The sequence below is a fragment of the Adiantum capillus-veneris genome, chromosome 12 (assembly GCF_014529385.1).
Source record: "Adiantum capillus-veneris isolate H3 chromosome 12, ASM1452938v2, whole genome shotgun sequence".
Taxonomy (NCBI): Eukaryota; Viridiplantae; Streptophyta; class Polypodiopsida; order Polypodiales; family Pteridaceae; genus Adiantum; species Adiantum capillus-veneris.
This window is the reverse complement of record NC_140942.1, coordinates 46934137-47046222: the sequence shown is the minus strand read 5'-3', so window position 1 is coordinate 47046222 and position 112086 is coordinate 46934137. Positions and strand designations below refer to the sequence as shown.

The 112086-nt window shown below is 44.9% G+C and overlaps 3 protein-coding genes and 1 pseudogene across 7 annotated transcripts; all 4 read right to left on the bottom strand.

Moving 5' to 3' along the window:
- Positions 1 to 10143: 10143 nt before the first annotated feature.
- Positions 10144 to 111375, bottom strand: SS2 (starch synthase 2). 5 transcript variants are annotated; one of them, XM_086525141.1, is made up of 11 exons: positions 110878 to 111373; positions 110661 to 110767; positions 80803 to 81439; positions 80574 to 80638; positions 80141 to 80218; positions 79948 to 80058; positions 68631 to 68675; positions 68381 to 68554; positions 65023 to 66027; positions 36733 to 36889; positions 10144 to 10691 (listed from the first exon to the last, which is right to left on the bottom strand). In XM_086525141.1, exons 1-9 carry the CDS (start codon positions 110903 to 110905, stop codon positions 65071 to 65073), a joined length of 2202 nt encoding a protein of 733 aa, XP_086381267.1. In that variant the 5' UTR covers positions 110906 to 111373; the 3' UTR covers positions 10144 to 10691; positions 36733 to 36889; positions 65023 to 65070. The 5 variants fall into 5 exon arrangements, with proteins under 5 accessions (XP_086381267.1, XP_086381264.1, XP_086381263.1 ...); XM_086525138.1 differs by having other exon boundaries at positions 10144 to 10715; positions 110661 to 111374; XM_086525137.1 differs by having other exon boundaries at positions 110661 to 111374.
- LOC147445700 (uncharacterized) lies at positions 15520 to 20796 on the bottom strand. The gene is made up of 2 exons (XM_086525142.1): positions 17792 to 20796; positions 15520 to 17703 (listed from the first exon to the last, which is right to left on the bottom strand). The coding sequence occupies exons 1-2, from the start codon at positions 17981 to 17983 to the stop codon at positions 17452 to 17454; spliced, it is 444 nt and encodes a 147-aa protein (XP_086381268.1). The 5' UTR covers positions 17984 to 20796; the 3' UTR covers positions 15520 to 17451.
- On the bottom strand, positions 49482 to 50524 carry LOC147445699 (uncharacterized). Its single transcript, XM_086526090.1, has 2 exons — positions 50176 to 50524; positions 49482 to 50087 (listed from the first exon to the last, which is right to left on the bottom strand). Exons 1-2 carry the CDS (start codon positions 50365 to 50367, stop codon positions 49653 to 49655), a joined length of 627 nt encoding a protein of 208 aa, XP_086382216.1. The 5' UTR covers positions 50368 to 50524; the 3' UTR covers positions 49482 to 49652.
- LOC147445698 (uncharacterized) lies at positions 56509 to 61842 on the bottom strand (annotated as a pseudogene).
- Positions 111376 to 112086: the final 711 nt, after the last annotated feature.

Below are 112086 nucleotides of genomic sequence, written 5' to 3'. Positions count from 1 at the left end.
GTCTATCTCACTAGCATGCCGTGCATGCAGAGGTGTAAGCCCTTGGCGACAATGATGGCCCCTACAGATTGAGCCGATATCTTATGTGCCATGCACAATATGTACTGATATGTATTGCCAATTCCCCAAACTTGTGTGTGCGACCCCTGATCCCGTATCAATGGGTAGCAATCTTAAAGGTCAAAACATAGAAAAACTTGAAATTGTCTAATCTAAAAACTCGCTCAAAGCTGGCTCATAGCCATATCTACTGCGTGAGAGAGAGTTTTTGTATGCATCATATACACCGTCTTGGCACGTAATGAAATAACATGCCAACACATTGCCAAGTTCCCCCCAAGTTTGTATGCTCATAGCATATTCCAAACGTAGGAAATCTCAATGCAAGATGCCTAAATTGAGGCCTTGCTTCACATAATGTGCTTATCGCCAATGGATGATGCTACCGACATACAGATACCATGGCAAAAGGGAATTGACCATGTCAAACCCTTTCAGCTGAAATTGGCTAATAGTGCCCCGTGGTAAGTATTCTCTACCAGCTTCTAGAAGCGGTGACAAGTAGGCAGCCATGCCAAACAACTTTGCACCCTTCATCAAGTCTAGTAACAAGCTATGCCGATCTCCTTGAGATGCTTATAATATTGCCTTTGCAAACTAATCATATGGTCCTTTGCCAATGATGTATGCAACAAAATTTTAATGCTTACGATAGCTATCACAAGTCATGCTTGTGCTTGGAGTGCTTAAAGTGCACTCACCTCTGTTGCTCGACAGGGCTATGCAACATGTTTTGAAAATTTTGCCAACCAAACCAAAAATTTATGCATACCTTATTAATCACTCAACTTGATTTACCGTATCGATCATTTGTAATCTTGTCTTTGTCTTTGCAAGCCCCAAGGCTTGCATATAAAAACTTTTCCAAACATGCCTCATGATTCCTTGCCATCACCAAGTCTTGTATGTATTCAACATGGATTATGTAATTGCCGTTGATCGTAAGTCCAAATTTTTGATGCTTCAAGTTCCACCCTCCTTGAGAGCTTGTCCACACATGGCGGTGCTTTTTGAACATGTCTACAAGCCATTTTCATTGCAAGTGGAGCCAAGACCAAGGCCGTGCCTTTACATGATCTTGGAGTTCTGTACATGTCAAAGTTTTCAAAAATTATAGAGATTTCGTACTACAAAGACGCATGTTTGCCTCCATTGCCTCGCCCGTGGATACATGCTTTCCATGCGCTTGGAGGACCGTCACCCCTCCCTTGCATTAGCCGACTTCCTTGCATTAGCCAAATCTCCCAACCCTTTGCCAAATTTTGCTATGATACTGACCCACTCTTGTGCCAAATCAACCCCCTTTCCGACTCTAACCGTCGGAAACTTCCCTTAGTTGGGTAGGGTGCCCAACTTAGGGCACCCACTTGTTGCTACAAAAATTAAAAATTTCATTGCCTCTAGCGATGGCAACAACTACGGACTGCGTGAGCAGAGAACCCTCCCTCCATTGTCCGTTTACAAGCCTATGGTGCTACACAGTGATGACAAAACCTGCTATCTATCCCAATGAGATCCCATCAAGCCCATCCTCACCCAATTTTGTTTAGGCAAAAAAAGGAGCTCTCTTCGTGTAGGAGATGGTTACCGTGGCCCGCCTTGCCCAACCCAAGGCACCATGCCCATGGCCTTCATGTTGTATCTCCGGCTTCTTTGCAAGAACTTGCCCACGGCCTCATGACTCCAACTCACAGCTCCTTCAAAGTCCAAGCCCGCAGAGAGAGAGAGAGAGAGAGAGAGAGAGAGAGAGAGAGAGAGAGAGAGAGAGAGAGAGAGAGAGAGAGAGAGAGAGAACATGCAAAGCCATGCAATGATTTCCCCCCTCCTCCATAGCTCCCCCCTCCCTTGAGCTCTGATACCAATGTAAGATAGAGGGGATACAAACTTACGTAGTATAACCACCCAAGTGTCTAGCACTTTGCCAGGGATGTGCCCTCCTAGTCCTACCCTTGGCATGACATAACAGGAGAAACACGAGTGTACCACATCTACTATGCTAGTACAAGTAGGACCAACTATGGCAGCTCATGTTAATGCCATGGAGGACATGCTTAAGCGCATGAATGACATGATGAATAACATACAAAGGATGCCTATGAGAGGCTAGGATAGGGTCCACCTCAAGGACAACCTATGGGACAACACAAACTGTTGAAATGGTATGCCATCGAAGGGAAATGGACAAATCACAAAACGAAAGAGTCCTATTATAAGGTTAAATATGATGGAAATATTTTGTATGTGCCGATGAAACAACATGGACAACCCATGTATAGATATCCTCCAAACATGGCACCAGTTCAAAAACCACCTATGACTTTGGAAAGACCACAACCCATATTAGGCCAGCAACCACCACTACCAGGAAACAATGATGTACCAGTCAAGTACATGCTACGTGAAGAGCAAGTGGATGAGAAGGCTCTAGTACCAATCACGTCGTATAGTGAACCAAGTTCTGTAATAGTGGGAATAGAAGACGAGTGATACACTCAAATTGACACCCATGACAGTGAAACAAGCTTACCAGGTACCACCCGATGCAGCACCGGTTTACTTCATTGCAAACTAGGGATCTATACTACCCATGATAAAACAAATTCCTAAACCAAGAACCGAAAATTTCCATAACTGTGGGGTGAACGACCATTGAAAAAATGATTGTCCTGAGCTAAATAAAAACATAAAACCCATAGAGGCATATTGTGGAAGTGTGGTCGCAAGGACGGACATTTTCCAAAAGATTTTCCTAGAAATCCAACAAACAAAGGGAAGGCGGCCATAAACGTAGTTCAAGTCTTGCCAAGTAGCTCATTAGAAGGGGAACTCATAATTCCAATTCGTGTAATTACTAGAGCACAAGCTAGACCTAATCGAGAGAAAAATGCGAGTGGGTCAAAAACACTGACGGAAAACCATCAAAAGACTCACGACGCAAACGTTACAATCTTAAAAGACAAAAGCAACAAAAAGAGATTGAAGAGAAAGTGCAAAAGAAGGTAGAGGGAATGGTGCAGATATTGTTATTGGACTTTAAGGAATCGAAACCAAGATCGGTAGGATTCGTACTGTGGACAAAATGTATGAACCAATCAATGCATCCTTGGAAGCTTTCCAAGCAGGATTGAAAGCGGGTTAGACATTAGAAACCAAATGGAGCACCTGACATGGAAGCCACTAAACTTGAAGCTTACAAAAATTTAGTGAAAATTACGCAATCTATGCTGAGAAACAAAAACTTAAGTTGAAAATTATAGGAAAATCAGTAGAAATTGAAGCCACATCGAACAAAGACAAAGCGCAAAATGATGAGGAGTTGAAAAAAACTATAGCAGACATTGATGTGCCTGAAGTAATAGTTCCAAATAGTGAGGAGGGGCTAGATGGAATTCCTTTAGTTAACAAAGACTTGCCAAACCACCTATGGGAACGAGTTAGGGAAGCCAAGGACGAGAGCCTAACTTTGAAATCAGCTCATATCGAAGAAGTGTTGCTAGATCAACCACCTATGGAACTAGATGAAGTTTTTCTATATGGAGATTCGGGAACCGAGCAGTCAAGCTTCTCAAAATCTTGAACACTGCAGAAACTGCCTTCATACCTAGGTGAAGGTGAAGAAAAATCATTGGTATGTAAAACGACAAATTTGAATTGACCAAAAGAAACTTTGGACGTGGTAAATTTGCAGTCAATTATGTCAACTCCAATCTAATGCACAATCACATTGGGTGAGTTGCTCAAGATATGACCACATCTATGGAAAATCTGCAAGTTACCATGGGAAAGATGGGCTTAAAGGGGGTAACCCAAGAAAACTTGGAGGAATTGCAAACCGAGGAGATATGGGCTAAAATTGTCAATTCTGTGCCCATAAACAAAGTTAGGGATTACTATGAGGGGAACAAAGAAAACACAACCCTTTCGGTGCAATACAATGATGTAACGACCATGGCTGTTTTAGACAGTGGAGCAGGCATTGCCATAACAACGGAAGCTATCTACGAAGCCTGGGGAAAACAAGCAATTAGACAAACACAAATGAAACTGCAATTGGTAGAGAGACATATTGAGAAACCAATGGGACTATTGAAAAATGTGATAGTGATCTCTTGTGGAATTGACTTCCAATTCACTTTTGCCATTGTAGATTTTGGGAAAAAACTCAACTACAAAATCATACTGGGAAGACCTTTCATAAGACAAATACAATTGATCCAGGATTGGGAGAATGATTACCTTACTTGGGAAAAGTAGGATCAATTACTTAGGCAAATTTGAAGGATCATTCTTACAAGGATGTCTTGAGGACTATGTTTTGGTTGTGTCAAGTATGTGTGTCAAGGTTGAGCCTCTTCTTACGTTTGATGAATCACAAAATTCAGAGTAGACAACTGAAATGGAGTTAGATAAATACAAACCTAGAGCAATCAGTATTTCTTCGCACTACAAAAAATATACTTTGCAAGATCGATGAATCATTGTAGATCAACCATTACGACATCCAAAAGAACCAGGAAAATCCTATGAGGGACTTGAAAACGCTAAATGAATTGCCCTCAGAACCAGCATATATAGCTATACCTAGGCTGCACCAAAGATCCACAATGATCACACTTATTGCCCAATGCCTATCTAAGTCAGAAGGTGGGGAAGCCATTAGCAAATTCTCAAGGCAACTACCCAAGGCTTACTCCACCCAAAGGTCAGCCAAATGAAGATTATATGCTAAAGACGCTTAGTGAGGCTGTGGAAATCTTCAAGAGAATCCTACATTTGGCTCGCATAATGTCCATCAATATTTCCAAAATGATCCTCACATGTATCCAAAAATTTCATCATGCAGAACAAAGTGATGCACCATGGATGGCTTTCATGGCGGGCAACCAAGGCTTTTGCTATGACCTATCCAGCCAGCCCAGTGATGAGATTCTCTATGGACTCTTTTGCAAGAGTCATGTTTATGCCATCTTATTATATGCATACTTTTGAAGAATCATTCTACATTGGCTTCTTTACATTCCGCTCTCGTATTTTTGGTCCCATGGTGGAAAATCTACGAGCACGGTTTGTGACATACATAGCTATGTAGCTCATCCATCCTATCAACATGCAATTTTTGATAGAGTAGATAAGAAGCTTCAGAATATGCTCTACAAAGCCCTTGAAGCTATAAAGAAACAACAAAAAGCACGAAAGCCAGACCATTACCAAGTTCCTTGAAGTTGTGTCGCTAACGACGCAGATTTTTTTGGGGCAAAGGGGGGGGAGGGGGGTTGTTAGCACCTTAGGTAACAAAGAGGCTCTAAAGACCAACCCATGATGTAATATTTCATTTTTACTCAATCTGGACAATTATAGCCGCAAGCCCTTGTATTTTATTGATTTTCGAAGCACGTGCATACATAATTATGAGTTTGTTCCAATGCGGCTATAAGCTTCCAGATTGTAACAACTAATCTTTAGGCTGAGACTGAGTTGGCATATCTCTTTATTTTTGACCTAAAACTTTTTGACCTAAAACACGTGCGCACGCGCACACACTTCTTTCTTCTAAAGCTTATATCTCTCTCACGAATGGTTTGTTTGGAGTGCTGTTACTTCCATTGCATTTGCAGATGAAAGCTCTATGTAGCATTGTAAGTCTCTCATGATGAATCTATGATTTTGTTGTGTCTAACCTCCTTCCAAATCTGCTCATAACCCACATTTTACATATCAAAATTGCATTTTGTGCATAGGAGGGGTGTTGGGGCATCATTGCTAAGCTAGTAGGTGCATTCAGGATAGAAAATAGCTAGGTTCAATCTACCTTGCTGATATTAATTGCGCTTTTGGCTAGAGGTCAAAAGGGGGATTTGAGGACTTGGGCATGTGTTTTTAAATGTTGCCTATCCTATCTATAAGTTTGGTTGCATTTGGACTTTATTTGCTTGGTGAAATGATGAGATTTTCTTGCAGTGTCGTGACTAGTTTTTTTTGCCTGACATGCGGTTGAGTGTTGTTTTGAGTAAGTAGGGATTGAATGTGTTTTCCAAGAGACTAACAATCGCTTATAGCCTCCATGCACCTAGTCGGATCAGCTCCGTCCCATTGTATGACATTTATATCCGTGGTTCTCACTATCCCTACAATAAGTTAGTTTGGCTTGGCAAGCAAAGGGCCCAACACTTACGAGCCTATTTAGCCTTAAGTTTAGGATAGTGCTTGATGAGATGATCATCTTTCCTATAGTACCTTCTTCTTGCCTTCATGGTTAAGACTTCTCTAACCTATTACTATTTGAAGAAGTATCAAGTGCACAACTATCTACAAAAACTTTGGAGATGGCAACAATGGTATTTTTCTATTAATGTGCTTCCACACGCTATCCAAAAACATATTGCTTAGCCTTGTTTTTTCTAGACTTGGATTATTGTAACAATATAGAGACAAGATCATGAAACTTTAAGTAATCAAGTCTATTCTCTATCATAAGCTTAAATGTGGAGGCAAAAGTATGATAAGAATCTAACAAAGTATCAAGAACTGCTTGCACAAGAGTACTCTCAAGAATGACCTCACCAATGGCTATTAATTCCTCATTGAGGTCTTCAATCTGTGCAAGAAATACGTCCATACCATCCTTCTTGTGCATAACCTTAGACGCCAGGTCCTTATGTAGGCAACCAACTTTTGTTGAATTAGGGCTTGTATGTAAAGAAGCTTATCCATTGCATGTCTGATTTTTTGTTCGTGTTGAGCAATGTGTGGAGTAATGGAATGCTTAACAAAAAGTGCAATCAATTCATAAGCCTACACATCCTTACTATCCCAACATGACTGCTCAAAAGTAGGCAAAGCAATTGTAGTAGTATTGCTAAAACGTGCACCATCATCCATAGAACCTATATCCACAGAACCTGGTCTTATAGTATAACTATGCACAATGTTCCAAACGCCCTTAACAACAAGGATATGTTTCATCATGTATGTCCAAAGTGGGTAGTTAACCCCTTTCAATTTTTCCTTTGGAGACACCATGCGAAAAACCATTATTGTCAGCCATGGCCGGCGACAACATGTAATGAAAAAGTACTTCAATTAGACTTAGAATGAAGAGATGATGTAAAATCAAGTGTAGGCTCCAAATTTTCAAAAAGAGCGGTCCAAAGTCTAGAACTTTGAATCTCGATCAGAAATCATAACTTTAAAAGCTTTAAATTTTTGTCCAATAGACTAAAATTGGAATAATTTGGTAAAGTTATGGAGCAAACAAAGTTATGTTGTTTCAACATGACCATAAGCTGAACATAAATTTTTTAATATGCATTATATATTGTTTGATGAACTCAAGGAATCATGAAAGATGGTCAAGTATGAAGCCAATGGTATTGTCTACATGTAGGTGCAATGACATCCTCATGAGACCCCATTAGACAAAGTAAAGCTAGAGGCAAAGCTATAGTCGTTTGCAATGCTTGTAGTATTAGGATACAAATATATGAAGCTATTAGTACATGTACAAGTAGGTGCAATGACATCCTCCTTAGTGTTCATCATACAGAGTAAAGCTAGAGGCAAAGCAAAACCTATTTCCAATGCTTACTTCACATCAGGTACGAAGGCTTGTTTTGTGAACAGTGAGACTTTGAATGCCTGCAATTGGCATGATTATGGAAGGTGTATTTTACAATCAAAAGAGTCTGAAGTTGAAGACAACATCTTTTTTTTTTTTTTTTTGTCAAGTCCAAAATTGAATGATGTAAAGAAAGACCGGAAGGAGTCTGTTGAAAAAAATTTCATTTGCTACCCTATCATACAAACTTAACGAGATATTTCGATTCCTGAACCACTATTACTAGGGTGGATTCACTAAACTTGATGCTTATCATGACAACAAGATGGATGCATAGATTATCCAAGAGGGTATGGTTGCAACCATGAAGATTGATAAAGTTTCTCATAGAGTGCTAAAAATTCACACAATAGAGGATAAAATTTCCTTCAAAAAAGAAAAAAGGGAACAACTTAAAATAGAGCTATCTACAATATAATCACAACTAAAATGCATCTCAATAGAGTGGCTAATGCTAAAGGTTTACTGAGGAGGACCTTATATCCATGCAACTTTCTAGAGCTAATTTTGCATGATCTAATTACACATGGAAAATTTAAGAAGGCCAAGAGGAGCACCTTCTTGAATGGAGGACCCATGGTCACAAGGATAACATGCTATGCTATAGCTGATTGTTTTAAGTCCCTGAAGTCCATGTTCAAGACAATTTGCTACTAAGTGTGAAAAGGTACTACAAAGACAATGAAGGAAATAATTGAAGTAGTTTTCACAAGGTTGCTGTTTGACACGCACAAGACAATGCTCTCTCACAAAAAAAAAAACATTATTGAAGCCCATAGTATAACCATAATATTCAACAAACCACAAATCTTTTTTATGTACTTATTTGTTGGATGTGTTGTGGCGATACAATTACTTCCTATGGGATGTTTTGAGCTTATTTATGCCAATTGAGCAACAAAACCATATGTTTGAAGTGTGGTACTAACTAAATTCTCAGATTACTCTCTTGATCAATGCCAATTTTGTGACTTTGTTGAGATTATGCTGGCTTGTCTACCAACACATCGGTGATGAAACAATGAGATCGATGGAATGTTGTAGTGGAAGTAGGTAAGGAATTCTCCATAACCTCCTATTGTGGTCACAAAACTTTGTAGTTTTCAACTTTGTAGTCTGCACTGATTAGCCTAATACGAGCTAAGGATCAGGGAATACTCATTCTTCAGAAGATTTGTTACAAGTTGAAAGATCACAATTTTTAACATTTAGGCCATTAATTGAAAAAAAGAGATTGCTTGCACACTTTTGTTAATGGCGGGATACATCATTTGAGAACACATTGTGGAAATCACAAGTCCCATCCTCATACACTCTCACAGGTCGAGTGGCCCCCTCACCCCCAAAACACACACACACACACACACACACACACACGACTGGTGGAGATGGCACGACAATTGATTGATTCATCGTTGTAACATATTACATATTTATAACCCTCAAAGGTTATTATTAGGTTTGTTCATTCGCTTGTGTTTTCCGGGCTTGGGGAGTGGCCAATTATTGGTGGACAAGTAGTGTCCACAACATCCCTTGTTAACGCAATCATTGTGAAACAATTTTGCACATGCTAGGCTGTCAAACACTTAACGATGAGGATTACCTCCAATTCAGAGAGTAACAAGATGCTAATGTTGCAACTGGGGTGCCATCTTTTGCAATCTGCTCTGAGAGCGAGAGGTACGAGGTTGATGAGCAGGGGAGGGAAGAGAGATGGTGGGCCACTTGTAGGGAACCATCCAACCCCTTGATACCATGTGGATGTAGCAATTTTCTATATCACACACGCCCAGCAAGACCCCCCCCCCCCCCCCCCCCCCCAACACACACACACAAAGATGGTGCAACAATTGCTTGATTCTTTGTTATAACATGCACCCTCAAAGGTTATGATTAGAAGAGATGTGCTCATTCCCATGTGTCTGGTATGGGTGGCAACCAACTACTCACAAACAGTTTCCACGACACACACACATGGTGTAGGTCATCATCAGTGGGCTGAACACTCCAGATACACTTTGCCAATATGCCACTTTTTCATGTTATAGCTTGTTGATAAGGGAATCAATGTTATAGCTTGTTGATCATGCTCTAGACGTTTTCTACATATCCAACCTACAGCTCTCAAATCTCCACGCTTTCCATAACTTGTGTGCTTGACACTCGTGTGATGGTGGCAATGGTGATGAAGAACATCTAGTTATCATGCATGCTTTGCTCTGTCAAGAATTAGCATATCTAACGATCCCTTTTCAGTGATATAATTGCAACCTTCTTTAGTTATTAGATGTTCATAAACATCAAGAAAGGATCTACTAAAAATAAATTAGGTTTTAGCTATTCTCTGGAGTACTTTAGCACATTTGAGGCAATCGACAACATGGCTTCCCTGATCACACTTTCTTAAAGCTGTCACATTTACAGCCCGAGGCTTGATAAGGCTCTTAAGAATGCAAAAAAAAATGCACAGAAACAGAAAATCCATAAATCCATTCAAGTGCAAATAAACAAATAAAGAGATAGTATCCACATAAATGTCAGCAAACCTTAATTCCTTGCGATTTAGACTTTGTCCACAAAGCGACCTTGAATTTGTACGGGCCGCATGTTTTCCACCGAGAGCACTTTGTATATGTTGTAGTGTTCAGCTTCCATCACAAGTAGAAAATCCGAAGTCATGGATAGAGTTCCAATTGCTTACTACAGTATGTGTATATGGAAAATGCAGAACATAAAAATGTCTGTCTGAACAACCATGACTCCAAAATTACTAAACAGTCCATTGTTGCAACCATGGACCACCTCCATACTCCATTCAAAAAGTTGCAAAAGAGGATCTTTACATAAGTCAAAGTGGCTTAACTTGCTCTGCATACATGAAATACTACATGCTCCCGACATATCTTTAATCTAAGAGAGGCCCAAATGTTGATTGTTTGAGAGATTACCAAAGATATCTTTCAAGAAGAGTTATTTCCCCAGAATAGTCCTCAGAGAGTTTAAACTAGCATATCTACAAAACAACCATCATGAACATCTGAATGGTGTAAATACATAGCTATACAATAAACATGCAGACAAACGAGCAAAGAACAAAAACAAAACCAATCAGAAATCACGAATTTTGTTTGCACTACTCGAAGCTAGTTCTTCATTAATTTCAACAGAAAGATATAAACTTTTCGTGTTATATAATATAGCCTCATTACTCCTGGAACGCAGTCTTTTGAAGCCCTATGTACATTGTACATAACCTCAATCCAAGCTCTAGAGCTCAAGTTATGACCAAAAAAAAAAAAAGGGTGCCATCATGGGTAGCTACAGAAAGTGAGACGGGGTTGAGGACGGTCATTATTTTGTTTGATATATAATGTGATGCATGGTGAAAAGAGCTCGCCACCCGCCAGCTCGCTCGCTGCGCTGCCCATCCCCTTCCAACCCCCCCTGTGCTGCATCCCCCCTCAGCCTCAGAGGGCGGCCCCTTTCCATCACAGCAACAGACGCAAATGGAGGCTCATGCTCCACCCCAAACGGACTCTCAAGAAGCCCCCTCGTCCAACCCTACAGAGCCCACCATCCGACTTGCTCTTTCGCCGACAGAGCAAGCGAGCCTCACAGCAGAGGTGGAGCGCCTCTAGGCGACCTCCGTCATCTGCAAGATCATCGGCACCCGCCCTAGCAGAGGAGAGGTGCGTGATCTTCTCCACGCCCGCCTTTTAGCAGAGGTAGGCAAGATCCTCAACATTTAGCTTCTCGGCGTGGCTATTACTAGATAGAGTTTGAGACTCCCGAGATGGCGTCCAAGGTCATTGCAATGAGCCCCCTGGCCATCCGAGCAGTTCGAGCTCATTTTCGACAATGGCACCATGGTTTCGACCCAGTTACCACATTCTTGTCGAGGAGGCAAACCTTCTCATCTCAATCTGCTTCCCCGACCTGAGGAAGGAGTACCTTTTGCTACTATCCAGGATAGTGTCACAAATTGGTGACATTGCTGGCATCTGGACACACACACCCTGCTGGCTCAGTCCCGGAAAACGCGTCGGAAATCGCGCTGACAGGCTGACACATGGCAAACTGTACGACCCTCGCAGTTTCCGCTGATTGTTGACGTGGCAAGTTCTCCGCAAAACGCACTAAGCTGCTTACGTGGCAGTATGCACGAAATTCCGTAATTTGCGCTGGCTGCTTTTGGCTGGGAGTTTTTAAGTGAAAGCTTTTGGGACAGTTAGCTTTTGAGTTTGAGATTTTGGGGCTCTGCTTTTGGGCATCCCTTGTAACAATAAAAAGGTCCATGGGCCCTCATTACTCAGAGCATCTGGACGCAGAGTCTGAGTGTGAGTTCCCGCAGACTCCCTTGTACTTTGCACACAGATTAATATAAAAAGAAATACCGAAAGGGGCACCAGTCCTTGGGGCCAATACCTCTTGGCACCGAACTACACTTTGGATGTGTCGTCTTTTGTGAACTGTTTTAAAGTGAATCTCTGCTGTGTCGTAGTAGAATCTAGACTTGGGGTGTCCAAGTTTGTTACAATGGTATCACAGCGCGGCCGATTTCTCTTCTACCGGGAAATCCGATCCTTTTCTCACGACACTTATGGATTCCAACAAGAATTGGTTGACTTCTTCTGCATCTGCTAATGCGGGAGGAGATACGAAGAAGATTTTGATGACTTAACAGAGGAAGAGTACGGGCCACCTCGGCCTACTCAGTACGAACTTGAAGAGATGGAACGTCGACAGCACGTTGACGAGTGCACAAAGCAGATGATTAAATTTGCGAAGGATCCTCAGTTTGCAAAATTTTTGTCTCAGCAATCCATCGCAGAAGTGCACACCCAGTGGCAGAAAGCCATATAACCACCCATCAAACCAGCAATCAAGAAACCTCCTTCTCCGAGGATGTTTAAAGAGCAAGAATTATAGGAGGTGGTTTAGACACAGATCAATCGGCTTTTGGACGCGAACAATCAATCCAAAAAGAAAATGAAAAAGCGCAAGCGGGGACACACTACCCTGGTTATTTGGGCCGTCAATGTTCTTTTGCATCTGGAAGAAAGCAGAAGAACCGTGTACGATTTGAAGGACTACCCAGCTCTTCTTCTTCTCCTTCTGACAATTGTTCTAGCTCTCTTGACTCCCGCGAGGAGGACAGAAAAGCAAAAAGCGAAGCAAAAAGCAAAGCGTCAGAAAGGGCAAGAAAAAGGCAAAGAAACCCAGATTTTGCCCAGTTTTTGACAGTTCTACAAAGGAGTCATCCTCTGACAGTTCAAGCTCCGATGACCATATGTTTTATGCAAAGAAGAAGCATTTTTCCATAGGCAACCAATATTACTTTTTCGAAGACGAAAGCAAGAAAGTAAAAAAAATCAAAGAAGGTGGAAAATCGATTAAATTTGAATCCTTTCCTGGGTTCGAAGATGCTCCGAGGGCTTTGGCCTTCATTTAGCAGTTTGACACAACCTTCTCTGGAGGGCATTACTCAGAGCACTCCAAGATTAGGAGGGCTACGTCTTTCTTCAAAGGAAATGCTCGAACATGGTGGTCCACTCTTCTTCTGAGGAATGAAGCTCCAGTCAAGTGGTTGAAATTCAAAAGGCTCTTTATTTCTTCTTGGCTGACTCGGGAGTACGAACGAGATATACGAACCACTTGGAATTATCTTCGGATGAGCAAGGGAGATTCTTTGGAACTCTTTTCTACCAACCTCTTCATTTAAGAAGGTCTCTTTTAAGGAACAGATTCAATGGTTTTACTGCGAACTCCCTACAGAGATCCAAGACTATTGCCTGGAACAAAAGTCAAATTCTATTTAGGAATTGATGGTTCATGCGAAAAGGGGTTTTGCCCATACATTCGGGAAATTCGACTTACCCCACTGATGAGATCTTGACTCAGGGAACCCAACAGACCTCTAACAATGAAAGTAGAAAGAGAAAGAGTTCCCAAGAAAAGAAAGATAAGGATACACGACCCCGGCTCACTCTTCGAGAGAGGGCCAATTACATCAAAGAAGGGAAGTGTTTTGGTTGAGGGGAACATGGGCACATCTCCGCAAAGTGCCCCAAAAAGGCACAGCAAGAACAAAGTGAAGACAGGCCAGAGAATTTGAGAGTAGCAGAGGAATATGGCAGAAAAAGCAAGATGAAAGCAGGACTAGTACCAGATTGCATGGGTACTGACCCAAGCCTGATTGATGAAAGTACAAAACTTTGCCGAGCTTGGGGCAAAGTGAAAGATCAAGAAGCCCTAATTTTCTTTGATGGAGGAGCCAAGGCAAACTTCATTTCACCCAAATTGGCGACGCGGCTCGAGATTACACCCAATAGGATGAAACCACCAGCAGAGGCAGTTCTAGCGGCACCCAAACGGGACATAGCCATTACACCTGTCATTGGCAAACTTTTGTTGCATTGTCAGGGGTATTTGGGGCATGAGGACTTTTACTGTTTACATAATGCCCTTGGAAGGTTGTGACGTCCTCCTAGGAGTCCCTTGGTACCATAAGAACAACGCCGTGGTCGATTATCCGGCAAAGAAAGCAACATTGACGAATGAAAAGGCTCGAAAAATTGTACTTGATGTAAAACTGAAGGGTGAATCCGTCCCTATTGTCTCGGCTTCGGCAATTTCCAAATTAATGAAATCCACTCTATTTGTTTAGTCGATCTACTTGAAAGAGTTAAAATGATGAACACAGAACAAACATGTCTGAACTTGATAAAGAACGCCAAGATTTTCTCCACACTCATTCCGATTGCTTCTCTAAGGGCTTGCTAAGCGAGTTGCCCCCATCTCGTCCCGAGGATCACACCATTGGTCTAATACTTAGAAGCACACCATCGAACTGGCCACCTTACTGTAACAGAATTGGACACTCCAAGTTAAGAATCTACCGCGACATGATAGGAATTCACTTTAAAACAGTTCACAATTAGACTCGACACCGGCCCGACGGAGTTCTGTGCCAAGAGATATTAGCCCCAAAGACTGGCGCCCCTTTCGGTATTTCTTTTTGTATTAAATCTGTGCTCAAAGTACAAGGGAGTGGGAGGGTCTCACTCTCACATTCTGCGTCCAGATGCTCTGAACAATGGGAGCCCTGCTCACGCTTATAAAGGTTTACAAGGGATGCTAAAAGTAGAGCCCCAAAAGCTGCCATCTTTTTAAAAATAAAGATAAGCTGCCAAAAGCTTCTAAAAAAAATGAAGCTTCTTCTCCCAAGCCTTGCTTAGTAAATAAAGCAACTTCAAAAGCTCTCTCTCTCTCTCTCTCTCTCTCTCTCTCTCTCTCTCTCTCTCTCTCTCTCTCATGCTTTGCGTAGAGCTTGCGTGGCCAAAAAGCTGCCCGTCCGTACGCTTTTGCCACATCAGCAGTCCGTGTTTTCCGCCAGATTCTATGCCGCAAATTGCGGGGGTCCGTACGGCAGTAACATGTCACCTGCTACATCATTTTTACGGGTCTGCCAAGGTGTGTGAGTGTGTTGCTTGCTGCCACGTCACTAGTTTGTGACATACCCCCCTCTTGAAAGCATTGTAATCGCCCTCGATTACGCCTGCAAAACAGACGGAGGCCATAAACTGTCTTAGCAGACATTGACCGTTAGTACCGATGCACTAGGAACAACACATCTAGCACATGTACCAATTGACAGTCATATCGCAGGACATAACAAGACATCACTTGAGATCACAGGACATCACATGACAAATGACATTCAAAATTTATTCGGATCTCAGACCATGATTAATCGGCAACGTATTTAGCAATTGCATCTAGATCCACTCGGGACCTCATAGATGCCCGATTGACTAAAGCTTATTGCAACCATGTCTATCAAGATCTTTCAGACCAAAATGCTGCAGTCATTTCGTCTATCAATTCCTGCACTTAAAGAAGTCAAGAACAAATTAATATCATATTATCGGCAATTCCAATTCATAAAGTCATACAGCAGAATACTGTCAGCCCATAGTATCCCTGAAACGCAATAGAGACATCAATAACTTTAGTATAAAAAATCGGGGCAATCTGTTGACAAAGGAGTGGAGCGACTCCGTTGTTGTGCATACATGCTCCACCAAATTCCGCCCAAGCTGAGTTCGGGGTTCGATTCGGAATAGACTATGCTAAACCAAATGCTTCAAGGTAAAGGTTCACAATCTAAGGAGTATCTGCCAGGTCCTCCTCCTCCATCCACTTCGCATCCAATGCCGGATAGTTCTTGAATTTAACCAAGAACCGTCTTATCATTTTAGATTTACCTTTGTATCTTTATGTGCCGGAATCTGTTCTCGAGCCAGTATCTCCTCGTTTTCCTCCACGTCAGGTTGCTCATCAGGCTCCCCATCATCGGGCACATCGCCTTTAAACGCTTCAAAAGACCCACATGAAAAGCATTGTGAATCCTCCAAGTATGGGGCAGCTTCAGTCTAAAGGAGACATCATTTATCTTTTCGGAAATCTGGAAAGGTTCATAGTATCTCATGCTAAGCTTTGAAAAAAGCCGCTCCTTTCCCTTTTTCTTTCTCAGGCGTACCTGCTCAAAATGTAAGAGCACCGAATCGTTCTCCTGTAATTTCAAATCGCGACGATGTCGATTTGCTGCCTTTTTGTGTCTTTCTTGAGATTTTTGCAAAGCCTCCCGGACCTTGGCAAAAGTCGTGTCCAAGTCCCGTGTGTACTCGTCGGCTTCAAAAATCTTATCTTTCGTGCTTAGGAAGGGTGGAACCTTCGCAGCACCTTCAATAATCTCAAATGGTGCCTTCCCTGTCGAAGAGTATATCGTGTTATTATAAGCAAATTTCACCAAGGGCAGATTGCCTGGCAGTCTGCGGGTGGAATGATGACAAGAACTGCAACCCGTGCCAATGAACTCCCAAATGGCCTTCCCAAACAAACTCGTGAATCTCGGGTCTCTGGCGGAGACAATTGTCTCACGCATGCCATGTAATCTAGTCACAAATAGTCTCGCTAAACATGAAATCCATTGCAATACTTTACGAGGGGCGGGTGCCGGGTGGGTATGGGTAAAGGCTGTAACAATCCCTGTGCTTTATGCTTGTCAAACTTGACCTTCTGGCATACCAAGCAATTGCGTACAAAATCGTCCACGTCCTTCTTGAGTCTCGGCCAAAAGAAGTATCTCTCCACAGCTTTCAAGGTAGTAGCAATGCTGCGGTGACCCGTAACAAGTGCACACTGGCATTCGGTTCAAGGTTGTAAGGTACGTAGTATTCGGTACGTGTTCGGTATGTACTGTACGTTGTACCGTATGGATTGGGCCATAAGGTACGTAAAATTCGTAGTATATTTTTTAAAAGCTAAAAATACAAAGAATTTCAAATTTATATACAACCTATCTAGTTTAAAAACACTGCACAATACTTAAACATAGCCATAACTTTCAAAAAACACTTAAAATCACTCCACAAGTTAAGTAACTGCTAGAATCGAGTCCAGACCACATGGCATAGTGTAAGTCAAAACTCAAAAGTACATAACTGAATGTTGAATCCTGATACAAAAATAACAGTCACTCAATAAAGAGTCTGGGTGGCTCAAGCAACAAAATAAAAAGCATAAATGAGTCATGACAAATGTCCAAGTCCCATGACCCAAAGCACTGGGAAATCACTACTACTCAAAATCATCATCAGAGGCTGATGAAGACTCAGAGAGCATGTCTCCATCTGTCAAGACATTGCCCTCATCATCATAATCGGCCTCTCTCTCCTCTGGCATAGATGCTAGGGGTGCATCACCCTCATCTAGATCATCAACCTCTGAACTCTCGGTAACTTTCCTCTGCGAATGCTCTCTCTGTGTGCAACCTCTGGATCTGCAACAACAATGCGAATAGGAATACTGTAAGCTCGAGAGCGAGATCTAGTGACTCGACGATCCACGCTCTCTAGCTCCCTGTGCAACTCTCGAAGGATCTCCTCTTGCTCATCTCTAATCCGTGCATCGACCTCCTCTGCAATAGGATCTGCCACCATCTTCAACTCTGTGGGATCCACCTACAATGACAAGACAAAACATAGTCCATGATTCAACACTGTCTTTTAATCATTGACTTGTTTTCATAAATGTGCATGTAAATCTCACCTGCTTGGGTGTCCCCAAGGCATGAAAGCTACGCACAAGCCGCATGTTAGCACGGCAATAAACCAGTCTCTCTAACTGCTTGGTGCTAAGACGATTGCAAATCTTCGGTGTGAATATGAGAGTATGCACTCCAGTTGCGCTCGCATGCCCCAATTGAGCAATCCTACAACAATTCAAATAGCGAACACTCATGGGTCACAAGCGTCACGTGTGACAATATAGATTCATCATTCAATAATTATAAATTATAATTCAGACTTCAGTATTCACCTGAGAAAGGATGTGCAATGCAAGGTGGCACAACTTGGGAAGGCCCTGGCGTCCATAGTTCTGCCACCATGTTAAAGGAAGCTTGGTAGCTTCCTTTCTCAATGCTACGGACCGCACAAAGGTGGGTCCTAAACTGTTCATGTACCTACTCATCTCTGAATCCAGAATCAATTGCTCATCCTCATCATATATAATGTTCAGATATTCAGAGCGTAGTGTGAGCAATAAAGCCTCCTCAAACAATTCTTGGCTCTTGTAGAGAGGATGGAGAACTGCAGCCATCCCATGGATGGGACGACGCATGAACTGCCATCGAGTCTCTACAATAACCAAAATATCATAACGATTGCAAACAAAATAGTCACAGTAAGTATGTGTTTTGAAAAATTATAAATAGACATGTCACATGAGGACACTAGAGCACTATGTAGTTTGTACTTACTGATCCTGTGTCAATGAGGTACATCTAGAAATGTGTCTTCATCTGTATAAACAAATGATACACCAACCCAAGTGTAGAGCCCTCCATGTCTGTGACCCGTAGTAGTACATACAATGGCTGTAGAGCCACTACCAAGGACTGCACTTGTGTCCAGAAGGTCTCATCAAGAACCTTTCTTTGAATGCTTGGTCGCCTCTGACTGAGCGTGGTGCATCAATCTCCACTTTGGACTGTCTGCAACAGTGGATCTCTCAATCTGAACAGCCTCTGAAGCACCAAATACATGTATGCAAATCTCGTCTTCGAGGGACGCACCATGTCTACTGTGCTGTGGCTCTTGAAGATTGCCAAGGCCTGGTGTTTTTTGCGGAAAAAAGTGGTAAGCTTGGACGCATCAGACACTGTAGGCTGCACCCAGGGAAGTTTGCCTATGTGCTCCATGAGAAGGTCTAGGCAATGTGCAGCGCATGGTGTCCACACAATGTGCTTGAACTCAGCCTCCACCATATCCCCCATGGCCTTGCAATTGGAGGCATTATCAGTGACCACCTACAATGAGTCATGACAAGATATTAAATGAAGTGTGGACATTATTACGTTGGACAATGTATGAAAAATTCAAATGTGCATGCCACATGGTCAGGAATCAATATCTACCTGCACGACGTTCTTCTCCCCAACCTCCTTGATGGCCTGGCGAATATGTTTGAAGATGAACGCCGCAAAAATGCGTTCTTCTGCTTTCCCTACATCCACGGCTTGTTAGAAGTATGTGCCCAAGCAGGAGGAAACAAGGATATTGATAATGTGGCGCCTCCGCGTGTCACTCCACCCATCACAAAGAATAGTGCATCCAAATTGTTGCCACCCAACCTTCACTGGAGTCAATGCTCGGTCTATGATCTCTTTTTGGTCGTCAAGCATGGTAGTGCGCATCTTTTGGTAGTCAAGACCATTCCAGGAATCTGTAGCACCAACCTGTGAAATAGCTCTCACCATCCTCTTCCATTGATCAGTCCTGAACACATTGAATGCAATGTTGCACTCTATGAGAGTCCGCGCAATCTGCATCTCTACAACTTTCTGTCGCTGTTTTACCCATGAATCACTGTGTACACGTGATGGCAATGTGGTTTGCCTTGGGCCACGTACACCCTCAACCCCACCTGCACTAGCACCCTCATCGTGAGCCTGTGAAACACGAGCTCTCTTTCTACTAGTGCCTGCAAATGATGGCGCTGCAAACGTAGAGCCGCCAATATCTCCGAGTAATGCATCCTGCAAGGCATCCTCTGCTTCTGCTGCTGCTGCTGCTGCACGTGCTCCCCCTGACTGTGACGATGCAGTAGATCTTGGAGGAAAATGCTCCAAAATCAAGGCATCCCTCAATGCTTGCGGGATACCCCCACACAATGTCTAGTGGTGCCAATACGAGTGAGGTGCTTCAAAACCCTGGTAATTGTACTCGTCATCTGCACTCCGCAGTACTTGCACACCCAAGTGCGAGTCCCTGAACCTGCTTGGCCTCCTGTGCTGACAACTCTCAAGACATTGGTGTGCTCGGCCCAAAGAGGATTAGGTCGACGAGGCATGATAACTCTGCAACACAATTAACGCACACTTCAAAGTTGAATACAAAACTTACAATCTTTCGCGAGGTCAGGACTCTAGAGTGCCTCCTTGAGGCTTGCAGACTCCAAACACAAAGGGACAGAGGGAGGGAGGGAGGGAGGGAGAGAGAAAGAACCTTATCGGTGGCGTTCCACCCTTCCTTGGTCTGTGTGCAGACACTGTGCAGACTGTGTTCTGGTTCTCTGTTGTGGTAATAAGAGGTATAGCATAGGTGGGCTTATAAAAAGCCTCACCCAACCAGTCCAACCAGGCGGATAAGGAACCGACGGCCAATTTTTTTTTTTAAAAAAATCCTGCACATACGGAATCGTACGGTTTCCGTACGGATGTACCGTACGGTACGAAAGCATGCCGGACGTACGTACGGAAACAACCCTGATTCGGTTAGAACCTTTTCCCTCAACGACTGTGTCACGCACAACATGGTTTTCTTCATCAAGTAGCCATCCCGAATATACCCCGCTACTACCTCCCCATTCCGTATCCGAGTGAAAATATCTGCAAAATTTGTATCTGTGGCATACTGATCGACCATATCCTCGAAGCGTAAACTCTTGTGATTTGTGAAGATTGTAAAATCGGCTCCGAGTAGGCAATGTAGCCACTGAATAAGAGCATGGATAATCGCCAAAAGCTCTTTCTCATATATCTGTGCTGTCAATTCCGGCCTTAAAAACAATCGGCTCTTGTAGGCAATGACATGGCCTTCTTGCATCAAGACCGCACCCAGACTACGACCACAATCATCACAATATACTTCAATGACTTCTGCAAATCCGGCAAAGTCAAAATTGGTCCTCTGGTTAATTTCTCTTTCAATGTCTGAAAGGCAGTCACCTTTGTGGATCTCCACGAGAAAGGTACTCCTTTCTACGTCAACATATGCAAAGGGGAAACAACCTTTGCAAACTTTCTAAAATACCGCTTGTAGTAAGAACATAAGCCCAAGAAGCTTCTAACTTCATGGACATTCTTCAACTCGGGCCAATCACGAGTAGCCTCTATCTTGGCCGGGTTCATCTGTACTCCTGCTGCTGAGACAATGTGTCCCAATAAGTGTATCTTAGGTAGGAAAAAGTCACTTTTCTTTGCATTAATCATCACCAACTTGTGATCTCGTAATGCCTGAGAGACCTGCAGTAGATGTTCTCTATGTTCTGCCTCATCCTTGGAGAAAACAATGATGTCGTCAAAGAAAGTGCCAACAAATAGTCTGAACTCTCGAAAAATCCTATCTATCATTCGATTAAGTGTCACTGGAGCATTGGTTAGGCCAAAAGGCATGACCAAGAACTCAAATAAACCAAAAGTCGTCTTGAAAGTTGTCTTGTAGACATCTCCCGATGCGATTTGGATCTAATGATATCCGCTCTTCAAATCAATCCTGCCGAAACACGAGGATCCCTGTAGTTGGTCAAGAATATCATCGATCCTAGGAATCGGAAATCTATTCTTGATGGTGATTTGTTGAGAGCTCTATAATCAATGCACATTCTCCAAGATCCGTCTTTCTTCGAAACCAACAACACTGGAGAGTAGTACGGTGAAGTACTCGGCTCGACAAGACCCTTTTCCAAGGGTCTTTCACTTGGTTCATAATCTCTTCATTCTCGGCTCGGTTCACAATGTAAGGTGGCCAGTTCGGTGGTATGCTTCTAGGTATCAGATCAATGGTATGATCCTTAGGACGAGCTGGTGGCAACTCGCCTGGTAGCCCCTCAGAAAAGCAATCGGCATGAGTGTGGAGAAAATCTTGGTGTTCTTTTTCTAAATCTGACAAACATATTTGTCCTATGATCATCATTCAATTCTTTCAAAAAGATGGAGTAAACAAACAGGCTGGATTTCATTAATTTTGAAACGGCCGAAGCCGATACAATAGGGACAGACTCGCCCTTAAGTTTCACATCAAGTACAATGGTTTGGCCCTTTTCTTAAGTCAAAGTCGCTTTTCTCGCCTGATAGTTGACCACGGCGTTGTTCTTATGGTACCAGGGAATTCTCAGGAGGACATCACAACCTTCCAAGGGCATTATGTAGAAGTCCTCGTGCCCCAAATACCCTTGACAATACATCCGAAGTTTGCCAATGACAGGCGGAATGGCTATGTCCTTGCCAAGTGCCGCTAGAAATGCCTCTGCTTGTGCCCCATCCGATCGGGTGTAATCTCGAGCCGCGCCGCCAATTCAGGTGAAATGAAGTTGGCCTTGGCTCCTCCATCAAAGAAAATCAGGGCTTCTTGATCTTTCACTTTGCCCCAAGCTCGGCAAAGTTCTGTACTCTCATCGATCTTGCTTGGGTTAGTACCCATGCAATCAGGAACCAGTTCTGCTTTCATCTTGCCTTTTCGTCCACGTTCCTCAGCTGCTTTTGAACTCTCTGACCTTTCTTCATCTTGTTTTTTGGGTGCCTTTTTAGGGCACTTCGTGTAGATGTGCCTAGTTTCCCCGCATTCAAAACACTTTCCCTCTTTGATGTAGTTATCCTTCTTTCAAAGAGTGAGCTTGGGTCGTGCATCCTTTTCTTTCTATTCTGGGTTGCTCTTCTTCTTTCTACCTTCATTGTTTGAAGTCTGTCGAGTCCTCTGCGTCATGATTCTATCTGTGGGGTAGGTTAAATTGCTTGAATGAACCACAAATCCATGTTTTGCATGAGTCATCAGTTCTTGAATAGAATCTGACTTTTGTTCTAAGAAGTGATCCCGGATCTTTGTAGGAAGTCCCAAGGTAAACTGCTCAATCTGTTCTTTAAACGACATCTTCTTAAATGAAGAAGCTGGTAGAAAAGAGCTCCAGAATCTCTCGCAATATGCGTCCAAAGTATCTTTCTTGGTCATCTGAAGATGGTTCCAAGCAGTTCGTACGTCACGCTCTTATCCTGAGTCAGCATTGAAGAAATAAAAAGCCTTTTAAATTTCAACCATTTAAGTGGCGCTTTCTTGTTCAATAGAAGAGTGGACCACCAAGTTCGAGTATTTTCCTTGAAGTAAGAGGTAGCCCTCTGAATCTTAGAGTGCTCTGAGTAATGCCCTCCAGAGAAAGCTATGCCAAACTACTGTATGAGGGCCAAAGTCTTCGAAGCATCTCGAAATTCAAAAAACGTGTCAAATTTAATTGACTGTCCACCTTTAAATTCTCGGACTTTCTTGCTTTTATCTTCCAAAAAGTCGTACTGGTTGGCTTCGTAAAAATTCATCTTCCTTGCATGAAATCTGCTGTCATCGGAGTCCGAACTATCCAAAGACGAATCCTCTGCAGAACTGTCCAAAACTGGGCGAGATTTAGACTTCTTTGTCTTTTTCTTGCCCTTTCCGAAACGTTGCTGTTTGCTTCGCTTTTTCCCTTTCTTGTCTTCTTCGCTCGAGTATGAAGAGCTAGAAGAACTGTCAAAAGAAGAAAAAGAAGAAGAAGAAGAATTGGATACTCCTTCACATCGACATGCTTCTTCTGCTTTCTTGTCGATGCAAAAGTAGATTGATGACCCAAATAACCCGGGAAGTCAATTTCTTTCCTTCGATTTTTGTCGTGCTTTTTGGCTTTGTTTTGCACGTCAAAAAGCTGGCTAATCCGTGTATCAACCACCTCTTCCAATTCTTACTCTGTAAACATCCTCGGAGTAGGAGGTTGTTTGAGCGCCGGTTTGAGGGGTGGCTTCGTGGTTTGCCGTCACTGTGAGTGCACCTCATCGAAGGAGGTCTGGGTCAAAAATTTCGCAAGTTTCCGGTCCTTCGCAAAATTTATCATCAACTTTGTCGCATTATCGACCAATTTTCGATGTTCCATCTCTTCAAGCTCCGCCTAAGTAGGCCGAGGCGGGCCATACTCCTCGCGAGAATCTTCTTGGTGTCTTCTCGCATCTCTGGATGCCGAGGAAGACGATGTCCTTTGCTTGAATCCATTAGTGCCACGTAAAAAGGATCGGATTTTGCGGTAGAAGAGAAATCGGTCGCGCTCTGATACCACTGTAACAGACTTGGACACTCCAAGTCAAGAATCTACCGCAACATGACAGGGATTCACTTCAGAACAGTCCACAATTAGACTCGACACCGGCCCGGCGAAGTTCCGTGCCAAGAGATATTGGCCCCAAAGACTGGTGCCCCTTTCGATATTTCTTTTTGTATTAAATCTGTGCTCAAAGTACAAGGGAGTGGGAGGGTCTCACTCTCAGACTCTGCGTCCAAATGCTCTGAAGAGTGGGAGCCCTGCCCACGCTTATAAAGGTTTACAAGGGATGCTAAAAGCAAAGCCCCAAGAGCTACCATCTTTTTAAAAATAAAGCAAAGCTTCCAAAAGATTCTAAACAAAATGAAGCTTCTTCTTCTAAGCCTTGCTCAGTAAATAAAGCATTCTTGACTTGGAGTGTCCAAGTCTGTTACAGTGGTATCAAAGTGAGACCGATTTCTCTTCTACCGTGACACGACAAGAATTCACTTCAAAACAGTCCACAATTAGACTCGACACCGGCCCGGCAGAGTTCCGTGCCAAGAGATATTGGCCCCAGAGACTAGTGCCCCTTTCGGTATTTCTTTTTGTATTAAATTTGTGCTCAAAGTACAAGGGAGTGGAGGGTCTCACTCTTAGACTCTGCGTCCAAATGCTCTAAAGAGTGGGAGTCCTGCCCACGCTTCTAAAGGTTTACAAGAGATGCTAAAAGGAGAGCCCCAAAAGCTACCATCCTTTTAAATATAAAGCAAAGCTTCCAAAAGCTTCTAAAAAAAATGAAGCTTCTATTTCCAAGCCTTCCTTAGTAAATAAAGCAACTCCAAAAGCTCTCTCTCTCTCATGCTTTGCTTAGAGCTTGCATAGCCAAAATGCTGCTAGTCCGTGTTTTCCGCCGGATTCTGCGCTGCAAATTGCGGGGGTCCGTACGGCAATGCCACGTCATGTGTTGCTGCATTTTTACGGGTTTGCCAGGGTGTGTATGTGTGTGTGTACTGCTTGCTGCCACGTCACTGGTTTGTGACATTACCGTGTTAGCCGAGCCCAGAATGAAGAGATTATGAACCAAGTGAAAGACCTTTTGGGAAAGGGTCTTATCTAGCCGAGTACTTCACCCTACTGCTCTCCGGCGTTGTTGGTTTTAAAGAAAGATGGATTTTGGAGAATGTGCATTGATTACATAGCTCTCAATAAAATCGCCATCAAGAATAGATTTCCGATTCCAAGGATCGATGATATTCTTGACCGACTACAACGATCCTCTTGTTTCAACAGGATTGATTTGAAAAGCGGATATCATTAGATCCGAATCGCGCCGAGAGATGTCTACAAGACAGCCTTTCGGACGAGCTTTTGTATGAATTTTTGGTGATGCCTTTTGGCCTTACGAATGCTCGAGTGACTTTCAACCGAATGATGGATAGGACTTAGTATAGATCATTTGTCGGAACTTTCTTTGATGACATTATAGTTTTCTCCAAGGATGAAGCAGAAAATAGACACCATCTCCTACAGGTCTTTCAGGCATTGCAAGATCACAAGTTAGTTATCAATGCCAAAAAGAGTGAATTTTTCTTGCCAGAGATACACTTTTTGGGATACATTGTCTCAGCAGCAGGAGTACAAATGGACCCGGCCAAGATCGAGACTATACGTAATTGGCCCGATTTGAAGAATGTTCATGAAGTTAGAAGCTTCTTGGCTTGTGTTCTTACTATCGGCGATTCATCCGAAAGTTTCCAAAGGTAGCTTCCCCTTTGCACATTCTGACACAGAAAGGAGTCCCTTTCTCATGGGGACCACCGAAGGTGACTGCCTTTCAGACACTGAAAGATAAATTGACTATTGGACCAGTATTGACTTTGCCGGACTTGCAAAAGTCATTTGAAGTATATTGTGATGCTTGTGGTCGTAGTCTAGGAGCAGTCTTAGTGCAAGAAGGCCATGTGATTGCCTATGAAAGCCGATTGTTTTCAAGGCCATAATTGACAACACAGATCTATGAGAAAGAGCTTTTGGCAGTGATCCATGCTCTTACTCAGTGGCGACATTACTTACTCGGAGCCGATTTTACGGTCTTCACTGATCATCAGAGCTGACGCTACTTCTTGTCACAGAAGCAGCTTTCGGAAAAGCAAATGCGGTGGGCTAACATCTTGTCACAACACTTCCAGATTGTCCATGTTGAGGGACAGAAGAACTTAGTGGCAGATGCTTCGTCTCGAAAACCGCTAGTCTTGGCTATTTCCGCGATTCATCATACAAGCTTCGAACGCATGGTTGATCAATACGCCACAAATCCGGATTTTTCGAATGTATTCACCCGAATATAGAATGGGGAGGTAATAGCACGATATTCCATACGGGATGGCTACTTGATAAAGAAAACGATGTTGTGCGTTACATAGCCGTTGATGGAAAAGGTTTTGACTGAGTGTCATTGTCCACCTTTTACGGGTCACCGCGGCATCGACACCACCTTGAAAGGTGTGGAGCGTTACTTCTTTTGGCCGAGACTCAAGAAGGATGTAGACGACTTTGTACGCAGATGCTTGGTATGCCAAAAGGTCATGTTTGACATGCATAAAGCACAGGGATTGTTACAGCCTTTACCCATTCCCACCCGCCCCTGGGAAAGTATTGCTATGGATTTCATTTTTGATCTCTCGAAGACACAGAGTGGGCATGATGGCGTTTGGACTGTCATTGATAGATTTAGCAAGCAAGCTCACTTCATTCCAGTGAAGAAAATAGTCAAGCCAGATCATTTAGCAAGACTGTTCATTGCACTGATTTACAGACTACATGGCATGCCTAAGACAATAGTATCCCCGATTCACGAGTTTGTTTTGGAAGGCTATTTGGGAGAACATTGCACACGGTTGCAGTTCTCGCCATCATTCCACCTGTAGACAGATGAGCAATTTGAGATTGCAAATTTAGTCGTACTGGATTTATTGAAGTTTTACAAGAAAACTCAATGGGAAAGTTTTTTGCCCTTGGTGGAATTTACATACAATAACACGATCCACTCTTCGACGGGGAAGGTGCCATTGAGATCATTGAAGGTGCCCTGAAGGTTCCACCCAGGAACTTGGACATAGCTTTTGCCAAGGTCTAGGAGGCTTTAGCGAAATCTCAGGAACGACACAAGAAGGTAGCAAATCGACACCGTCGCAATTTGAAATTAAAGGAAGATGATTGGGTGCTCTTACGTCTTGAGAAGGCACGCCTAAGAAAGAAAAGGGAAAGGAGCGGCTTTTTCCAAAGCTTAGCATGAGATACTATGGCCCTTTCCAGATAAAAGAAAAGATAAATGATGTCTCCTTTAGAGTGAAGCTGCCCGATACTTAGAAGATTCACAATGCATTTCATGTGAGTCTATTGAAGCCTTTTAAAGGCGATGTGCCTGAAGATGAGGAGCTAGTTGAGCAACCCGAAGTGGAGGAAAGCGAGTAGATACTCGTTCCAGAACAGATATTGGCACACAAGGGCAAAAAGATAAAAGGTAAAGTGATTAGGGGGTTCTTGGTTAAGTTCAAGAACTATCCTGCATTGGATGCGAAGTGGATGGAGAAGGAGGACCTACTAGCAGATACTCCTCAGATTTTGGAACTTTACCTTGAAGCATTCGGTTTAGCATAGTCTACTCCAATAGAACCCTGATTTCAGCATGGGTGAATCTAGTGCAGCGGGTTTGCACAAGAGAGGAGTCACTCCGCTCCTTTGTCAACGGATTACCCTGATTTTGAATAGAGTCACTGATGTCCCTTTTGGGTTTCAGGGATACTAATGGGCTGAATAGTATTCTGCTGTATGACTTTATGACAGGGATTCTCGAAAATGAAAATGATTGATTTGTACTTGACTTGTTTGAGTGCAGGAACTGAAAGACGAAATGACTGCAGCATTTCAGTCTCATAAATCTCTATAGACATGATTGCAATAAGGAGTAGTTAATCGGACATCCATGAGGTCCGGAATAGATCTAGATGCGATTGCTAAATATGTTACCGATTAATCATGGTCTGATATTTGTAATGAATTTATATGTGATTTGTCATGTGATGTCCCGTGATGTCAAGTGATGTCCTATGATATCCGGTGATGTGACTGTCGTTTTGTACAAGTGCTAGATGTGTTGTGTCTCTTGCGTTGGTACTAACAATCAGTGTCTAGTAAGATAGTTTATGGCCTCTGTCTGTTTGCAGGCATAATCGAGGGCGATTACAATTCTTTCAACAGGGGGGAATGTCACACGCTGATAACGTGGTTGGCATCTGGACACACACCCTGTTGGCTCAATCCCGGAAAACACACCGGAAATCGCATTGATAGGCTGACACGTGGCAAACTGTACGGACGCCGCAATTTCCACTGACTGTTGACCTGGCAGGTTCTCCGCAAAACGGACTGGGCTGTTGATGTGGCAATATGTACGGACTTCTGTAATTTGGACTTAGCTGCTTTTGGCTGGCAGTTTTTAAGAGAAAGCTTTTGGGACTGAAACTGGCCCGTAGGGTGGTAGGCTTTGGCTTTCACCCGAAATTCTTCACTTTAGACACACACAGAGAGAAAGTGCAAAGGAAACCTGTGACGGGAATTAACACTTAAAGTACACACACGGCTCGGAAGCTAAAATGCTCCAAGCAGACACCGACAACCTGTAGGCCCCAAATTTGGCGCCCCTTTCCGTATTTCTTTATTCTTTAACACGGGGAATAAAACTTGTGATTTCCTACGAGCTGTCCTGCATAATCCGGGCTGAAATCCACATGTTCTGGCCCGATTTTGGTAGCATGACTGTACTAGGACGCTTCACAGTCAGTATCCCCACGCAATTGATGACTTTCTCCACGCATACGGAAACCTTGCAAAACCTGGCAAGAATCTGCAGCACGCTGAATTCTCTGTTTTCTGCCCCGAAAATGTGCTAGATCACCTCTACAGTGGTCCCCTCGCGTCCCCGAACCTCCTGGGGGTATTAGGGACCGTTTAGGGCCGAAACCCTAAACCTCCAAAAATACACAGCAGGCTGTAATTCCCTGTTTTGGGCTCCGTTTCGCGAGCCAGTCACATCTGTAGCAAGTCCTCGAGCTCCCGGACCTGTAGGGCTACTTGCCCTTTGAATCGGACGAGATTTCTCACGTGAAACCTCTCCGAATTCACCTGTACCTGCGAGAGGATTAGCCACTAGCTAATCCAGTACCTATGCAAGAGGCTCTTGCCTTGGCAATCATGCATGAACCCACACAACTGTACATCAGTCAAATGGAAAGCCCTCTTGTGGGGCATCACATAACTGCACATAAGGGAGAGAGAGGGCAGTGTGTAGCGTGCAGGGCATCACTCCTGGCACCACACTGTACATAGAAGGAAAGGAAGCACTCCATAGCTCTTAACCTATGACAGGAAACTAAAAAATGAGCCTCTCAGCTATAAATTCAGCGCTACCTCTTCTTTGCATTGGGAAAGTTCACTAAAATGCGCCACTTGGCACGATTACATGCATTTTCCCGTTTCGGGGTTGCGGCCTAAAAATCTCCCGACTGGTTGCTCAGTTGATTTCGCGGCAGAGTTGTAAAATGTTCCCCTAGTCATACCGGAGGTAATGGCCCAACTGTCGGATACTTTCTGTTGGTAGTCCCACCTCGACTTTGTGCGTTTATTGAGTTCACTTCCTAGTATTCACCAACTTGCTAAGTGCGACGGGGGGACCTACATGATCTTGCTCTAAGCCTAGACATCCTCTTACTATACGAATTCCAATGCCGACCACTTCCCGTCTACGGATGAAACTACCGTTCACATTGGCCATACGATGTCCGACCGTTTGCTACTTCAAAAAAAGGGTCTCAAAAAGAAAACAAAAATCATTGGAAAGAAACCAACAACTAAGGTTAGCAGTTGCCACGTCCTCGTGACGTAGTTAATAGTTGCTACGTCCTCGTGACAGGGACAGTTACCTTTTGAGTTTGAGATTTTGAGGCTATGCTCTTGGGCATCCCTTGTAACAATAAAAAGGTCCACGGGCCCTCATTACTCAGAGTATCTGGACGCAGAGTCTGGTGTGAGTTCCCGCAGACTCCCTTGTACTTTGCACAGATAAATATAAAAAGAAATACCGAAAGGGGCACTACTCTTTGGGGCTAGCACCTCTTGGCACGGAACTACGCCGGGCCGTGTCGTCTTTTGTGAACTCTTTTAAAGTGAATCTCTACTGTGTCACAGTAGAGTATAGACTTGGGGTGTCCAAGTATGTTACAGATAGGCTCAGAGATTGGGACAGTCTTGAAGACACCTCTCACGGCAGCCTCCGTAGTTGCCAAGGCAGCTAGCATTCCCACAGTACGTGTTCTGGTTCGAGACACCCATACCCTCCCGAAGGTCATTCAACTACCTCGGGTGAGTGGTGGTTGGCTCTGCCAAAGCGTGGAGTATTTGGGCCTCCCGAATCAGTGTTTCATTTGTCGTCATATGGCCCTTGACCTTCACCTCAGGCTCAGCCCCAGCCTCTTAGGGCTGGCCATCAGCAACAGACAAAGTCACAAGGTACTTAGGCAGACTCACCCTCCGAGCCTGGAGTTTAGGCAGAAGAGAGCTAGCAGCAGGTCGTGGTCGACGTCAATAGGGGCCACCACGTCAACCTGGCCCTCCGGGTGGTCGCCACGCTCTTGGCCAACAACAGTGGGTTCCCACAGGGAACAATTTCGACCCTCTTCAACAGGACGAGGTCCCAATTCCACCCTCCACCTCAGCCTCACCTTTGACAGTCCCTCCTCCCCCCGAGTTTTTCTCCGCCCCTCCCTCCCTCTCCCCACCTCGCCCCTCTCCTTTTGCCTCTCCCCGCCCCCCGACTCCTCCATCTCCCACTAGTCCCCTTGCTTCCACATCTCCCCCGGTTTCTACCCCGCAGCCGACCCATGGGACAGGACCTTCCTCGACTGCTAGGAGATCTCTTGACAACGCTTTTGCTGCGAGTCGCTTGATGAGAGAGGGACGACCCTTCTTGAGTACCCCTCTTTTGGTGTAGACATCTCCCTTTGCAGTAGTTCTTCGTGGAATGACGAGTTTCAACATTCGTTGCACGTGGAATTTCTTTGCCTAGGGCTTCACGTGATTTCTCGACGACCCTTCACCAGACTTAGAGGCAGCTTGTTTCAGAGTTCATATAGTGTTCCTTGCAGCTAGAGGGATAGAGGCCCTGGACTCAACGGCGGTTGGCTTCTCTTTTCCCTTATGTGGCAAGGATCGGTCTGAGTGGACTCTGGACTCAGTAATAGAGTAACTGCAAGCACAGGCCCTCGAGTTCTCTCACCACATGGGAGACCTAGCGGTTATAGACCTGATACAGACTTTGTGGCTGTTGGCCAAGTTCTTAGTGACACCTCCAGATTCGGTAGGATGTAGACACATTGTGGTACACTTCTTTGCTGACACGCAGAGCCCACCATGCTATGTATGCATACATGAGGACTCTTGGACAGAGGAGGTTGCACTGCGCACGGCACTCTCTTCTTGGGCCTAAGCTAAATAGTCTTTGCAGTCACGCCTATCTCGGGGACGCTCGGATGCGGATTACTTTCCATCCAAGCCAACCTCGAAGATAGCGCGGTTAGCTGTTGCTGCAGCATTAGTTCTCTCTCATTCCCCATGAGGATTGTCTCATGGAATGTGCAAGGATTAGGTGGCCCCCAGTTTCAACGCTAGAGGGGTCGATTGCGTCAGGAGCTTCGGCGATGCCTTGTGGGCAGAGAGATTGATATTCTTATGGTGCAGGAGCATCATCTTTATCAAAGCCGCATTAGACAATGTGGTCAGCTTTTGCGTGGGCAATTTGAGACATTTTGGTCAGTTGCATTTGGACCTAGTGTTATCTGGGGAGGGGTATGTATGACTATTGCGGACTCTTAGCAGCACGTCAGTGTGGGTAGAGGTATTATTGTGGTTGGCAGGGCTCAGTGGATTACTATGCAGGTTCAGGGCTGCCTCTTAGGCTTCCTGAACATCTATGCGCTCAATGTGGCAAATGCACGTGCAGAGTTTTGGTCTCACATTGTAGAGTCTTTGCCACATGTAGAGCAATGGTGCATTGGGGGTGACTTCAACCTGTTGGAGGACCCCTCTGACAGGATTGGAGGTAGCCATGCTACTCTGCACGGCACTAAGTTGGCAGCCTGGGAGAGGCTATGAACGACTTTAAGGGTTTCAGATGTTGGGCAGCACTCTGGCTTTGTGAGGCCCCTAGACAGCTTGGCCTTCTCTCGCTCGGACCGCAGAGTGTGAGGAGTGAATCTATCTCGGATAGATCGCTTCTATGCTAGTGACCACATCTGTGACTTGGGTGGGTCAATTTGTATCTTGGCTGGGACATCCTTTTCGGACCATGCACTAGTGATCCTCACAGTGACAGATAGATAGAGGAGAGGGAGCACAATGCTATGCATCCCTGAGAGGATCTTGTTGGACTCACAGCTCAGACAGCGAGTGGTGGCTCTTTGGAGAAGGGCTTGGACACACAGGACTCTCCTGTTGACAGAGTGGCCTCTGGACTTGCTCACCTTAGTCATTTCTTTCTCCAGGAGTCTATGGCCTACCTGGCTGCAACGAGGGAGAAGGAGCAGAGTCTCCATCCGAGCGTTGCTTCCTTGCAGAGTATGCAGAAGCAGCACCCAGACAGTCCTTGGTTGGAAGAGCAGTTGCAGCAGGCTTGCCAGCATAGAGGAGAGGCCTCATGAGTTTGTTGTCCATCGATCGGCATCTCAGTGCACCCACGTGGGTGACAGAGTGACTGGGTCGTTCTTTGAGATAATCGGACCCCATCATGCGCACACTAGTGTCAGCCAGTTGAGGAGACCTGACGGTCAGTTGTTTCAGAGCCAGAGGATATGCGTGCAGTTGCTACTGACTTCTATCGTGACCTGCTATCAACAGAGCCTCACTCAAAGTGTGAGGATGCATGCAGAGAGCAGGTTTCGGCACAAATGCCTTGTCTTGTGACTGAGGAGATGCGTCAGAGGCTTGAGCTGCCTCTCCAGCTAGAGGAGCTCCATGCGGCCCTCAGAGCACTTCTCCGAGGTAGTTGTCCCAGTGAGGATAATTTGACTCCCAGTTTTTTCTTGGAGTACTGAGACTTGCTGGGTACAGACCTTTGTAGCGCTTTTCGGTACATCTTGCACACGGGAGAGATGCTTGACAACATGAGTGAGGGCTTGATCTACCTCATTCCCAAGGAGGGAGTCTCCTTGGATGAGATTCGACAGTGGCGGTCCATCATCATCCTCAACTTAGCCTACAAATCCTAGCCAAGGCTCTAAGTTTGAAGAGTCAGCCACTTCTAGAGAGCATTATACATGGGACCCATACATGTTTTGTCAAGGAGTGCTGTATCCTTGACAATATCTTCACTGTTTGGGAGGCGTCTGCCCTAGCACGCCTCCTAGGTGAGGATCTGGTGATACTTCTTTTCGATTTTGAGAAGGCCTACGACAGAGTTGATTGGGAGTTCTTGGAGTGTACTCTACGTAGGATAAGCTTCTCAAATGCTTGGATCAGAGGTGTGTCACCTCTCTACAGACGTGCACACAATCGGGTGCTTTTGGTAGGAGGTAGAGAAGATCGTTTCATACTCACATCCTCGGTCCTCTAGCCCCCTTCCTCTTTTTGTTCTATGCTGAGGCAATGAGCAGATTCTTGGTTTCACAGCGAGTTGGTTTACATGGCTTAGCGCTCCCTATTCAGGGCGATGAGTTATTGGATGTTGAGTTTGCAGATAATTAGCTTTGTACTTGGAGGGCTAGGAGGCCAACCTGCACAGGTGTGAGCAGGCTCTAGAGACGTTTTGTTGTGCATCAGGAGCACTGATCAACTGGAGGAAGACAGTGGCTTTGTGGGTTGGCGGTGCTCCTATGCCTGATTGGCTGCCAGGTGAGGGTTTTAGATCGATTCACCCAGGGACTGTAGTTCACTACTTGGACTGTCAGGTCGGCATGGGCTTGTCTCCTGAGCAACAGATTGCTCCCCTCCTCCTGTCCATTAGGAGGAAGTTGCTACATTGGAGTTCGACACGACTCTTTTTGGCAGATAGAGTTGTAGTGGCCAACCACATGTTGTTGGCTACTATGTGGTACATTACATCTTGTTAGACCTTTTCGAGCTCCTGCATAAGCCAAGTAGAAAGGCTGATCAGGAACTTTCTTTGGTCAGGGCACGACACTCAAATAGCCCGGGCCAAAGTAGCATGGTAGGTCATCACTCTACCTTGTTCTTCGAGGGGGTTGGGGATCATAGACCCAGCACAATAGAGTAGAGCCCTTCTTGGGAAGTTTGTTGTCAGAGGATTGCTTCCAGGGGAGGAGCCCTGGAAGGAGTTTTTGCTTCAGCGGCTTCGAGCTCGAGTGTCTTAGGCAGGAGACCCTTGGAGACCTTCCATCAGATGGATCTTTACAGAGATGCGTAAAGTTGGTCTGAGCAGGAGATTGGAGGATCGTTTTGCCGTGAGCCTGCTTCGCTCTTGGGAGCATTTGCAGAGAGGCTTGGAGCAGCACGAGTCCACCTGCACGGAGGAGCGCTTGAGACAACCCCTTGTTTGGAACCCCATGGTCAGCACTCAGAGAGGCCACTTGGTTGGTAGTAGGCCTCATGTTGCTTAGGGTCTCATGGCAGAGGGTCCATCATGCAAGCTAGGTGACTGGCTTCAGTTCTCACGTTTGCTAGAGGAGTTACAAAGCATCCAGCTGCGGGGCATAAGGGGGGTGCAGAGCATGTGTCAGGACATCACAGAGGTAGTACCTGCTGAGTGGCTCACACCTCTAGAGATAGTATCTCCCAGATGGATGGGGGCCTTCACGCGACTGGGCAGGTCCTCATCGTAGTTCGAGCTTGCTCAGAGACTGTACCCTCCATGTTCTTCGAGATATAGGGTGAGGGTCGACTACATAGAGTCTCAGTAGAGGCTCCACCCATTGCAGAGTGTTGTTTTCAGAGGATCCGAGTAGTGGGCATCTGCGGGAGGACTTGTGTCATCGATCCTGACCCAGCAGCTCTTGAGACAGGCCATTGGAGGCTTTGGGCTTGGGAGAGCTGTCCACTGGCACGAGTGCAGTGGGCTCGTGGAGAGTGGTTTTCGAGGGACCCCTTCTCCTCAACCGACCATCTAGGGGTCCCTTTCTTTCAGTACACTGTTCGACTAGGACGTCACATACTGGCAGCATGGAGAGAGGCTCGTCCTGCTGCAGCACCTCACAACTGAGTTCTTGTCAGCCTTTTGGGCGAGGTTGTGGGACGCCAGACACCCGTGGCGAGTCACTTTGTTCTAGTGGCTAGTTGGACATAGAGCTATAGCAGTGGGGAGTTGGCTAGTACATAGTAGCCTTTCGGCAACATGTGCAGATTGTGACCATCCTTTGGAGAGTTAGCGTCACTGTTTGTGGGACTGCCGTATGGCCCAACAGGTTTGGCTTTGGGTCCTTCGGCTGATGCCAACTCTCTCCACAGCACGACAATACACTTGGGGGACAGCCGCTTGGTCCACTCTCACGGGCCCTGCACTTCAGTTTGAGCTATCCTCCACAAGCAGGATGATAGTGATACAGGGCGGTCGACCTACACTCCAGTCTCCTTCAGAGCTTACCCTACAGGAGTGTGCAGTGAGAGAGAGAGGTGTTGGGAGCTCCTCTGTGGCCTGACACTCTGGTTCATTTGGTGGGCCCGCTGCTTCTACATCTTCGAGGCTCACCTTGTGCTACAGCGAAGACTGTTTGAGATTTTTTGCTGGAGTTGATTCACACTCTCAAGGGACAGTTCGAGAGACTTTAGGGCAGCTCCAATCACATGTGGGAGCGTAGAGAGGAGTTCCTTCGACTTTGGCGCCTTGCACCTTTCTTCACCATTAATAGCGGGGTGAGCTCAGATGGCACTACCATCCACCTGTGTGGCTTTTCCCCCCTCACATCTCTTGATTTAGCCCTCATTGTACATATGTTGTTTTCCATTGGGAGAGTCTCCCCTTATAATTGATGTAGCCCTCTCTAGTAGAGGCGGTTGTAGCCCTATGGGCAGTTTTATTAAGTAATAGAAGGATCTTTTTCTTGAAAAAAAAGAAGTTGCACCAATGCTCACCAAAAACATTTTACCAAACCAATGGAAAAAGGGGCTAGATTGGAATTTACCCAGTTCTTGATCAAATATTTAGGCTGATCACTTTTTACAATAATAATTGGGGTTTTTACACTAGGATCCCACAAACTTTGCCAGTTTTTTTTCAAGGTGGCCTTCTGAAACTTTGAATTTCAGCTCTTAAGGGGGGGAAAAAACCACTGGAGGCTGGTTTATGTGAGCATTGATTTGCACAGATCCTGAATGATAGAGCAGGCTAATTTCATTTCATATGAAGCAAAAGCCAACCAAAACCGTTTTTCAGCAGTTTTCTACTCCATCATGATATAAAAAAGAGACAAAAATACACAGACAAAATAAAGTGTTGATGCACAAATACAAAAAGTGTGCTACATCCAAACTGCAAAAACCAAAAACTGCTTTTTACGTTTCAGACCGCACAGTTTGGACCGTTCGAGTGCTACAAGAATAGTTGGTACCTACACAACCTAAATCACATTATTTACTGAACTAATCAAGCAGCCAATGTACAAGGGTACCTTGCTGCAGTCCCATTTGAGCCACAAGGTAGCGTTGTAGCGTTAAATACGTTATACAACCCTCTAGTGCACAAGAAGGGTTTCTGTACAGCTACTAGTGTGTTAGAGGCACCTGATTCCTCACACATCAAAAGCTTTGTATTGTAGCCCACTCTACCTGCAATAAATGCTTGAATAAGATCAACACCACATTACCACAATCAAAAGCTGAAAGCAGATTAGATCAGCTAGAATTATGAGCTTTAAAACATGCCTCTCTGTTTCACGGTGCACTTGGGGCACGTACCTTGCCGAGCCGCTGACCAGGGGCGGTCACTCATCAAAAGATCCCTATATCACGTGTGTTTAGGTGATTATTAATAATACCCCTATATATATGTTATATTTACACTGTGTGCCTATTTTAAAAAGTCCCACCCCCCTCTAATGTATACATAAAAGTATACATTTTGGAGTATTGATAATCCTCTTCGATTAACTCCTGTGACATGATACACATTTTGTATAGTGACCACTCCAAGGCTGCTGATGGCGTACAATAGAGGGTGGGAAATCTAAATTTGGCAATGTCCTCTTAATTAGGAAACACAGGTGTACTCCAGTACCTCAAAATGGAAACAAGAATTGGGTCTGAAGAAGTGTTTTTGATGTCTGTTAGTTGGGGGATACAGATTTCTCAATTTATCAATACCTGGCACTTCCCCTCACACACCCCACCTAGAGCTTTTGAGGCATCAGGCAGCTTGCTGAGACAGGAGACAGAGGATCATGGTGTGCCCTCGTGATACAGTGGTTTACACAGCAGGGGTTAGATATTGACAGTTTACAACCATTCCATATCACCTAGCAAAAGAAACATAGCACCGAAACAGGACTTCTCACAGCTCCACACACACGAGACGAGAATATCACCTAGGCAGGCCCTACCACTGGAGATGCCATATTATAGAGAGCACTTCATTAGTATGTCAGATGATGGATTCATACACAGACCTGCATACATGGAGGGCTTCTTATCACATGGTGCTAGAGTGGCGCGATTGGTCAGCTTAGAGTATCACCACAACATCTTGAGTTAGAGGTGGGCAGAGCAGCTCAAATCCTGAGAACATAGAGAATATGTAGACTATGCCGGGAGGAGGTAAGAAGTGAAGATCATTATGTGTACTCTTGCAGGGCATGTTCTACTATTAGGGAGAGATATACTACCCTATTTAGGGAGCCACACTGGGAGATCAACTCAAACTTGGGCGATACTACATATGCAGCGTCTTAGAGAGATCTCCCTACAAGCCCATGCCACAACAGGGGGAGGACAATAGTTACAGATTACAAACTTTTTCAGAGGCCCACTCCTACAGCACACATAGAGCAGGGGATCGCAATTCAGTGGGCCGAGAGCCTCTGAACTAGCTTTAGTCCCCTCTCTCTCTCTCTCTCTCTCTCTCTCTCTCTCTCTCTCTCTCCACACACACACACACACACACATTTTATTAGCTGTCTCACAAGTGAAAACAGAACAAAATCTAAAAGCCCAAAAACTTTTTTGGCCCTATAACTTCTGCAATATCAATTGATTTACTAATGGAAACCTCAAGGCGAGGAAAACCCATGGGAAACATTACATGCTGTAAATCAGAAGCAGTCATAGTAGACCTCATAGTGTAGAGGGAAGAGCTCATCCAAATCCCTAGCAAAAGTCAGAGACAAGCGAAGGGAAGTTTTGAAGAGGAAAATGGAATTCACCTGACCTGCTGGAGCATGAGAAAATTACGTGCTTTCCATACTGTTCAAAGCACCCAGAATCTGACCCAATAAAAAAATCATGTATACGACCAAAGGAGCGGCGGAAGCACTCCAAAAATTCAGAAGTATCGACCAAACTGTACCCCATTAAAACGATGCGAAGGCAAGCATAGATGCAATCCACAAATCGACGTGTGTGAGAACATAACCATAGCGTGTGGAATATTCTCATCACCGGCACCACAACGAACGCATCTCGAAGAGGCCACTCCTCTCGAGCGAAGAAATTTGCTAGAACCCCAATAACACATCTCCACAAGAACAATCGCTCTTTCAATGGAAGTTTAGCATGCCACACCTTCATAACTCTTTTGCGCCACCATGTAACACCTTTATCCATATGCCATACCTTATTATAGTGTTCCTCTAGCCAGAGAGATGACTGCAAATGACAATATACCTTTTCTTCAGTTAAAGAGAGGATCGAAGATCCTGCATAATGCCAACCGATCCTCCAAAACAAGCAACGGAATCGGAGATCTTCCTTGTGTTTCTGTAATGCATCCGAAGGCCAAAAGTAAAAGCTGCTTGTCGAAATGAGAGTACATGCCCATCAGCATCTACAACATCCGATACCGCATCAATACCTTTCTAGGAAAGAAAGTACGCCTGTCTTGGAGCCCGTTGAACAAAATTTTGATCAAAAAACAAACTCCAATTGAAACTCTCAAGTCTAAGCGAATTGCCACTCTCAGCATCCCTACCATGCCATGACAACCGCTTCGTGACTTGTTTCCAATCCGTTAGCAGACAGGAAGCAAGGGGGTAGCCTGGAATCGTAGCTTCAACTTTCCAAAAACAACATCCCAGTAAGAAGGCTGCCAACGGCCAAAGGCAAGTGTAGAAACCGCATGAAAGCACAAAAACGCAAACATCAACGTCCAAGGTTACTTTTGCTCCACCGGTACAAATAACATCGTAGCCTTCCTTGCAGTAACATGCGAACACAAGTGATATTCAGACCACCGCAGTTCTTTGGAGTACATAATTTATCCATAGCAAGCAATCGCAACCCCCTTTTATGAGAGAAAGTAGACCAGAAATGATCCAAGATTGAGACATCAAGTCCTGAAGTCGGCAAGTTGGCCAATGCAACAAAGGTAAGAAAAATTGCATATATGCTATCAAGATGGACTGCACTATTTTAAGGCGTACATGTAACGGTCAAGTGAACAATTTCCAATACTGTAAATTGGATCTAATCTTGTGCTCAACCCAATCCAAACATTTAGAATTGCTTACTGACCAAGCCAACGGGTATCCAAGGTGCCTCCCTATCTGATCAGGCTTTACTATTTCGCCTGGCCATAATATAGAGTGCCATTCCTTTTTGTGTAACGGCAAAAGCTTGAAAGTTGACATGAAGCCCAGCAGTCAACCCATAAATGTGCAAGGCATCCATGATACAATGAACATCATCTCTTGGCCAGAACATGGAATCACCCGCATACGCTTGCGCCGCAAAACGATCACGAGAAGGTAATTCCAATCCATACAAACAACCACGTGCCGTTAAGGAGTCCAAATAAAGCAGCAGAGGATAAGTGGCAATAGCATATAGCATAGCACTCAACGGACATCGTTACCTAACTGAACAACCAAGATTCCATGGCTCTGTAAGCTTACCATTGATTATTCCAGAAGATTGACTATGTTCGTAGAGAAAGTAAACCACACGACGCATTTTCAACCCAAAACCTAAGCCTGCCATGATCTGTGTAATAAATCTCACTGAATAGTATCAAATGCTTTTTCTATATCAACCTGCATAATGAGCACATCTTGGCCAATATACTTTGCATACTCAATGCCGATGAAAGCACGAGCAAGATTAGCCATAATTTGCATGCGAGGAATAAATCCATATTAAATAGCATGTATGCCAGAAAACAAGTGATCTTTACTCCGTGTGGCAATCATTTTCGACATCAATTTGTAAATAACAGGCATAAGGGTACTACACCGCCAATCAGAAAAGGATTCACAAAGCACCTGCTTAGGCAACAGTTTGACCAGACCTTCTTTCCATGATTGTGGTAAGGATTGCGTAGTCCATGTATGGTTCATCATAAAAAGTAGACGATGTTTCAGAGATTCCCAAAAGCGAAGGAAAAACTCAACCGTGAGACCATCCCACCCAGGGGATTTCCAACGACCAAGATAAGAGCAATTGTCTAGCATGCAAGACCTCTTGAGAAGGAGTTTCAGGAGCTGCAAACACTCACTGAAAAATGATCCACCATGCAATGGGCTAAGTATATTTTACTAGTAGTCCATTGTCCAACATTCTCCTTCACTCTTCTAATGGCCATAAATTGCCGCCAATGATGCAAATGCTTAAAATATTGTTCTGAGGAGCAACCTTTATCCATAAGAGCATATTGCCTTGATCTGACTTTCCATTTGTCCAGTTTTCACTTGTTATTATACATCAAAGAGACTTTAGCAGCACATAAGGTCTCTTTCTCAGAGTCACATAGCTCTCTAGAATTTGCAAGAGTTTCCAACTCTTGGCATATTGCCTTATCTGCTTCCACCTGTCACGAGGATGTGGCAACTACTAACCTTAGTTGTTGGTTTCTTTCCAATGATTTTTGTTTAATTTTTGAGATCCTCTTTTTGAAGTTGCAAATAGTTGGACATTGTATGGCCAATGTGAACGGTAGTTTCACCCGCAGACGGGAAGTTGGTCGGCACTGGAACTCGTAAAGTAAAAGAATGTCTAGGCTCAGTTCAAGATCATGTAGGTCCCCCCGTCGCACTTAGCAAGTTGGTGGATACTAGGAAGTGAACTCAATAAAGGCATAAAGTCAAGGTAGATCACCAACAGAAAGTATCCGACAGTTGGGCCACATTGCACTTTTGGATGCGGTCCCAATGAGGATAGACGGTCAGATGACCAGTGGGAGTCCAACGGAAGCATCTCCTAAAATTTAGGGAACTACTATTTTGGGCCGTGAAATGTGTTCGCATCATTACCTTCGGTATGACGAGGGGAACATTTTATTACTCTGTTGCAAATTCAATGGATGCACCACTTGAGAGATTTTTAAGCGAGAAGCCCAATGCGGGAAAATTGCATACATGAGTGCCAAGTGGCACTTTTTGGTCAATTTACCAAGTTTGGGAGAACAGGACTCGTAACTGACTTTTTGGAGCAGTTTTGGAGGCTGTTAACTGTGATTTTCAACCATTTCTCTGCATTTTTGAGCTTCCTATGGCTTTACCTAGGTCCATGGAGCTCATTTTCAGCATTGGCAGGCATCAGATACGTGTTTACAAGGCTGTTTTGCTGCGTTTTCAGCAATACGCAGATTTTAGCAGCCATGGAAATCTTCCCCTTTTTGCATCTTTTTGTTCACAGATGCATTACAGGTCAAGGCAGCAAAGGGGGCGCTCGATTTATACTAGGGGGAATGCTTCATTGAGAACCTGTCACAGGTTAAGAGCTATGGAGTGCTTTCTTTCCCTCCCATGTACAGTGTGGTGCTAGGAGTGATGCCCTGCACGCTACACACTGCTCTCTCTCTCTCCCCTACGTGCAGTTATGTGATGCCCCACAAGAGGGCTCTTCATTTGACTGATGTACAGCTGTGTGGTTTCGTGCTTTTGTGCTAAGGCAAGAGCCTCCTTGAGCAGGAACACGGGTAGCTAATTGCTACTCCAAAGCAGGCACCGGTGAGGGTCATAACCTCACCGTACGGGTGCGTTTTCAGCGTTGTGTATGCGCTGTAAATTGACTGTTTTTCAGCCATACGGACGCCAAAATCATTGGGAATAGTGCCCCACTGGCAAAGGACAGTTAGGGGACTGTTTGGGGCTGAAAACAGGGCAAAAACCAGTAAATACAGCGAGCTGAATTTACTGTTTTTGGGCAGGAATCAGAGGGCTTACGCCAGTGCAAGTGAGATCCAGCAGGGGAATTGATTTCGCGCAAGTTTTGGGGCTGTTATGCTGCCGAAATTTGGCCAAATCAGGTAGTATCTAGTGTGATACAAGTAAAGGATTCCCAGGATCTTACTTTGTAATTTACCCTCTCAAAGAATAAAGAAATACCGAAGGGGCGCCAATTTTGGAGCCTAAAGGTTGTCGGCGTCTGCCCGGGGCATTCTAGCTTCCAAGCCGTGTGTGTATTCAAGTGTTAATTCTCGTCGCAGGTTCTCTTTGCAAAGTGCTCTGTGTGCGTGTCTAAAGTAAAGAATTTCGGGTGACAGCCAACGCCTACCGCCCCACAGGCCGGTTTCACCACCTGCCTCTTTGTCGTTGCATTTACCAAGTATTATAGTCTTGTATGACTGCCTGTATACGCATAACAAAGCGACACCATGCTACATCCACATCAAAAAACATATGCGCATCAAGAGCAAGAATCACTGCTTTAACCATATTTTGGAAATCTTTGTGCCAAAGACATGCATTATTGATATGCAATAACCGCTTATGGGGAAGAGGAGCCTCATCTAAAATGAATCAAATTAAATCAACATCCAAAGAGGAAAATGATCAGACAATGTAAAGGAACGATCAATCCTCATGGTACATGCAAACACGTCATATTGTTGGATACCCAACAAGTACCAGTGATCCAACCGTGCTCGATATCTTGAATGCGCATCACGAGCAAAAGTGTAACCTCCGTCTGTAGAACTAGTTAGGGCCCATAAATCTAAAACACCCACATCACTGACCATATTATCCCAAGAAGAACGCTCAAACTCAACATATGCAAATGACTTGATGTATTGTTATGGATTGCAGGCGCATTATTAAAGTCCCCACACCAAAATGCATGCAACCGCCAAGAATATTTGGTCAGATCTTGCCAAAGGTGTCTTCTTTGGGTGGAAGTAGTATAGGCATAGATGCCAACAACTTCCAAAACATTACCTTGAACAAGACATTGAACAACCATCCATGGCCCCTTCGGGTCATTATGTGCCAAGATTGGCCGCAACTCATCATGCACCATCATCAAAACACCTGAATAACTACCAGTGCCAGCATAAGCAATCCAAAATCCTGCAAAATATGAAGATTAACCTACAAATTCATGTTGATTATGCTCCTGTAAAACTACAATATTTGCTTTACGCACATGTACATAGTGCCAGGTCAGCTTCCACTTATCGTGATTACACAACCCATGCACCTTGTATGTAAAACATTTGAGAGAAGAATGCATTTGTACAGTGTTTACAAGAGACCTACAGGAAGGGGCTATGAAGAAGTAGTGCCCATTGACACATTTGCATCCATGCAACAGCCAACAACAAAGAATCCATATGCATTCCTTGTGAAGGAGGGAAGTGCATATTTCCTGTCGCAGATACAACACTAATCAAAGAATCTCTGTATGAACGAACCACTCTATCCCATGCTTTCAACCAACTTTTTGTTATCATGAGAGGTAGATGCAGATTGCCCCCGCTTTTCCCATCCAAAGCAGGCACATAGTTTCTTGACACTGGTGAAACACGCGTTTTAGCCACCCTTTTTGGAGTTTGCCAACCATCTTTACATCATCCACTTTTGCTTTACCCTTAGCATCAATCCTCGCATTTGGCAGAGTCCTGTTTTTATCTTTATCCTGTTGAAATTGCTTGCTTCCATTGGAGTCACCCAATTTTGTCTTCACAGACGAAGCAAAGGGAGGAACATCATTCTTTGTAGATAAAGGAATGGCAGAAGGCGACAATTTTAACAGAGGCTTTGGACGTTCAGATAGCATATGTGCAAATTGACCATAGCCAAAACAAGCACCCGCAAATTTGCCCCATTTGAGTTTTGCCGACCACATGATCCTCAAAATTGACCATTATTCCAATAGAAATGGGTTTATCTGTATCCCAAAGCACGCAAATCGATTGGAATAGGTTTCCACGTTAGGAGGGGATGTGACTTTGCCTAACTGTGCTGCCAAAAGAGATGGGAAATGTTTCCAAGTACGTGGAAATCCCACTATTTCCAACCAAATTGGACACCTGTAGCGGATCAAACTCTAATAATCCTTAGTAAGTGCCCAAGGCAATACATGCGTCATCTGCATATTGAAAAACAAAGGCAACATTTCCAGCAACTGCGAGCGAGCTTCCATATTTGCTAACAAGACCTCATAAAGGCCTCTTGCATCAAAATACACCCCTTAGACAGCTTGTCTTTTGAGCAAAAAGTCAATCCACTGACCTACACCTTGTGCAAAGGGCATTTTACCTGGAAAAAACAGAATAATAACATTTAAATCATATTGAGCAATCAACTCCATTAGTTCCTGCACCGTAATCACCACTTCGGTAGTGGGTTTTGAACCTTCCCAGGTACTCCGGGGATCCTTAGAAAGACATTCTTTAATGATATTCGCCGCATCCATAGAGGAGAGGGCCACTTGATTCCTTCTCTTGTGTACTACTTCTTCAACCATCAAGGGAAAACTTTGCACTACCGCACCCCTCACACACTACACAGGAAAGCCAGAAAACACAATGCGAAAAATAGCGCAAAACTAATAGAGCACCCACAAACTGTACAGAAACAAGAAGCTAAAGCCTACGTAGAGATAAGAAAATTCATCACTCCTACACTATACAAAAGAAACAACACACCCACCCTCACACTCCTACACACAAAACGGCAACCGACTGCAAACTGCCCCAAAATGCAGAGAACTACATAGAGGGCACCTCGCCAAGCATGTCCGCACAGAAGGGTAGCAAACACATAGCACGTCTCAGGGACAGGGGTATCACTGATACAGGAGCCCGCAGACTAGACCTCGTGCCAAACCAGGCACGCGCTCCAGAGCACAGAGAACCACCGCGTCAGAGAGAAACCATGCACATCACCACGGCTCAGCCACACACAATTTTTCTTTCGTAATGTCAGATTAATTTACAAATGGGAAACCTCAAAGAGAGGAAAACCCATAGAAAGAATTACAAACCGTAACTTAGAAACAGTCAAAGTAGAGCTGGTAATGGCTAACAGGGAGCTCGTCCAAGTCATACGCAACTTGAAGAGACTGCCTAAGAGATCTCTTGAAGAAAGAAACATATTCCACTTGAATCTGCTCAAACATGAGGGAATTCCGTGCTCTCCACACTGTCCATAGTACCCAGAATCTAACCCAGCCGAAAAAGTATGCATACGGCTGAAGCAAAGGCCAAAGCACTCCAAAGATCCAAAAAATTTACCAAATTGTAAGCCAAGGAAACGTGAGCGAAGAGCTGAAGAGATGCTATCCAAAAACTGTCGCATATGAGAACAAGACCACAATAGATGTGGAATATTCTCAACGCCTGCACCACAATGAACGCATCGCAAAGAGGCCAATCTTCTAGAGCGCAATAATTTGCCAGTGGGGAGAAGCCCAACAATACATCTCCACATAAACAATCGCTCCTTGAGAGGTAGCTTAGCATGCCACACTTTCATAATTTTACTCCGCCACCAAGTAACACTCTTATTCATATTCCATACCTTGTTACAGTGTTCTTGGATCCAGGAAGATGATTGCAGATGACAGTATACTTTGTTTGCAGAAATCGAACCAATCGAAGAACCAGCACAGAGCCAATTGCAAAGTTGATCATTATCAACTAGGAGCGGGACTCGACATATAGAATGGATCCACTCCTTAATGGTGTCCCACATGCGCCTGTAGTGTGACCCAAGTCCGAAGGTGAGAGTAGCCCCGTCCTTCAGCGTCTATCACATCTGTTATCCTATCAATACCTTTGCGGGAGAGAAAGTAACCCTGTTTAGGAGAGCGTTGAACAAGAGTCTGAGCAAAAACTCTACTCCAATGCAAACTCTCCAATCGAAGTGAATTTCCGCAGGCGTCATCTCTATCATTCCACAACAATTCCCTCAGACCAACTTCCAATCTGCCACTAGATTGGAAGCAAAGGGACATCCCAGAATTGTAGCTTCAAATTTACCAAAAACCACATTCCAATACAACGGCTGTCAATGGCCGAAGGCTAGCGTGGAAACCGCATGAGAGCACAAAAACGCAAGCATTTGCGTCCAAGGCCGTTTTTGCTTGATAAACACCAACAACAAAGTAGCCTTCCTTGCTGTAACATGAGAACACAAATGAAGGATAATCACATCATCACAACGTTTTGGAGTACAAAGCTTATCCATCACAAGCAATCGCAAGACTTTTTTGTGAGAGGAAGTGGACCAGAAGTGCTCCAAAATCCGAGACATGAAATCCCGGAGACGACGGGGTGGCCAATGCAACAGAGGCAGGAAAAATTGCATGTATGCCACCAAAATAGACTGCACTATTCTGAGTCTTACATGGAGCGTCCAGGTAGACAATTTCAAATAATGCAATTTAGACCTCAATTTATTCTCAACCCATTGCAACAACTTCGCATTGTTAACCGACCAAGCCAACGGATAACCAAGGTGCCTTACAATTTGATCAAGCTTCACTATCTCACTAGGCCATAACATAGCATGCCAATCCGTTTGATGCAAGGACAACAATTTAAATTTTCAGAAATTCACTTGCAGACCTGCAGCCAACCCATAAATACGTAGTGCTTCCATAACACAACGAACATCCTCAGGTTGATTTCTAGGCCGGCACATGGAGTCATCCGCATACGCTTGTGCTACAAAATGATCATGAGATGGTAGTTGTAATCCATGCAACCGAACCATATGCTATTAAGAAGTCCAGATACAATAGCGGAGGATGTGTAGCAATAGCATACAACATGGCACTCAAAGGGCATCCTTGCCCGACCGATCGACCAAGATCCCATAACCGAGTCAGCTCACCGTCAAGAATTTTGGTAGATTGATTGTTTTCATAAAGGAAATAGACTACCTGACGCATCCAGGGCCCAAAGCCCAAAGCCATCATGATTTGAGCAATGAAGTCCCAATGAACAGTGTCAAATGCTTTCTCTATATCAATCTGCATGATAAGCACATCTTGTCCAATATATTTCGCATACTCAATTCCAAAAAAAGCGTTAGCAATATTATCCATAATTTGCCTGCGAGGAATAAATCCATACTAAGCTGGATGTATGCGGGGAAACAAATGGTCAGCAACACGAGTAGCTATCATTTTCGACAACAATTTGTAAACGACCGGCATAAGTGTTATTGGCCGCCAATGTCAGAAGTATTCACACAATGCTTGCTTAGACAATAGTTTCACCAATTCTTCTTTCCACGATTGCGTGGTCCATGCATGATTTATCATGAAAAGGAGAGGCTGCTTAAGAAATTCCCAAAAGTGAAGGAAAAATTCAACCGTGAGCCGTCCCATCCAAGCGATTTCCAACAACCAAGATGCAACAAATGTCATGCAACTCGTCCTCAGTAAAACTGGCCTCAAGGGTAGCCACATCATTCATTGTCAATATAGGATGTACATAAGACAACAATAATTGTCTGGCTTGCAAAACCTCAATGGAGGGAGCCTCAGGCTTGGCAAAAACTCGTTGAAAATGATCCACCCTTGAGTCTGCCAATTGACCTTTCTTGGTCGTCCATTACCCAGCCTAGTTTTTAACCCTTTTGATAGAGGCAAATGTCCTCAAATGATGCAATGCTTAAAGGATTGTTTCGTTGAACAACCGTTATCCATAAAAGCGTATTGCCTAGATCTAAATTTCCATTTTTCAAGTCTTCTCTTATCATTATGCATCAATGAGGTTTTGATTGCGCATAATTCCTCTTGTTCTGAATCAGTAAGCCTTCTAGTATCTGCAAGACTTCCCAAGGCTTGACAGGTCTCCTTATCTTCTTGCACTTTATTTCTCAACTAGTACATGTACCACGAACAATAATCCTTATGACTGCCTGGATGCGCATGACAAAACGATACTAGGCCACATCCACATCAATAAACATATGAGAGACAAGTGGAGGAATTACTGCTTCAATCAAAGTTTGAAACGGTCTATTTGAAAGATATGCATTATTAATATGCAACAACTGCTTACAGAGGAGCGGGACATCTACATCTAATGCCTCAAAATAGACCCAGAGCCAAAGAGGAAAATGATCAGATAAGGTAAAAGAACAATCAATCCTCATATCACATGCAAACATATCATATTGCGGAGTGCCCAGTACATACCAACGATCCAATCCTGCTCTATATCCAGAGTGAGCATTATGAGTAAATATAACCCCACTCTGAAGAGTGCGTGATGGCCCATAGATCCAAGACACCCGTATTACTGACCATGCCATCCCAAGGAGAACATTCAGAGCCCAACATATGCGAGTGACTAGTTGCGTCGTCCGTGTCTGCAGGTGCATTATTTAAATCCTCGCACCAAAAAGCATGTGAATGCCAAGTGTATTTGACCAACTCTTGCCAAAGATGACTTCTTTGTGCCGAGGCAGTATAAGTATAAATACACGCAAATTCAAGATTATTCCCTTGGACAAGACATTGAACCACCATCCAACGGCCCGCCGGATTATTATCAGCTAAAACCGGCTGCAATTCATGACGCAACATCATGAAAACACTCGAGAAAGCACCAGTACCAGCGTAAGCATTCGAGAATCCTGCATAATACGAAGATTTTCCTACAAAATCATGTTGATTACGCTCCTGTAACACCCCTATATCTGCTTTATTTGTATCTAAACTAACATAATATGGCGGAAGGGAGAGCCCTTTACACGTGTCGAAATCTGCAACATGAGTCAAGGTTGTAAGATACGTAGTATTCGGTACATGTTCGATATAAACTGTACGTTGTTCCCTATGGATTGGGCCATAAGGTACGTAAAATTCGTAGTATATTTTTAAAAAGCTAAAAATACAAAGAATTTCAAATTTATATACAACCTATCTACTTTAAAAACACTCCACAATACTTAAACATAGCCACAACTTTAAAAAAACACTTAAATTCACCCCACAAGTTAAGTAACCGCTAGAATCGAGTCCAGACCACATGGCATAGTATAAGTCAAAACTCAAAAGTACATAACTGAATGCTGAATCCTGATACAAAAATAACATAGTCACTCAATAAAGAGTCTGGGTGGCTCAAGCAACAAAATAAAAAGCATAAATGAGTCATGACAAATGTTCAAGTCCTAAGACCCAAAGCACTGGGCAATCACTACTACTCAAAATCATCATCAGAGGCTAATAAAGACTCAGAAAGCATGTCTCCATCTGTCAAGACATTGGCCTCATCATCATAATCGGGCTCTCTCTCCTCTGGCACAGATGCTAGGGGTGCATCACCCTCATCTGGATCATCAGCCTCTGAACTCTGGGTGTGGATGAGTTGAACAGCCTCATTGGCTCGTCTACGAGCAGGCCGAACGGGTAACTTTCCTCTGCGAATGCTCTCTCTGTGTGCAACCTCTGGATGTGCAACAACAATGCGAAGAGGAATACTGTAAGCTCGAGAGCGAGATCTAGTAACCCGGCGATCCACGCTCTCTAGCTCCCTGTGCAACTCTCGAAGGATCTCCTCCTGCTCATCTCTAATCCGTGCATCGACCTCCTCCGCAGTAGGATCTGCCACCATCTTCAACTCTGTGGGATCCACCTACAATGACAAGACAAAACATAGTCCATGATTCAACACTGTCTTTTAATCATTGACTTGTTTTCATAAATGTGCATGTAAATCTCACCTGCTTGGGTGTCCCCAAGGCATGAAAGCTACGCACAAGCCGCATGTTAGCACGGCAATAAACCAGTCTCTCTAACTGCTTGGTGCTAAGACGATAGCGGATCTTCGGTGTGAATAAGAGAGTATGCACTCCAGTTGCGCTCGCATGCCCCAATTGAGCAATCCTACAACAATTCAAATAGCGAACACTCATGGGTCACAAGCGTCACGTGTGACAATATAGATTCATCATTCAATAATTATAAATTATAATTCATACTTCAGTATTCACCTGAGAAAGGATGCGCAATGCAAGGTGGCACAACTTGGGAAGGCCCTGGCGTCCATAGTTCTGCCACCATGTTAAAGGAAGCTTGGTAGCTTCCTTTCTCAATGCTACGAACCGCACAAAGGTGGGTCCTAAACTGTTCATGTAGCTACTCATCTCTGAATCCAGAATCAATTGCTCATCCTCATCATATATAATGTTCAGATATTCAGAGCGTAGTGTGAGCAATAAAGCCTCCTCAAACAATTCTTGGCTCTTGTAGAGAGGATGGAGAACTGCAGCCATCCCATGGATGGGACGACGCATGAACTGCCATCGAGTCTCTACAATAACCAAAATATCATAACGATTGCAAACAAATAGTCACAGTAAGTATGTGTTTTGAAAAATTATAAATAGACATGTCACATGAGGACACTAGAGCACTATGTAGTTTGTACTTACTGATCCTGTGTCAATGAGGTACATCCAGAAATGTGTGTCTTCATCTGTATAAACAAATGATACACCAACCCAAGTGTAGAGCCCTCCATGTCTGTGACCCGTAGTAGTACATACAATGGCTGTAGAGCCACTACCAAGGACTGCACCTGTGTCCAGAAGGTCTCATCAAGAACCTTTCTTTGAATGCTTGGTCGCCTCTGACTGAGCGTGGTGCATCAATCTCCACTTTGGACTGTCTGCAACAGTGGATCTCTCAATCTGAACAGCCTCTGAAGCACCAGATACATGTATGCAAATCTCGTCTTCGAGGGACGCACCATGTCTACTGTGCTGTGGCTCTTGAAGATTGCCAAGGCCTGGTGTTTTTTGCGGAAAAAAGTGGTAAGCTTGGACGCATCAGACACTGTAGGCTGCACCCAGGGAAGTTTGCCTATGTGCTCCATGAGAAGGTCTAGGCAATGTGCAGCGCATGGTGTCCACACAATGTGCTTGAACTCAGCCTCCACCATATCCCCCATGGCCTTGCAATTGGAGGCATTATCAGTGACCACCTACAATGAGTCATGACAAGATATTAAATGAAGTGTGGACATTATTACGTTGGACAATGTATGAAAAATTCAAATGTGCATGCCACATGGTCAGGAATCAGTATCTACCTACACGACGTTCTTCTCCCCAACCTCCTTGATGGCCTGGCGAATATGTTTGAAGATGAACGCCGCAAAAATGCGTCCTGCTTTCCCTGCATCCACGGCTCGTTAGAAGTATGTGCCCAAGCAGGAGGAAACAAGGATATTGATAATGTGGCGCCTCCGCGTGTCACTCCACCCATCACAAAGAATAGTGCATCCAAATTGTTGCCACCCAACCTTCACTGGAGTCAATGCTCGGTCTATGATCTCTTTTTGGTCGTCAAGCATGGTAGTGCGCATCTTTTGGTAGTCAAGACCATTCCAGGAATCTGTAGCACCAACCTGTGAAATAGCTCTCACCATCCTCTTCCATTGATCAGTCTTGAACACATTGAATGCAATGTTGCACTCTATGAGAGTCCGCGCAATCTGCATCTCTACAACTTTCTGTCGCTGTTTTACCCATGAATCACTGTGTACACGTGATGGCAATGTGGTTTGCCTTGGGCCACGTACACCCTCAACCCCACCTGCACTTGCTGCTGAAGCACTAGCACCCTCATCGTGAGCCTGTGAAACACGAGCTCTCTTTCTACTAGTGCCTGCAAATGATGGCGCTGTAGACGCAGAGCCGCCAATATCTCCAAGTAATGCATTCTACAAGGCATCCTCTGCTGCTGCTGCTGCTGCACGTGCTCCCGGTGACTGTGACGATGCAGTAGATCCTGGAGGAAAATGCTCCAAAATCAAGGCATCCCTCAATGCTTGCGGGATAGCCTCGCAACCCCCACATTGTCCAGTGGTGCCAATACCAGTGAGGTGCTTCAAAACCCTGGTAATGGTACTTGTCATCTGCTCTCCGCAATACTTGCACACCAAGTGCGAGTCCCTGAATTTGGTTGGCCTCCTGTGTTGACAACTCTCAGGACATTGGTGTGCTCGGCCCAAAGAGGATTAGGTCGACCAGGCATGATAACTCTGCAACATAATTAACGCACACTTCAAAGTTGAATACAAAAGTTACAATCTTTCGCGAGGTCAGGACTCTAGAGTGCCTCCTTGAGGCTTGCAGACTCCAAACACAAAGGGAGGGAGGGAGGGAGGGAGGGAGAAAGAACCTTATCGGTGGCGTTCCACCCTTGGTCTCTGTGCAGACACTGTGCAGACTCCAGAGACTGTGTTCTGGTTCTCTGTTGTGGTAATAAGAGGTATAGCATAGGTGGGCTTATACAAAGCCTCGCCCAACCAGCCTGACCAGGTGGATAAGGAACCGACGGCCAATTTTTTTTTTAAAGCCCTGCACGTACGGAATCGTACTATACATACGGATTCCGTACGGATGGACCGTATGGTACGAAAGCATGCCAGACGTACGTATGGAAACAACCCTTACATGAAGGCTAAACTCCAAAACTGAGAGAAGCCCCTGTGCACGCGATAAAGAGGGGGAGAGAAAAAGAGAGAGGTAGTCGAAGGCGGCCGGCCGTACTAGTGTACATAATGCCAAAGTAACTTCCACTTGTCGTGGTTGCACAATGCACGCACATTATACGTAAAGCATCTAAGAGGAGAATGCATCTGTACAGTATTTACAAGAGAAGCATGAGGCACTATCCTCAAGTGGTACTGCCCATGGGTCCATCCCCATACTAACAGCCAATAAAGCGGACTCCATACGCGTTCCTTAGTTGGGATTCTGATGCAGAGGGAACGACCTAGATGTTGAACCAAGTAGAGCATCTTTATATGAGTGTACCACTCTGTCCCACGCTTCAACTAGCGACTCGTGATCATGAGATATAGATGTAGAAGGTCCACCACTTCTCGCATCCAAAGCAAGCACATAATTTCTTGAAACAGGCGAAACAGGAGGCTTAACTGGCTTCTTTGGAGTTTGCCAACAATCAGTAGAATCTGACATTTTGCTTTACCTTTGGTATCTGCCTTTGCAGCAGGATACACATTAGGCATGCTTTTATTTTGATCTTTCCCCTGTTTGGCCTGCATGCTTCCATTAGCATCCTCCATCTTTGGTCTCACAAACGAAGAGGAGGGAGAGGCAACATGGGTTCTAGAGACGGGAACAGCAGAGGGTGGTAGTTTCAACAAAGATTCCTGGCATTCAAACTGCATATGGCCAAATTTTCCACAACTGAAACATGCACCTGCAAATTTTCCTCATTTGAGTTAAAACGGCCTTTTGTCTACCATTGGATCACCAGAGTCAACCATTATTCTTGACGGCGTCGGCTTATCTGTATCCCACAACACACAAAATCTATTGAAATTAGTATCCAAGTTTGGGGGCCATATGACTTTGCCCAACTGAGCAACTAGGAGAGGCAAAAAATGCTTCCAAGTTTGTGAAAATCCAACAATATTTCCACCCAGACTGGGCACCTATGTCGTATCAAGCTTGAATAGTCTTTAGTAAGCGCCCATGACAATACATGTGTCATTTGCATATTGAAAAACAAGGGTGACATTTCAAATAATTGCGAGCGAGCTTCTATGTATGCCAATAACACCTCATAAAAACCACGGGCACCAAAATACACTCCTCGGACAGCTTGTCTTTTCAACAGGAAATCAACCCATTGACCTACGTCTTGTGCCGAGGGCATCTTGCCAGGGGAGAACAAAATGTTTGCATTCAACGCATACTGTGCAACCGGATCCATAAGCTGCTGAACTGGAATAACCACTTCAGTAGCTGGCTGCTGACCTTCCCAAGCATTCCGAGCATCAGTAAAATCCTCTAACAAACGTTTTTTGAGGATGTTTGTAGCATCCATCAAGGAAAGATCCACCTGCTTCCTATGCTTATATACAGCTTCTTCGGCCATATCCAATCGAAAGAGCAGTTTCTAGAGCACACACTAGACTAGCACCCACTTTATATTTTGTTTTGTTTTGTCCCCCCCCCCCCACACCACAAGCTTTCTAGGAAAGACTATGTTGAATACACCGACAAAAAGACCCTCCTACTGAAAGTAAATACACAGAGACACCAACAGTCGCTCACACCAGAGTCTGACAGAAGGGCCGCATGCAGGTGAAAACTATCTTCGATCACCGGCGCACTAAGAAGGGCCTGCTCACTGTTGGAGTTGCGCAGGGCAAAGTCGCATGACAAACAAGTGGCAGAAGGATTCACTACCCCCGAAACCAACCGTCACTGCCTTACACACCCACACACTGACACACACACAGGAAGGGGGCAAAAACCAAACCAGGCCAGAGCGTGCGCAAAACAGCTAATTGATACTGAGATCCCTACTAAATCTCGCCCGCTGCTGTAACTCTCGTCAAATCTGATGACACCCAAGGTGGTTTGCCATTAGAAGAGGTGCACTGTATTGTTGTAAGCATACTCAACCAACGGCAAATAATGCTCCCAAAATGCCTTAAGCTCTGAAACATAGTACTTAGCAGATCCTAGATAGTAGAATTTGCTTCTTCAGACTGTGCATCTGTTTGTGGATAAAAAGAAGATGAGAACTTTAGGGTAGAGCCCATGTTCTCAAACAATGCTTTCCAAAACAAGCTAGTCATTCTTCGGTCTCTCTCATTGACAATTGAATGTGGCATCCCATGGTACTTAAAGATATTTTGCATGAATATCTTGACCATGTATTCAGGCTTAATCTTCTTTTTGACAAGAATGAAATGTGCATGCTTGCTGAATCTGCAAATGATTGTCCAGATTACATCATTCCCTGTAGTTGTTCTTGGAAGATGAAAAATGAAGTCCATGGCAATACTTTCCCATGGCCTCTCTGGAATAGGCAACGGTTGCAATAACCATGGTACCTTCTGTCTGCCAAACTTGACCTTTTGGCATATTAGGCAAGATCTGACATATGCATCCACATTTGATCTCAAAGCTGACCAATAAAAGAACTCAAAGTCGGCCAATAATAGAAAGTCTCTACCGCTTTGACAGTAGCATCAATGGCACGATGTCCAACATACGATGGAGCGTGACTTTCGAGCAAAACTTTGGTCCTTAATGGCTTTGTAATGCATAGTCGGACATGCATCATGATAAAGAAATCTTTAAGAATGTAATCAGCATGATGTTGTCCGTTGATCAGTTGTTCATAGATTCCAGAAAAATCTTCACCAGTTGCATATTGCTCTTTCGTATCATCAAGTTCCTGATGATAAGAAATTGAAACAACTGACACTTGTGGTTTGCAAGATAAGACATCAACAACCACATTTTTCTTGCCTTCCACATGCATGATCCATTCTGACACCATTTTTGTAAACTATGTGCCCAAGAAAGTGAACCTCTTCCATAAAGAATTCACTCTTTTTGCCATTAATGAGCAATTTATTGCGTTTAAGTTCATTAAAGACTGCAATGAGATGACCTCTATGCTCCTCTTCATTCCTTGAAAAGATAATCATATCATCAAAGAATGTGCCTACGAAGGTTCTGTGTGAAAGAAAGATTTTGTCCATCATTCTGTTAAAAGTGGTAGGAGCATTGGTCAAACCATCATTCTGTTAAAAGTGGTAGGAGCATTGGTCAAACCAAACAGCATCACTAAGAATTCATAGAGACCAAATGTAGTTCTAAAAGCAGTCTTGGGAATATCCTCCGGTCTTATTCTAATTTGATGGTATCCGTTTTCAAATCTATCCTGCTAAATGTTCTTGCTCCCTGTAATCGATCAAGAATGCCATCTATTCGAAGAATCGGGAACCTATTCTTGATTAGCTCATTAATCTGCGTCATTATCTCTTTTTGTTGTGCTGCACTAACCCTATACAGTGGCCTATTGGGGGACTAGACCCTGGAACAAGATCTATAGTATGATCATCACGCCTCTCAGGGGGGAACTCTCCTGGCAATAAATCTAAAAAAAAATCATTGAATTTATCCAAGAAAGCCCTGCAGACACATCATTTTCAACTCCATTAACTTGCTTTGCAAAAACCAAGTGCGCAGAAAGATGACTTCTAATTGCTAAAGTAATAGCTAAAGCAGAGACTATTGGGATAAACTCCCCTTTTAGCTTTACATCCAATGTGTTGAGTCTTGCCCCTATCTACAAGAGTGATTATTCTGTTGAAGACATCCAAAACAACATGCTTCCTGTGGCACCAAGATATGCCTAACAGAACATCACAGCCTTCCAATGGCATAATATGAAACTCCTATGTGTCCACATAACTTTGAGTGTGTATACGGAGTTTGCCAAGTATGGGGGTGACAGGTTCAAAATGCCCAGGGGATGCCAAATCAGCCTGTCCAACTGGTCCCATTTCTTTAGGACGTATTCCCAGCTTGGCTGCCAATGACGGTGTAATAAAATTGGCACGAGCTCCAGGATCAAAGAAAATAAGCACTGTAGAATCTCTGATCTTGCCCCAAGCTCTGCAGAACTCTGAAGCATCAGTACATGGCTGATCACCAGCCATGTCAGGCACTAAACCTGCACTCGACATTGTCTTCTTCTTTGGCAATGCATCTTTATCCTCCGCATCCTTTTGTTGTTGTTGTGGACACTTTGAAGCAATATGCCCTTTTTCTTTGCAAATGAAGCACTTCCCAGCTTGCATTAAAGCCTTTCTTTCTTCAAATGACTTTCCAAATAATGGTCTCTTCTGTCCTTTGCCTTGTCTGAAGAATTTCTAAGACTGTTCCTGAAAGGTCTTCTTTCCAAATGGCTTCTTTCCATAAAAGGTCATAGCTCGAAAATCCTTCTTTGAACCTGTATCTTGTTTGCCCCATGTTTCCTTCTTGGCGGTACTCTTGAATCCACATGAACCTCCTTGCAGTAGTGTGTTAGCCATGTTTGCATTCTCAATCATCTGGTCATGTTTGCAACATTTTCATGCAATAGTCTCTGATTTCTTAGGGCAAACCACATTAGTATTTCTCAATCTTCTCTGACAGTGGCATTATCCTGTATGAAGTAACTGGTAAGAGTGCATCCCAAAATTTATTGTTATACTCTTCCAGATTTTCACAATTTGTTGCATCCAGCTTGTGCCATGCTATCATGGCATCTACTTTGAATGTGTTTGTCAGCCAGCAAATGAGAACTGTTGTTTGAACTGGACCCAAGTAGCAGGTGCTAATCCTTGCATTAACAGTGAGGTCCACCACTATTAAGCATTACCCTTTAAGAACGTTGTTGCCTTCCACACCTTAGAAGAATTTGTGAAATTACCTCCAGAATATGCGGCATCAAACTGTTGGATAAAAGTCAAAGCTTTCAACTTGTCCTGCATAGCACTGAAAGTCTCAAACTTCACTGCTTGACCACCTTCCTTATAGTCCTTAGCCTTTATGCTCTGAGGTGTCATGTGATCATAGATTGGTGGCAGTAAGAATGGCAAATCCTTAGGCATCTTCTTCTCCAGACTAACCTCACCAGTCTTTGCTGCCAAACGCTCACGGGGCTGAGGAATTTCAGACATGCTAACAGGTGGTGCACGGCGCACGCATCAGAACTGGATTGTAGAAGGTCTATGTCTTGATGTACACCGATGTTGGCATAAAGAGGGTTCACTGCCTCAGTAGGCAACATTCATGGTGACCCTCTTGGCATATATCTTGGAAAACTAGTGGGATGTCTTGCCATGGCCTGAGAAATTGACCCACCACCAAAGCATCCAGGTTGGGCAGCAATCTAAGTGGAAATGGTCGGCATAAGCAACTGTGCATTACTCCCTTGACCATTCACTATTGGGTCATGTAGCTTGTTGCACTGGACCTGTTGCCACTGCTGGTGTCTTCTCAACATGCTCTACAATAGGAGGAACCTGTTCCTTCAATTTGTTTGTGGCATGATGAGACAATTCAGCCTATGAATTCTCTTTGCGTGATTTCATAAACTTCTTCATTCTGGGATTCTTGACAAGCTGTCGAAATGTGCCAACCATGCTCATGAGTTGTGCAGTAAACAGATTTTCCTTTTCCTGCTCTTCAAGAGTCATATTAGGCTGTGCCACACGCTCTGTCCTGGCAGACATTGACACCTACGCACCCGCTGTGTCCCTACGGTGTCTGCGAGTTGAAGAGGAACTCTCTTCAGGAGGAAGCTTGCCTTTGCCTGTATCTGCCATAGCTGCAACTCTGGCTAAAGCAAGTCTAAGGTATCCAAAGAAAGATTAGAGTAATCTTTCTTACCTATAAACTATCTGTATGTGTATCCTGTTCACCTAAGACTATCCATGTCAGACTCTTTAACGAAAGAGTTCAAATCCCATCAATGGAACCATAAAACCGGTCTATGGTCTCATAAAGCGGTGATTCTCTGAATTAAATACCTGGACTTTTCATTCACATACAGACTTCAAATCTCACTCCCTCCCTCAACACCAGATTGGCCCCCAAGTCCAGCGTCCCTTGCGGTATTTGTTTTTCAATCAAGAGTAGAGAAATTACAAAGATTGAGTGCTTCACATTACAGGACCTGTTCACAACAGATTTTCACCCGGTCTGCGACGGCAACATAACGGCACTATAACTTGCCCAGAACAAAATCTCAAGTAGGGAAGCACTTTCTCTCATCAAAACCCTTCCATTTTTGAGCCCAAAACAGTAGATTTCAGGCCACTGTATTTTCTAATTTTTGACCCATTTTCCACCTATTTTCAGTCCTAATCAATCCACATACTGTATCATGGGCTATGTTGCCCTCAATTCTGGCATCATTCTGAGCACAAAACAGCTCAAAAACAGCACTGATTCAAAGCTGAATTTTAGTGCCTGTACAGAGAGGTTATCACCCTCTCTTGTACCTGCTCTGGAGTAGCAGTTAGCTATTCCTGTTCCTGGACAAAGAGGCTCTTGCCTCAGTGTTTTAGCATCAACCCCACACAGTTGTACATAATGTCAAATGATCGGCCCTCTAGTAGGGCATTACCACTGCTCATAAGAGAAAGTAGGAGTCAAGAGGGAGCAAGCTCAACCACCTGTGCATGAGAGACAAGGAGAGGGCAATACGCAATAGCTTTGGTACCTGCAACAATCCACCACACTCACAAAAAGAGCCCAGCGCTAGATTAAAACGCCATCTCTCACTCTCAAGCTGGAAAGTAGCCAAAAATGTGCCAAGTGGCACTCATGCATGGTTTTCCCGCTTTGTACCTACCGGTCTAAAAATATCTCAACCAGTTGCTCAGTTGACTTAGCGCCAGAGTAATAAAATGTTCCTCTTGTCATTTCGGAGCTAATGACGTGAACATATTTCAAGGTCCAAAAATAGCAACTCCCTAAATTTTAGGGATCACTTTATTACATTCCCCCTGGTCTTCTGACCATCTTTCAACACTGTGACCGCATCTAAAAATGCAATGTGGCTTAGATACAGTGACTTTCAATCAGTGTCCACTTACAGGAGTGCACATTTATTTTGGCCAAGCACTCTGTCTGCACCTTTTTCAGTGGCCAAGCACATGGTCCTGATCCACTGCCATTTTATTCTTCAGTGTTAATTCTAAGGCTCAAACAAACCATTAGTCCAATGCCCCAATGGTCGTCTTCTCTAGCCATGCAATGGTCCAAGCTTAATCCAAGAAAATTGGGGGAAAACAATGACAGCAAAAGAAGAAGAAAAAGATATATCTATATATATAAAGAGAGAAAGTAACTGCAAAAATATCACCACCTGCTGACACTCTGCTTCTGAGCATCTCTTGTATTGTTTATAAGTGCCCTTGGGGTCACACTTTGGAGAGCATCTAGACGCAAAGTCTCAGAGAGAGTTGGACCCGGAAGAGCTGTACTTGTGACGAGCAATAATAAGCAAATATCGAGAGGGGCGCCAATGCATCGTGGCTCAAAACCCCGTTGTGCCATGTCGACTCTCTCTCTCTCTCTCTCTCTCTCTCTCTCTCTCTCTCTCTCTCTCTCTCTCTCTCTCTCAAAGTTCAATAATTTTGCAGTTTTGTTCGTGTGTTGCTATTGAGTTCTCACTTGGAGTGTCCAAGCCTGTAACAATAATATCAGAGCTCAGAAAGATGCTTCTTCTACGAAGGATCTGATCCATTTTGCTGCACACACGGCTCTCACGAAGAATCTAACAGAGACTACATCCCTCTATGGGGAGATGAAGAAAAGTTAAAACTTAGCATGGGATTGAAGAAATCTTACGGCCGGGAATTTTGCCAGAGCGAAGTACAAACGTTAACTACACGTTGACACATGTGTGAAAAGATTAATGAAGTGTTCCAAAAACCCGAAATATGTGAAGCATACGAAGAATTACCCGATTGATGAGATTCACTTGAGATGGCAAGAGTCGTTGATTCTCCTCTCAAGGCACGAAGGAAGCTGAAAGAAAAGCCAAGTGCAGACAAGATCTTGAAAAGAAGATGAACCCGTTAATGAAAGGCTTAAAAGGACTCTCGAAAGAAGAAAAAATCAATGGATTTTTCGAGTTATCTCAGCCAAAAGTCGACTTTTGAGGTTGTAAGCAGATGCAAGAAGCATGTTCGTTTCAAGGATGACCTAGATTTTTGTTCGTCTTCAAAGAGTTCGACAGTTCGTCGTCCTCTAGTTCCACAGAGGATGAGAAAAAGCGAAAGAAGCAGAGAAAAATTAATAAAAGCAGAGCTTTGAAAAAGTCTAGAAGGCAAGGGAGGCCATCTAGCAATTCAGAATAGAAGAGCTCATCCTCTTCTGTCAGTGAACAACTGGACAAGAAGACTAAGGAGTTCAAGGATGGGGGTCAAGCAATCAGGTTTGACACGTTTTCAAGCTACCAAGACACCCATTGAGCCCTTGAATTCATACAACACTATCACGTCGCCTCCTCAGGAGGTTAGTTCTCAAAACGCTCCAAGGTGCGAAGGGCAGCATCTTACTTGAAAGGAAATGCACAAACATGGTAGTCTACTTTTTTATTACGCAGAGAAGCACCTATGAAGTGAATATGCAGAAGATGCCATCACAGCTTCGCATCATCTGAGAATGACTAAGAAAGATACATTGATGTTAGAGTTAGGCATCTCAAGAAAACTGCCCAATGTAATCCCATTATTTAGTTTGGCTTTTAGGTATTTATTTTACTTATTTGTCAAAGTCTTGGGTAGGGCAATTTACTGGGATTGATATATAAGCAACCCCTTGCCTCCATTGTATACACATTCAGTTATTCATTGCCAAGGTTGATTGGTTCAGGAGACTCTCTCTCTCTCTCTCTCTCTCTCTCTCTCTCTCTCTCTCTCTCTCTGCGCCCGCTGCCCTGCGGCCGCGCTGCACCCCCGTCCCCCTCGCGTCCTCGCTGCCCCTCGCGCCTACGCTGCCTGCACCCGCGCGCCCTCTGCCCTACCCTACCGCTAGGGTGGGTGCACACGTGCATCTAGCGACTCCCTTGCGGCCGACTCCCCCCCCCCCCCCCCCCGCGCCCGCTGCTAGGGTGGGTGCACACGTACATCTAATCCCCTTGCGGACGGCGATCAAACATGAGGAAGACGAACAATAAAGCCGACCCCCTAGAGAACGCCATTCAAAAATGTAAAGAGGAAATGACGGATCCCATTACCAAGCTGAACCGCAATCTCTGGGACACAATAAACATGCTCGAAAGACGTGTGCTGATCCAAGAGAGCAAAATAAGCACGCTAGAAGACCGAGTGACGACCCAAGAGGAAGAGATCGCATCACTCAAGAAAGAACTCGCCGAAGCCCGATCAAGAAACACATTGGAAGAGGGCCAACTGCAACCCTCAGTAATCGAAGAAATCAACACAATCAAGGAACAAGTACGGGCCATCAAGGAGGGAGAAGAACAGCACAAAGAAATGACGACTTCTTGGGTGGATGTTCTTACCAAAACCCAACAAAAGGCGGACGAAGCCGAGAAATGGATCAACGTGGCCAAGAAAGGAAAAGACAAGGAGATAACGCCCACGTCCACACCCAACAACATCATTAACCAGACACTAGAGGAGGAGCAGAGGAGAAGGGTGCGCGCTTTACATGTGAGAATTTGCGGTCTCAAAGACAAAGGCAATGTGGACGAAGAAGTAAAAGAACTCACAGCCTTGATGGGGATTCATGAGCAGACACACACAAGGGCATGCAGAGTGGGCAACATAAAAAAAAATGGAGGCAGTGGAGAAACCTCAAAAGAAAGAGCACTCATCCTCCGTTTTCCCTCCATGGAAGCAAAGAAGTCATTCTTGAAGAAAAGACCAACTCTTAAAGAGACTGGCATCTTCCTCGGGGATGATCTCACCCTCTCGCAGATCGCTCATATGCAGGAAGTAATGCCGGAGATTAGAGCGGCAAGGGGAAAAGGCAAGATCGCTTTTTACTGAGACGGAAAAGTGTTAATACTTGAGCAACGCTCCACATGACGGTGCGAGACTCATGGGACCACACTCAAAGTAGCTGCCTGGAACTGCAATGGATCTATGTGTCTTGATGTGGGTGCTTTTGAGGACAGCTTTACTGGAAGAGACATCATCTTCTACTCTCAGACACACCAAGCCCCTGGGCAATCCATGCCTCACATCAGTGGATACAGGTGGGAGACAGCCTACAGACAGGAGACACGCTCAGAGCATAGAGGGCGGGGCTCGAGAGGAGTGGCAGTGTTATTTAGAGAGGATCTGCAGCCACTGATACATATAGCCCGCAGGGACGAGCAGGCTAGGTACATGTGGGTGAGACTGAAAGCAGAGACAGGCAGATACCTCTATCTAGCTATTTGTTACTTCCCCCCGAGTACATCAGTTTATGCACCACCCAGAGGATAGTCCCCTTTCTCTATTTTGGTGATGACATATGGGAGTTCTCTAGGGACGGTGACATTATCATCCTCGGGGACTTCAATGCTAGGACTGCCCATCACCGGGCAGTGTTTTATGATACTTCAGAGGAGATGCTAAGAGAGATAGATGTGGCAGAAACGGGCCTTTCCAAACTATCACACGATATGGAATATACTCAGTATGGGCGACACCTGATAGACATGGGCACTGCACATGGATTGGCCATCTTGAACGGCCTACAGAGATTTCCTGCTGCGGGAGGTTTTACATGCTTCCCACACAGACATGGAGCCAGCACGGTGGACTATGTCATGGCACAACCGAATCTCATCTCTAGTATCCAGGATCTCACAGTTGGGCCCAGACCGGTCGGGGTGGCAGTGGATCATGCTCTGGTGTCAATGACCATCTCCTTCCAGTTCAGTGTAGCACACAGGCCACGAGTGGCAGCCCCTACTCGCTACACATTTACAAGGGAGACTGACTCTGTATACATGGACGGAATCTATAGACGCCTATGCACTGAGGACCCAGGGCGACCTTTGGAGGAGCTAACTACTATACTGACACAGACATTACATGAGGCAGCAGCAGAAGCATACCCACACACCCAGCCCTCTGTGGGTAAATCTCTTCGCTTGGAGAGTCTGCATTGGAGCAAGGCCTTCACAGGTGGTTGATGACTCGGGTTATGTTCTTTCATTTGCTGATCCAGTGTCCCGCTTTTGGTTGGGTCTTCACTATTCTCCTCTCTGGCGGGAGATTCAAAGGATGCTTGCTGCTCACTCACCCATTCCTCCTTTGGATGTGGACTCTCGCTTCTCTGATTGGAATCTGGCTACTACTAGATTGGACAGCATCTCGGCTGGCAGTGTCTATGCCATCCTTCAGTCTGATGTATGGATTGTGCATCAGGGTAATCAGCGGTGGTCGCTTTCCGAGTCATCCTTGTGGTGGCAACACACATTGTCTCGCATTTGGCAGAGTCATCTGCCTTTGAAGGAACGTGTTTTCTTGTGGCGCTGCTTGGTGGGAGCTCTACTTGTTGGCAGAGTGTTACATGCTCGGCATATTGCACCTTCCCGCTGCCCCGGATGCCTTGAAGCTGAGGAGACCGTGTCACACTTACTGTGGCGTTGTTGTCACTCCAAACAAAGCCTTCATTCGGCAAGTGTCGACTGCTCTTCGGCTGTGTTTTCCTTCCGGCTCTTTTCACAGACGCTTTGGCTTTTTGGGGTGCTACACTCACCGCAATCTCAGTTTGCGGTGTTCTTCACCTGGGTCAGATTTTGGACTCTGTGGGCCATTTGGCACCATAGGAACTCCTTAATGTTCCAAGGCACTTCTGTTGACCCCTTTCCCTATTTCAAATTATCTCTTGGTCAAGCGCTACATTTTGCCTGTGACGCTGGAGACATCACTCTTGATACCTACAAGATTTAATTTTGACTGTTTCTAGCCTTCGGAGCCTCTTCGTGCTCCGCTTTTTGTATCCCCTTCTTTTCGTGGGTTTTCCTCGCTTTGAGGTTTCCCACTTGTAAATTAATCAAAGCAGATATACAAAAAAAAGTGTGTGTTCGGGTATGCATTGCCATGCTTCTCCCCACCAGTCTTCATATCAGTACGGAAATATCTACAACAGAATAGAACTATTTACAGAAAAAAAAAGACGTGGTGTGTGCAAGCACGTGTGTTTAGCTGTGTGCACACGCTTGTATGTGTGAGTTTGGAAGGTTAGAAATCTTTGAAGACTTACATCATACAAGGTGACAGAAAATATAAACCCAGAAAATTTCCGCATAGATCACCACTGATACTTCGCAGCAACCATCACTTCTTCATATTGCTTGGCAGCCTGATCCCAACTCAGATCTTGCGTCATGCCTCTTTCTTGGATGCCCTTCCAACTGTCTTTAAAATCGCGAAATGTCCACATCGCAGTACCAAGAGCATGAATCAATCCAGTACCATCTGCTTTATCAAAAGTCCACCCAGTGCCTGTGTTGGAATAGGGGTCAAATGCCTTAACAGTGTCTCTAAGACCACCGACAGCATGTACAACAGGGATTGTACCATATCGCATAGCGTAGAGCTGATTCAAACCACATGGTTCAAACCTTGAGGGCATCAACAGAATATCACATCCTGCAGTAATCCTGTGAGCTGTTTTGACCGAAAAACCTACCCAAGCTCTTACTTTATCACGGTGCTGACTTTCAAATGACCGTAGCATATTCTCAAGATCAGCCCTGCCTGTGCCAAGCATAACTAATTGCAGGTCTTGCTCCATCATCCAGGGCATTGCATCTGCAATTATATCAACCCCCTTTTGGTTGTCAAGGCGTCCAATAAAACCAAGCAGTGGGACATCACTTCGAACAGGTAAACCGAGTTCCTTTTGAAAGGCAGCTTTGCATAAAGCTTTTCCATACTCTAGATTGTTAAGCGAATAATTGGAATAACCATCGGTATTCAGATGAACATCCAGCTCAGGGCTCCATTCCTTGTCATCAATACCATTCACAATACCCCGAAGCTTCCAGTTGTGCTCACGGACCACGCCATCCAAACCCCATCCCCCGAGCTGTGTCTGGCATTCCCATGCATAGCCATGACTGACGGCAACAATACGATGTGCCGTAATAAGGCCTGCCATAAAGATATTTAAATGCTCGCCTCCAACTGGATCATATAAACGAAATTTTTCTATATAATGCTCTGGGAGCCCCATGAGTGAAAAATCTGATAATGGCCCACGTCCCTGCCCATAATGCAAAAAGTACAAAAACCATATCAGAAAAACAACTAATCTCTCTTTTAAGAGACTCAGAAGTTGATACCAGGCAAGCCTTAACCAGGAAGTAATAACCCAATATGAAGAAGAGAACCAATAGAAAACCTATTAAAAACATAACCTAAGTTGCCAAGTGCTTGGAATGAGGACATGGGCAGCAAGCCAGCCCCTAACTCAACTTTAGAAGGCCGCTATTTCTTAACCATGGGTGGTCTTCCCCTAATATGGTAGGTTGCTTATTTTATTCTTGTCTGCGCTGGTCTGCAAGTAAGGGTACATCAACATAGCTTAATACATATACTTTTAGACAGAGATAAGCAGTGACTTTTCTGATTGTGTAAAACTATGGGTGGTCTTCCCCTAACGTGGTAGGTGGTTTTATTTTATTTCTGTCTGCGCTGATCTGCAAGTAAGGGTACGTCGACATAGCTTAATACATAAGTCGACATAGCTTAATACATAAACTTTTAGACAGAGATAAGCGGTGATATTTCTCATTATGTTCTCCAGTGAGCACAGTGTGCATGCGATGTTGTGACGTGCCTGATAGATCCCACGTGTTTTCTATGTGCCCCCCTTTCTACGTGATATTGAAGGTAGGCAATCACTAAACCTTGTAATATTTATACATTATTTTTTTCTTCTGTAATTATAGTAGCATTCAATTCATTTGCTCACCAATCTAATAAGCACAACTAAATCAGGAGAATTTGGCATATAGTCAATGATGGGTATACTATGCACTGCACTCATTCATGTAGACCATACCATCTAATCTGGTATCGGGTATATTTAGGAATGCTTGTGTTTTTAGTCGATGAAGCTTATTCTGGTTTTTGAAAAGTGTGGTGACTTGTGTTGTTCCATTGTTGATTATCTTCACAAAGTAGCAAACAATCCTATTGTTTGAGGAATTCAAGGAGAGTTAGGTAAGCCTTCTAGGTTGGGCCTCGGTCCTGTTGTTGTTTGGTGACTGTTGATCTGGTTCTTCCTCCTGTTGCTGTGGTTTTCTCATCTCTCACCAGGCCGTGATGATGCCTTTATACCTTTTGTTGCTTGATTACTTCAGTGCTAGCAATGTGGATGCAATCACTGCCAATGTAGGCAAGTGAAATGCTAAGTCTTATGCAAATTTTGTTTTCATAAGTCTAGTGTCCAAGCCTATTAGATTGCCTCAGTTTAGATGTTTACAATAATCTAGTGTCGAAGCCTGTTGATGCAAACGATTGTGTCCTTTTTGGGTGGTAACTGAAAATTGGAGACAGTTAATGCACAATCAAGTGTTTTTCACCATATCTCAGGTGCTATCTTTTTTATTGGGGTTCGATCTGCTTTTTGTGGTGTCCTTGGCTCCTGTCTAGCTTGAAGTGATCCTGAAACGTAGACTTGCAATTCAGCCCCTGTTGATGCAAGTAGCACTTCAAACTTTTTTGTTGCAAACACAAAAATCGTTTGTGCAACTTTTCGCTTGAGCTTACCATCTTTATCAGAGTTGATTAGATGATGTTGAAGAATCAAAGCATCCTATTTTAAAACACTCTATAAGAAACACTAGTTTCTAATCAACATGGAATGCCGGACTTCTAACATGGTGAAGACACCAAACTGTACCTTTCAGTTCTGAGCAAGAAGAAAGTGAAAGGAAGCCAACATTAATTGCCGTACTTCAATGAATCCATTGGTCCCACCGTCAGCAAAGACTAAACAAGCAATAATATTAACCTTCCACTTAATGGTAAGGATACAGCAATACCTAATTCAGAGTAGACTGACAGTAAGTAGAAAAAAGCTCTGAGCAAGCACGCCATCATGCAGGTCCTTAAAAAGCCAATGCATCACTTGGTAGGGTTAGCATAGATGCCACTGGTATCATGCTGTCACACAAGAGAGAGGACCCATTATGCTAGAGCAGTGTCATATTTTATCTGTAACCTCATTGAAGAGTCTACCGTGCCTATGTGCCTGCAATAATGGAACTATATGCCCTCATGGGTAATGAAAATAGCTATGTTAAATCCTTTGGCCCTTTGAGTGGCAAGACCTCCATCGACCATTAAATTCTCCCGAAGTTTGGAAGGAGCCTATCACTTGACTGACACCAACAACATCCCATTCACAATCATGTCTCAAAAGCCTGTAACTATTGCAGACCGTTTTAACCCACCATACCGTTGTAAAAACAAAAAGCTCCACAAAGCAAAATGAAAGGTGAAGCATGAGCAAGCCTGACACTTAGCAGCATGAGGATGATCATCATACACCCTAATCAAACCCTTGTCAAGCCATAACAACATTTTTCTGATTGTCTAATCCTGACTACCTGATGAGCAATATTGTGTATCACAAGAATAGAGCGTGCAAACTCCATTAGTCCATTGTCTCGATAATATGCCTGCAAATACACTGGAAGCAATGCAGTGTGCCAATCATTAGCAACAAAGATAAGATTTCCATCGCCGTAGCACACACCACCACATGGTACATGCCATGGAACCTGTAGACACACAAAGACAGTAAATTTTGGCTCTGATTAAAGGATTTGACACTAAGCATCAGCAAAAATTCCTCACCTCAACAGCTGCTTTGCAGAACAACACCATGCGTTTCAGCACATCCTGCATACATATGTCCTCTTATCAGAATAGTCACTACATTCTGATCAAAGACCTACCTAAACCACTTTCCAACGCCATTAGAATATTTAAACACATATCAATTAATACCGGATGTTCTCTGTGCAATAAATGAGGGGTTGACACTCAAAACATTCTTACCAGTGTCCTTGCATCTTACAGCTGATATTTACTGCTAGAGAGTCTCACCCACTTTATTTGGGTATTGAGTATTTTATCTCCTCATGGTGCACATCCTTGTCAAAATTTCGTCATACTTTATTAGCAATGCCTGGTTTTGTTCTCCATGCCCAGACAATAATCAATGTGCAGATATGCCTACATAGCTTGGAACATCTCAGTTGTCAATGATTAGGAGGGCGGTCAGAGCTCTCCAGGAGATTCCAATGGCAGCAAGATGCAACCCTCTCGTGGACAGTGTCTATAATGCCAAACTATAGTAGATCTCACCAATGGCTACACAGCGACCTTCAATGTTATTTCTGTTTAGGGACAATATATCTAATTAACGTGCACATTAGTTTTGACTTAAGAATCCAGAAAAATCAGGAGAGGAATTTCTGGATGCATCATCGAAATGCTGACTAGACTAACGAAGACAGGTTTACTCTAAAGCTATCCTAGAACAGAGATTTCCCCTGCATCATCTATGGGATATAACTCGCACAGTGATAGGGAATTTCTGTAGACGACCTACAATGGGAACTCCTAATGTGTCACATTAGATGGGCAACCAGATCACTACAAAGGGGCTATCTGATTACCTTGAAAGGCATTTCTCATGCATCACAGAAAGGGTGACTAGAGCACAGCAAAGGAAGTATTATGTAAGTCCTATTCAATATCCACAGTATCTATCGATGGATCACCATATTCAGTCATATGTAGACACAGAAGAATTTTATATCATGCCATTGGAAGGGTGCGATGTGCTACTTGGAATTCCGTGGAGGTTCAGAGTACATGGCATGCTGGATGCCTTCAGCAAGACGATCACCATTCGGCATAGGGGCAAAACTCATGTTTTGGATGTAAAGCTCAAAGGGGAGTCTGTCCCTATTGTATCTGCTTCGGCTATCACTTCTGTACTAAAGAATCATCTTTCTATGTACTTGATTTTTGCACGTGATGTCTCAGATAATTGTCAGTCAAATTTATCTGTGTTAGATAAAGAAAGGTCAGCATTTTTTTCGAGAGTTTAGTGATTGTTATTCTGATTCATTACCGTCGCAATTGCCACCAGAGAGACGTGAGGACCATCGGATAGATTTGGTGCTAGGGTGTAGCCCACCAAATAGACCTCCCTACAAGGTTAGTGCGATGCAACAGAAAGAGATTATGGGCCAAGTTGAGGAGTTATTAGAGAAGGGACTGATTCAACCTAGTTCTTCACCCATTTGCTCCCTAGTGCTCCTAGTACAGAAAAAGAATGGCTCATGGAGCATGTGTACTGATTACCATGCGTTGAATAAGAATACCATCAAGAATAGGCTTCCTATTCCAAGGATTGATGATATTCTCGATCGTGTAGAGGGTGCTGCAATTTTCAGCATGATAGACCTTAAAAGTGGGTACCATCATATTCGTATAAAGCCAGAGGATGTGCACAAGACTGCGTTTAGAACGACATTTGGTCTTTATGAGTTTCTAGTGATGCCGTTTGGGCTAACAAATGCTCCTCCCATGTTCAACAAAATGATGGACCGAATTTTCCACTCACATCAACGGTTTGCTGGGACGTTCTTCAATGACATGATAGTCTACTCCAAGAATGAAGAGGAGCATACTCGTCACTTGACCGTTGTGTTCGAAGAGCTGCGGAGTCACAGGCTACTTGTCAATCCTAAGAAAAGTGAATTCTTGTTGGAAGAGATCCACTTTCTTGGCCACATAGTCTCAAAGGATGGTGTCAGAATGGATCCCGCAAAGGTTGAAGCTATTAAGACATGGCCAGACTTGAAGATTGTGCACGATGTCAGAAGCTTCTTGGGATTGTGTTCCTACTATAAAAGATTTATTAGGAATTTTGTAGAGATAGCATCACCCCTTCACGCTTTGCAAAAGAAAGAGGTCACTTTCAGATGGACTCAAAAAGTGATTTCAGCTTTTAGTCTCTTAAAGGAAAAGTTGACTTTTGATCCAGTAATTGTTTTTCCAGATCTCAGAAAGTCATTTGTGGTCCAGTGTGACGCGTGTGGCAGTAGCAATGGAGCTATGCTAATGCAAGACGGACGGGTAGTAGCTTATGAAAGCCGAATTTTGTGAGGGCCAAAGAAAATTATGCAAGCCTATGAGAAAGAGCTCTTGGCCGTGATTCATGCACTTTCTAGTTGAAAGCACTACCTTTTAGGTGTTGATTTTGTTGTCCAAATAGACCATCAAACCTTGCGATACTTATCGACACAGTCAAAGCTATCCGAAAAGCATATGCGATGGGCAAACATTCTTTCTATGTTCCACTTCCAGATTATACATGTGGAAAGAAAGAAGAATGTTGTGGCTGATGCGCTATCAAGGAAGCCACAAATTTCTGTGTCAATTCCTTACCATCATGAGCTGGATGACATGAAGGAACAGTATGCTACTGATGAAGATTTTGCAAGGATCTTTGAAGAGTTGCAAGAGGGGCAACATTACGAGCACTACTTCCTCAGAGATGATTTTATGATGATGCATGACAGACTTTGTGTCACTAGGCCATTGCAACATAAGGTCATGGAAGAGAGTCATGTCCCACCGTATGCAGGGCATCGTGGTATTGATGCGACAATTAAAGCGGTGGAGACATTCTTCTATTGGCCTACCTTGAGGAGAGGTGGATGCCTTTGTGCGAGCATGCCTGATTTGCCAAAAGGTCAAGTTTGACAAGCAAAAGGCACTAGGGTTGTTACAACCACTGCCGATTCCGGATAAGCCATGGGGAAGCATTGCTATGGACTTTATCTTTGATATTCCAAGAACCCCAACAGGGAATGATGGTATATGGACCATTATCGACACGTTCAGCAAGCAGCCCCATTTTATCCCTGTCAGGAAGAAGATAAAATCTGATCAGATGGCACGCTTATTCATGCACAATGTGTTTAAGTACCATGATATGCCATAATCGATTGTCAGTTCACGTAATCCTCGCATGACAAGTTTGTTTTGGAGAGGATTGTTTGAGAACATGGGCACTACGCTCAAATTCTCGTCTTCGTTTCATCCACAACCTGATGGACAGTCATAAGAGGCTAATTCTATTGTCTTGGATCTATTGAAATGCTATGTGTCAGCTAATAAAGGCAAGTGGGAACAGTATTTGCCTATGCTTGAGTATGCGTACAACAATATAGTGCATTTCTCGACTGGCAAGGCACCTTTTGAGATTGTTGAAGGCGGCAAAAAGGTTCCTCCCATTTTGCATACAAAGGACAAGATCTTTGCTGATCGATATGTTCAAAACATGGATGAAATGTACAAGAAAATTAAAGTTGCCTTGGAGAAGACTCAGGCAAAGCAAAAAAAGGCTACTGATCGTCACCGTCATGAGTTGCTCTTACCACCTAGTGATTGGGTTCTGTTAAAATTCGAAAAGGCAAGGTTAAAGAAGATGAAGGGCAAGGAACGGTTGTTTCCTAAGCTCACCATGCGTTACCATAGGCCTTTTCAAGTGCTTGACAAGATCAGCGATGTGGCTTACAAGCTGAAATTGCCTGATGCATGGAAGATTCATAATGCTTTCACGTGAGTCTTCTAAGACCCTTTGTGGGTGATGTGCCAGAAGATATGACAGATGAGGATCAGCATAAAGTTGAGGAACTTAATGAGATCCTAGTACCTGAGCAAGTTTTGGCACATAGACAAAAAAGTTAAAGGATAGGTTGCAAGATGCTTCTTGGTGAAGTTCAAGAACTATCCGCCTATGGATGCAAATTGGATGGAAGAGCATGAGCTGTCAGTGACCCAATGTATTGCAGCTTTACCTTGAAGCCTTTGAGTTACATCCTACTTATGCCCCAACCCAACGTGTGCAAAGGAGGGGTAATGATAGAGCTAGCACATCAAATGTACATATGAATTCAGTGTAATACATAGAAATGACAAAAGTATGAAGGTCTCATTAAGTCATTTGTATCTATGTGTTACGACCTTTCTTGCGGATACATGCGATGATAAAAGAGTGCTAACAACACAAGATCATCAGTGGCGTGTATTTATGGTATGCAATCGAGGACGTTTGAGATTTCAAGAGGGGGGTATGTCACAAGGACGTGGCAAATGTTAACTATGTCACAGGACGTGGCAACTCCTAACTTTAGTTGTTGGTTTCTTTCCAATGATTTTTGTTTTATTTTTGAGACCCTCTTTTTGAAGTTACAAATGGTCAGACATTGTATTGCCAATGTGAACAGTAGTTTCGCCCGCAGACGGGAAGTTGATCGGCACTTGAATTCGTATAGTAAGAGGATGTCTAGGCTCAAACCAAGATCATGTAGGTCCCTCCGTCGCACATAGCAAGTTGGTGGATACTAGGAAGTGAGCTCAATAAAGGCATAGTGCCCAAGTGGGGTCACCAAGGGAAAGTACCCAACAGTTGGGCCACATTGCATTTTTGGATGCGGTCCCAATCTGGATAGATGGTCAGATGACCAGTGGGAGTCCAATGGAAGCATCCCCTAAAATTTAGGGAATTGCTATTTTGGGCCACAAAATCTATTCACGTCATTACCTTCGGAATAACAAGGGGAACATTTTAGAACTCTGCTGCAAAGTCAACTGGGCAACCAATCGGGAGCTTTTTAAGCGGGAAGTCCAAAACGGGAAAATGCTTGTAAATGTGCCGAGTGGCACACTGTGGTGCACTTTCCTCTTGTAGAAGTAGCGCTCGATTTCTAGCTGGGAGAGGCCTCATTTGCAACCTGCCACAGGTTAAGAGCTATTGACTGCAAGCTTTCCTTCTCATGTACAATGTGGTGCAAGAAGTCATGTCCTACACACCACACTGCTCTCTCTCTCCCCTACGTGCAGTAATGTGATGCCCCACAAGAGGGCTCTTCATTTGACTCATATACAGCTACGTGGTTACATGCATTTTTGTTGAGGCAAGAGCCTCTCTGAGCAGGAACAAGAGTAGCTAACTGCTACTCCAAGAGCAAGCACCGGTGAGGGTGATAACCTCACCGTACAGGTGCGTTTTCAGCGCTGATTATGCACTGAATTTTGCCTGTTTTTCAGCCATACGGATGCCAGAACCATTGGGAACAGTGCCCCACTCTTAGAGGTCAATTCAGGGACTGTTTAGGGCTGAAAACAGGGAAAAAACCAGTAAAGACAGCGTGCTGAATTTACTGTTTTTGGGCAGAAAGTAGAGGGTTTACGTTAGTGGAAGTGAATTCTAGCAGGGGAATTGGTTTCAGGCAAGTTTTGGGGCTGTTCTGCTGCCAAAACAGGTGGTATCTAGCTGGATACCGGTAAAGAATTCCCAGACTCTTCTTTGTAATCAACCCTCTTAAAGTATAAAGAAATACCGAAAGGGGTGCCAATTTTGGGGCCTACAGGTTGTCGGCGTCTGCTCGGAGCATTCTAGCTTCCGAGCCATGTGTGTACTTCACTGTTAATTCCCGTCCCAAATACCCTTTGCAAAGTTCCCCCTGTGTGTGTCTAAAGTAAAGAATTTCGGGTGAAAGCCAAAGCCTACCGCCCCACGGGCCGGTTTCATGGCTGCAAATTCGGTTCCGAATATTCGGACTGCATATGACCAAATTTGCCACAACGGAAGTAAGAATTTGCAAACTTACACCGTTTGAGTTTGGACGAGCACTTTCCAACCACTGTCCAATGAATCAACCGAAATGCCTGCTGGTGTAGGGATATCAATGTCCCACAAAATACAAAACCAATTTGTGTTGGCGTCCAACTTAGGAGGGCAAATGACTTTTCTCAACTGAGCAGCAAACAAGGGAAGAAAATGACGCCAAGTACGAGGAAAATCCAACACCTCGACCTAGACAAGACACTTGTGACAAATAAGACTGGTAATCCGTGGTGAGAGCCTAGGCAATGCATGAGTCATCTGCATATTGAAGAAAAGAGGAGACATTTAGAGCAAAGCATCCCGAGCATCCATGTCGGCTAGCAATAGTAAACTACTTGGATTGCTTGCCGTTTGAACAGGAAATCAACCCATTGGCCTACATCCTGTGTCACAAACTGCTGACGTGTCAAGCGACTGAAGAACGGAGCCAACCTTCAGATCCCGGCCAAGGAGCCAAAACCCTAAGAAGAAGCAGCAGAAGAAGAATAGGAAGTTTTACAGACTTACAAAGTCTTGACGAGTGGCCTGTTTTTAAAGAAGACTTCCCACCAACTTATGGGACCCCGTCCGATGGAGTCCAAGTGACATAAAGGCATTAAAAATAAAGCACAACACACTCAAAGGACACTGCACAGCAAAATATGATGACGTGGCACCTGCATGGACATTCCGCAATTTGCGGCAGATTTTTAGAAAAATCTTGAAATTTTAGGAAAGTGTTGTTTTGGGGTCAGCTTTTCATATTTGATGCTTTTAGGCTTTGGGCCTTTAAATATGAGCCTTGGGGGCCCTCTCTAGCACTCTTCAATGCCCAGATTGCAGAGGAGGTGCTCCCCGGCTATTGGGGGAGCTGTTGTACTTTTCGAATCAGCAATAATAAAGAAATACCGAAAGGGGCGCCAGTGTGACATCTTTCTTCAGAGTGCAACTTCTGGCAGAGTGGGATATCCTGAAATGCTTGCCATGGAAACCCTAGCAGATTATAACTTGAAATTTCTCGACATCTCTCAGTAGGTGTCTCTTCTCGAGCTGATAACCTTGGAGGTCCAATGTGATTGCTATGTCTTGGGACTACTATCGCCGCTAGAGGAAGACTGTCTATCCAAGAGCTGATGGACCATGCTATGGTCGGCTACGACCTTATGGAAGGAATCTAACCCTAACTTTTGGTGCAGTTTCATGATAGAAAGTAGTCGACTTTTCGACCTCGACTGATGTCGAAATTTCTTTTTAAGTTTGAAATCTGTTTGAAAACTTGTTTGGTGATCCTGTTTGGAATTTTTTTGAAATAGATGGTATCTGTTTTGAATCTGTCTTGGTGCCGGTTTGAAATGTTTGACTCTAGTTTTAATAGTGGTTTCAATAATTGGTGATTTTACTCTCGGGTGGAGTAGTGAGAAATGTTGTTTTGGTATTGTTTGAACCTCGGAACGACACAGACGGGATGTCTGGGGAGCGTTTCATTGTATGCTAGAAAACCTCCGAACGACGCAGACGGGATGTCTGGGGAGCGTTTGGTTGTATGCTTAAAAAATATTGTTGTTACTCTCGGCCCGGACATGGATGGTTATGCGGGAGGAGTATTAAGAAGTGTGAGCAGTGGTTACTCTAAGCACCTCCAAACGACGCAGGTTGCGATTAGGGGGGCGTTTGGTTGTAAAAGGCCTCTATAGCTCCCGGCCCGAACATTTTTAGGTTATGCGGGAGGAGTGATGAGGGAGTCGTTGAATATCTCCCGGCCCGCACCTTGTTAGGTTATGCGGGAGAAGTGTTCATCGGCGACTCTATGTTTCAATGTTTTGTAACATGCATATGTGAGCATTTGCGTTGCATTGTGATGTGCCAACTATTGAATATTTCTAATTGGATGAGATTGCCTGGGTATGTAATTTTAGTCCATCAAGACACACCTGGAAGATCAGCAAGGTCTCAGTGTGATGGCTAATTTTACTACGCCGGAATATACAGAGTTTCGATCTTGACGAAAGGAGAAGCCAACCCATTGATCAAAAGAGTTGAAAGGAGAAGCCAACTCCTTAACAAAAGAGCTGACAGGGGGAGCGCTTCATTCTCACGCGTTCGGTTAGACAAGGTTGAGCTCTTGCCCCTTCTTGTTTCCTTTCTGTGCTGAGGCGATAAGCAGATTTCTGCCTTCACAGGAGGTTGGCTTGCGTGGTTTGGAGCTCCCTATTAGGGGAGATGAGTTGCTTGATGTTGAGTTTGCTGACAACTCAACCCTGTACTTGGAGGTCCATGAGGCCAATTTTCACATGTGTCAACAGGCTCTTGAGATGTTTTGTTGTGCGTCAAGAGCATTGATCAATTGGAGGAAGACGGTGGCTTTCTGGGTTGGCACTGCTCCTACACCTAATTGGTCGTCGGTTGAGGGCTTCAGGTGGATCCCCCAGTGTAACAGGGAACGAGCGAAACGCAGCCCAAACGTTCCGAAACGGCGTTCCAAACGAGTCCCGTTCCCGAAACAATCGAGAATGGAACGCCGTTCTAGAACGGGGTGTAACCGGAAGAGTGTTCCAGAATGGGGGGAATGGGAGGCAAAGCGGATAAAGGTAGGTATTTGGGGGCAAAGAAGTAAGCATTTGGAGGCAGATTCGGGACTATTTGGGGGACATATTTAGGGTAGTTTGAGGGCAAGTTTGGGGGCAAGGTTGGGGGCAGATTTGGGGACAGTTTTGAGGTTGTTTAGGAGTTAATTTAGGACCAAGGAGAATGGAGGTAATTCAAGCCTTTAGTTGACCATTCCGGCCCCATACCCATTCCGGGCCCCCCTTCCTCCTCCCCGTTCCCGTAATTCAAGCCTTCCTTTAGTTGACCGTTCCAGCCCTGGGCCCGTTCCAGGGCCCCCTCCTCCTCCCCATTCCCGTCCCGTTCCGGACCCTCCTGTTCCCGTTCCGAGTAACTTTGGGACCCCCCCAAGGACTTCTGTACGCTATCTGGCTGTCTGGTCAGCTTGAATTTGTCTCCAGAGCAGCAGACTGCTCCCCTCCTTTCCATTAAGGAAACTACTCCATTGGAGTTCGGCACGGCTCTCTTTGGCTGGCAGAGTTGTAGTGGTCAACCAGGTGCTACTATGTGGTACATCATGTCTTGCTGGATCTTTTGGAGTTCCTGCATCAGCAGGCTGAAGAGGCTGAGCAAGAATTTTTTGCGGTCAAGGCGTGAAACCCAATCAGCTCCAGCCAAGGTGTTAGCAGGTCATCACTTTACCATGTTCTCAAGGGGGGTTGAGGATCATCGATCCAGCACAGTAGAGCAGAGCCCTCGGAAAGCTTGTGATCATAGGACTTCTTCCGGGGAGGAGCCCTAGAAGGAGCTGCTGCTTCACCGGATTCGAGTCTAAGTCCCTCATGCGGACGGCCCTTGGAGCCTGTCCATCAGGTGGATTTTTTACAGAGATGCGCTGGGTTGGTCTGAGCAGGAGCCTGGAGGACCGATTTGCTGCAAGCCTGCTTAGGTCCTGAGAGCAGTTGAGGAGTGGCCTGGAGCAGCATCAACCCACTTGCATGGAGTGCTTGAGGCAGCCTCTTGTTTGGAACCCCATGGTTAGCACACAGAGAGGCCACTTGGTTGGTAGCACGCCTCAGGTCCCATGGCAAAGGGTCCAGCTCGCACTATTGGCGATTGGCTTCAGTTTTCAGGCTTTTTCGAGGAGGTTCAAAGCATACAGTTACGAGGCATGAGGGGGGTGTAGAGCACAAGTCAGGATATTACAAAGGCTATACGAGCTGAGTGGCATACCCCTCTTGAGGCAGTGGCTCCCAGATGGATGGGGGCCTTCACACGGTTGGAGGTCCTCATTGCACTTTGTGCCTACTCTAAGTCGGTACCACACAAGTTCTTTGAGGTGCAGGGAGAGGGTCGCCTTCACAGAGTTTCAATAGAGACACCACATGTTGCAAAGTGCTGTTTTCAGAGGATCCGAGTTGTGGGCATCTGTGGGAAGACTTGCGTCCTAGATCCTGACTGAGCAGATCTCGATTCCGGTTACTGGCAGTTGCAGGCTTGGGAGAGTCGTCTTTCGGCACGAGTGCAGTGGGACCCGGGAGAGTGGTTCTGGCGGGATCCTTTCTCTTCAGCCGATCACCCAGTGATACCTTTTTCCCAGTACACAGTTCCTTTGGGGCGACACATACTGGCGCACGAAGCGAGGTTCACCCAGCTACAGCACTTCACTGGCAAGAGGAGGGTCTCACAGTTGAGTTCTTGTCAGGCTTATGGGAGCGGTTGTGGAACAGCAGGCAGCTGAGGAGAGCTACCATGTTTCAATGGCTGATTGCGCAAAGAGCTACAGTAGTTGGGAGTTGGTTGGTAGACAGCGGCTTCTCGGCAGCCTGTGGCCATCCTTTGGAGAGCCAGCGTCACTGTTTGTGGGACTGCCACATGGCACAACAGGTTTGGCTTCGGGTTCTTTGGCTAATGCCAGCCCTTTCCACAGCTTGACAATACACTTGGGATGCTGCAGTCTGGTCCACACGCACCGGCCATGCACTTCCAGTTTGAGCTGGCTTCCACCAGCACGATGATTGTGATTCAGGCGGGTCGACCTACACTTCAGCTTGCCACAAACCTCATCCCCCAAGAGTGGTGCAGTGACAGAGAGTGGTGTTGGGAGCTCATCTGCGGCCTAACACTCTGGTTCATGTGGCGGGCCCGCTGCTTTTGCATCTACCGGGCTCGCCCTGTCCCACCGGCAGAGACTGTTCGTGACTTTTGGCTGGAGCTGATTCATAAACTCAAGGGTCAGTTTGAGAGACTTCACGGCAGCTCCGACCGGTCGCATGCGGGAGCACCGAGAGGCTTTCTTGCGACTTTGGTGCCCAGGGCGTTTCTAACTTTCTTCACCATGGTTCAGGTGTGCCTAGATGGCATTACCGGCCACCTCTATGGCTTGTTCCTCCTCCCATCTCGTGACCTAGCTCTCATTGTACATATTTTGTTTTCTCACTAGGAGAGTCTCCCATTTTTCTGATGTAGCCCTCTCTTGTAGAGGTGGTTTGTAGCCCTGTGGGCAGTTTTATTAACTAATGGAAGGATCTTATTCTTGGGAAAAAAGAAAACCACCAGTGCCTGTCCCAAGAATCCGACTGCACACATTTATTTCATTCACTGAATGATTACCAGAGTCTGACAGAGTTCCTCCGTTAGCATAATAAAGGCTGCAAAGTCTACAAGATCAATCACATGTGGCATACGGAGGCCAGGCTACAAATTTTCTGCTACACAGCTCTTAATCTCGAAGCCCAAACAAGCGAGGCATATAAGGTGTTTTGTTCCTTTTCACCACCATCAATTTTCATCTTAGACAAGATCCAAAAAAAAAAAGAACTATTGAGCAGTTCAACAATTTAATTTCCTGGAAAAATCTCTGCTAAGAAAAATTATTATATACTAGAAGTTTAAAATTGCCACAATATTTTCAGAATTACATTTTGCCTTTACCTCACGGTTCCCACCATATATGTTGTTGGAAACCCCGTGAAATGACGGGGTGTCAACAAAAACATGGTCCACTCCATCAATATACCCATGAAAATAACTAACTTCATTGTCCTTAAAAAACAAGATTTACAGTTAGTTACAAACTCCATTACATGGGTACTCAGAAGTCAAAGGAAAACTCATAGGAATACACCTGTCCTGCCACATTATATCTCTTCCGAACTCCCGTTTCCCAAGCATCTGGATATGAGCCATACCTGGGAGCAACAACCTGCAGCAAGTTTTATCATCTTAACAGAAAACCAGTACCCTTATGGGTAGCACAAAGGCTATTAGCAGAGTACAGAAGTGAGAAACTCAATGAAGCTCCTTTATTTCTTGACCTTTACTGAGTTCCAAATACATGCTCACAAGATATGCAAAATTTCATTGGCACGCCTCTTCTTATGAAAGAGGACAAACAGTTCATGAAAGCTCCACCCTGTTAGCAGCATACTGCAACCTAGCCAGCGCCTTTAAAGCATAAAAACCAGGCGTTTGCTCTCCGTATGGCAAATAGATTTTGTGTGCATGGGCAAAGACACTTAAAAAGAGGTGCACAATTGGGCAATACGTTGCACAAGTACCATAACTCGATGACCCCGTCGAGCCAAAGCTTTGGGTAAAGCTCCTGCTACATCACCCAGCCCACCTGGAAAAGACAAATGAAACATGAGCTGACATCTGGCCCAGTTTTTAACACAAAATGAATACAATACAGCGCACGATACGTACAAATCTTGTAATATCCAGATTGTGATACATTTCAAAACTTGCAAAGAGCTCACACAAAGCAGAAACAGCAGAGAACTGCACCTGTTTTGGACCATGGAGCACATTCAGCAGCAACAATAATAACATTCATGACATTTGGCCCTGCAAGTGGTGGAGTAGGTTCAGTCACACTGTTTGCAGATCCTGCAATCACTGGCTCATCTGATGGTCCAACCTTGACAGTTGGCTCTTCTTCTCCTTTGAGGTGAGAAGCCTTCTTCTCTTGTACTAAGGAAGAGGCACCTTGTGCACTTGATGAGACGCCGGAAGATTTTGACAACTTAAAAACATCAGCGAGTGATGGAAATGAAGGGGTATTTGTTTCAGGTTCAAAAGCCTTGCTCCCCTTGACAGAAGAACCAAACTGAGAAACAAGCCCTCCCCGCTTTTCTGTCAATATGGGAGGCATGGCCGATGGGGGTTTGGTTCCTGATTCATTCGCCTTGTTCCCTGTTATAGGTGCATCTAACTGAGAGCCTGAAACTTCCTGCTTTTCCACTGATGAGACATCACTATGCATAGGACTACTTCTCAAACCGATAATCCCTGGTACAGATTCTTCTTTCAAAACCGCGGAGTCTGTTGAACTTGTCTCACTGCTATTGTAAGCCTTCACTTGCTCTGCAGCCTGACCAAGGTTCTTCTTCAGAGCTGTCACAAGCTTTTTACGCTCAGCAATCTGGAAAACAACATTATTAAAGTTAAGAGTGTCATATTTAGCTCAATTCAAGATCTTTTGAACAAGTATTTTTTTTCAACAAGGAAAGCCGATACACTAGAACAAAGTCGTGAAAATCTCAATAACTAGAACAAGTAGCACCATATTTAGCAAAGATAGTGTTAGATTTACACCACTCTGCTGTTTCACATAGGTCTACGGCATACTTGTACGGCTAGTATGTCTCCGGCTGGCCACCCATGCATAAGTTGTACCATTTGTCTGGCTGCCCACACTGTCCGGCCGCCCACTTCTGGGCCGGTCGCCCACTTTGTCCGGGCGCCCTTAATTTTTTTTTTCCTCTTGCTGGATCGTGGGCTTTTATCTGGCATTGCCCTACCTCCCCTTGGGCACCTATATATGGGAGCGGGGCGAGCACCCACAGTTTTAGTCTGACACATTGTACAGGTCTCTTGCTCTGATAGTCATGGGGGGCTGATCGCCCCCTTTTCCTACATCTAGCGTTTGTGGTCTCCTGCCATGTGTGAGGGCTTGCCTGATACTTGGAGCCTATCTACTATTGTACCTATCTTCAAGTCAGGAGACCCTATGGAGCCTGGGAATTATCGCACTATCATGACCGGACACACATTGGCACGGTTGTACGCATCTATTCTTGAGCAGCAGTTGAGTAGATGGGCAGAGAGGGAGGGGATACGTGCAGCCAGGCAGGCACGATTCATGAGAGGTTTTTCTACTCTTGACCATATCTTGACACTCAGAGCCATCATTGAGGAGGGCAGATCACATGGGAGACGGATCTATTGCAGCTCTGTGGACTTCTGCAAAGCAATTGACACATTACCCAGAACTAGATTGATGCGCAGATTACAGGAGATGGGAGTACCCACAGAGCTCATTTGGGGGGTCAAGGCACTGTACAGGTCAGTAGTGGGGCATGTACGGCGTACGCACCTCAGAGGGCCTATCTACAGCGGTTCATTCCACTATTGGGGTGAAGCAGGGTTGCGTGCTCTCTCCTACTCTGTTTGGTATGTATGTGGATAAGGTTTATGACGACATTGAGAGAGATGGTGATAGAGGTGCACAACTGGCAGGAACATGGATTCCACTATTGTTATATGCTGATGATATTGTGTTGATCTCCGACCCTCCGGAGGGGATGCAACGTCACTTGGATGCTTTGCATAGCTTTGACCATGAAAGTGGTTTGTCTGTCAACCTTGGTAAAACCAGGTCATGGTATTTAATACCACCCCATAGTGGATCAGGAGGTCAGCGCCCGCATTCACATACGGCCAGGAGACAATGGAGTATACAGATGCTTACACCTACCTTGGAGTGGTTTTTAGTGGACCAGCATTTTCATTGAGAAGAGCAGCAGAGACTAGATTGACTAGAGCCCATGGAGCATTGGGTAGATTGGAGAGGATGTGTTCACATGTTCAGTTTCACGAGCCTCGAACGAAGCTCTGGCTCTTTGACACCCTGGTGGCTTCTGCATTGCTCTATGGAGCTGAGATTTGTGGACCATCATGGGAGGACAGGTCGCACTGATGGATGGGGGACATGGAGAAGCCACTACTCTCTATGATCTCACAGCTCATTAGAGCCAAGGCTTCAGTACCACGTGCCATTATCCGAGCAGAGCTAGCTGCCCCCCCACTAGTGGTTGAGGCGCTCACCAGATCTGCCTCCTTCATACACCGCATATGGGAACTTCCCAGAAACAGATATGCCCGCCTTGCACTTGAGTCCTCTCGACAGTTAGCCATGTAGGGAGATACAACATGCTGGTATGGGGAGATGACATCATGGTTTCAGGCGCATGGGTTCAGCATAGACAGACTGCCCCCCTTCCAGTACTCATTGAATGCACCCTCTCTAACTCACACACAGTCCGAGATCACCGGGCTCATCCGCCAGGACCTGACTCAGCTAGACACCAAGAGGACATGGATACAGCCAGCATAGGAGTTGGGCACGAAGATGGCTTTCTACAGAGAGTATCTTCTCTAGCTTACGGAGGACGGTTTTGTGACGAGACCCAGATACATGGACACCCACCTGTCTCATGGGATACGATGTGCTATTGGCCAGATACGCACATCTTCACACCAGTTGTGGATCGAGACTGGGAGATACAGCAAAGTACTAGCAGAGGCCATGCCTCCTGTGTGACCTGGAGCCTGAGACAGAGTTGCACTACACATGCCACTGCCCCGTCTGCATGAGATACGCGGCCGTTTCCACTGCTGGTTCAAAGAGGGCTTCGAACCACTCTCCAGAGTCATGCGATACGAGGATCAGAGATGCTTGGGTCTGTTTTTGCTCGAGCTGCACAGGCACAGAGAGAGCCTGATGAAGGGAGAGGCCAGCCAGTCTCAGAGACAGATCACAGACTTCGACACCCGGAGGAGCTACTACCACAGGAGAGCTCACCGCCTCACACGAGAGGCACACTGATCAACCGAGCGTCCGAGCTAGGAGATCCAGACGCCCACGACTGCGAAGGACTACACAGCATCGACGGAGCTGCATCAGAGGATTTCGGATCACTTTGGCTCGACATGCACGACGCCCGGTCAGGCTATTGACCATGGAGGAGATTGATGTGATCCGCCAGCGACCGATGCTGGATCTTTTGTGATCTGTGATTTAGCTATCCCACCTAGCTGCTTAGATCACACCTAGCTGTTTCGGATTTCGGATCAGCATCGACGGAGCTGCATCAGAGGATTTCGGATCACTTTGGCTCGACATGCACGACGCCTGGTCAGGCTATTGACCATGGAGGAGATTGATGTGATCCGCCAGCGACCGATGCTGGATCTTTTGTGATCTGTGATTTAGCTATCCCACCTAGCTGCTTAGATCACACCTAGCTGTTTCGGATTCCATAGCATTTTATTCTGTCATTTTATTTTCTCATTTTTGTTACTCTGACTTTGTATCAGATCCACCACATTGTAACTTTCTGGTCTCATAGGTCATTCTGGCCTGCTGAAGACGTTAATATATAACATTTCATTTCATTTCTCTCTCCTCTCACGCTTTTGCACACGCGCGCTCTCACATGGTATCAGCAGCTCAGGCTCTCCATGGTTTGCACACCTTCTGCATCAGGTCTTCCCTCCCAAGATGAAGTTCAGTCAGCGATTACATCAGAAAGGGGGTGGCGTCAACATGTGGACAGCATCCATTGCGAGAGATGCCTTGCCACCTGCGTTTTTTGATCCCATCCTGGCAATCACCTGTCAGGCATCAAGTGCTGGCCTCCTGAGGCCATTCCATCGCCGGATAACCCCTCTTAGCTCCTCATTTTCCATCAGACCTGCGTTTTTGGACAACCAGGTCTTTTCCTGGTTGGGAGGGGGAGCACTATGCCCCGCCCTTCCCTGGTCTTGACCCCATCCAACCAGTTCGGCATTCGGTGCCTTACCGGCGATGATCCTCTTCGTCCACATGCTTTTATAGCCAGGTTCCCTTGCTGTTTTCTCTGTTTTCAGCCCATCAGGGGCAGTGACAGTGATTCACCACCCTCCCTAGACCCTCTGCACCACAGGGAGCGTACACGCTGAAAATCGCTCGACAGCAGCGTTTTCATCACCTCGCAATTGTGTTTTTCGGTGGGCAGCAGCCACATGGTTTGTGTTTTTCACAGAGGATGAAGTTACCTCCTGCCAGGACACAATTCGATGGTGGTCCGTGCGATCTCTCAGTGACTGCTGCAGTACACAGTATCTTCGATATCGGCTTGATCATCTACGGCGTACGATCCTTGGGAGATCCATTCATTCCAGCCATCATTCAACGGTTGCGCACTCCAGAGGGGGTGGTGACTTGTGGTTTGCTTTGGACACGCCTATGCACTCATTAGAGGAGTTCACACGAGATATGGCCATGCTCATGGCATATGGGATTCCAACATTCCCAGAGAAGACACCACCATCTTTGGTGGACAGGTCACAGACACCACATTGACCTCGACACATCAAATCACTTGCTTACACGAGCATCTACATGGACTTAGGGAGCGGATCTTGGATCTCTTCTTGGACAGGCTCATTACTTGGATCTACAAACTGGAGTGGGACTTCAGTACTTTGGATTCTCTTGGAGAGTTTACCCGCAAGATGTTGGAGATCACGCATCCCGCACCTACATCCGGAGTCACCCGGCACTTGGCTTGGATGGTAGTGCAATTGCTCTTCTACACTCCTGATCATTTGGCTTGCTACCTTCAGAGTTGCTTACACTCACCCTTGGTAACCTTACAGCAGACTTATCCCCCCCTCAGGTAGTAGGCCACTCCCAACTCATTCACATTACGAGCCACACCGAGTTGCGGTTTGGTGGCGTTGTTGGCGCGGATTCTGTTTTGGTTGACACCGCAAGATTGGAGGCCAGAGATACAGGCAAGACGGCGCAGACAGATTGGCCTGGCCTTTCCTCTTCTCAGAGGTTCTTCATAGTGCAGACTACTCAGTTTGGCTTCCCTTCTTCATACAAGATGATTACGGTGCACACAGCTTGGTCTGACCACGCCTCTTCTCAAAGGCCCTTCACAGCACAGATTGTTGAGTCTGGCTTTCCCCTCATCTTGGATTACCCTACCTACTGACAGGACACCATCTGGTGGCGATCTGTGCGGTCTTATCACGTGACACATCCAACCCTATGTGTCCGTGGACAAGCTACAGCATGACCAGGGTTCAGTTCAATCAAGTCAGACTAGAATAGGAAGTGATCTGGCACTTTTGTGAGTCTGTTTGCAGACTGTGCATGACCAGACACTTAGATTAGATGCATATCCTCTCGTTGCACACAGCATGATCATCAGATTTCCATCAGAACCCATCAAGAGCATTTTTACAGTGCATAGACCTATTTTCCCTATTTTTGACATTTTTCACTTATTATTTTTAAGCGACTTTTGTTGGGAACTAGGAAGGGCAAATTTCATAAGCTTGTATATATAGAAACCTAGCGCTAGCACTTTCTGGCAGAAGAGGAAGCAGGAACTCCAGTTCAACATACACCTTCTCAGCAGGACCCAAAGACCTAGCGTTTTCAGCCATCTGCAAAGCTAGCTTTTTGGACAAGACCAACAGCCTAGCATTTTTGCATTGCAGATCAGCCGGCAACAGCAGAGGACAGATAGCACTAGCATTAGTGGTTTGCACCAGCAGATTCACAGCGTTTTTGCAGCAGGACCCATTTTCAGCCCTAGCGTTTTTGGATCAACATACCATCCTAGCGTTTTGCAGATCCTTCGCGAAGCAACAGTTAGAAGCATCAGCATTTTCAGTTTTCAGCACTTAGGCACAGCAGAACGATCCCCGAACCTCGCAGATCTCACCTTCCCGCAGCAGATCCTCGCCGCACGGTCAGATCCCGCGAAGTTTGCAGTTTCAGCCCGAAAAATGCAGATTTCAGCATCTGCGTTTTCAGCACGTCGTCGTTGCATCGTCGTCATCGACATTGTCTTCGACATAGAGTCAAAATTCAGCAGGTAAAGATTTGCAGATTTCAGCCATTAGCATTTTCAGATTTCAGCCCGTCTCGTCGTCGTCCTCATCGTCGGCAAGTCCAAGCATTGTAGAGATTTGTGCAATCAATAGTAGACCGCTCTCGCCATAGAGAGTGGGGCCTTCGGAGGAGGGTTTGACAACATTCTGGTGTCGTATTCTTCTCTCTCTATCTCTCAGTCTCAGCACCTTCAGGCACAGTGTTTATCCACTTTGTGATCACTTGCACTTTTTGTTTTGTTTTAGGAGTCGGGTAGGGCACTCCTGGCTGCTCTCCTCATACACCAGAAAAGTGCACAAGAAGAACGACCAAAACTATGCACCCAGAATCCTAAGGCAGACGCTTTTGTCACTAGTTTCCTCTAGACTACGAGAGGCCAAAATTATCTACACTTTTAGGGCCATGACTATTCCCTTGAGAGACCCATTTCGTCAACTTGATATGGGCGTGACAGCGACCAAGTACCTCTCTTCAGGGGCCCAGGTACTGCGGGACTTGCTTCAGTCTTCCCTTTGGAGTTGCCTCCTCTAGGTAACTTATCGCTCACCTCACTAAACTGCCTTTGTAACCCGACGAGTTTCCCCTAGGAAATGCCATACCTACTTGAAAGGGCGTCGGCTCACAGGTGGCATCCGCTGAGGTTGGTGGTGTCTCCCTTTTGCACCTCCCAAACCTTTTTAGGTGAAGTTGAACCCCCCCCCCCCCCGGGGGGGAATGGCACTTGGGCGCTCTTGTAGCTCATCTGGCTTCGCTTGGGGAGAATTACGTCATTTCCCCCATAAGGGATCGGATTCAAAATAACAGCTTAGGAAGGGGAGCATTATCTCCCCATCCACCTATGCAGAGCACCCAAGTACCGGGGTACAACTTCACCGAGGAACTTCACCACAGGCACGCCTTGCGGTTCCTTCCCTCGAGTGCGGATCACGGCGTACCCAGAAGGGCATCCACTTCCCGCGAGCCTCCCCACCAAGGAGGATAACGGTCCTTTCTTCAGGGTCCAACAAAGGGTCGATAGCATTGAAGGTGGAGTTGAATCGGTTTAGCCAGCGCCCCCTAGAGTCATCAACCGCCGAACAGTTCATCAGCAAATGCGAAAGCGAACGACCCTCGAGCTGGGAGCACAGCGTGCAAATGCTGTGTCCGCGCATATAACTATCAGCCAGTTTGAGCCCACCTACTCTCGGGAGAGCCAGCATTCTCTCCTCTTTCCTATTCACTATAGTACTCCTATTGAGCTGCAGCAGGTACTCCTATTGTACTCCTATTCAAAAAACATAAAAGTCCAAAAATGGCTAAAAATGTGTGCACCCAGCCAGGCTCAGATACCTGCTGCATCTCAATAGGAGTACTATACTGAATAGGAGTACCAATCGGTGGCGTACAAGCACGTTGAAAATCTGTATTACACCAGCGTTTTCAGCACCCTTTGCAGCGTTGTTTTGGGCGGACAGCACGCTGAATTTTTACCTCTTGTGCGGTTGAACCATCCCTTGCTCCTCAGGACACCATCCGGTGGTTGTCTGTGCGGTTATCTTGGACTGCTACAACCTTGGGAACGGTACCTTCATCAACGACTTGCGATCTTATCGATCTACCTTTGGGACTCCTCCCTAAGCACGCGACATGTCGACTTCGAAGCAGAAGGGACAACAACAACAGCCCCAGAAGGGGGCTACTACAGCCACCTCCACTTCTGCGGCTACGTCGGCATCTGCCAACGCTACATCCAACAATTATGCCCTCACCCAGTTTGCTGAGAAGAAGAAGTTGGATCTACACAACTATTCTGTGTGGAGGACACGAGTCCGCACAATTAATGCCTACCATCGACTCTGGGAATGGTTGAATGATTTCACCCATTAGGCTACTCAGCCTTCCCCTCCCACCGCCACTCAGGCCTAGATCGACGAGTGGGTGGATCGGGACATACGAGTCTTCACCTTTCTTATGATGAACCTCTCGGACCGCATCACGAAGAAAGTTTCCAAAGAGGAGCATGCACATCCATTGTGGAGACGGATTCTTGACCAGTTTGACGAGACCTCGTTTGCCAACAGATCACACTTGAACGGGAGTTGTACAAACTCCAATCAAGGATTTCAACTCACTTGATGGGTTGACCCGCCGCATGCGAGAACTCTGGGACGACCTTGTCTCTGATGGAGGCGACATCACCTCGGCACGCATGGCTCGCCTCTTACTATTCAAGCTTCCCCCACGCTTTGATCCCTATTTTCAGAGTTTGCTCACATCTGGACGTACCTCTTTTCCCACTTGGGCCGAGATTCTCCCTTCCCTTAGACAGATGGAGGGGCACCCCGCATTCCGAGCAGAAGGTGTTGTTGATGCAGAAGGAGCTTTGATAGCTCAAGGAGGTAACAAGAAAGGTAAAGGTAAGAAGAAGAAGAAGAAGAAGAACAAGGACATCGAATGTTACCATTGCCACAAGAAAGGGCACAAAGAATCACGATGCAAAAAGAAGAAGCGAGACGAGTCAACAGGGAGAAACACACAGCCTCGACTGCAGTTGTAGCCTCTCACAAGACGGCGAGGGCTGTTCTTGTTGCGACGACGGACCGCGCTCTTGCTACATCGCAGTCACGTACTTGGGTTGTTGACAGTGGAGCCACCACTCACATGACTCCCCAACAGTCATGGTTTAGCTCTCTCAGAGAGACTCACAGGCAACTCCAATGTCTGGCACAGGCCAAATTACCCTCTTTCGTTCTACATCAAACCCGAAGTTCAATTCAATGAAGGCGCTTTACATTCCAGACATGGCCTTCAACCTCCTCTCTGTGTCGAGTTTAGACTCTGAGGGAGCTGACATACACTTCGGGAGTGGCACAGTCACCATTTCGGATTCTACGACAGAAACTATCCTTGCACGCGGTGAGCGCGATGGTTCCCTATACCGCCTCACTGCTCTTCTGTCTAGGACCACGGAGTTTTCTTCTCTATGACATGCACGATTTGGATATCTATGTTATCAGCAGCTTCAGCAGGCTACTAGGACCTCTATGGTAGAGGGTTTACCAGCGATACGCTCATCACACGTATGCAAGGCTTGCCAAATGGGCAACACACGGTTGCCTTCCCGAAGCAGGCATCCAATAGAGCTTCGGCACCACTTGCATTGGTTCACATTGATCTGTGTGCCCCGATGAGCACTCCTTCATTTTCTGGCTCACAGTTTTTGCTTGTGCTTGTGGATGATTTTAGTAGGTACACTTGGGGTTGGTTCCTAAAGCTCAAGTCAGAGGCTTTCAATTTCGTTCGAAATTGGAAGACGATGGTTGAGAAAAGGAGAAGGACTTGCAAGTCAAATGTATTCGCTCAGACAGAAGGGTTGAGTTCACCTTAAGGTGGTGCATGTCAGAGGGCATACAGCGCCAGCTAACTACTCCTTACACTCCTTCCCAAAACGGAGTTGTTGAGCGGAAGAATCAAACTATCATGGAGATGGCTCGTGCGATGCTTGCGCATGCTTCTCTGCCCCGGGTTTACTGGGCAGAGGCGTGCAACACAGCGGTTTACATTTAGAACGTTCTCCTAACCATGCTTTGCAAGAGAGAACTCCTTATCAGGCTTATTACGAGCGCAAGCCCTCGGTCTCACACTTTCGAGTTTTTGGGTGTCCGGTCTTTGTCTATGTTCCAAACCAGAAGCGACATAAGTCGCTCATCTTCCTAGGCTATTCATGATAGACTGACCGATACCGACTTTATGATCCTGACGCCAAGACCACCACAGTTAGCCGTGATGTGACTTTCATGGAACTCTTCAGCACACCTGCAGAGAGACAACATCCAAGCCTATACCTTCCCTACCTCCTCCTCATCGACCTCCTACACCTAATCCTATCCATGTTCCTGTTCCTTTACCCTCTACACCACAGCCAGTTATTTCACCCGATCATGCCGTGTCAGATTCCGATTCTGATGTGGATGATAGTTCTCCTTGGGTGGAGGCGGTCCCACCTCGCAAGGAGAAGTTAGTTCCTACTTGGCTCTACTCTACGGTTTCTTCCTCTGGCGTCACGAAGTTACCAAACCTGCCAGACCCTGGACAACCTCGACGTTCTGCACACCTCAAGGACAGGCAAGTTTATGATGGCACAGAGTTCGTGAACTTTGCACTCATGTCTCAGATTCACGCTTCACCAGTTGAGCCTTCCTCGATGGAGGAAGCACTCCAACATGATTTTTGGAAACGTGCCATGCAGACAGAGATGGACGCTATCGAGCGGAATAAAACCTGGACTTTGGTTCCCAAGCCCAACAACCGGAAGGTGGTTTCTATGAAATGAATTTTCAAGACAAAGTACAAGGCCAATGGTTCCCTCGACAAACACAAGGCAAGACTTGTTGCTTGGGGTTTCACACAGCAACCAAGCGTGGAATTCGACGAGAACTTTGCTACCACCGCTGGCATGACCATCGTATGCACAGAGTTTGCTCTCGATGTAAGGTGCAGCGGAAGTGAATGTTGAACTTTGCTCAACATGAGTGCTCCGAACTGTGCTCAAGGTTCCTTTTACTTATGGAAGGGAGAGCCTTCCGTTCTTTTAGTGAGAGAGTGCAATGGACACAAACAAAGTGGATGAACATTGTGAATGAAGGTGCTGAGACTAACAGATAGAGAGAGAAGAATACGACACCAACAAGTTGTCAAACCCTCCTCCGAAGGCCCCACTCTCTATGGCGAGAGCGGTCTAATTATGATTGCACAAATCTCTACAATGCTTGGACTTGCCGACGATGTCGACGACGATGAGGACGACGACGAGAGGCTGAAATCTGAAAATGCTAAGGGCTGAAATCTGCAAATCTTTATCTGCTGAATTCTGACTCTATGTCGGTGACGATGTCGATGGCGACGATGCGACAACGACGCGTTGAAAACGTAGATGCTGAAATCTGCGTTTTCCACGGGCTGAAACTGCGAACTTCGCGGGATCTGACCGTGCGGCGAGGATTTGCTGCGGGAAGGTGAGATCTGCGAGGTTCGGGGGTTCTACTGTGGGTACTGACTGCTAAAAACTGAAAACGCTGAGTCCAGAGCTGATTCTGTCGCGATAGATCTACAAAACGCTGGATTGCCAGGCTTATGCAAAAACGCTAGGGCTGAAAATGATCTTGCGGGGAAATCTACTATCTGCTGATGCAACTGCTGCTGTCGCCAGGCTGATGCAGATGCAAAAACGCTGGCTGATCTGGGTTCTTGTCCAAAAACGCTAGCTCTTCTACTGTGATGCAAAAACGCTAGAGAACTTGGGGTCCTGCTGAGAAGTTGCCTGTGAGCAATGCTCCTGTTGTCTCTTCTACCAGAAAGTGCTAGCACTAGGTTTCTTAACATACTTGCTTAGTGAATTTTCCCTACCCAGTTTCCAACAAAAGTCACTTAAAAATAATAAGTGAAAAATGTCAAAAATAAGGAAAATAGGTATATGCATTGTAAAAATGCTCCTGATGGGTTCTTATGGAAATCTGATGATCATGTTGTGTGCAACCAGAGGATATGCATCTACCATAAGTGTCTGGACATACACGATCTACGAACAGACTCACAAAAGTGCCAGATCGCTTCCTATTCTAAACTGAATTGATTGAACTGAACCCTGGTCATGCTGTAGCTTGTCCACGGACACATAAGGTTCCCCTCCTTTTCAAAGTGAGATACTGGTACCAATCTATATGGCGTCGAGGGAGATCGCCAATAGCATCCAGAATCCTCGGAAGGACTCTTCGCCGGCCCACTCTGATGTGTGTGGGGGGGCAGGAGAGAGAGCCCACTTGCTACTCTATGCAATGAGAGTGAAGGAGAAGAGGAGAGTGGCGCAGAAGAAGCACACGCAGAGAAAAATACGTGAGAGAGAGAGAGAACTCGTAGAAATTTGGGAAAAGTCACGATAGTGACAATTTGGGCTTGACCTTTGAGTATATGAGTAAGTGACTAGGGGGCCATTCACACTTGGGCCCTCTCACTTATAAGTTCTTTAACTTATAAGTTAATAAGTACAAGGCACTTAGGCCTTTATTCCCTAACAACCTCCCACCTAAAGGCAATGTACCTTGGGAGATCAAAGAATCAGCTAACTATGATACATCAGCTGATCATGCACTTACTCATCCAACACCCATCATCTGACGGCAATATGCAAACCGCTCTGCTGGAAGACTCTTGGTCAAAAGATCTGCAGGATTGTCATCTGTGTGCACCTTGACAAGTGTAATGCTCTTGTCATCAAGCACACTCCTGATAAAATGATACTTCACCTCTATGTGCTTTGTCTTGGCATGAAAAACAGGATTCCTTGCAAGCATAATAGCACTCTGACTATCACAGTGTAGCACAGGAACCGGTGACTTAATGCCAAGCTCTTCTACCAAACGCATGAGCCACAAAGCTTCTTTGCATGCCTCAGTGGCAGCCACATACTCAGCCTCAGTGGTAGACAAAGCAACACATTTTTGCAGTCTAGAAATCCAAGAAACTGCACCTCCTGTGAATGTAAACACATATCCAGAGGTAGACTTCCTGCAATCTGGATGTCCAGCAAAATCTGCATCTGTAAAGCCATGCACAGATGTCTCACTCTTCCCAAAACAAATGCACAAGTCTTTAGTGCCTTTCAAGTATCTCAAGATACACTTCACTGCTTCCCAATGCTTTTTGCCAGGATTGCTCATGTACCTGCTTACCACTCCCACCGCAAATGCAATGTCCGGACGTGTAGCAACCATAGCATACATCAAACTGCCAACGGCTGATGCATAAGGAATCTTGGCCATTTCAGCCCGCATATCATCTGTGTTTGGGCAGTCATGTGCAGTCAGTTTTACATATGGAGGCAGCGGAGTACCGAGTGCCTTTCCCCCATCCATATGAAAACGATGTAGCACCTTATTAACATAATCTCGTTGAGATAGATACAGACGCCTGTTGGGTCTATCTCGAGAGATACGCATGCCCAAAATATGATTAGCATCACCAAGATCCTTCATGTCAAAGCGATTCTTTAAGCTTTGCTGTAATGCATCCAACTCCGTGACATTTTTACCCGCAATAAGCATGTCATCAACATACAAAATCAGCAATAGAAGAGATCCATTACTTGCCGTTTTGATATACAAACAGTGATCAAAATTACTTCTTTTGTATTCTTGAGACCTCATGAATGTATCAAACTTGTGATACCATGCACGGGGAGACTGTTTCAAACCATACAAGCTCTTCAAGAGTCTACATACTTTCTTCTCTTGCCCCTTTGACACAAAACCTTCTGGCTGCATCATATAGATCATCTCAAGCAAATCGCCATGCAAAAACGCTGTTTTGACATCCATTTGCTTTAACTCCATATCTTCAGAAGCAACCAGGCCTAAAACAAGACGTAATGTGGCAAGCTTTACAACAGGAGAAAAAATCTCATCAAAATCAACACCATGCTTTTGCTTGTACCCTTTAGCAACCAAACGTGCCTTGTACTTACTGTCAGATTTCTCCCTCTGTTGAGACCTGCCTCTCAAGTGCAATGCATTAGAAGACCCACCTGTGGTGTTCTTCCTGTTCATCTCTTCCATCAAGAGAGAACTCTCTACATCTGCATACTTAAGTGACGCACTTGAGTTACTAAGGACGCACTTGAGTTACTAAGAGCTGTCCGGAATACATCCCAACTCTCGGGCAATGTGCATAGCAGAAAAGTAGCTTTGAACTCCTCATCAATCGTGAATTTCAGCTCTGTCAGTTGGCTGAAAATAGAATTGAATTCATTGAGGTGCACTGACATGTGCGTGCCCTCCTTCATGCGGAGATCCATAAGCTTCTTAAGCCAATACACTTTACTGGCAGCACTCTGCTGTGCATACAACTCGTCTAAACGCTTCCACATGCCCCATGTTGTCTGCTCATTCTCTACATTGAAGAGTAAATTGTCAGACACCGAAAGCATGATCGTGGAGCGAGCCAACTCGTCCACTTCTTCCCATTCTTCAACCTCCATATCATCCGGTTTCACACCCTGTAACTTAATAGGTTTCGCCTGTTTCTTCTGCAACATCACATTATAACATTGCTTCTTCCATATAGCAAAGTTATGGGCCCCTTCAAGCTTGCGAATGTGCAACAAATTGCCACTTTCACTGCTAGAAGCCATTCTGAGTGATTGCAAACACTGAAACCCTGTTTTGCCGACCTAAACACGCCCAAATGTGCGCAATCGGGGAAAAAACAGCTTGCTGTTACAGAAAAACAGCGAGCAAATTTCACGCGAAATCACCCCAAAACGGCGTACATTCACTGCCAAACCCTTACCAAAGGTTTCCACAAGGTGTATACATCATTTGCTTGCTGAAATTCCCTGTTTTAGGGCAAAAATCAGACCTGTAAACACCTGTTTTGCTGAATTTTCAGAACCTCGTTGGTGGAAACACCTGTAAGATTGACCTGTGAGACTTGCCCTAATGAAATTGCATCAAATTGACCCCGAAATTGGTCAATTTCAGCAGAAATAGGCTGCTGTTCGCCAGTTTTTGAAACCCTAATTTTGGGGAAACTGTCACCGGAGGTCGATTCTACACGGTGAGAGGATCCCTTCGCGACAGAGTTGATCGAAAACGGTTGAATATCCTTCCCGCAGCGAGCAAGAACAGAATTCTGATCTGTGTTGCGAAAATGGCTCTCTTGGAAACCCTAAAGCTCTGATACCATGTGTGGGGGGGCAGGAGAGAGAGCCCACTTGCTACTCTATGCAATGAGAGTGAAGGAGAAGAGGAGAGTGGCGCAGAAGCACACGCAGAGAAAAATACGTGAGAGAGAGAGAGAACTCGTAGAAATTTGGGAAAAGTCACGATAGTGACAATTTGGGCTTGACCTTTGAGTATATGAGTAAGTGACTAGGGGGCCATTCACACTTGGGCCCTCTCACTTATAAGTTTTTTAACTTATAAGTTAATAAGTACAAGGCACTTAGGCCTTTATTCCCTAACAATGTGTGGATCGTGCGATACTTGAACTTCATAAAAGTCTGCAACGCTTGCTTCTTTGGGCCGCGTTGAAAGCGACGCAAAGTCATTGGAGACTGCTGCAATGCTTCCACTTTGTCTATGGACGTAAGTCCACTTTCTTCAAGAATCTCCAAGGTTGAAAATTCCTGAAACCACTTCCAATACAAAAACATGAACATACCCATTCCATGTAAAGTGACTGGAAAAAATCTAATCTTCCTAACAGACTATGTATGCAATGTAGATGAACAAAGAGACGGAGTGCCAAATCGTTCATCAAACACATGCAAAACATGAAATCCAAACTCGCTTTTCTGATCTAAATCAATCAACTGTGGCAAATCACAATGGACATGCCGATGCTTGATGCTCAATTCTTCTTGTGATCTTTCTACGATTGTGTCGTGCCAAGGAAGAGACATTGAATGTGACTTCCTAGAATGCAAACATTTCATCTTTTCATGAGAAATCCGCATACATCCGTGCTCATCCATGAGTGATTGTGCTCAACGGACAATATGTCATGCCTAGGAAAGGGATTACATAAAGATGCTGACTAAAATACAGGAAACGATCACGAATGAAACACTCGTACAATGCGTGCGACTAATCATTCGAACACACAGTACTTCCTGTGAGGGTTCTTGGGACATAAGCTCGAGAGCCAAGATCGGTTCTTCACGATCTACCAAACTTCAAAGCTTCGTGTGGGGGTTCTTTGGACCTTGACTCGAGAGCCAAGATCGGCTCTTCGTGATTGATCGAATCTGCAATGAGGTTAGCTTCACTAGAAACAGTATCAACTAACCCATCATTCTTGTGAACAATCACATCGTGGTCATACAAATTATCATGCTCGTGAGAAATCACATCTTGATCATGCAAATCATCATGCTTATCATTGTCATCCAAATCATCATGCTTGTCATTGTCATGCAATTCTTCAGGCTTATCATTATCATTCAAATCATGTGTGTCATGCTTGGGAGAAGAAGAGACTAAGAGAGTCTCCTTTTCTCGAATCTCGTGCATCTGTGCCTGAACTTGAGAAAAGAGTCGCAACAAGGTGGCTTTCCTTTCGTTGTGCTCACGCTCTATGGCTGCCATTCTTTCTTCGTTTTCACGAGCTATGGCTGCCATTCTTTCTTCGTGTTCGCGAGCTATTTCTGCATTTCTTTCTCGGTGTTCGCGCTCCATTTCGGCTCTTCTTTCGTTGTACTTGCGATCCATTTCTGCTTTTCTTTCTGCTCTGCTTTCTTCGCGTTCTAACTTCCTGTCCATAAACAACTGCTTCAACTCCTCCATAGGAGTTAGTGCAATCCTTGGCGTAGATGGGAAAGAGGGAGGGTCGGAAAAACCTCCTGGTGGGGAAAATTCTTCTTCGCCAACTCCATGCTCATCACCTTCATGCAAAGTATCCATTCCGCTTCGGGTGATGACCATCCACTGAAGTCTTGGGTTCTTAAGTTCACGAGGAACTTGGGTGCTTGTGGGTCTTTAGTTCTTGAGGGTCTTGAGTTCTTAAGGTTCTTGAGGTTCTTGGGGGTCTTGAGGGTCTTGGGGTTCTTGAGGTTCTTGTGGTCTTTTTTCGCTTGCAATCTGTGTTAGAGAAGGATCTTCTCTTTACCCGAGTTCTGCTCTTTTCCGCGGGCGCACCCCTTGCGGCCTTGCCCTCACACCAAGGTTGCTTTTTCCCACCTCACGTCGATTGGCCAGCCGCTAAGTGCACGGTCCGCTCTCAATGAGTGAAAAGAGGCACAAGGGGAGGCTGGACAAGCCCTTCTTTCTTGGGTTTCCTGTCACTCTTCAAAAACACGATTAGGAATCCACACGCCCAAGAGAACTTGGGTTACGTGCGACCTCAACAAGCGAAAAAAAATTTGTGGTTCTTGTGGTTCTTTCCTTGAGTGATACAGAACACTGTCAAAGCTCTGATACCAATGTAAGGTGCAGCGGAAGTGAATGTTGAACTTTGCTCAAGATGAGTGCCCCGAACTGTGCTCAAGGTTCCTTTTACTTACAGAAGGGAGAGCCTTCCATTCCTTTAGTGAGAGAGTGCAATGGACACAAACAAAGTGGATGAACACTGTGAATGAAGGTGCTGAGACTGAGAGATAGAGAGAGAAGAATACGACACGAACAAGTTGTCAAACCCTCCTCCGAAGGCCCCACTCTCTATGGCGAGAGCGGTCTACTTATGATTGCACAAATCTCTACAATGCTTGGACTTGCCGACGATGTCGATAACAATGAGGACGACGACGAGACGGGCTGATATCTGAAAATGCTAAGGGCTGAAGTCTGCAAATCTTTATCTGCTGAATTCTAACTCTATGTCAGTGACAATGTCGATGACGATGATGCAACGACAACGCGCTGAAAACACAGATGCTGAAATCTGCGTTTTCCGGGCTGAAACTGCAAACTTCGTGGGATCTGACCGTGCGGCGAGGATTTGCTATGGGAAGGTGAGATCTGCGAGGTTCGGGGGTTCTATTGCGGGTACTGATCGCTGAAAACTGAAAATGCTGAGTCTAGGGCTGATTCTGTCGCGATAGATCTGCAAAACGCTGGATTGCCAGGCTTATGCAAAAACGCTAGGGCTGAAAATGATCTTGCGGGGAAATCTGCTATCTGCTGATGCAACTGCTAACGCTAGGGCTAAATTCTCCTCTACTGTCGCCAGGCTGATGCAGATGCAAAAACGCTGGCTGATCTGGGTTCTTGTCCAAAAACGCTAGCTCTTCTGCTATGATGCAAAAACACTAGAGAACTTGGGGTCCTGCTGAGAAGTTGCCTATGAGCAATGGTCCTGCTGCCTCTTCTGCCAAAAAGTGCTAGCGCTAGGTTTCTTGATATACTTGCTTAGTGAATTTGCCCTACCCAGTTTCCAACAAAAGTCACTTAAAAATAATAATTGAAAAATGTCAAAAATAGGGAAAATAGGTCTATCTTCCAGATGGATGTCAAAAGTGTGTTTCTGAATGGAGATTTGGATAAAGAAGTTTATGTGGAGCAACCTCCTGGGTTTCGTATACCAAGCAAGGAGGATTGGGTCTATCAGTTGTGGAAAGCATTGTATGGACTGAAGCATGCTGGACGACAGTGGTACCTCACACTTGACCAGTTTCTCGGGAAGCTGGGGTTACGGCGTACCTCATCAGATTCCAACTGTTATGTTGTTTTTGATGGCTCTTTGGTTGCGATAGTGATTGTCTATGTGGACGATCTCCTTTACACAGGCTCTTGGACCAGCAAGATCAAGTTGTTGATGAAAGCTATGGAGACGCGTTTCGAGATGACTGATCTTGGGCTTCTTCACTATTTTCTTGGATTCCAGATTTTTCAAACACCAGACAGCGTCTTCTTTTCTTAGCAGAATTATGCAAATGCTATCCTGGAGAGAATCTAGATGACAAGCTGCAGACCGATTGGCACTCCTCTTGAGCCCGGAGAGAACGTATCGCTTCACGATCCTTCCCCACGGATTGACTTGGAGCAGTACAGGAATGTTGTTGGCTGCCTCGTATGGCTGACTTATTCCCGACCAGACATCTGTTACACGGTTTCTGTCCTCAGTTTCTTCAACACCCGACCTCATCAGCGACATTGGCAGCAGTGTGCCCAGCGTACTCTGCGATACATCAGCGGCACCTTGGCACTCTACTCTTGTAGTAGAGCACCAAGTATCTCGATTTCTTGCCCAATCTGAATAGCACCTTACTTGGTTGGTGCGATTCAAATTGGGCAAGAAATCCAGATACTTGGCGCTCTACTACAAGAGTAGTTTTCACACTCGGCTCGAGACCCATTTCATGGAGCAGTAGGCGGCAACCCACCATTGCGCTATCTTCTACAGAGACGGAGTACAGAGCAACTTGCTATGCTGCTTGTAAGGCTATATGGCTACGGAGAGTACTGGGAGAGTTGTGTTTTCCCCAAACTGCTACGACTTGTCTTTTGTGCGACAATCAAAGTTGCATTGCTATTGCCAAGAACACGCTCGGACAAAGCACATTCAAGTGAAGTACCACTATGTTCGGGAGCGGGTTTTGGCTGGAGATCTTCATTTGGAGTATGTTCTTACAAAGGACAATGCAACAGACATCTTCATGAAGGTTGTACCTCAGTGGACTTTGGCTTCTCACCTTCGACTCCTCTGTGTTGTCTCAGCATTCGGTGCTGAGAGGGGGTGTTAAGAGTTACACCACCGTTACTTCGCCATTTTGCACGGCTAGTGATTGTCCCGAGTTGGCCACCCATCGCACATCATGTAGATTGCATGGGCGAACACTTTTAGCACGTGTCCGGTCATTCATTTTCTGAGCCTGCACACACTTTTAGCCATTTTTGGGCTTTTATGTTTTTTGCACCGCTTACACATTTTTGCCCTACCTCAACCTAAGATTCTATAAATAGAATGCTTAGGGTCTTGTAGTCAATTAGATTGTGTATTGAGAGCATCATTTGCAGAGCACTTGTGTTTTCTCTCTCTCTCTCTCTCCCTCCAGCGTTTTCAGCACGCTTGCCTCACTCTCTTTCCGTTGCTCACTCTCACAGTTTTTGAGTTTGCTTGCTTTTCATGTAACTGCTTTTCAAGGCCAAGGGCCTTTAAATATGTGCAGAGGGCTCATTCTCTTGCACGCTTCAGTGTGAAGGTGCAGGTACAGGGATTGGAGTACCGACATTGTACTCAATTAAAGCAATATAAAGAAATATTGAAAGGGGCGCCAAGGTTTGAGGCCGATACTCTTTGGGGTGAAATTCCACCACTCCGTGTCGCGTGTGCTCTCTCTCTCGCTCTCTCTTTTTTAGTTCAGTTGTTATTGAAGTCCTAAAAGTCTGTTCAATCTTCTTTTCTATTGGCACGTGGTGCTTGTCTCGTGACAAAAGTACAGTAGTTTGCTACACTGCTCGTGACGGCATCTTTCCATGGATATTTCTTGGCGGTCAGGACATCCACACTGCTGCTACACTCGCAGAGTTCACCAAAGTATTGTCCTTCAGTGGACATTGCAGTAGACATCTTCATCATTTGCCTCACATCTTCGGCTTCATGCAGGTGTTCAGCATCCGGTGTTGAGAGGGGGTGTTAGATTTACACCACTCTGCTGCTTCACATAGGTCTATGGCATACTGGTACGGCTAGATGTCTTCGGCTGGCCACCCATGCATAGGTTGCACCTTTGTCCGGCCGCCCAGGCTGTCCGACCGACCGGCCACTTTGTCCGGGCATCCTTATACTTCTTTTTCCTCTTGCTGGGTCGTGGGCTTTTATCTTGCATTGCCTTACCTCCCCTTGGGCACCTATATATGGGACCAGGGGGGACACCCACAGTTATAGTCTGACACATTGTATTGTCTCTTGCTCTGGTAGTCATGGGGGCTGATCGCCCCCTCTTCCTACATCTAGCGTTTGTGGTCTCTTCTCTCTCTCTCTCTCTCTCTCTCTCACAAATAGAAATGATCGAAGTGACATGACGCATATTAAGATTGGCATACTCCAATTCGAGGCATTTATTATAATATTTACTTCCAAATCCAAGAAAGCTAAAAATATCTTTAGATCTAGAAAGCACAACAAGCACTACTTGTTATAGATAAATTGCTTTACCTAGACGTTGATGTGTGCCATTGCTTGCACTATGAGCAAGAACCCTTGTCAAAAAATATTGTAGAAGGCATTATCTAAGGTCACTTCTTGATATAGTGCGCTCTTAGACGAGCAACAAGTGAGAGGATTATGCCGGCTATCTAGGTCAGAAATCGACGCTCGGCTGCAAATGGATCAAAGAACCATGTACGCTTCAAGGACAAAGCAAGTTCTACTTCGTCTTCTGAGAGTTCCAACAAATCTTCCTCCAATTCCAACAAGGATGAGAAGAAGCAAAAGAGCGGAAGGAAGGACAAGAAAAGTGAATCGAAGCAATCTAGCAGTTCAGAGGAGAAAACCTCTTTCTCCTCCGACAGTTCAGATAGTGATACCCACACTTTTGATACAATTTATTGTAAGAAGCAGAATCACCTCTTACGCAAGGTGGAACCAAACGTAAAATACGGTACGTAAGGTAGGCAGTCCTGTATGGATTGAGGTTTAAGGTACATAAAGTACGCACTATTGGTAAATAACCCTAAAAAGATAGAGAAAAATAGGAATTTCACAACCAAAGCCTACAAACATGTTAACTATCACTCTAGATAGCTTAATGAAAAGGCCCACGTGCATTAAACATCAATCAAGTGATCTACCTGATATTACGAACATGGGACACGCTACCACATTTCAATGATACTACATGACACTACAGATTGTTCAGTTGAACTCAATTCTCATTGTTCAATACCATTAACTTAGACATTACAAATGACTTAAGATCCAAAGATTGACTAATCTATTATCAAAATACTACATATACAAAACTCAACACTACAATCATCTCAGCATGAGAAGTTCATATCAATCAACACCAATGTCAACTACAAAGGTTCATAAACCAGCAAAATTACTACATAGCATGAATAATACCGAAAAACCAACACAGTCAAGAGACTCAGTCTCTCCCAAGAAACTAGTTTAGAACTCGTCATCGAATGAGGATGAGCTCTATCCAAAAGAGGAAATGTCTCCATTTGTGAAGACATTGCTCTCATCTTTGTACTTTGGCTCCACCATCGTAGACATTTGTGGCTGGTCTACATCATCCTCCTCAAGATCCTCCTGCTTTGCAATGTGAATGAGACGAGCAGTCTCATTCACACGGCCCCGTCCTTTGCGAACAAGAAGCTTTCCTCTGTGAATGCTCTCACGTCGTGCACTACTTGGTTCTGAAACTCCCTCCCAGAGTGGAATGATGTCCGTGCTCGTGATCTAGTCACACGCTGATCCACACTCTCCAACTCCTTGTGAAGGAGTCGAAGAATCTCCTCCTCCTCCTCCTCATCTCTCCTCTGCTGCTCTATGTTCTCTGTAGTTGGATCAAGCATGATCTTGACCTACGTGGGATCTAACTCTGCTCATAGGAAAACCAACCAAACTTGTGTTAGAAAGAGTTCGATCTTGGAGTAAAATCAAAGAGTTAACACTGAACAGAAATTAATCACAGATCACCTACTTTGGTATCCCTAAAGCGTGGTAGGCTCACACAAGCTTCATGTTAGATCTACAATAAACCAATCTCTCTAACTGTGCAGTGGTCAGTCGATTGTGTATTTTGATAAGGATCAATGAGTAAGCACTCCAATTGTGCTCATAAACACCTACAAAGCAATCCTCCAATTTAGAAATCATAATGCTTGTGAAATTGTAGACCAAACAAATAGCACAATGAAAACATAAGCTCTCACGTGCTAATGGTTTAGGGTTTAGTATTTAAATGCGAAAGTACTCATCACGCAAGATCAATGAGTTTTGGAAGACCCTGTCTTCCAAGTCAAAGGAAACTTGGAAGTCTCTGTCTCAGTGCCACTGGTCACACAAAGGATGGGCCTAAGCTGTTGATGAAGCTCGTTATCTCAACATCAATATCCAATTGCACGTCCTCATCAAACATCAACGAGATGCATGAATCGTACAGTGCAAGCAAATTCTTCGTCGGCCCACTCTGTTGTGTGGGTGCCACAATACTTGAACTTCAAAAAGGACTGTAGTACTTGCTTCTTTGAGCCGCGCCAAGAGTGATGCAAGAAAAAAGGACTGTAGTACTTGCTTCTTTGAGCCGCGCCAAGAGTGATGCAAGAAAAACTGAAGCGGCTCCATGTCTTCAACTTAGTCCACAATCTCGGGTTCGCCCTCTTCAAGAATCTCCGTTGGAGGATCTCCGTGAAACAATGTTAAAAACACAAAAAATGGTGTGCATTGACCATGAGTTAGGCAACCGCAAATACATACACACACTTCTTTTGCCTTTTCATAAATGGAAATAGACTATGCTTCTTGGAAAATGTCGGTGAAATGCATATGATAAATGTGACGGAGTGCTAAACTTTTCATCAAGTGCTTGCGAAAAATGTAATCTTTCTACCTAAAACTATCAACTTTGGTAGACCACAAAGGGAATACCAATGCTTAATAGACAATCGTGCTAATGCTTGTGTTGTGACTCCGTCGTGCCAAGAGATGAGCATGCAAAACTTATTGACACGATCTACAATGGCAAAACATTGTGTATTCAAACTTTCTACCTTTTCTAACATGTCTTCATGCTTCTGTGCTGACCCGTGATCATGTGCATCGTGCAATATGGCTTTCCTATGAGAAGGTAACACACAAAGACGGCAAGAGACCGTCACGTATGAGCCTCGAAAAATGCATACTAACTTCTCATGCTACCAAGAGATAGTTCTTGAACGTGTACTGTGGACCTCGACTCGCGAGCCAAGATCTGTCCTTGGCAACTGAATGTATCTACAATTGGGTTAGCTTTACTAGGAATATAATTAATCAAACCACCAAATTGCTCAAAAGTTTGTACCATCTAGCTTGACAATCGCTCCTCGATGCGCTAGGCAAAAATCTCTACCATACACAAAATGCTTCTCATGCTTGAGAGAATGAATGACAAAGAAAGGTTTCTTATCATGCAATGACTGATTCTTCCCTGAACTATCTGACTGTGTACTGAGAGATGTTCCTGGACTGTTGGTTTATCTCCTTTCAAAACATGAGAGAGAGAGAGAGAGAGAAAGATTAATGACGAAGAAGGAATACTCTGCTCCCAACGAATGACCACGAGAGAGGCCCCTTCAATAAAGAGTGATGATGAGAGTGTTTGTTTTCCAATTAACTTGTGGATCAATCTCATGGAACCACTTAATGTCAAAAACCATATCACAACCATAGAGAGGAGAAACAAGAAACTTGCGACAAAAACATGCGCGACTCACATAAACTGGCACATTAAGACATTCATGCGTGATGGAAGAGTACATGCCCGGAGAAAATCCAGAAAGCACAATGGGATCTACTCCAGCCTGCAACGGGTTCTAAGTGTGCCCTCTTCACAAGGGAATCACTAATCACTGAATCAAACAAGATCACAGTGCGCTGACCGTTCAGATGACCATAACACTTAATGAGAGACTCATCTGGATGACCATTAGAAACTTGGGACACACTACTTGGCTCATTTATGACACTAACAAAAGATGTGGATTCTGTAGGTGCAATGGGTTCTTTCTTAGAACAATCTCTTTTCTTATGACCTTTAGTGTGACACTTAAAACATCTTCCTTCTTTTCCATACCCGGTTCTTTCTTCGACTTTACCAACCTCCTTTAGTAGATTTTTCATCGGGTATCAACTTAGGGATTTCCTGAATTTTAGCCTTTTCTTTATTATCAGTGTTAGGTGAAGAGTTTTGTGCTCTAGGTGTCGTGGGACAATGAGAAGAAGAGGGATTGTGGTTCTTTCCATTTGATTGGTTCTATTGATCCTGTGGGGTAATTGACTTGCTCTCCTTTGGCTTACCTTTATTGTGTTGCATTTCCTGTTCAAAGCAATCCTCACAGCGTCATTGTAGTCAATGGGACGGAAAACTCTCACATCGTACTTGATGTACTCATCTAGACCAAAGAGAAAAGCCTCCTTAGGCTTCTCATCCAACTTATGCAATTCGACAACAATCTGCAAGATACGAAAAAGATAGAATTGGAGTCCCATTTTGCTTGAGATTCTGCCATTCCTGTTTCAACCAATCAAGGTACTGCAATGGCATAAAGCGATCCTTGAGCTTAGCCTGGAAGTCGGCCCAACTATAAGATAAAGGGATGTCATCCTCGACATACGCAAGGTGCTCAGCCAAGTGTGCCACTTGCCAGGCTCGATATCAATGAATGCATCACTTAACAAATACATGGAGGCAATCAAAACTTAATGTTACTGTTTTTCTTGTTAGTAGCAAAATAAGCGTTGAATTGATGCAACCAAGAATAAATTACCAATGCATCCAACCTACCATCATACTTACTAGAAGTCAACTTTTCGGTGACTGGGTTATTGGGAGTTGTCGCCTCTACTTGGTCTAACCAGGTCTTGCAAGTGCTGGTCTCACAGTGCCTCAAACTCTATAACCATAGCTACCTTGTTTTCTTGAGCCGCTATCCGGTGAGCTTCACGTGCATGCTCACGCTCTAGCTCCATAGCTGCCCTCTTTTCTTCAGCAGCTACACGATGAGCTTCACATTCCCACTCAATTGTGGCCCGCTAAGCCTCTTTTTCCCTTTCGACTTCGGACCACTGAGCCTACTGTTGTAGCATCATCTCAATCATAGACTTTACCAAAGCCTCCATAGAATTTGGTGCAATTCGTATCGTAGATGGGGATGGAGGACGATTCAATGGTCCTCCTAGTGTAGGGACATCTTCTCCAAATCATCACCTTCACGCAGCGTATCTATTCTGCTTCGGGTGATGACCATGTACTGAGTATTGGGGTACCTGGGGTACTTGGGTTCTTGAGGTACTTGGGATTCTTGGGGTGCTTAGGATCTTGGTACTTGATATTACTTACAATCTGCGTTTAACAAGGCTTTTCTCTTACCCAAGCTCAACTCCTTCCTCTGCATACACCCCTTGGTGACCTTGCGCTCACACCAAGGTAGCTTTTCCCACCTCAAGTCAATTGGCCTACCGCCATCTGTAAGGTCGGCTCTCGATGAGTGGAAGAGCGGAATGAGACAGACTAGACAAGCCCTTCTTTCCTGGGTTACCTTCCATTTTTCAAAAACACGCATTAAAGAGATTGACACGCCCAAGTGGTCTTGGGTTACAAGTAATCTCAAACAAGCAAAAAAAAGTTGTGGTTTTTTATGGCTTAATGGCCCTTAAGACAGAGTGATGAAAACGCGAGCGAACAATGGAATAAGGGTGGGAGTGGCTAATAAGTCCGCTGCAGGCACACGAAGATTCTTTGAGAAAATAAATTTGAGAGAGGTTCTTTAGGTTATTTTCTTGAGTGATGATGTTGATGCAAAAATGCTAGGGCTGATTTGGTACAAACATGTTGGCTAATCTAATGCAAAAACGGTGACTAATCTGATACAAAAAAGTTGGTTGATTCGGTGCAAAAAAGCTAACGAATTCAATGCAAAAACGTTGGCTGACCTGATGCAAAAACGCTAGGACTAATCTGTTGATGTTGAAGCTGGTGGTTCCCTATTTCGGACACTCACGTCTGAAACACGGAACGGGGATTCGGATCGGGTATTCGGAACGGAAAGCTAGATTGGGAATGCGGAACGGCGACCTGAAAAGGGCCATTCCTTGTAACTATGTGAGACATAACTGCCAAAGAACTTCCTGTGGATGCATGTTGTACTTCTCATGATGAATGCTTCTGATGCTTGTGGTTGCATAAACTGATGAAAACTCCTCCGAACTTGTGGATACTGTGGATGTATGTACTGCTGCAATGCAAACACCAACTAGCCGAGTTACTAGGCAACCTTACTACTGTCACAGAATATCAGCCTTCATATTGACTCTGCCTTGCAAGAAAGTACCACCATATAGTCTTGTCGTGAAAACATTGCCGGTAAAGATGAAAGGTAAGGGTGCTCGGAGGTATTTCTTATGGTTCCATGTCGACGGAAGCGGATGCATGCTACATGTAAATGCGAATGCAGAAGAGGGTTAGGGATCCTTTCTCCAGCTCCTTCCCTATCCGCATACAAGGCAAGTACCAAGATCTCTCAAGATCTCGCTCTTCGTGTATCTGATGTCGATCTTCGTTCATGATGTTGAGATTATGCATTAAGGGTATCCATCACATAACAATGAAGACGGGAGCACACCCGATGCGCGGTGGACTAAGGGTGGGAGTGGCTAATATGTCCGAGGTAGGGACACGGAACTTCTTTGAAATTTTAAAAAAAAATGATATAAGTTCCGTGGGTTCTTGGTTCTTCTTGGGTTCTTGATTCTTCCCTTGAGTTCGCGAAGCCGAAGCACGTCCAGAGCTCTAATATCAATGTCAAAGCTAGTACTTCGCACAAACACAAGGTTACTTTACTTCACTTGAAAGAAACTGAACTGAACACAATGAGAGAGAGAGAGAGAGAGAGAGACGACACTGCATGTCAAGTCTAAACAAACCCCAAGGGCCCGCTTCTTTGTTGACAGAGCAAATACTTGCTTTAACTACTTGCAAAAATGATAAAACAATGGCTAAATGTTGAATATTGAGTGCTATGCTGATGCTAATGCAAAATCAATAGGGCTGATCTAATGGTGTAGGCTGAAAACGTTGGTGCTGCATACTGAAATCAGTGGGCTGAATACTGAGTATCGAAGGTTCTTCGCGACAAAAGCCTTGAGAATTGATGGTACTGGTGCTGGATGCTGAAAAATGCTGATCTGTAGCGCTGAATACTAATGGCGATGACGCTGAAAACGCTGATGGATGCTGACCGAGAAACGCCAGAAGGATGGGGTGCTGGGGTGCTGGCTGAAAATGTTGTTCTGGGTACTGTGTAGTACTGATCTTTTGGGACCAAGGGGTTGCTTATTATAAAGCTTTTTTTGCCATTTTCCCTACCTACTTTTTATAAATGTCATGTCAAAGTCGCTTATATTAAATGACTTAAGTGACTTAATATGCCTATATGCGTAAGTGACTGTACTTTGCAAGCGAGGGTATGAAACTATGACTTGTCTGATCATGCACGTCCTTCTAGAGGCTCACAAAGTGCAAGCTAGATCCTAAGCTAACTAAGACGCTGACCTGTAGCAGTAGCATGTCTACGTGATTCAAGTGCAATGCGCATGAGACACCCAAGTCCTCAAAAGGAGGATTGCTCCTATTGGAATCTCCATTAATTTTCTTTGTTCCCCCACTAGTATTTGAGTGCTCTTTATCTTCCTGCAGACGCGTGGTCAGGGGGGTGTCATCTCTGTCGAATTCACTGCTAAAACCCATGTGTGCTGCAAAAAAAAAAAGATCAAATCCTCCATAGAAAAAAGCTCAGATCCTCCGTAGAAGAAGAATCGTCTGAGCTCTGATATCATTGTTACAAGCTTGGATACCCAAGCGAGAAATCAATAGCATCACGAACAAAAACTAGAACTGAACTTGAAAAGAGAGAGAGAGAGAGAGAGAGAGAGAGAGAGAGAGAGAGAGAGAGGGACTGGCCCCCCTTTCAGTATTCTTTCTTTATTGCTCATTCAAACAAGTTCAACTCCCGAGGGAACTTCTCTCCGCGACACTGCTCCCAAATTGTCTGCCAAAGAATGGCGCAAGGGCTCCTTATAAAGGTATAACAAGTGCCTCCAAAAGCTACTAATCTTAAAAGCCATGCTTTTCATGTGCAAGTCCCAAGCCAAACAGCTGGACGTCCAAAAATCCCTTGCGCAAGGCTGAAAAGCTACCGTGCTGAAAATTTTCCATGTCAACAGCTTCCAACGCAAAACGTGGAATTCTCTAGCACGTCATGAAATTTTGCAGGTTTTAGGGTTTGTAGATATTCGGTCAAAATTGAAGGTTTTTTATGTCCTAACCCCCCAGGGGTTGTGCCAACTAAGCACGTCACCTACTTGTGCCAGCCTCCCTCTCCCTTTTTTCTTCTGCATTTGTGCTGCCCTCCTTTGTGTAGTCGTGCTGGGACAGCTCCCTCTTCGCATCAATTTTGCGCATACTTGTGTATGGATCTGATTCTGAGTATATTCAACGATGATCTGGTTATTTTCTTAGGTTTCTCATGGGCTATCAAGTGCTCCATTTGGTTCTATGATGCTCAAGATATGGACAGTTTTATGCAATGTTCACTCTATAACAGCTTTGGGGCAGTTATGTGTAGTGGGTGTTGTTTGCTTATGTATGAACATTGAAGGAGAAATGTGTTAAGTGGTGGTTCTTTTGTATTGCATTGTGGAAGAGGAAGCCCTTTTCTTCAAGTGCATTTGTTGGCATCGCTGTAAATCCATGCCAAGGCATTGAAGGCATGCGCTTTCTAGCTATAGTTGTGGTCTCTTGGGTGGGTGCTTGCTAGTAAAGTTTCCATGGGATCACTTACCTTTTGAGTTCTGGTTTGGTGAGAGTTCTGTTATGGTTTGTGGTGCTAATTTTGTTTGTTGGGCACTATTGGGAAGCATAGCTATAAAGGCTTCCCAATTTTTGTTTTCCCAACAGCGGATGGAAATCAAACTGATGTACAGAGAATGGGAGGAAGCATCCAAAGCGTGCCTTACCTGCATCCCAAGGATTTGAGCAAGGAAACCGGATAGGTATGAGAGGCCTAAAAACGAATGTGTGATCCTGGAAATTGCAAAAACCATACAATTGCCCCCACGTTATAAACTCATCATGAATGCCCACTCTAATAAGCAAACAGCATACCACGCTCCAAACCAGCTGTGCCTAAGGGCAAACCCAAAAACACTTTGACACTCTTTATATTACTACACTCTTTACAATGCTTTTGCACAGACACTGTTGACTTCAAATCACCCCAAATCCCAGGGTATGGCGCACTATGACCGTCCTACAAAGGCAGCTAAAGAGACAGCACATCTACTACAAGTACTGTCGGCAAGCACTAGGGAAGCATAGAGTGGAGTATTCCAAAATCCGTACCAACTTACAAATGCATACAGGCAACATCACAACATAAATCAAAGCGCTGAGACCAGAGTAATAATCATTGATGAGAATAAGACAAAACATAGCTAGAAAGTGAGACACCTGATCAAGTAAGTCCTTTTGCAAGGCCAGTATCCTCTTTCCTTGTTCAACAGTGGTACTGCGAGAAATCTCTTCCATGCTGCCCGATCCGGAGCCGCTCTCATCCCCTGCATTGGCACGTACGCACATTCTCTGAACATTTCGACATCCATGACAACCTGCTGCAAGGTTCTTAGGACTTTTGGAGGCCAAATCAAAACAAGTAGGAAAGAGCAACCTCCTTGATGCTGCTGAGCCTTTCCCATGGCCTCTCAGCTGATTACCATCGAATGGTCTATTTGAGAGCGGAGAAGAATGGGGATAAGAGGCAGAATAAGAGTCCAAAGGGGAGCTCAAGACAGGCGATGAGAGGGCCAAGCTAGACATGAGGAAATGGTACGCACAGAGACAAAGTGTCGAAAGATGTTCTACTTACGAGATGAGGGCAGCGTCAGTTTCGCGTGTGGGATCCGTGCATGCGTCTGTGCGAGTGACTGTGTGTCTGTGAAGGTATGTATGTACGTTGGGTGTGTGTGGAGGCGTATATCTGCGCGTTTTAGGGAAAGCACAAGGAGCACTGCGTGCTGAAGGGCAACGATCTAGGTAAGCACGAAACTCGATAGCGCGCAGACAACAGGTGCCAATTCAGCTGGAATTGGATCATTTTGTGTTTGATTGCTGTCTAAAGAGCTCATCAGTACAGAGGTTGAAAATTCGTTTGAAATGATTTTCTAACCACAGACAGCCTCACAACACTCCAAGCTTTCCCAACCACAATCTCATGTTGCATGTGACCAAAAATATTTCATCAGTCCCCATGACTAGTAGGGGGAAGTGATCAAGTAGGGTGTCATAAATGTTTTATCAGATAATAGAATCTTGGAAGATCCCTTGGGATTGAAGAGTGAAAGGTAAATGTTGAGGGGCGGCATGGCGGTGAGCTGGCAAGCAAGTGGCAGCGGACTCGCAAGGCAACTGGCATGCAACGACGCAGGGGGAAGGTCTGGAAGTGGGAGTAGCAATCGGCACGAGGCAACAAGGACCACCGTACAAGAGTAGCAAGTTGAGTCTTTTTTTAAGCATGTGTGTGTGTGTGTGTCACTTCGGACGCAAGGAAGCCATCGCAGCATGTTGGCCTACTTGAGTCTATCTGTTCGAAGGTTTTAAGGCCACAGGTTCAAAATTGGTAATGACATAGCCCTATTTATGCTTGGCGAGAACACTTCCAACAAAAGTGAGGTGGAATCTCAAAAGATTTCACCTAATGGAATGAAGTGGAGCGAGCTAGCATGTCCACCTCCACCGGTTAAACACTTAAACAAGGTGAAGGGTCACTTTGGCATCCTGGAACAATTCAATGAAATGGACCATGGGTGGCCCTTGAATGTAAGTACTCTTTTTATAAACTTCAAAATGGAAGAATATTTCAATGGAGGGTCATTTTAGC

Coding starts and splice junctions, on each gene's coding strand:
- SS2 (XM_086525138.1), bottom strand. CDS start 111,026: ATGTCTAGCTTGGCCCTCTCATCGCCTGTCTTGAGCTCCCCTTTGGAC. Junction 80,219..80,573: donor GACGGGGTCATCGAGTTATG/GTACTTGTGCAA, acceptor AACTTGCTGCAG/GTTGTTGCTCCCAGGTATGG. Junction 68,555..68,630: donor TCTGCAAAGCAGCTGTTGAG/GTGAGGAATTTT, acceptor GTGTGTCTACAG/GTTCCATGGCATGTACCATG.
- LOC147445700 (XM_086525142.1), bottom strand. CDS start 17,983: ATGAGTGTTCGCTATTTGAATTGTTGTAGGATTGCTCAATTGGGGCAT. Junction 17,704..17,791: donor CCTTGGGGACACCCAAGCAG/GTGAGATTTACA, acceptor TTGTCATTGTAG/GTGGATCCCACAGAGTTGAA.
- LOC147445699 (XM_086526090.1), bottom strand. CDS start 50,367: ATGAGTGTTCGCTATTTGAATTGTTGTAGGATTGCTCAATTGGGGCAT. Junction 50,088..50,175: donor CCTTGGGGACACCCAAGCAG/GTGAGATTTACA, acceptor TTGTCATTGTAG/GTGGATCCCACAGAGTTGAA.